At 38.6% G+C, this 106,711-nt stretch overlaps 8 protein-coding genes across 14 annotated transcripts; 4 read left to right on the top strand and 4 right to left on the bottom strand.

The window, feature by feature from the left end:
- The first annotated feature begins 3,833 nt into the window (after nt 1-3,833).
- On the top strand, nt 3,834-19,330 carry LOC106648845 (homeobox protein HMX3-A-like). Of its 2 annotated transcripts, none has more exons than XM_014365971.2 (4): nt 3,834-4,338; nt 12,385-12,494; nt 12,599-12,802; nt 16,880-19,330. In XM_014365971.2, the coding sequence occupies exons 1-4, from the start codon at nt 4,274-4,276 to the stop codon at nt 17,620-17,622; spliced, it is 1,122 nt and encodes a 373-aa protein (XP_014221457.1). In that variant the 5' UTR covers nt 3,834-4,273; the 3' UTR covers nt 17,623-19,330. The 2 variants fall into 2 exon arrangements, with proteins under 2 accessions (XP_014221457.1, XP_014221456.1); XM_014365970.2 differs by lacking the exon at nt 3,834-4,338 and adding an exon at nt 11,289-11,620.
- Nucleotides 19,331-52,004: 32,674 nt separating this feature from the next.
- Nucleotides 52,005-63,776, top strand: LOC106648929. Of its 4 annotated transcripts, none has more exons than XM_014366099.1 (8): nt 52,005-52,113; nt 55,770-55,902; nt 56,044-56,197; nt 56,538-56,626; nt 60,855-61,019; nt 61,098-61,358; nt 62,242-62,344; nt 63,419-63,776. In XM_014366099.1, exons 2-7 carry the CDS (start codon nt 55,803-55,805, stop codon nt 62,325-62,327), a joined length of 855 nt encoding a protein of 284 aa, XP_014221585.1. In that variant the 5' UTR covers nt 52,005-52,113; nt 55,770-55,802; the 3' UTR covers nt 62,328-62,344; nt 63,419-63,776. The 4 variants fall into 4 exon arrangements, with proteins under 4 accessions (XP_014221585.1, XP_014221590.1, XP_014221586.1 ...); XM_014366100.1 differs by having other exon boundaries at nt 52,060-52,158; XM_014366101.2 differs by lacking the exon at nt 52,005-52,113 and adding an exon at nt 53,195-53,326.
- A 93-nt stretch (nt 63,777-63,869) lies between these two features.
- Nucleotides 63,870-72,392, bottom strand: LOC106648928 (serine/threonine-protein phosphatase PP1-beta catalytic subunit). 2 transcript variants are annotated; one of them, XM_014366098.2, is made up of 7 exons: nt 71,805-72,392; nt 70,820-70,921; nt 69,045-69,532; nt 68,608-68,706; nt 68,023-68,262; nt 67,037-67,197; nt 63,870-66,951 (listed from the first exon to the last, which is right to left on the bottom strand). In XM_014366098.2, the coding sequence occupies exons 1-6, from the start codon at nt 71,854-71,856 to the stop codon at nt 67,087-67,089; spliced, it is 1,092 nt and encodes a 363-aa protein (XP_014221584.1). In that variant the 5' UTR covers nt 71,857-72,392; the 3' UTR covers nt 63,870-66,951; nt 67,037-67,086. The 2 variants fall into 2 exon arrangements, with proteins under 2 accessions (XP_014221584.1, XP_014221583.1); XM_014366097.2 differs by lacking the exon at nt 70,820-70,921 and having other exon boundaries at nt 71,805-72,390.
- Nucleotides 72,393-74,873: 2,481 nt separating this feature from the next.
- Nucleotides 74,874-76,726, bottom strand: LOC106649015 (mortality factor 4-like protein 1). The gene is made up of 6 exons (XM_014366281.2): nt 76,574-76,726; nt 76,267-76,387; nt 75,865-76,188; nt 75,578-75,799; nt 75,333-75,502; nt 74,874-75,264 (listed from the first exon to the last, which is right to left on the bottom strand). Exons 1-6 carry the CDS (start codon nt 76,599-76,601, stop codon nt 75,092-75,094), a joined length of 1,038 nt encoding a protein of 345 aa, XP_014221767.1. The 5' UTR covers nt 76,602-76,726; the 3' UTR covers nt 74,874-75,091.
- Nucleotides 76,727-76,824: 98 nt separating this feature from the next.
- On the top strand, nt 76,825-81,157 carry LOC106649016 (type 1 phosphatidylinositol 4,5-bisphosphate 4-phosphatase). The gene is made up of 8 exons (XM_014366282.2): nt 76,825-76,920; nt 77,096-77,682; nt 77,775-78,046; nt 78,820-79,010; nt 79,076-79,285; nt 79,460-79,600; nt 79,716-79,770; nt 79,851-81,157. The coding sequence occupies exons 3-8, from the start codon at nt 77,971-77,973 to the stop codon at nt 79,934-79,936; spliced, it is 759 nt and encodes a 252-aa protein (XP_014221768.1). The 5' UTR covers nt 76,825-76,920; nt 77,096-77,682; nt 77,775-77,970; the 3' UTR covers nt 79,937-81,157.
- Nucleotides 81,158-82,578: 1,421 nt separating this feature from the next.
- On the top strand, nt 82,579-85,182 carry LOC106648891 (low-density lipoprotein receptor-related protein 2-like). Its single transcript, XM_014366039.1, has 13 exons — nt 82,579-82,862; nt 82,948-83,040; nt 83,119-83,211; nt 83,303-83,488; nt 83,601-83,693; nt 83,760-83,852; nt 83,931-84,023; nt 84,094-84,186; nt 84,261-84,353; nt 84,440-84,532; nt 84,611-84,736; nt 84,802-84,939; nt 85,023-85,182. Exons 1-13 carry the CDS (start codon nt 82,581-82,583, stop codon nt 85,098-85,100), a joined length of 1,554 nt encoding a protein of 517 aa, XP_014221525.1. The 5' UTR covers nt 82,579-82,580; the 3' UTR covers nt 85,101-85,182.
- A 30-nt stretch (nt 85,183-85,212) lies between these two features.
- Nucleotides 85,213-93,455, bottom strand: LOC106648755 (multidrug resistance-associated protein 4-like). Its single transcript, XM_014365833.2, has 11 exons — nt 92,708-93,455; nt 92,512-92,622; nt 92,292-92,426; nt 92,013-92,226; nt 91,717-91,939; nt 90,276-91,648; nt 89,936-90,147; nt 86,712-87,199; nt 86,419-86,649; nt 85,434-86,338; nt 85,213-85,371 (listed from the first exon to the last, which is right to left on the bottom strand). Exons 1-11 carry the CDS (start codon nt 92,779-92,781, stop codon nt 85,213-85,215), a joined length of 4,125 nt encoding a protein of 1,374 aa, XP_014221319.1. The 5' UTR covers nt 92,782-93,455.
- Nucleotides 93,456-93,898: 443 nt separating this feature from the next.
- On the bottom strand, nt 93,899-106,129 carry LOC106648754 (multidrug resistance-associated protein 4-like). 2 transcript variants are annotated; one of them, XM_023457731.1, is made up of 13 exons: nt 105,743-106,129; nt 100,523-100,966; nt 99,714-99,824; nt 99,302-99,436; nt 99,009-99,222; nt 98,688-98,910; nt 97,964-98,612; nt 97,382-97,883; nt 97,011-97,304; nt 96,693-96,913; nt 96,094-96,611; nt 94,883-96,012; nt 93,899-94,804 (listed from the first exon to the last, which is right to left on the bottom strand). In XM_023457731.1, exons 2-13 carry the CDS (start codon nt 100,594-100,596, stop codon nt 94,643-94,645), a joined length of 4,233 nt encoding a protein of 1,410 aa, XP_023313499.1. In that variant the 5' UTR covers nt 100,597-100,966; nt 105,743-106,129; the 3' UTR covers nt 93,899-94,642. The 2 variants fall into 2 exon arrangements, with proteins under 2 accessions (XP_023313499.1, XP_023313500.1); XM_023457732.1 differs by lacking the exon at nt 105,743-106,129 and adding an exon at nt 102,157-102,227.
- Between the last annotated feature and the right edge of the window lie 582 nt (nt 106,130-106,711).

Here is a 106,711-nt window from a genome sequence, read left to right as displayed (position 1 = left end):
TTTCAGAAAACAGGCACAAGAGCCTTTCTTCATACCCCATTTGAAAGTACTTTGTCCAGTTAAATACTTACAAACACTTAAATTAACTGGTATAAGTCTATAAACCTTCAGCGATGAGCATTTGGGATATCGTCATCCCAGCGCAGGAAGGTATTTATTTCAATTCTGTAGCAAGAAGGATACTTAAGGATACATAAGGCAAAAAGGTATCTAACTCGATCGCAGCGGCAAAAGGGTATCTAACTCGAGCGTGGAAGTAAAAAGGTAGCTTATTCAAACGAAGTGGCAAGAACGTTTCGACGCGCTGAATTTAGGTTGTTAATGCAGTCGTAAATGATGAGATTTTGTTTCAACATTCAACATTCAACATCTAATTCAAAGTTATGTAAAACCGATAACTTCTACTTTCCTCTCAGAGTATACACATTTCTCCATAAGTGGCAAATTGAGTCGAAATGGCGATGAGATTGATTTGTTTGCTCGCATTACAAATGGATGAAAATCATTACACTAGCTCACTTGTTTTTTTCTCTCTTTTGCTCTAATACAAAACAAAATTTTATCATTTACGGTTCGGTTGCCAACCTAAATTCAGCGCGTCAAAACGTTCTTGACACTTCGTTTGAATAAGCTACCTTTTTGCTTCTGCGCTCGAGTCAGATACCCTTTTGCCGCTGCGATCGAGTTAGATACCTTTTTGCCTCTGCGCGCGAGTTGGTATCCTTCATGCTACAGAATTGAAATAGATACCTTCCTGTGCTGAGCCGACGATATAAAAAAACTTCGATTACAAAAATTTTTTTTCATGTGTAGAATGATAATCAATTTATATGAATCAGATTCTCAAAATCTTCATGATTTCGACTGATCAAAATTTTCGAATTTATCGAATTTTACCAAACATCAGAATGCAAAAAACAACCGTATCATCGTGAAAAATGCCCGTAGAATAATTTTAATAAAACTAATTTGGAAGTCTTGCAAGCACCTTCAAATTCATCGTCTCATATTTTCGACAAGTAAGTAAGTAAGTAAGTAAGTAAGTTTTGTATAAAATCAGGTGTCTGTGCTAATTCAACCGAGAGAGAGAAAGAGAAATTAGTGCGCGTAATTGGTTTATTAAACAATTTTTAATCTATTGGCTGAATACTCACGGAACACCGTATTCTTAAACAGATTAGCAAATAAATGTTATTGCAAAAATTTTAACATCGGTAAAAGTACTAAACAGAATAACGAGATTTAATCGTATAATTGGAGACAGAAAATATTGGAAAGCAAGAAAAAGGCAGAATTGAATTATTTATATTACATGAATGTTCCAATTTGTTGAGTTTACAGGAAAATATCAAAGCTGATGAATTAATTTAAGCAGGTTATTTTTTGAAAGAATTTGAGGCTTTCACTGGAACATATTATCTCACAACTGCAATGATCTTGTGTGTAAACCAATTACTACATCTGACTCGAAGTATTGCAGTTTGGCAACAAAAACTTATTTTCACGTCTAAATGCATTTGAGCATTTCTGCAGATTTACACGTGGGAGTTGTAAAAAAATACCACCCTCAATCACAGCATATAGATAGCCCACTTTAGAAAAACTTTTTCATGTTCAATCAATTTTTTATTTATTAACATATTCGATTATTATGAAATTTCAATTGTACTTGTAGTTTTCAATTAAGAATCTATTACTGATAATAAATCGATACGTTTCAATACATCGCGATTTTTTTACTCAGCAGATAATGCAGTTACTAAATATAGTAACGGTAAATTTGGGATACGGTAAAGTTCAAGTTGTCTCGATCTGCCTACAGATGTCACATACATATTCTGAAGTGTGTATACTACACAGGCAAATAAACGAATTAAAAAATGATAATACTATACTTTATAGTTATAAATAGTCACAGTTATATACCAATAAAACTATCTTCAGTAATAGATAATATTTATGCATTAATTATTATTGATATATGAAATAATTACTTCAATAAAGGTACTAATCATTTCCAGTTTTTTTCAAATTTTTAACTACTTCATGAAGGGGACACTCCTGTGTTTATGTCTATAAATGCAATAACATGAAAATTAAGGATTAATATTAAAATTTTTGGTTTCTTATGTTAAAATATGTTTTTACAGGTCCTTTTACAACAAAAAATACATACAGACAAGTGTTGGGAATTCGATCTAGTTTACAAAAATGTAAACGAAATTGTCGTACGAGGTCTGGTTCAAAAACTCATATTCGAACCTATCACATAGCTTCCTCTATGGAGGAAGCAAATGTCTGTAGTTCCTTTTATTATTAAAATTCATTCAGGATTCATATATATTGAATTGTATTTTTTAAGTCCTTGACAGCATGATTTTGAGAACAACAATTATTCAATTGGATTCCTTTATGTCTCAAAAATAGCTATTTTAATAACGCTTATTGCTATATTTGGAGATGAGTAGATTAAAAAAATAACTAAATAAAAAATCTGCTACACTTGAGTGGAAAAGAATTCAATTACAAAACTTTTGAGACTCAATATCAAAATTTAATCGAGAAATGCAATGGAACCTACATGGTAAAATGTAAAAATGTGCATGTAATAGCTAAAGTTTGTCTTTCAAAATATTTTCGTGCAGTTTCTCAAAAGGCAAAAGTAGAGCTATGATACATACGCAGCTTTTATTCAGGGTTAAAAAAGAAAATACAAATGTATTATGTCGAGACCAGACCAATCAGACTCGCAATTTGGATTTGCTAGTGGATTAAAGCTAGCTACAGATTGAATCCATTGAAAAATCCTTCAAAGCAACTATCCAATTTTTAACTACAATTCAAATATCAATAGTAGAGTTATTCATAATGCCCTAGCTAATACTTATATTGAAGATGTATAATATAAGTAAGCAATTTACGGTACTATATTTAAAATTATTTAATCCTATTTATTTGAAGCATTCACTGAATGCAGTTAAAATAATTTGAGTATAGTCTTTTGACTTTATATTTTTCTCTTTTTTAAGCGACCCAAGCAGGCATATTTAATTGACTGAAGGTGTAAAAAAAAGAAGGTTTTATGTTTGCTTCTACTGATATTGGCTCGCCCTCACCTGGTTTTCGCACTCGATTTACACCATACTTGTTTTCTCATTCGCGAAACGAGCGAACAACTCTGTTATATTCTTGCAATATAACGAGAATTATATTAGAAGCAGTTTCTAAGGATTGACTTGCAGATTTATGACTGAATTATAATGACAATTTGATCAGCAGAAATTTGGTCAAGTCGGTCAGTATTGTATTGTTAGAAGGAATTATATTGCCTACGAACGTCCCAATTTATTTCATCTAAAATTTATTTAATGATGTTAAGCGATGTCTGGCAGAACAATCTTTTTTTATCGTAACCCAAGTAACCCAATTTTTCGTTTTTTTGGTTTTTATTTTTTATTTATTTATTTATTATTATTTTTTTCCTATCAAACTAATCCATCAAATAAAATAAAAAACACTAGAGAATCACTAAAAAATAAAATTATTATTTAATTAACAATTATTCTCAGGCTCTCTCTCGCAAGTCAAAGTTTCGGGTATCAATAATCGAGTTCATTATTGCGTCGATGACGATGCTGCCGATGATGATCGGGGGTGGCCTTATCATCGCCTATAGCTGACATAGATAAGGCGAGGCAGCTATCTCTCTGCGGCAGCGCAAGGCATTTCTTTTCGCCGTGTCCAGTGCGTGTGTTTGTGAACGTGTGCGTATGTGTGCATGTGTGTGTGTACCTATGTAACGTATTTCTCGTGTAGAAGACCATTGGTGTGCACGCACACAACAACCCGCGCTTCTACGTATTTACGCACACATATACTTTTTTTTCATTTTTTTTTCTTCATTGACGCTGTACGCGGTGGCGATATTATCCAAGTTCGACAATCGCAAATCGATTAAACTCTACACCTGAGCGCGAATTAGGAGCGTCTCCGGTGCTCAGTACTTTATCGAGTGCTGTACTTACAACTCGGCAATTTCATTTATCACTGCGGTCAGTGTCGAGATTTTACAAGAACATCGATTTCTTATATTTTTTCTTCTTTTTTTTTTGTTTAATGAAAAGCTCTGATTAGTGTTGAAAGTTTAATCGAGCTCAACATTAAACAATTATTGTACCTACTTAATTTTGAATGATTATAAGTAAACAAAAAATAATCGAGTGTCATCGGATACATTGACTGCCTGGGCCCGTGATTTATACCAAGTGACAAGATGGCTTACGATGAAAATTATGACTTCTGGCGATTGACGGACTACGTCAATCCGGACGATTACGGGTAAGTTTTTTCTTTATTTGAAATGAACATTAAAATTTGTTGAGAGAGAAGTGACTCATTTGAAAGCTTACAAGAAACTCCTAGATTAGACGAAAAAAAAAAGAATAGCATAACGGACAAAAAATCATAAACTATAATTTGTGTAAGCCGCGATATTGCAATATTATATATAGTATACATGTAGCTGTAAAGATGGCTGCAGCCAGCCGTACGTGCGGTGCAATTACAACAGGTGCTGCGTGAGCTTCGCTCCGCGAGCGACCCTCGTTGCCTCGCGAGCGCACACGTTTATACATACCAAATATATGTACATAGGTGTATTATCGTATGGCATTGGGATGAGCAGTAGCGCCGAAGCAATATGGAAATGCACGCGACCCGTTTCCGGTATAATAATTCGAGCGGATAAATTGCAACCCTCCTATCGTTTAACGATAAGGACGAGCAGGATCATGTCTCCCCCGCGTATTGTGCACACGGAAAGCCGTATATGGGGGCTAATCGCGCGACTCGAACTACGATCGCTCGAAATTGCCCTCCATACGTGTGTGCGCGCGCTTGTTCGTACGTATACGTATACATAATCTCGGTGATATACTACGTTTAGACCGTTTAAACGATCGTTTAAAAGGGTTCGCACGTACGGGGACGCGATGAATGAACTCGCTTACGATCCTCATTTAAACGTTTAATTAGCGGCGTTATTTATTTTATTTTTTCCCTCTTTTTCTTCTATTCTCCAGATGCCAGATGCTTTCGAGTACTCGCGCACAAGGTTAATACAGCCTCGTCGAGAGTGTGACTTTTCTCACGGCGAATGGGCCATTGTCGCATCACGTATACCATGCCTCGAAAAACCGTCAACCGCGCGCCTTTTCTCCTTTTCTTTTTCTTCGAGGCATGCATCGACCGCAAATATACATACATAATAATGTACAAGTTTTCACGCGCTATTAGCTCGAGCTTCTTCTTCGCAGACAAATCCCACGTTTAGGAGCGTCGTTTTGGCGAAAAATCATCTGCTTTGAGATTAATTGGCTGGAAAATATACGTTCGTGTTGCGTTTCGTGACACTTCAATGGGTCCGGTGTATTTTGTGTAGGCAAAAAATGCCCATTGCCACAATGCGCCAGGTATACGTGAAAAATCAAGAATTTGAATATGAAGCTTGTGAATTTCAATCGCGCGGCGTTGCACGTATTATAATATGTACGATGATTTCCTCGAATTTTTGACATTGGACGAACGGCGCTGAAAATTTCAAGATGTGCTCCAAGCTGTTAGTGCGACTTTTTGCAACAATAACTTTTCGAGAACACTTTGCTCTAGATGTTAAACACGTTGCTCTAGGTGTAAAAAAATAACTGAATTTAATCCAGATCTGCTACTTAAAAAACATATCACGTACAATACAAGTGTATGGCACTTGTGAGGCTCAGTTTCAAGCTTGCGTAAGAAAAAAACCGCATCGTTTACAAGTCTAATAATTGGTCTGTTTAAACACGTATCGATGCTTGTTAGATTCAGAGAAAGCGATTAATAGTACGCTACAATGAGTTATAGCGCGAGAGACACTTCCGGATCTCTTTCGAAAAGCATCGCAGAGAGCATTAAAAAGTGTCCGGCTTTTAGCCCATCGAGTGGAATGATATATATTTAATGCATCGAATGTGTGACGCTTACCAAGTCCTTATTATTCTTCTCTTTTTTTTTCTTTTGCCTTTTTTGAACTGCACAGACGGTGTATAGGACGACTCGGAGGCTGCTTGGGCCAGACAGCGCGGCGCTGTGCACGAGCCCGGGCCTATTATTTCGATCCCGATTCTTGCTATACGCAGGTACATTATTACAAAATGCGGTGCGCATACAGTACTAGGACGTGCTTCCTCGATATACATATATATACCAAGAATGTATTCGAGCGAGTTTATTATTGTTATGATTTTTTTTCCTTTTTTTGTTGTTGAAAATTCAGCGCGACAAGTTTTAGCTATAAGGGAGAAAGCCGAGCGAAGTTTTATATTATACAGGCATACGTTTATTATGTAGCCCCCGAGAGTCGTAAGCTGAAGTGGAATGCCAATATTATAGCTCCGCGTGCGCGCGTATTTACTCCGCAGCCAGCATATATTATTTTCAATTGAGTGAGAGATTTTTTTTTTGGAGAACTATTTTATTCGTATTAAGAGCATTACACCTAGCGCACGCGCAGACCAGCGAGATCGCAGCTTCGGTCGAAAGTTCGTATTTATCTCGTATTTTTATGCGAGGGCACGTATGGGTACAAGAATCATTGTCAATTTATCCCGGTGATGATTATTAACACTTGGCTTGAGAACTCTCTGGAGCCTCGAGTTTTTCATTACGAGATTGCGTGAGGTATTAAGATAAATCTACTTTCATATTTTTCACACCCTCGAAAATTGAACAAATTCACCAGACATCCTCCGTTTTTAGTAAACAGAAATACACTGGCCATCGAGTAAAGTGATTCTCATCGATCTGTATGCGTTCTGCGGGCTTTGCCTCTTCTTCTCTCGTTTTTTTTTTTTTTTTTTTTTTCATAATACATCCCTCTAAACTTACCTTGAGTTTTTTTTACAATGTCCCGTAGGCCCTTCCGGTATCTTAAGAGTTGGTCTTTTAGGAGTTTCGACTTTTCATGAATGGCGCTCGGTGCGAAGGAGCGGACGCTTATGTGACTTTTTCTTGAAACTTTTTTTTCACGAGAACAATGAAAAAAAGGAAGAAAGGGAGCGCGTCGATCGGCACTGTGTATACGTACGCCAACAACCATATGTAACATCGCGCGCTCAAGTACTTGTTCCGGTTTTTTTTAAAAGATTTTTATTCAGAGATTGGCATTTTCCAAAAATTATACTCGCAAAATAAACTTTTTTTATCGTCTTTGCTTTCGTGCGGCGAGTCATGAAAACGGACGAGTTGAATGAGTCGCTTTTCTCAATGCGCAAATCGTATTAATTGTCACAGGTCTATATAAGCCTAAAAATCTTGAAACGAAAACAATCCCCGAGGGCAAAGTTGAGCCTGTTAGGCACATTATACACGGGGCTCGTTTACGTTTGATGTTTCCGTATGTCATAAGGTACGCATCGAGACGAATCTAAACTTGGCAATTACAACAAAGGCGTTGAAAAAGTTTCTTTGAAATGTTGTATTTAAATGGCTTTAAGAGCTCGTGCGAAGAGGCAGATTTTTCTCACGTTTTGAATATACACACGCAGGTATATATATCCGACGCGCGCACACAATGAGCATCTCTCGACTTTTTACAAGCGATTTTTTCGAGTAGCTATACATAATGAGTACTTAAAAATAAATCCCAAGTGCGTGGCTCAATAGTCGGGTAGATAACCAATATATTAATACTCAATATGCTAATTGCAATCAGATTACACGGCAAGTGTGTGTATACAGGCATTGACGGATCGGAAAGGCACTTGAGAAAAATTGTTTTCAATGAAAAGCCGAGCGATTAAAGATAGGATCTCCAATTGCTACTTACAAAACGCCGATCCGATCGCCGTGTATGAAAAGTGTTAGATCGAACAAAAAAGGTGCCCACTCGATCGTTAGTAATGCTAACAAAATTGTTGTGCTTGTTGTGTCTGCGAGCCGAGACAAAAGTAATAACGCTGATCCACTTGTTCCGACGCAGACCGTCAATATCGACAGTTGCCAAAAATCTCAATATTCAGAACTCACAGATTTCGCGCTCTAATTTCGTAAAAAGAAACAAACCAATAAAGGATCGGGCGTACATTAAAAACTCGTAAAACGATTTTATTGCACGACTGCCGATGACGAATTATTGTATATTCCAAGAACATAATATACTCGCGCAGCATAGATCGAGTCTCTCCTCTTTGCTTTTGTTCCACGAATAAATCTTTTTTTTTTACAAGGACCATGTCGTCGCACCAATTGTGAATTGGATACGATTTCGCAAGCTCGTAATATACGACTCGGATAGGCAATCGGCCGACTTTTTTACGATGCATTTAAAGAAAGAAAATTATGATTAGTCCTGGACGGTACGCTTTATTGTTCTTTGCGCCGAGTACTCGGCGTCCCTGCTGTTGGAATCATTGAGGAGTACTTACCCTCAAGCTCGTAATTAGTCATTGTGAGAGTTAAGGTGTGAACATTTTCAATTATATCATGTACCTTTGTACAATCGATGCTCTTTTGTTTCGCTACATAAAAGACTCTAATATATTCATTTGATTATAATGAATTCAGTCTAACTCAAGTCCACATAAGGATTATGGACAAATGTGAACTTATTGAAAAAACTTCTCTTCGGACTTTTATTCAAAAACAATTGATACAATTTAACAATTATATTGAAAAATCAATATGAATTTATGTAATATACACAGCTCTGTGTTGAATGAGCATTCAATCGACTTTAATTTCGTCCAAACGCAAGTGAAGATTTACATAGATGCATCTAACAATTATGTGTATTCAGTCCACTGTCTCGGGACCCCTTCAATCGAACGCACGCGTGCGACTCGCTGCACGCTCGATTAACCCAGAGAACAAATAAAACGAGCATCGACGAAATCGATGCTTCCGGAACTCATTATACAGTCGGACACGGTGTCTTACGTACAATTACCACATAGTAATCATCTCTTCTCTTGTTTCATTATTTACCATTTTAATAGAAAAAAACCTTTTTATCAATAACACGATATTGTTCGCGTAGAAATGGTAAAAACCAAGTCCAGTTTTTCACAATAAATTGTTTCTGCGTCGAAACGAGAAATATACTTTTCATCTAGAAAAATCGGATTCAAGGATTTACGAGAGCCGTACATTATCATTACATCATCGAATCAGTTAGCATTTTTTTCTTTCTTTTTTTCCTTATTATTTTCAACAATAATCACTCGTTATCGCGCGCTCGAGCCGCCGTGCGCGAGCTTGACCGATCTTATCGTTGGCAATCAGTTCGGGTACCAGCATGAGCGTAACCTCGTTTTTTCTCCCGTGATTAGATAAACTTTTGAACGCAGATGCAGAGATTCTTTTGAATGTAAAGGCCATTTATCGATTTACAAATTCATATAATATAAGGCATTAAGTGCTTAAGTAGCCTATTTGAGAACGATAATTATTACATGTGTTCGACTTTTTATATATCAATGATGGTGCACAGGCAGCTTCACATTTTTTCAAGTCCCTACGTGTAATAGCTCGAAAAAAAATCTGTATTAACTTTGGGCTAGGTATGAGAGATTTCGATGGAGCTTTTATCTTTTTCGAGCAAAAGAATTACGTATATAGATATATATTACGACCTACTTAACCAGCTATATACGGCAGTGTAGCGGGAAGTGCACAAGGAGAGAACTCGACGTGTGCCTAGTTGCCCAGTTGGAGAAAGGATCGATGAAGCAAACCCATTGGTTGCCGCGAAGGTACGCCCATAATCGAGGCGGGGCCCCCAAACAGTGGCAGCAGCAGCAGCAGCAGCAGCAGTGGCAGCGGCATCGAGCGCCATAAGAGGGTCGCGCTCGCGACGCGGATTATTTTTTTTTTTATACAGATAAATAAATTCTCGGACATGGCAAAAAAAAAAAAGAAAAAGAGTACACGCAGACGCGTTTAGGATAGCGATCGGCCGAAATGTAAAATAATTATATATGGCTTTGATTGATATTGCGTAAAAAGACCGATCTTATCGACGCACGAGCGATGGACTCCATTCCTCGATTTTCGTTTCGATGATAATAAAAAAAGAAGACAGACGCAGTGTGATCGAGATGGTAAGGATAAGGCTTTGAAGACGCGCGCTCGCGCTGTAACCGAGTGCGTCGGTTTTTTATTATTTTAAAAATTGTAAAAACAAAATTTCATCTGCACGCGGCTTAGCTCGACGCTCACGTCGCGCGGCGCCCGCAGACAATGCTCGGGACGATCGATATTATTACACATAATATAATGCTCGTGCTCTTCTCTGCACGCGCGCTCGTTCTTTTCTATTGGAGGGGAATTATAGATTCTCGAAAAACAACCGAAACAAGCTTACGGACATTGATACTACTTGCACACACATCCTGCAGCCCGAGCTAAGTGCAACAAAGAAAAGTAAACACGAGTTAAAATCCGACACGCTGACGCATGATTTTTGTACGCATAGAGGGAATGTATAGGAGGTATACGGTTGCAGATTGAGGTCTTGTATACCGTGATCGGGTGTTGAATGAAAAACTATGTATCTGTTACCTGATGATGCGCCATAAAGATCGTATGCACGAGTATCGACGCATGTTTGACAATTAGCCGTTTCCTTGAGAAAGTGAAGTTCAGTAAATAGATCTCGACTCCAAGGTGGACTCTGCTACTTGTGTTTTTAACGTAAACGAACGATGGCGAAACAATGCCACTTATTAGAATGAAACTCAAGTACTTTTGATTGAGCGACGATAAATCCCGAAGCTCTTATGAACGCATCTGAATTAGATCGAGGTAGATTTTCAAGTATACGGTCAATAGCATTTACCGCAGCATGTGATGCGCCCATCATACACCAGAAATTCGGTAGAGAATTACAACGTGTTTTTAAGATCATATTACATTGTAGTGATGCGGGGCTCGCGCGTCGAGGTGCTAACGTGTATTATATTATGCGTGTATGTATACGCCGGGTGAAAGTGGAGAGAAAAGGCGCTCGCAAAGTGGAGAAAAAAAAAGGCACAAGAGGGGGTAGCTCCTGGCGTTTATTTGTCATGGCCCCTGCAGGATCGGCGCGCGTGGGTAAATTCACTACTGGGTGGGGAGGACACCGTACACACGCCCAAACCTTGGCTATATCGTGCAGCCCATGATCGTAGGCGCAGGCGAACGAATCAGTATCCTTAAGCACGGAGAGCGAGACGCATCATGCGAGTGCTGGCCAGTGGTGCAATTTCGAGAGTGTCAATCGTGATATACGAAACAGTTCGAAGGTTCACATAAACGTGCGTCGCGCCCTCGAGAACGGAGAAAGAGTTCGACGATATAACTTTGCCAGTTGAATGAGATGATCATCGATACCAGAGAAAGTAATTGAGTTACACGCAGTGCTGTTAATTGAGTGAAAAGTGCACACAGAGTTTTGTTCGGTGTATTATGTGATTATTGTTTATTGCTAAATAAAAGAAAAAGAAAAAATGATGTCAGACAAAAAGAACATGTTTACCTGGCCGTTCATGCCCTACCCGGGATTCTTCAATCAGATGTGGCTCAATCACATAGCTATGAACAAAAGGTACATACAGCCCCCCGCGACTGTATTATCCCACCTCAGACTCCTGAGCTTCGCGTCAAATCTGCGCGACACCTTTTGTTCTTACTCTTGAAATACCTGACACCTTACTGAAAAATTACTTACAGTATTACCCATTCCTGCACGATTGTCAGTTATTTTAATCAATGGAACGCTTATTCTTGACATTTTTTTCTGAAAATGTATGTATGATTCGCATTGAATTTCTGCTGATATGCAGGGTATTTTTATCATTTTAGAATAAATTTTCCTTCGTTCACTTAACTTAATCTATTTAAACCTGCCGCACTCCTTTCCAAATCCTTTCCCATCTTCCCGCGCTCATTATTATCATGAATGCATACTAATTATCTTTAAACATATCCGATTGTTCAAATTTTGCTTTTAAAGAATCAACTATCAAAAACTCATCAAAACATGTATAAGCAAACTATATCAAATGTAAAGACATACTTTTATTTTTCTTTTCAAATTAAAAATTTAATCTGATCGGAACGATCGTAAAAACAGTTGTCAAACCTCGGCGTCTTTTTTGTAAGCAACAAGAACGTTATCATATCAATAGAGTTTTTTTCTTATGGCTACAGTCGGGCGGTGTAACAAAATAAGAGTCTCCTGGTTAGCGTTGCCCGGTCATTTATTCTAGGCGTAAACCCCGTACATATTTCTCCTTTTTATAGCGGCTTATTGTTTTTGAAAAAGGGAGACAATTATAATCAACAATTCGATTTTCTTCTCTGTCATAGGTTCATCGAAAGTATAAAAGGCCCGGCGCACGGCAAAGCCTCGGGTTTCCAAATAAGCGATATCTTGGAGTTGGACTCCAAACCAAAATCGGAAAGCGCAGATGGCCAAGGTACGTCAGAGACAAAACAATTCCAGAACAATACATTTCTCTGCCGATAAACTTGTTTCTAATTATTTGCTTTTTGTTGTTGTTGTCACTCGATCAACTTTCAGGTAACACCGCGACCATGCTACCACCGATCACAGAGGCCTATCAGCAATTGCTCGAGCACTCGTTCGGCCCGTCGGCTCATACGGGCGGCTTCAGAGGCACGGGATTCGTGCCGCCGCCGCCCGGCTCGGTTCCCAGCTTACTCAATTGGCCTCCGGTCGCAACCGCAAACGGCCACGTATCACCGAATCTAGACGACGTAACCGGTATGTGTCAAAAATCTATGCACCATCTTCTTATGCAAAAAAAAAAGAATATCGTCGATAGAGATGTATTCGAGCGAGGATCGTGCGTGACACCCCTCGGATGTACCATAAGCCGCTGCTGTATCTGTTACCAGATGCACAGTACTTGCGAATATATTTAATAGCCGCTTGCAACGGCTCGCTCGATCTCTCGATTATTCCGCTCGCGTACTCTCAACGCGTTGGTACGATTTATACATATTGAATGCAGCAGTATGGGCCCGGGCGACCAATGACGACGAGGCCGCAAAAACAGCACAGCCAAAAGTTTTCGTTGCGATTGTTATTACAGTCAGATGCACAAAGCCCCGCGATTGGTCCCTTCTCTCCGTTCTCGAGAGAACAGATGTCGCGGCGAGGCGCAGATGTAATTGCAGGGAATTGTCACGCCCCGACTTTCGGCTATAGCACGCGGACACACTCCATTTTGACCCCGGGCCCGGCTATATATACAATATGCGACAACGGCAGCAGAGGCGAGAAACTTTATTCATCCCATGAGAGCACCCCTTCGTATTTTCCACTTTGCGGTTGCGATCCCGAAGCTCCTTTAGCTCTCCCGATCTTGCATGTTTGTTTTTCAATTCCGTGCTCCTCGCATACGAATAAAAGTACAAGGGGCTCCAAGCATACAGCAGTGGTTTGATAACGCGAAGAATATTACATATGTATTATAATATGTCGCTGCTGTACAGGCCGTTGAACGGTTCAGCCTTAGTAGGCAATCGAATGAGATTGCTATAAGCCTTGGATTATAGCTCGCCAAGTAGCAATGTACGGCCGTTTTTGGCTCCCTTTAGTTTTATGTATATCTGTAGAGGGCCAACTTTTCTAATGACGTCTGAAGGGTTGTAATTTAATTATTTACATCGGCAAATATCATACGCGAAGGTCGTGTAATATTTTAACAGCATGGGCTACGAATGTGCGATTACTTTTTATGCATATTGCGGGCTAAGTATTGCACACCGAGAAAAATTTTTAGGAAATTTTAAAACAACTGATGTACCATCCTAATAATGAATGTTTATACAATAATTTTAACAAACACGATCATAAAAATATTACTGTGAGGTTTACAAAAAAATTACGTCTTCAACGAAAATTTACTGTTTTGAATAAAAAAATTCGTGATATCATTTAGAGCAATAAATCGCCAATAGATGGCGAACAAGAATTTTCAGCAAAACTCGCGAGTGGCTAGTTGTATTTGGAATTAATATATGAGAACGTTTACAATGTTTACATTCTCCCCTTAATTATTGCCAGAATTTCTCTCAGTGTAGTAATGTTTAGATTGAGAAGTTACCTCGTAATAATTTTACATGCTGAATGAAATTTCCGAAAGTTTTTGCTTCTCGAAGCCTATTAACTTGATATTAAATTCAATGAGTTATTATTGTTGCGAAATGACAACACAACGAACATAAAAGAAGTAGACACTTGATGTTTCACGACTCGCACTTGACTGAATTCATCGAAAACTGGAGTTCTGGAATACTTCAATAGCTAATTATCACTTCAATAAAGTAGTCGTTTGTGAAGAATAATTTAGAAGAGTCAAATCACAGTAACACGTGCTGTTGCTTGTGTGTGAAGAAGATAGATGCATATGTGGAAGAATCTAAAACACTATTGTCCTCGGATACAGTCATAGGACTTGCGTGAATCTTAAAAGCGACCGCACCGATCGTAAATCCATCAATCTACAAATCAATCTGATCAGACGTCGATGAATGAATTTGAAATAAGTTCTGTAAAAAGTATAAATAGACTTCAAACTGCAGATTCTTTACTTTTATTTGAAACATTCAGCGAAAAAAGTACGATTCATGATTTTCATGCTGCATATGACACGGATTGCTTTTGTTGCAGATGAAAAAGTGAATAACATAATAATAGCAATAGCTTTTTTACGAAATGACATATCTAAACCATATTTGAACACGAACAAGGAAAAATAATTGCTAAAATGATACAATTAATTACTTACCTTGATCTCATTTTTTGTGTATAAATTCGATTGTAGCTGTCAGTGATGATGCCTGATAATCGTGCCATGTTATTTAACCGACATCTTCGACGAATCTGTATAATATCTTTGTTTTTCGCAAGAGACATTTAAGAATCAGCGTACGACAATCGAACAACTATGAAATACCGAAATATTGTGACATTGATCGATTTACCGGGGTATCCAAAAGCAAACCCTCGTACATACAAAAAGATAGAAAAAAAAGAAACGATGAAACCGCAATACGTGCCCTAATTTCCCTCGATTTGCAATGAAATTTGCCCAAACAGTGTCGCTCGCCAATTCTTTTGTGAAGCTGACGCATGTTACGGAGTGAGGTGCAGTGTCAGAAAAAAAACGCTAAAAGGCGAAGGACAATCGACGCGATCACGTAGCATTGATCGAGTGTTTTACATGACGTGAAAAAATATTGTGCTACGTGATTTTTTTCGAATGCGTTCACTTCGGGCGAGCACATTCGAGGAATAATTTTTGCCAATTGAATGCGAAATGGCTCATAGTGACCCTTAAATAGGTGATTCTCCTGTGGCTCTTTCAAAATTATGTTGCGTATATGTTTGTATAGGAGCTCGCTTCTATACCATGTAATTATACCCCAATGTATGCACGGATGCGAATATAACTCAATCCTTCGACACTTACTCTTTAATCAGAGTGTCGGAGTGAGCATCTGCCGCTTCGTTAAGTAATTATATCGTCAGCTGCCCTCGATAAGGGTTCGGTAGTGTTAGTGTATATCCAATCGATTGTTCTTTGCGATATTTTCGCTGTATCAATCGCTTCATTCTCTAAACCTGAAAAAATATATACTCACGGTTAATTACGATTAAATCTTATATATATTTTAAAAAGGGGAAACGATACGAAAAGTTTCGCGAATTCGGGCCAGTACTCAAAATAAACGTGAAATCAATATATAATATAAAGCAAACGCCATCTCGTTTGCTCGCTGGTCTAATGATAGGCACGCGGCGTGATAGTATTTGTGTTGCATGCGATTCTCGCTCGTCATCCTCGGGGTGAATAGTGTCAAGTCGAGAAACACCAGCCCCTCCTTGTCCGCGCGATATATGCATACGTACACGGGCTCGAAACAAAGTCTATAATGCCAACTTCTCTCTCTGTCTCGTTCTCGACTGGCGTGCAGGTTTTTGAGAAAATCGATACCGCCTCGTGAACATACACTCGCCTCGAATGTGCTGCGCGCGGTAGTACTGTACGAAGGAGGTGAAAAAAATACTCGGATAACTCACGCGAGGCTCGAGAGAGAGAGAGAAAGAGAAAATATTAACGAGTGTAAGTTGTAGGTAGCAATCGATTTGAAGCAGCTTCAAAACGCGAACGCGAAACGCTTGTGTGCGCGAACTAGTAGAAAAGTTCTCGAGTAGTTCTTCAAACGTTCCGATTAAGCAAATAGACACGCATGTAATGAAAAAAGGGATGATGATAATAAGCGGCGCGCATGCGGCCCACGAGTAGTATCGCGAGCCGAGTTTACGCTACCCACGTATGTGCATTATTATGTGCAATCGCGCGTATACTTCTCGTTATTCTGCATCATTTTGGCGGGAAAACTTTGCTTTGGATTAGATTTTAATTGGATCGTACGATTCGAGAGATAAAATTAGCACTCGACCGCTCGTGTGAATATTCTTTGAGATATAGTTGCCAGCATCGTGATAATGATGCACTTTATACCACTAGTGCGCTTGAAGCACAATGAAGAGAAAAAATTATATGAAAAATTACACGATGAGCTTTCTAAAATTATACAGTTACTATAGCCACTGTACACACGCCCTTGCTTCTATACGTGTTTTGTCACGCCTCTCATCAGAAACTCGAAATGCGCACAATAGACTAAAAACTCCCAAATTCTCCAATACCATTTTAAAACCAGCCTATTATTTTTTGAAGAAAAGACTATAATGATTAATGATTTATTAAATAATTTTTACCATATAATATGAAAAATTAAAATGAGGGAATATTTGAATTTACAGTACTTCAGCCGCAACCTGACTCGACCAGTCCCGCGATATCGGACATCTCGTACCCGTCGCAACGAGACAACAGCATCAACGACTCGAAGGGCGAGGACGACGAGACCAACGAGGTGATCGAGTACGACGAGGAAGACAGCAACGACGAGGACGAGTCGGCCGACAACAAAACCAAGTCGAGCGAGCAGAGCGAGTCGGGCCTCATCGGCAGCGGCCGACCGCTCAAGCGCAAACTCGGCGACGAGTCCGAGGACGGCGACCAGTCCTCGTCGGAGCCGCACAAGAAGCGCAAACGACGAGTCCTCTTCTCCAAGAGCCAGACGTACGAGCTCGAGAGGCGCTTCAGTCAGCAGCGCTACCTGAGCGCGCCGGAGCGCGAGCATCTGGCCTCGGTCATCAGGCTGACGCCAACCCAGGTGAAAATCTGGTTTCAGAATCATCGCTATAAGACGAAGCGCGCCGCCACCGAGCGAGCCGATCACCATCAGCAACAGCAGCAGCAAGCCGGATCGAGGCTCGACTGCTCGCCGAGACGCGTCGCCGTGCCGGTACTGGTGCGCGACGGTCGGCCCTGCCAGACGAGCAAGCTCCTCGAACCCGGCTCGGGGGCTGCGGCTGCGGCGGCGGCTGCCGCTGCCGCGGCCTCGGCGGCCATCACCGGCTCGACGGTGCCCCCCAATTTCCCAGGTATGCCCCCGCAGCTAGCGATGAACCCTTTCATACAAAAGTCCTATTGGTGGTAGTAGTGGTGCTGCGACGATGGCAGTAGCGTCGAGGAAATCGAAACAGTGTAACCAAAGAATTTTTCGCGGCACTTTGTCGGAAAAACATATCGTCTGAGGCCGTTGTCATTATTGCTCTTTGTTTTTGATTGATCGTTGTTGTTCGATTTGATTTCGCATCGGTCGATATGTCCTTCCGCCCGTGTTTTGCTGTAATTTACTTGCTGGATGCTGACAATGCATTGGATTAAGGAGTAATACTTTAAAGCGATTTATATTCAGCAATGTATCGCGCCGATCTCATTACATTCTAGTAATAGCAAAATTGCTTGCCGCTGAACTTGATTAACTGTTATTTTAAAAAAAATTCGATATCCCGAAAAAAATGTGCAAATTTGATTTTATCCGTATTAATACACTGTGATGCCCCGTACCGATTAACGCATGCATCAAATGCATATGTCTGCAATGCTTGTATTTGTAAATTACAAATCATCTCTTCATGTAATTTTAAATACAAAAATTATTAAAAAAAAAAGGAAAATATTTAAAAAAATTTAAAAGAAGAATAAAGTCACTTGATGATTAGTATTAAACTCACAGTTTAAGTAATGTGTACTTCATTAATAAAAGCACGTGAGCAAACGCGTCGTTACTTGCACAAATATAGGTACGGTCTGAGAATCCTTTTATCGTGCTTGTCTTTGTACATGAATTTTTCTCACTGGATAGTTAATTTATTAATGTTATACTCGGTGCACAATTATTTCATTGAATCGATCAATTCAATAAAATAAACTCTATACATGTGAACGATTTTTTTTCAAAGCATCATTAATTGATAGTATCGAGTAAAAATAGTCAGGGTGTTAGTTAGTTGTAATTTTTTTGTGCTTTAGGATTTATTGTATGTATGGTGAACGAATATGTTGAATTTACAAAAAAGTATCATTACAAATCGATACCAAGCCAATGTGTAGACTAAAAACGTGCGTAACAACTGCATCAGAGAGTTTTTATCGATTTGTAACTGATGTGATTTCTTTCAACTTATTTGTCTCTTCGACAACTCAAATAAATGTATAATTACATAAAATGCCGCATGTGTAAATTAAAGCTAATCGTAGATTCGCGTTTATATTTTCATTTTAAATTTCTTCGACGATATATAGTTTTTTGTTTGCCAATTGTGCAATTGTAAATTCGATACGATCTCTATACTACTATCGTCAAATGCGTCAGGTGGTAAATTTAATTACTTAAGACGTATACTCGTACATTCCGAGAAACTAACTCAAAACGTTGTCAGCCTTTACCAGTAAATTGTATACTATGCACGATTGATTTTTTTTTGTAATGTGAAAAAAATCGGAAATATATAAAGAAAGTATATATTAATCTTATAATTAAATGTAAATATTGAAATTTATGAGATCAAGCTATAAATGACATCCTCATTTTAATCTAAATTATGAAATCTTCAAGATGTTAGAGAAAAAAATCATAATTATATAGATAAAAGTAACTGAAAATTATATAGTGTGAAACGTTAACACGGTTCAATAATATATTATATGCAACCTGTTAGATTAATAAAAAAGGAAAAGAGCGATAGTAGCTTGTCGTCGTAAAGCTCTATGTAAATAAATTTTGTAAATAATGTATTATAATTATATATGGTTACCAAAACTATACAAGCAACGTAATGGAGGAATAAAATACAATACTAATAATGTAAACATTAATTTTTTTTTCATTTTCCAACCTCATACATGTTATCCTTGACAAAAACCGAGAGACGTCGGAAATACGATCATCGACGCATTGTCGAGCGATGAAAGTAGTGTATATACAATTCAAGAGTTTTTCGAGGCTGTCGCGTTGCATATAGCAAAGAATCGATGTCAGCAAAGGACTGCACGAGGCAAGTGTACACAATGCCTCGCGTCGTTCAGAATTTTCCTACTTCTCTTCTTCTCTCTCTCTCTCTCTCTTTTTTCTTCCAACGTGCCACCGGATAAAGAGTCGACGGTTTGAGTGACGCGCTTCCGATTTCCGGCACGATACGCGCAGCGGCCATCTTGTTACCGGTTTAGATTTCCTGCCAAAGTATGCAGGCCTGCCTGCGTGCGTACTATGGACACCCCAATTGGCATTCGCATAATTCGAGTGTATGACTCGAGAGAGAGAAGAGTTGGTAAAACGAAGGGTTCACGAGCACGGGGCTCGTTTCGAAAAGAGACGAATTATCCGTGCGCGCAGCGTATTATATATGAAAAATGAAGAATTGGAAAGCGCGCATCACGAGTACTTCGGGAGAAGCACGTCGGGACCGGACTGCGCCTGCTCGAGCTGTTAATTTCCTTAATTTCTGTTCGGTGAAAAGTGAACTAGCATATAGTGGAGAGCTGAAATTCAACTCAACAGATTCGGCCAGCCAAAAGCAATCCTTTTTTTTCCCGCCAGTATAAGGCCGCTCCGCAGCTACGTGCCTGTGTGTGTGGGTGTGTGTGTGTGTGAGCTCCCTTATTCTCTACCTCGATTCTAGCGCGCATTATATCTCTTTACTTATACGATCGTTGATGATGTTAGCCCGAAGTAAATGGAGTGGACAGCGGCCGGCATATGCCTTTTTCCCTGTAATATCGAGCGCGCTCGACTGTAAGGGCGCGATAACATTCAGGATCGCGCACGTACACATACATACGTACGTACGTGTGTTATGATTTATATATGACCAACTACTATCTCTTCTCTTGCGTTAAAACTGATGCCTTGCTTGGCTATACATACGTACGGCTCCTTTGTCACGGACAACTTGTCGCGGATAAAGCTACATACGTGTATATCGCGCTCAACGTTTATGGCAAGTTTTTAATGTTTTTCGCTCGTTTTGTTATCATTATAAATATAGAAAAATATTTCTAGCTAGACGAAAACTCAACACGAACGAATATAACGTCTACTTCTTTACTCGCATTGAAATTATTTCAAAGGCTAAGCACCCTTGGTAGAAATGCTCGTCATTAATTATGGTGGATGACCAAAAAATTACTATTTAAATGTTTTTCAATACACTATAATTAATTGGTTTATTTTTAGCAATTTTTCTCTTACAATTTTATTACAAATGACCTGAAAATCACAATTCAACTTTTTCCAAATTTTAGACTAGTTTTCAACCACCCAAATTAAATAATCTTTCAATCTCTACCACTAGATGGCGAGTACTTTGAGCTGTAAATCTGCAAAGTGGCAAAGAAAAAATAATTGTATAAGTCACGGCTATTCTTTATGAAACGAATATTGTAGGGTGTGATCTTCCATAATTCGGTGTTAATTTTGCGATTAATAAACATAATCATCGTTTATGTTGCAATTAAAAAAAAACATGAATTTTTTACTTGAGATTTTTTTTCAAAGTCGATTTTCTACCTTGCCCTGCCTTTGGAGGGTTCAAATAACACGAGGAATCGTGCACTTTGGCTCTGAACATTGAAAAAACGCATTGCTGCGATTTCTATCTGGCTCCTATATTTATAAATGTTGGATTTATACCGAACAGGGTTATTAAAATTTACTCATTTTTCACTCAGTAACTATTGTCGTTATTTAAAAAAAGTCATACAGGGTGGGGAATAAATATGGAAACCCCTGGAAATTTCGCAGAATAAGTTGGGAAAAAAAATCAAAAACCTTATATCCGACGTATTTTTTCACGGGGAATCCAATGGTGACCTTGAATTTGACCTTGAACACGACCTTCAAGCTCCAGTGACCCAAAAATCGATTTTTCAAATGTAACCCCCATTTTTTATTGCAGATTTGAAAAGAACACAAAATTTCACGTCAAAATGTATGTTTTGTTTTTTTTTTCAAGGTCATTTTAAGGGCGTTACAGACGCAAATAAAACCCCAATTTAACCTAAAATTAAGTTCAAGTAAGGGCTTTTTTTCTAATTGTACCGCCTCCTAAATGACCTTAAAAAAAAAACAAAACATACATTTTGACGTGAAATTTTGTGCTTTTTTCAAATCTGCAATAAAAAATGGGGGTTACATTTGAAAAATCGATTTTTGGGTCGCTGGAGCTTGAAGGTCGTGTTCAAGGTCAAATTCAAGGTCACCATTGGATTCCCCGTAAAAAAATACGTCGGATATGAGGTTTTTGATTTTTTTTCCCAACTTATTCTGCGAAATTTCCAGGGGTTTCCATATTTATTCCCCACCCTGTATAATGAAAATTGTTTAAAATTGTTCGAAGAATACATGTGAATTATTTCAGAATTTTTTTAAACATTTTAGATTTTTTTAATTCTGGACATTTTACAAAATTTCCAAAGTGGTCTGAAAAATTCAAAAAAATTCACACATATTCTCTGAACGAGTTCAAATAAGTTTATTATGAATAAAAAAACCGTCTTTAAATTAATGAATCTTCGATAAAAAAAGATAATATATTATTCATTACCATTTTTATCTCTTTTCCTTGAATTTAAATGTTATAATCTCAGTGTCGCTTAATTAATTTTTGACGTAAATTCAAATGCATTCTTTCAGTAAAAACAACGAATGAACATATGCCATTTTGAACTGATAAAAACTAGGTCAAAACATTATGTAACCCACGAAATTGACATTTTTTTGTTTTTTAAATTTCAATCGCTCAATCTCTGTTGATTAAATTTTTTTCGATTGATAGCACTCAGTCTTTGAGTATAATGCTTTTTTATCAATAACACAAATCGCCATGAAAAAGTTGAAGAAAGAAAGAATCGATTCGATGATTTATTTTCTAGTTAGTGAATTTAGAATTGAGAAACAATGTAGTAATGAGTCAACTCTTCGTGACCCGAGTTGTGCCAAATCAAAAATAATTTTCCATCGAAACCGTTAAAAGGTTTGCTATTCTATGGGCTCTTATCTCTATCGTACTCAAAAGTCGATAGGCTTAAATTAATACAAAAATTTGAAGCTACTCGCTCTCAACAATTCGTATAAATATGAAATGATACTTATTGAATTTATCTGTTTCACCCAAGGATCATCTTTGCACCGACAACGATATCTCATCAGACCCACACACACGTACACGTATACACTCAAATAAACACGCCGATACTCAGGCAAAGATTATTCCGAAATAAATCCGATGAATACGTGTATGTGTACGTACGCGCGTACTCGATTTAGCTGAGATACACGGAATAAATCAGTGCTAGTACAGCCATAGTCGTCGTCGTCGTCGTTACACGCGAGCGCATAAAAATTCGACGCCGTCACCCCGAGAGCGAGAGACGAGATGCGCTGCGAAAAAAAGGCGGAAGGGAGTCGAGAAATCGCCGACGGCGATCCTTATTACTCTGGTCGCCAACCCCTAAATATAGTAGTAGTAGTAGTAGTCGTCGACGAGGACGACGACGCGCGCGGACCGTCGGCGGGCGGCCGTGTGTGCTGTATACGTATGCACGCGGAAATCTGTAGGCAATCGAAAAAAGCGGAGAGAGAAGGAGCCCGTAGTCGATGTAGTATAGGGTGGAAAGATCGATAAATGCAGAAAAGAGACGCAAATAAATTGATAGCCCGACGTTGTTGTCGTCGGTCGGTCGGTCGCTCGTCGCTGTCGCGGCAATGTGCACCGCGCCGTCCCCTAATATTTCCGAGTGTAATTGAGGGGGTGTGCTCGTGCGCACATACTTCTGAAAATATAAAAAAACTGCGCCCGCGCTGAAAGAGTACAACAACAACAGTAGTAGTAGCAGTAGCAGCAGTCCTTATGCTAGCTGCAATGACGTATTCGATTGCCGAATTTATTGCGCTGCCTATACTGCTGTATTGCCTGCGGATCGAATGAGTAATTGCCTTTGTTGGACCTCCATTGCCGTAGTGGATTGTTGTGCATTAGCCGTGATTTTCTTCTTGCTCTCTATCTCTTTATTTTTAAGTGAATTAGGCGAACGAGAAACGTATGCGAATCCGTATTCTATTCTTTACGATGTATGCTGGACACATTCGATTACGGCATTACTCTGGACTTTTTGCAAGTCGGATCGCTCGACTGGACGCAGTATCATCCGCACCTAAAGCCTCGTATGAATAATCTCGTCCGAGTCGATAGGAAAAATATGACGACAACGGCATCGGCGGTAAAAGTCGGTGATATGCGCAACACTCGATTGTTATCTTTTGTACGGAGCTTCACTCGTATACACGCTGCCTGCTATGTGTACAAGGGGGTAGCAAAGGTTCGGGGCCTGCTGCACGTGTGCCGCTCTCTGTCTCTCTCTCTCTCCAAGCATATAACACATCGTCACGGTATCGCGAGCACACGAGCTCCGCAGCGGTAGTTCTCTTTTCTCGTGGAGAGATGCTCCTGCCCCCGAATGCGCGCAGGGAGGAAGTTTCGTTTTATAAGGCGAGAGAGACACGCGACCGGAAAGAGCATCCTAATTGATATTGATTTAGACTGCTGCGCTGTGTATGCCTCTGCGCCTGTATGTGCATTGTATTGTTTTTCACGGCCACTGTATACCCGCGATCCACTTTTTGTTCGCTTTACGATTGCGCCTTTTTTTCTGCATTTGCGATGATTACCCAGAAAGGGAGAGAGAGAGAGCCACGTGAACGTAATGATAATTAGCCGATCGCGCCTGTGACTTTTGCAGCCCTAAGTAGCGATACTACTACGTTGATGCGTTTACTATAGACCGTCGCGAGTAACAAAAGTTTCATGGGAACTTTGATTCCGACAGAGTGACTATACGACGAGATAATAGACTAAAAGTGTCAATGTATATAAGCACTTACTTTGTAAATGGAGTATATAGTAAGTATATAGAGAGACTTAGCAGTACGTGAAATAACGATATAATATAATAGATAACTCGAGCACAGGCCGAGTCCTTTAACGCACTGTGAATGCGTTCGAAGGTGTCAAGCTTGACAAGGAATTAGACTAGTCGCCGCTTTTCTGCGGATAGAAAAGAACGAGCAAAAAAGAAGAGGCTATGTGTATAAAATGCGCTGCTCGCTGCACGAGGGGTTGTATAAGAGAGTGAGCGAGATAGAAGAAGAAGAAGAAGGCCAGCATCCAGAGCGAGAGAGTAAAAGTTTTTTGATTTGAAAAGTTTCTTCTTAACGCAGGGCAGTTTGAACCGCAGTCAACTACAGCCTTAAAAACGGAATCCGCCAAGTTTTGAAAGGAAATCTGTTTTCAGAGAGAGAGAGAGAAGAAACTCGATTTTTTTCTGCTCTCCTTACTCTCTCTCTCTCTCTCTCTCTCTTACTCTGACTGTCGTGATGGATTAAAGCACGACTCGCAACAGGAAACCATCGTACAAAGTAAATGTCCACTTTAAGAAGGTTTTATGCTCGCTGAATTGCTTTTCATACTATATACATACATAGGCATCGGGCAAGTTATTTGCGTCTTGTTTTCCACTGACAATACATTCTCGTCGATTTAAAGGATTATAGCGCCGCTCGCGTAGAAGCAGCACTCGCGTATAATAATGTATACGTATACCCAAGCCAGCACTTAGTCAAAAGTCTGCGCGCCGTAAATTACCTTGCTCACTCATCCCTATAATAACATGTATGCTGTATAATACACACACGCGCGCGCGCACAAAAGACAATGTCAGAAAACCGCAGCCCGGCAAAAGAAAGTTTCGCGAAGCTCTCTACGTATATAGCCCTGTCGAGGAATGAAAAACGAATTTGCGCGCGCAAACGCAAACGCAAGCTCGCACACACATACACATATATATCGATTAAGTAATCTTAATACATCGCTGAGCCGCAATGTACCATAAAGCGCAACGGAACCGGAAACGATTCATTCTTACGAGGAATATGCTTCGTCGACTCAACCGAGAGAGAAAGAGAGAGAGAGAAATTGTCTTTGATTAATTTTATCCACTACTCCTAGGACAGGACTATAGATATTTTTCCTATACGAACTCTTCGTGTGCCCCTGCGTGCCAACGGGGTAAATTTTCGAGACTGGATAACAGCCAAGCGGTTGCGCGCGCGCGAGATTCAATGGTTACGCTTCGTCGAGTGCGCGCTGCTCTATACGCAAAAAAAATAATCACAATGATAAAATAAAGAAGCGCGCGCGCGACAGGGAAAATAATGCCCGATACCGCAACGTCAAGGGTTGTATATCCTCGACGACGAGTTTTTTTTTCTCGCATACATTGTAACGTGAACATATATGTACGTACGCTCGTGGACAGAATATACGGGAAAAATGTCATAGCCGTGCGGAATGTGTCTCGAGTACAATAGACAATTGCGCGCGATTGTGAGGATGTGTAGGCGCATTTTATTGGAAACGCGTGTAACACTTGTAAAAATATATTTCCTTTTTTCATCGAGGCTCTAGTCTCTGGCTCGGGCAACTATGTGCTGTATATAATACGAAATGAGCCAATATAAACATATTATTATATATAGGTAGAGGGATAAAAAGGCGATTTCCCAAATTGATTCAGAAAAGAAACCTCACGCCAACATTATCCCCCCGCGTCGGCCTGCGTACTCAAATAACGAGGAGCAACAATCTATATATAATACAAAACCCGAATTGGGGTAGACGAGGAAAGAAGAGAGAAAAAAATCACACTCTTTTCTTTAGCTTCACGAACGCAGTGAAGCTCGCATATATATACTTGTATATACGAAGGAGCTTGGCTCTTTGAATCCAAAAGTGTACAGCGATGCAAGCGCGTCGCGGATTATCCGCTCGGAGCACATTATTACTACTTTGCGGAAAATATGCCTATAAGCGTGATGGCAACGGTGCTGCTGCTGCTGCTGCCTGCATTCGTGCCTACGTGTGCGTGTAAGGGAGGCCTTAATTTCTCGAGCGAGGGTGTCAGTGCGTGCTATGTATAAACACACTTACGCGCCGATTTCTCGCTCAATTTCGTGCGAATGCCGGGGTATTACGAGCGGGCCCGAGAAGCGCAACGCCAGAAGCAGCAGCAGCAGCCATTGAGACACTAAGCTGCCTCCGAGGGACAATGTATAGTACATACGTGCGAGTATAGACAACTACTCGCGTTCGAGCTCGTGCGGCGAGAAAAAGTTGACAATGAGCCGTCGGATCGACCCCGGGGATAAGTCCGTTAAACGCGGACGGGGGCTTTTCCTCGCTTGATTTGCTTGTGTTGCCCCGACGAGATTCGTGCCGGAGCGTCGCCCTTGATAAATATACAGCCCCGAGAATTGGGTCTTGCGATCGAGGTGAGAATACTACACGCATAGAAGTGTGAAACTTGGAAGAGCCGAGCGATCGAGAGACGATGATTAGTGCGAGGGTATTACTTAAAGCCGAATTTTCTATATCAAAAACGAAAAGTTTTTAATGAAATTTAGTACTTGTCGAGGCTTAATTTAATTTGATTTTTCGGGAGAAAAACAATACATCTTGGATGAGCTCTTTGATAGGATTAATATTCTCAAAGCGACGGGCGCATCGAGTTGAGACTGTGAGTTGCATCTGTGCGACTCCATTATAACCGTTATATCTACATTCTTTATAAGCTATTTCACAAGTGACCGATGAAGGATTAAATTCGATTAAGAACTTCGAGCTAAAGGCGAGCGACAGATGCGCATATAACTACGACGAGTCAAACGTTTTGAATAAACATCGAGTGTGAGTTTGTACGCGTTATTAATCGGGCTGTAGTATGTGTCACCAATCTCAGCCGGTCGACGCGTAATAATATGTATATTAAACATTGGAAAGGTGTTAATCGCGCGCGCGCCTCCTCGCGCTTCAGGCGCTAGAAAAGCAGAGCGCGTCGAGCTGCCGTAATAATCTTCTTTTCCGAGATACGCGAGAGAAATCTCGCCCGTGGCCTGGCTAAGTCTTTGTGTAATTCGGCGCGCTCTTCAGAGAGAAAAAGATATGTTAATAAACACCGATTTTTGACAGTTTTTCATGTTAATACGTGCTGCTTACAAGCCGAGGCACGCGTCGGTCGCCACCAACGCACGTACATCGAGCATGAAAATTTTGATGATCTTGTAGAGCGTGTCGCGCGCCCGCGTAAACTCTCGGCAGCGTACACGTGTCCTTGATATAATATATAATCATATAACGTAAAATATATTAATGAAGTTGCGCGGTGGCGGTTGCGAGTTGGAAATTCCTTTCGATGAATAATGACGCTTGTTTGTTGTGTCGCGCGAGCGCGGGGCACTTTGTCGTTACATCCAATATTGTAATAATCAGCCGTACTTCCCGGTAAAATAATTGAACGAGCGAGTCTGGAATAATTAAACTCTCTGCTCGAGGGTGACGATTCAGCGTGATTTATACAAGAGCTCGCTTGCGCGCGAGCGGAAAAACCTATCGATTTTTAATCGGCTCATTATTTTACGCGGATTTCAAGCGCCGCGTATACTACTTGAATTTTCTCTCAAAGATTTCTCCTCTCGCCTCTTCCTCTCGAGCAACCCGTAATTTCTAGCGCTCGGTATACATACGATAGCCTCTCGCGCGTTGAGGGCATAAATTTCAGTCTCGTATAAGGGTACAGATGCTTGTATATTATGTTTATTAACTGCAGTGTATATCACGTCCCCCGAGAGTCGAGCGCGGCCGGCGCAAAATCTTTGGGAAAAGCACACAAAGCCCCGAGTGATGGGTTCTCCTCTTCGCTCCAAAGTACGTAGGTACACACACACAGGCACACATACGAGTACAGACGCATTCGCACACCTGGGGAGAAGTGGGGCGCGTCGCTGTCGACTGCCGAGGGCTGCCGGGGAGAGCAGCTCGAGGTGAAAGGCGTGGCTCGCTCGGCTCTAGGAACGCGATCCTTGCGTCGCGCGGCACAGCCAGTGGTGGTCGCGACGCTGCTGCGCACTGCGCACTGCGCGTCGTACCCTTCGCACCGGTGGGGTTGGAGCTTTTCTCCTCTGTACATATCTTCTATCTATATATAATCGTGCCAAACAACAGCCCCTCTAAGGCCGTTTGCCGACGCGCCAGGCTATCTATACGTATACGATATCAAGAGAAGACGAGGCGAGAATTGCAACAGCAGCAGCGACGGAAGGAAGAGCTCGAGCTGGCCTTAATTGCCGCTTTATGAAGCTCGCTGGAGCTGCCGCTGTACGTAGCTTATATTATAAAGCAGCTCGATCGCGACGCGCACGAAATAAGGTCGATATATATGCGTCAGCCAACATCATTATACGTGTCCATGCATATACACACACACTCACGCACAAACACATTGCAAGCTGCTCCTCTGCTACTCATACTGCCGAGACGTTAGCTTTTTAAAAGGCAAGACTCGACTTTCGGTTTCAGCTCTCGAGCCGCGCGAAGATTTGATATACTTTGTATTTTTACGAGTATAAAGCCAAGGCGTGGGTGCTTTAACGCGGTTGTCACCAAACGAAAGTCTATTAATGAATTCCTTTTGTTATTATTTTAACACGTGGATTGTCGTCATCAATTGAGACATACCCGAACAATGAAAAACAAAAACTTTTCCAACGCCTAACAGCTCGTATACACATATAAATTGCGACGTGTATACGTTTCCGGAATTACGACTAATTTCGGATGTAAAATCGTATAATTAAACGATTCGTACACGACGATTCCGTTTCCACGCGGCCAGCGCGAACTGGTGCGCGGCATCGTTTGCACCGGGCGAGGAAGAAGAAATTAATAAAATTCGATTTCACGCGGACGAAACATTCCGCCGATCATTAAAAGACAATTAATGGCGCTAAGAGACAATCCCCCCAAAAAAAAAATATTCTCATAGTTGAACACGTACGAGCTTGAATCTGTATGGAGTGTCGTTGCTTGTACGTTAAAGACGCGCGTAAATTCGGAAGCGGACATGCAGCTCGACCGCAATACCCACTTTCGTTCGAGCACACGTAATTATGGGATCTCGAACGAATCAAAGTGAGCAGCAACTTGCGCACAACTTAAATAATTCGAGTACGTGTGCTTGTACATTACACCGATGTATTGTAATTGGCTATCATGCTTATTACGCACACTCGTGTCCCACTTTATTGTTATTTTTTTTTGTGGCTCACGATTCGAATTCTGTCGGTTTCTAAAAATTCTTCAAAATATTTTCGCAGCCTTATACAGTATCGATCGCCGTATATAATAAAGCTGATCAATCAGATAAAAAAATACAAGGCGATTATTCAGCACAAAGTGAGACATCAATCCATTATTCTACATACAGCATGATTAGGCTCTCGCGTACTATGCAATTGGCCTCATCGGTTGGCAATTTATACTCATGGGCACATGTAGGCTTGCACGGTTCACCACCCCCTCGTTAAAATCACTTCAATATTGACCTGTCCACGAGGCTCGACAAAAGGGCTTTTGGCTTTGGGATCGCTGGCACCTCTTATCGATCGTCGAGGTGCTGCCGCTTGCAACAATAATAGCAACGACGATGAAAAAAAAAGGGAGCAGCGCGTGAAATGCCTTTTCCCATGGCACGAGCAGCAGCGGTGTGAGGCGGGCGGCTGGCAGCACATCAACGCGCATTAATCGTCGTCAGTAATGATAGTCGATCTCGCATACATACGAAGGGGGTAGTAGTATACACACACACACACACACACACACACACACATAGATAGTAGCGGGGGTGGCTTCGACGTCGCTCGCGGCTAAGTGCTGCTTTCTGTTGCCGGAAACTCGGTAATAGACCAACAGTGGCGTTTATTGCCCGTCTGCATTTATGTACCCCTGCGTATACGAGCGACGGTGTGTGTACTGCGTTTGCGTGTAGGTGGGCCAGTGTTGCTTCTACCACCAGTACTGGTGTGCATATGTGGGTGCCGGCGCGGTTTCGTCACTTCCGCGACGCTGCATAGATTGATCGCTCTCGCGAGCGCGTTATAATTTTCAGCTTGGGATCATTTTTCATTTTTCCGATCATCGCTCGGGGCGTCGCGTGTAAAATAATACGCACCAAGCATGGAGATGGATTCGCGCGCTGCGTAAGCGATGCCTTTTTGTTTTCGCGAGCTCGCGCGATGATCGCTCGGGTTATTCAGACAGATATGTTGGATAAAAAAAAAAAAGAATGATTGTCAGTTAACAATGAATTGATTTCAACGCGGGATGAAACAATTCGATGAGATTCGACGATAACTAAATATAGATAAACGACGCGCCGCACTGTCCGTCGCCGTCGCCGCACTTATCGTGCAAATGTATCGATTATCGATTTCTCATTTCTTTATACCGTGCGCAACCCGCGCGTATATATATTACTTGAAGCTCCGTCTTGCTTTTACCTCCTTGCGCGAGCGGCAGGCAAAAAACCCTTCGCCGACTTTCTTACGTGCACATATGCTCGTGCTTGTATATACTTCTAAAACCTACTGTTGCGTAAAACACACGCGTATATATTATGTGCGTGCGCGCGGATAGTCGAGTTCTGCAAACGAAGGAGGAAAAAAAACATTGAGAGAGCGAGCGAGAGTGAGCCCCGAGTTTTCCTCGACAAAATATGCGCTGCCCTCCTGCTCGCTCGCCCAAACGATCCTGCGCATACCCGTTATGTTTCTTTCCCCGTTGACAATAAGAAAAATTACTGCAGCGCACGCCCGAAATCCCATCGACTAGATGGCCTCGCTGCAGCTTTTACGTATATTATGTATATATATGCGGACTGAAAAGAAAAAGGAAAGGAGCGCACATTTGTTTGTCGAGAGAACGTAATATGCGACGATGCATAAGCGCGGTATAAGGTAGATTTACCGCGAGAGCTTGATTTGTTTTCGCGTTACTAGGTATATCGTTACGCTGTTTTTGAGGAACTCTTTCTAATCGATCGTGTTTGAAAAAAATCGATACGAAAGCTTAGATCGAGTATTATTATTATCAAAGCAATAAAAAAATGAACGAAAACAAATAACTTTTCTTAATTAAATCAAACAGGAAATAAAAATATAAATTAAACTCGTAAATCTTCGACGACTCTCGGCCTGACAAAATCTTACTTCCTGTATACGTTTTCCGAGTATTTCGACTTTCATAAGATATACACCTGCGCGTGCGCCTGTGTATGCATAATAATAAGGAAATTACAACTACGCTACTACACTGTGCATTTTCAATTCCGGTCGAGCACTTCCGACTACCTCTCGATTATAACGTAAAAATGAACTTGGCTGGGATCGCTTTCAAATAATAATAAAAAAGAATTGCCATTGACCGAAAAAAGTCAAAGGAGCGCTGCTGCCGCTGCCCGAGAAAAGAGAGCAGAACGAGAAAGAAAGAGAGGCGCAATTTTCCGGTTATAGTTCGCAAGCGTTGCTCGCGCGAATCCACCCCTGCCGCGTGTAGTGCGCGATCGCAAGCGACGACGACGACAATGGAGGAAGTTTGCCAGTGAAAGGGAGGAACACAGAAACGGTGAAACATCCGGCCAATTGTCGCCCGACTCTCTCGCTCGATGCTCTTTGGCTATTGTCCCCCTATATAGGTAATTATTGTATACCACCCCACTTAGCGCGTACATCCATGAAGCTGTGAAACCAATTCAATCGACGCAGTTATTATTTGAGAAATATACCGCAGGCGAATTTTACCGATCGAGTCACTTGATTTCGAGATCTGTGATTTCGGCCGTGAAACCGTTTTGCATAGTGCAGTAGTGCGTTGAGCAATCGACACGACGACCAACTCGACGAGTTTCAAAATTTAATTACGAATTTATAGACGTCGAATTGATTTACTTATATGGAAGCTTCAATTAAGAGCGTCGTGTTTCATTGTTCTCGCGGCATTAATTTTGACTCGACTAATTGGACGTTACCAGTCGAATCCGCACTACTAAGTACGCTACATCATTCACACGACTATTGATGATCTTTTAAAAATAACTCGGCCCAGTGCACACTGTATGTTTATCTTTTTTTGCCAAAGGTAATCCAAATTACGCATTTGTTTATTTTTATTCGGTATGTTTCATAAGTGCGTAGCGTACGTTTTACGTGCCAATTTTCAAGCTCTAGCTCCCTCTCTTCATTTCCACCTCTCTTCGTGCTCGGCTAGGTGTACACGAGTGTATAATAATACAAAGAAAATTAACTCTTATATACGGGCACATCCGATGATTTGTCAAATTCAAAATCGATCTCGACCTGTATGGATTTCTCGACACGCAGTCTCATGACTGCGATTCCCACACTTGCTACGTGTGTAAACGTGACACGATATGCTCGAGCGCGACAAAGTGTAGCTAATTACGCCTGCTCTCTGACTTCTTTTTGTCGTCAAATTTAGCGTCTTTCCGATTTTTTTCGTATTATAATACGCATCAGTCGTGTCCTTTTCTATTTTGTACATATAGCTCTCCAATTCATCATCGCCTATCCACGTATAGTCTATTTGACTTTGGTAAGTTTCAAAGATACACACCTACTCTCACAATGGACCAACGCGTCTATGTGCTATACTCGATACATCCAATATCCGAACGAGGGCCGGATGCGCATTAAAAGATCAAATCTGCGCGCCGAAGTCAAAGCTCGATTGTGCCCTTCTTGCACTTTTTTGAGTGCGTCCTCCTGTACCTACACGTATACTCATTTTGTAAATTTATCGCTCGAAAATCTTTTCTCTCTGTCCTCGGTCTGTACACTTCTTCTTGCAACAAGTTGAATGGGAAAACTTCCGCCTATCGTGCACGCGTGCGCGCGCCCTTTGCACAAGTGTGACTTTTCTGTTGCCCGAGAGCAGGAAAAGGGGGCAGAGGGGGGGGGGCTGTTTGCCGATGGGCGGAACCTTTCTCTTAGGCCTGCAGTCGAAGACTCGCGCGCGCAACGTCCTTTACATTGTTGTTCCGGCTGAACACGTACGAGAGTTTAAAATTTGCGCTCCCATCCGAGTGTATACGAATTTATTTTCCTAAGATTCACGATCCATCTCTCTAGCATTCGACACGGAGCATACGTTTCGTGACGTCCTTGCAAAATAAAGTAAAATAAAATATAAAAAATTGGTATACGAGCCGCTGACTTTTTGTGCTCGAAAAAGGTTCTCAGAACTTTGACACTTTCAAAGTGACGCACATATGCGTGAGATACATTGGCACTATTTGCCACCGCCGAGCCAGTTAAAGATAATATTTTGAATAGAAGCGAATGATGATCTTTCGAACGCGCATCATTGCTTCGAATTAGACAAAAAAAGAGGAGAATTTCGCCGAAGTGGCGTCGCAACTCGTTTAACGCGCATGCGATACGGCAATATAGCCCCCAATTACTTCACTTTGAAAAAAAAACGGATTCACAATGGCACTGATTTCAAAACCAATAAATACAGCTAATTTATATCGAGCTTCATGAAACGCGTAAAGAACATCATAATGCCCCGATGTTCCCTTCCGATGGCTATTTCTGCGAGATCACAACCCGATGCTAGAAAATCGAGAGAGAGAGAGAGAGAGAGAGACTCGAGGCCATTGTAATACGACGGCGTGCGCATATTATACATATAATATAAGTGTAACAGAGAGTTGCCTCGCGTATAATATAACGTATACCCGAGAGTCCTGATCGGCAAACAAAGGGAAAAGTGACTTTTCAACGCCGCGGAACTAGGGGCGTGTATATAGCCGCTGCTGCTGCGGCTCCTGCCGTGCGACGCACGCGTTTTATACATATACAGCACCTATATATACTTGTAGCTGCTCTAAATGGTCTCGAATGATCCCTTTTCAAAGATTTATTTCAGAGAGCCTAGCCTGAGTTTTATTTTGTGTATATTTAGAAATATACAGGCTACTTTGCTGCTGCTTCTGGCTTTCTTTGAAAAGAACACAGGTGTGGGGAGTGCTAAACTCCGCAGCTAAACTACTCGACGCCGCTGCCACCGCCGCCACTACTCGTCGCTCGAGCTAATCGATTTTTTTCCTTCCTTCGCTGTACAGCACTGTATGTATGGACGTTGCGAAAAGTTGCAAGCACGTAAGTCGCGCACCGTCGTTATAGTGGCATAGAAAGAATTAGAAAACGGCCCCCCCCCCCATTCAGATGGGTATATGCTGCTATAATAAACGGGCTAAGCCGTTGATGAAACATCGTCGGAGACCGAGTTTAAATAAATTATCATCGAGCCATCATCAATCGACGACTGACGTCTTTTCTTTTTCATAAAAAGTGCAAGGCGTGATCCACTGTACTCATTCGAATTACACGCTCCTCATATTATTGCATTACATAGTATCTGCCGATCGCGTGCTCCTAGTCAGTCAAGATCTTATTGGCAATCATCAGCTGGAGAAATCTGGGCGATGCAATATATAATAAGCATTTATAAACTTTTAGGTGTCACTCGAGCGATTCTCACGGCGTAATCAAAGCATATATATCCTCGGCTGTGCATCTATATATAGATTTAATGAACATGTAGAGCGCGTGATATATTCTATGTATCACAAAGAGCCTCGAGCTGCAAAGCTCATAAACGCGCGTGTACTAATAAAATAAACTTTTGTCAGTCGGCAAAGCGAAGTACAATAAACTGCTCCTGTGTGCACCCACACACGAGCCCATGAAATTCATACGCGTGTTCGCGATAAATCTTGTATACGCCGCCGAGTCTCTTTCTCTCTCTCTATCAAATCTTCGCCTGTAGATTGTGTTGCTGTTATACCGCGGGGCAGTAACAGCAGCGGCATCATCGCACCGGATCGACAATTGAATCGAGCTAAAGGGATCCCGATATTGGCGTTAAAGATACCCGCTAGAAAAATGCGTATACATAGGAGCTGTTACGTCTGTGTATGTATGCGTGTATGTGTGTATATGTGTGCGTAAGGCTAAGATTCTCTCGGCCACCCCCGATGGGACGTCAACAGCTAATTGATATAAACGCCTCGGCGTAATATACTTGTCATATAACCCTGCGTGCCTGCGTTACAACGGCCTTACTTCAGGGGGGGAACAGCTTGGAAAGCCGCGGTGTTGCACGGTCGCTTGCCAAAACCTCCTCCCACTGGTGCGGGCTACAAAAGTAAGCCCTTTAGATTTACTTTGGGAGCCAAGTCGATATTGGATGAAGAAATCATACGCGCGGGCGCGCGTGTGTGTATATGTGTACGTGTTCTATGCGTACGTGTGCGCTTGTAGTTGCGGTGTAATATCACCGACTTACACGCCCTTCGTTAACATATGAAAGAAGCGCGCGCCTCGTTGCGGCCGCTTATTCAAAGGCTGCGCTCGATTGTATATCTCGAGGTCACGATTATATGACGTTCAGCATTTTCACAGGCTGCCACCGCACGAATTGTGCGCGATGCTGCTTCGTGATGAATTTTATAATTGATTGATGAATCGATCGAGCTTTGGTAGAGGCGATATAATCCTCCGAATGATGTACCTGGACGATCAAATGAATCAAAGACAAGTTTTATCATCTCTTAACGTCTTCAAATATGACTTCAGAATTTCGTTTCAATGTATCTGATGCTCTAAATCGAGTTGGAAGCACTTGAACGAAAAAAAGTCATGGTTGTTTTTTATCAAAAAATTTAAAAAACAATAATTTTTTCATATTTTTTCAGACGCTATAATGTGCATTTTTCAACAGGTAGAATTTTGCGATTTAATCATCTGAATTTTTGTGTATTATTACATCGTGCCTATAACCCAATGATTAATAAATCGCGAATTATGAAATATATTGCAGTTACTCATCCACAACATTATCATCACGACGCACTTTTTGAACAGTCTCAATTCCTCATCGTTGTAATAATCGTCGTGATGTCTTCTAGATTAATATTTTATTGATATAGTTTTATAGAACGCTACTACAAAAATATTCTGTATAATTTTGGAAGTTCATTTACATAAATATTATTCAATTTTATTTGAAAATAATAAAGTATTTCAAACTATTATTAATTTCTTCGCTATTATGAAAAACCTTCCTTCTATTGTGAAAATCCCTAGATTATTTGGAAAATAATAAACGCTTTAGGTTACTTGGAAAATAATAGCGGAAGCTGTGTGATAGGCTCGAAAATGAGATTTAGAACCAGAAGTTGTAGGAAAATTTGAGCATATTTGAAAACTATTGAATTACCAACATTAAAGGAAATGTTATTAATAAAAAACTTGACCCAATTGTTTTTTTAAACTTTATAATTTTATTAATTGCAAGGACATATTGAATATTATACAAATTTGAATTTAAATAATTTAATTATATTCCACTTAATTAATATTCCCTTATCGGAGGGCCTTCAAGACCCCTATTAAGTCCCAATCCACCACCATAGAACATGGTATGCATCGCACGGTCGAACTCGTCCCTGCTCCAGTTCTCCACTCCAATTTTGACACCAAAAGCTGGTGAGCAAAGTTCGCTCAACATCAAGACCGCTACAACGAGCAAACTATAAACGTAAAAAAACATACTTTATTAGATTGTAAAGATTCTATAATATAGGCTGCAGAAGACAGCCTGAAAGTTTGAAAATAAACATTTTTCTACGTATGTTCAAAGCGCCCTCAGAATGATTTGTTGTTATCAATCATTTTTATTAATGACAAATATACCTCATTGAAAATTGTGTGCGTATAACGTATGTTTGAAAGAAATTTATACTTACGCGTAAATTAACTTGGCCATTTTTTGCTATTTGCTTTTGAAATCGTTCGAATTGTCAAGCGTTTGCAACTGATGAGTGAATTATAACCAGCATGCGTATTTATATGAAAAATATTAGCCAATTAGCATGCTCAATGTTTGTTTGAAAGATTACAAATCAAAAATAAGCTCGTATCAGTATAGGAAGAAACGTAGATATATTATTATTGAAATACTCACTTTTTTAACGATCGCGCATTTTCATCTCAAACTAGTAGTTGATTAGGTATTGACTTTTAGTTAATTAAGCTTATCAATAATTAAGCATATCATAAGCTATGACATACAAAGAGTGTACTCTAATTTAAATTTCTTCAATGTACTGATGAATACATTCTGCGGCTGCAACATCAAATTTTTGCTTTCTCATAGCGGAAGCAAATGAAAAAAAAATTTGATAAGGACTAGATAGATCTTAATAGGGGTGAGAACAAGACAACGTGTTTATTAGACCGGTTCGTTTTTGGAAAATGTTTTTAAATCGTCTCGGCTCATGGCCGAGCTAAAAGTTCAAGGTTTCAGCTGAAAAAAGCCAGGCTCCAGAAGTCCAAAAAGTGACGAAAACCGGTGACGATAGGCTCTTGAAGTTTAAGAACGTGCGTCAAAATCGAGTAGAGATCGAACATAGGGCGATAGCCAGGCAGTTTTTTTTTATGACTAAAATTAATTTAGACAATACATTTTCTTGTGTATTTTTTCCTGTAAAATTGACCAGTGATATCAGATTTGCGATTTAATTGTATTTTGGCATAAAAAATTGATTTTTACTCTCGTTTTTTCGCCAAATTTTCGAAAATTTCTATTAAATCAATAAAAAAACGCGCTTAAAAAATTTGGGAAATATTTCAATTACGTTCAAAATTTAGGAGTTTCCCTGTGCAATTGAATGCCAGAACTGGACTAAACTCTGACACTCTTATTTTTATAAATAAAAGGCTATTTAAGAAAAAATGATAGAACCCAAGTACGTTGTGAGTTGAATTGTAAAATTAAAACATTCTTGAATTCATAATGTATTTGAATAAATAAGTCAAGAATAAAATGAAAAAAAATTTGATGTGTCAGCCATCGGTGTTTTTTATCAGTCCCGTACCCATTTGTATGTCATAGCTTATGATAACTTAACTAAAAATTGGTTTAAAAAGTTTCAAATTCTAAAAAGACAATCATAATATACAAGCTTGATTAAAACATTTTTTTTAAATTAATTTAATATTATTTTATTACCTAATCAACTACTAGTTTGAGATGAAAATGCGCGATCGTTAAAAAAGTGAGGATTTCAATTATAATATATCTACGTTTCTTCCTATACTGATATGAGCTTATTTTTGATTTGTAATCTCTAAAACAAACGTTAAGCGTGCTAATTGGCTAATATTTTTCATATAAATACGCATGCTGGTTATAATTCACTCATCAGTTGCAAACGCTTGACAATTCGAACGATTTCAAAAGCAAATAGCAAAAAATGGCCAAGTTAATTTACGCGTAAGTATAAATTTCTTTCAAACATACGTTATACGCACACAATTTTCAATGAGGTATATTTGTCATTAATAAAAATGATTGATAACAACAAATCATTCTGAGGGCGCTTTGAACATACGTAGAAAAATGTTTATTTTCAAACTTTCAGGCTGTCTTCTGCAGCCTATATTATAGAATCTTTACAATCTAATAAAGTATGTTTTTTTACGTTTATAGTTTGCTCGTTGTAGCGGTCTTGATGTTGAGCGAACTTTGCTCACCAGCTTTTGGTGTCAAAATTGGAGTGGAGAACTGGAGCAGGGACGAGTTCGACCGTGCGATGCATACCATGTTCTATGGTGGTGGATTGGGACTTAATAGGGGTCTTGAAGGCCCTCCGATAAGGGAATATTAATTAAGTGGAATATAATTAAATTATTTAAATTCAAATTTGTATAATATTCAATATGTCCTTGCAATTAATAAAATTATAAAGTTTAAAAAAACAATTGGGTCAAGTTTTTTATTAATAACATTTCCTTTAATGTTGGTAATTCAATAGTTTTCAAATATGCTCAAATTTTCCTACAACTTCTGGTTCTAAATCTCATTTTCGAGCCTATCACATAGCTTCTTCTATGAGGAATCAAAAAAATTTGGTTACTCTTCTTTTAAAATCACCATTCATCAAATGCAAAAACTACTTAAACTGTGATAAGATGACATTGATAAGATTTTTAAGTTTCAATTGCAAGATTTGCATTGATAGTAAAAAATCAGCATCGTGAGCTGCCCCACGATCAAATTCGAACAAAGTTAAGGTCGATGGTACTTTGTTATGATAAGTTGTATAACGGAGAGAAATAAAGATACTTTGGAAAAAGTAAAGCAGACCCTGGTTAAATTTGACATAGTCAAAGCATTTCTAGAAGGGGACAACTCATTGTTGTGCTTGGTGCGCTATCATGAATAATCCCTTGGTTATTGGAATATCTAATGAGTTGTCTCTAAATATAAATACGAAAAGTGATTGATAAAAAATTCTTGCACGAATTTCAAACGTCAACATGCATAAAATCATAAATTAATCGACATGAAATTTTCTTAATTATTATGGTGCGTTTTATTATCTAATCAACTAATAGGTTGAGATGAAAATGCTCGATCGCTTAAAATTTGAGGATTTCAAATTAGCGAGCAATCAAAATTTTAACAACCTGCCGTGTAAAGACTTTATTTGCAGCCGTGGCGGAAATTTGCTTTTATTTGCTGATTTTTGAAAACGTTTCATTGCGAAACCCTTTGAAATGCTGAATTACGTAAATGCTAATTTCGAGATACTCTGAATCGATTGCCGTGTTGCAGCACTTCCAGAAAGAAAAACAATGGCTGTATTCGAGAAGCCGGCTTCAGCTGTCCCTTGCGTATTTCCGAAAACTCAAGCAGAGTACAAAAATCGAAAAAAAATAGAAAAAGAAATATGTATACGCAATCAAGTCCTCATTCATCTTTAACAAGTAGTATATAGTGCACGCACACCTTTCTTATAATTCATGTATCTGGTCTCTGAAAAAATTACAAGATCTCTAAAGAGACACATTGACTCAATGGGAGAGTATGAAAAGCTTCCTTAATACGCCAATAAAGCAGGCCTAATATATATGACTCGCAGTGAATGCACATGCTCGGTGACAAAAGCCACCGTCCTCCATTCGTCTATAAAGTACAATTCTCCAGGTGACAAATAAGGGAGCGCTGCCTGGGTCCTAGGTACATAGGTATACACAACATGCCTGCGGAGTCGAAGGCGCGCGCGACCCAGCGCAGCACCGCAAAGGGCAAAAGCCACATATTACCCGTATCCCCTCTCGTTTCGTTCGATACCTACCAATATACCGATCGTCCGCCGCCCTCTTCGGCATCTGCCTTTTGACAATATAGTAATGGGCGTGAAATTTCCGAAATATCTATACCGACTGACAAATTCGATTTTATATACGATCGCTACACTCGGCCAGGTGCTGCGATACACTTTTTTTGTCGTCCGCAGAGGTGTGCTCGCGTGCTACGTACACGTATGTACCTTTCTTCCTGCCTAATTTTCCCGAAAGGAAAAAGATCGATGAGCTTAACAATGAGCTCGGACGCGCGCGCACACAGACACACACAGCTCTCGGCTGGAGGATATACGAATTTGCTTTTCATTCGTTGGTAAGAGATAACTGTTGCCGCTGCCGTGCATGCGTGCGGTGGTGCTGAACTACACGCGCGCACACTTTGGGCATTATATGTGTATGTACGCGCGGTGCTTTTTAAGGGAGCAAAGCGAAACTGGATTGTCGTTAGTCACGGCTGGATTCTTTACGCTCTGTCGCTTCGCCTCGATTGGATTCGATACGCTAGTTGGCGGGCCCTCATTTACAACGTATTAGATTATACTTTTTTTCAGTTCTTATAGGATGCATCCAATGTGTAAGGATTAACTCTTCTCCGACGTTATAATTTTTTGGGATTATGTTAACTTCCTTGTGTATGCGTAATTTATTTCGTTTGGATTTGTCAACTGGATCACTCCGAGAGTCGGTTTTTTGTAGCAAAAAGGATCAGCCAAATCATTTCATTAATTAAATTACAGCTTGTGTCACAAATTTGGTGACTAATAATCACACGAGTAAAACCTTTTTTATTATAATTATGAAGGAAAATGTAAAGAAACAGGCTCAAAAGTAACTCTCATATTAATTTAACATTAAGAAAAAAATTTACTACTAAATTTACTACTTTCTAATTTATACACATTTTACAAGATTTAAAGCAGAAAACATTCAAAATAAACGATAAGATTTTTGATTTTTTAATTTAGTGACAATTAATAGTTCAGTTTTGTACTGTTTTCAATTGTTTTTTTTTTTTTTTGCCGATTTTCTGTGAAGTCGAATGGCAAAAAGATTTTTTTTCTGCAAATATGAAAAGCTTGTTGTATATGATGTCAGATTTGTCCCGAAAAAATTTTAAAAAATTGGAGCCTTCTATGACACTTTTTCAGAGGCCCAAAGTTGGCCATTTTAGCGTTTTTCAAAATTCATGAAAAATCACAAATATTCAAATAATTCCTGGATCAGTGTAGAATGAATCAGAAGTAAAAGTGCCCAGGAGCTTTTTTGTTGGAAATTGTCCAAATTTTCAGAAAAAAACCATTCCAAAGGGATTGGAGACACCGAAAGACGTACAGAGTGGAAAAGACTTGAAAAAAACAAGAAATCTAGTCGAGTTCGAACCGGACTTTCATTTCCTAAATTATGTAAAAAGCTTCCCAAAGATGTCAATTACTGCCTGATAAATTTTTTTAATGGGTCTTAGAGTTTAATGCAATGTAGACAACAATGTGTGGCGAAAAACGTGCAAAAAAGGTCTGAAAATGGGTGTTTTTGGTGATTTATATAAAACTTTATCAGGCAGTAGTTGACATCTTTGGGAAGCTTTTTACATAGTTTAGGAAATGAAAGTCCGGTTCGAACTCGATTAGATTTCTTGTTTCTTTCAAGTTTTTTCCGCTCTATACGTCTATAGGTGACTCCAATTACTTTGGAATAATTTTTTTCTGAAAATTTGGACAATTTCCAACAAAAAAGCTCATGGGCACTTTTACTTCTGATTCATTCTATACTGATCCAGGAATTATTTGAATATTTGTGATTTTTCACGAATTTCAAAAAAACGCTAAAATGGCCAACTTTGGGCCTCTGAAAAAGTGTCATAGAAGGCCCCAATTTTTCTAAAATTTTTTTGGGACAAATCTGACACCAAATACAACAAGTTTTTCATATTTGCAGACAAAAATTTTTTTTGCCATTCGACTTCACAGAGAATCGGCCATATACATATTTATTTTATCATAAGTACAGTTTTTCTTACAATTGTGGTATAAATATAATAAAAACCATTATAATTAAGCATAGAATACAGAATGGCCCAAGTGACGCTCACTGCAATACAATAATAGAATTAACAGTTAGAGGTTTAGTGGGTTAAATCTTATTATTAAAGTTATATAAATTGTTGCTTAGAAAAATTTGAGAAAACTCAATCTTGTACTGTTTTCAATCGTCAGTCATCTACAATAACTTAAGTTTTGGATTAATTCAAATTTATATAATTCTGTTTTCATTCAAAGGAATATACTATTCGGATCTAAATTAATTTAATGCAATGAGCCTTTTTTTCAAATTCGTAAAAGTAATCAATACATGATTACCCAATCCATCGATGAAGCGTGGCAATAAGAATGATTCCGAAAGTACGCAACATAAATCTTTTTTTGCCACGCGTTCCTTTCATCGTGGGATTCCCTCTCGTTTATTACAACAACGACAATAACAACAACAACAGTAAAAAAGAAGCAATTGGATGTCTTGCAGCGTGACTGCTCGCCACAGTATATCGCATGTGCTGCACGTGGGCGAGACTTTTAAAAGCTAATTCAGTCTTTCCTATAAAAGAAATCATAGGTGCGCTCGTACGCACGCGTATTATAGACATATATACGAGTTTCGTATAAATCGCTCGTGAACCACATTCATTTATATATATACGTATATAATATACACCATGCCACACGTAGCGTGTGGCCATTTCTTTCAAAACAGAAGCAGCATCGGTATCTCATAAAAATTCGAACGATCACAGAGCCCCCGAGGTAAGATTTCTTCCGAAATCTCTAAAGAATATCGATTGCGGGGATAGGGGGTAACTCTCGCGAACATTGAGAGGATGAATTGAGCTCGTACTCTTTCTCTTTCGTTGTATTGTTCAAAAAAGGATATACAGCGGAATCCCTCTAATTCGAATTCTACATCATTTCGCTATACAATTCACGTGCAAGTAATTGTATTTAGTGTGGTCTATTCTCTTCTACATTTCACACGTACAAACACATACAAAAGTTCAAAAATATTAATAAAGACGACAAAATATTATTATTTCTATTAAGTTAAATAAACTCATAATTAAATAACTCATCTTGAACTACGTGTAATGCTTATTTTTGTAAAATAGACATTAAAATTAAAGTAACCTTAAGGGGGGGGGGGGGNGGGGGGGGGGGGGGGGGTATAGTATTTTTCGCAAAAATTTTCGTTCCTTTTTTATTGTCTTATTCGATTCTATATGCATTCAAGAGTATTCAGTTAAAATTTTAAGCCAATCGGAGCAAAATTAACCAAGATATGACCATTTTAAAGCACGTGCAAAAAGGAAGAAGGACTGGACCTCAAAATCTTTAAACGCTTTTCCTGAACAATAGCATTTTCAAAGACGGTGTATATCATATCTCAAAAAATTATTGACCGATCTTTTTGAAATTTTACGCCGTTATTTATTAACTATTTTATTAGGTAGTGACGTTGAGATATTTTCATTTTTGTGAAAATTTTCATTTTTTTTCAACAATTTTCCGGAAAAAAGTGCACTTTTTCGATTTTTTCCCATTTTTTCAACTTCAAAATCACGCCAAATTTTCAAAAATGAAAATATTTTAAAAAACTCGACGTCGGTACCTTCAGAATCCTCTAAACTAATAAAAAAATGTGATTAGGCTTGTTTCTGATGATTTTGCGAGGAGTTATCGTGTACACCGCATTTTTCGACGTGTTTTCTTCAAACCGATGCCCCAGGCTCATTTTTCAATATTTTTCAACAAAAATTTAGCTGAGTACTCTTGAAGTGATGCTTTTTAGTGTACAAATCGATATTACGACATTTTCATTACTAGATTTCAAAAAATAAATCTCAAAAATGAGCAAAAATAACTAAAAATTAACTATACCCCCCCCCCCCCTTAAACTAAATTTTATTTATGTTATTTTTAAAAGAAATCTTTCTTGAAGATTGATATCTTACAAGGAGACCACATGAGATGCGGGTCACCAAATGTCCTGAAAATTTTCTTCTGGTCTCCTGGTATCTAATAATAAAGCCTACTATGCTTAGTTTGATCCAATGGGCCTTAGGTCCTATTTTAAAAATCATTTTCTAGTTTATTGAAAAATCTTTGTGATTTTCTAACTCGTGATAGGGCGTATTAAACGGAAAATTGCACAATGTACGAGTCTTAGAATTAGTTAAAGAATACATTTGAATTTTTTCAGAATTTTTGAAACCTACTCTCACTTATTTTCAAAGGTCTCTGAAATTCTTAAGAAAAAAGTAAAAACGAATTAAATTTGGACCTTTGAAAATAGGTGATAGCAGGTCTCGAAAATTCTAAAAAAATTCAAATATATTCTTTGACTAACTCTAAGACTTGTACATTGTGCAATTTTCCGTTTAATATGTCCTATCACGAGTTAGAAAATCACAAAAATTTTTCAATAAACTAGAAAATGATTTTTTAAAATGGGCCCTAAGGCCCATAGGATCAAACTAAGCATAGGGGGCATTATTATTAAATACCAGGAGACCAGAAAAAAAATTTCAGGACATTTGGTGACCCGCATCTCATGTGGTCTCCTTGTTAGTAGTCATTTCTTTGCTACATAAAAAATGCTGCAACAAAAAGTATATAATATTATACCAACTTATAAACATATTGATTTAAATAGTACTTTACGATACTAGTGGCATAAGTAACACTTTTTGCCTCGGCGTAGTTTAGTAATAGCTGGGCCGAAAAGTGTCACCATGGCACGAGTATCAGTGCTATACTAGTAATTTTCGATACAAGTGCCATAAGTAACACTTTTTGGCACGGCGTAGTTTAGGGCCCGAGCGCAGCGAGGGTCCTAATAGCTGGGCCGAAAAGTGTCCCGTATGGCCCGAGTATCGAACAACGTTTTATAGTACTGTGCAAAGTTCACATTTATGCCCCCTTTTCCGATGCATAAGTCGCACTTTCTGGTAGCGCGAAGTGAGGTTAGCGCACGAGCGTATGCGAGTGTGATGCGAACGCAGCGGTGCCAGAATGTGCGACTTATGCCACCGAAAAGCGTGCCATAGATGTGAACTTATGCCACGCAGTGCTATAATAGTACATTATGAAACAGTGGCATAAGCAGCAGATTATGGCACGGCAGAGTAAAGCGCCCGAGCGCAGCGAGGGTGCTTCTGCCGTGCTCATAATGTGCTACTTATGACACGTGTACAATATACTTTTTTATAGCACTGTGCTAAGTTCACATTTATGCCCCCTTTTCCGAGTTATAAGTCGCACATTCTGGTACCGCGGAGTGAGGTTAGCGCACGAGCGCAGCGAGTGCGATAGGCGCGACGCGGTGCCAGAATGTGCGACTTATACCACCGAAAAGCGTGCCTTAAATGTGAACTTAAGACACGCAGTGCTATAAAATGTTTTAATACTGATTTAATATTTTCATTAATTTCTCCGAAAAAATCATGAAAATTCATTCATAATTTAGGTCAGCATCCACTAGGTGGCAATGACTTTAATCTCTGAATCTGCAAGTGGTAAAGTGAAAATAATTGTATTAAGTAATTATGAATCTTTTATAGAAATATGAATAAAAAAAATATATATTTATTATTAAATAGGTATATTTATGTTCTACATGTTTATAAAGTCAATTCAGTCATTTTTTTGATCTCTTCGATTTCACCGAGAATCAGCCTTACACTGTACATATTGAATGATACATTTTACAAGCCCCGAGGAAAAGTAGACCGATTCTATTCCTCTCTTATCCTCTCTTGAATTAATGATGACTCTAAAAGTGAAGCCAATCTATTCGGCCTCTGATTGGTCGACTGACTTTTGACTCGAGTCGAAACGTAATAAAGTGACATCTACGGTCAAAATAGCAACTTTTTCGAAACCGACTGAAAAATGTACGCGCGCGAAGCGCGCCTGAAAGTTACTGGTAATTTAACAAAGCTATGGTAGCGCACGCGTCGTTCTTTTGAAGCACATTATATGCACGCAAAAATTACAATAAGGTGCTATATTATATTGGTGCACGCATCGAATAATTGTTATTTCGAGTTGTGTAACTGCAAGTACATACATTTCATACAAGAGGGGGGCTGCCGAGTAAGTGGCGGTTAAAAATTATAACTCTCGATGAAGTTTACATTTTTGTAAGTGTAGAAGGTCTACCTATTCGATGCTTCTTTACTGCATGTGTATTAGTACGTAGTTGCTGCGAGGAATTTTTTTAAGCATTATTTTCGCTTACGACAAAGTTTTGATTCTTGGGGTCCTGTGTTAACAATAGGCACAATACATCGAAGCGCGAACTTCGATTTCGCCGTTGTTTGAACAAGTCAGCAGAAAAAAACATTAAATCATCGACTTTATTGGATCTAGTTAAGTCTCGAAGCGTTAAGGTAATTTACAATATAACGGAACAATATCGGCCGGTGGACTTCAAATAACACACACATGGCCGCAATGAGCGCATTTAAGAAAAGAACAATTCCACAAAGTGTCAAAGCTGCTTGCAGTTTTTCCGGGGGGTCGCTTTGTCGGCGGGCACATCCAGACAGCATCCGCTTTTATGGGCCGATTGAAATTAGCGTCGCACGATTTTTCTTTGAGGAAATCTGAATAACAATGTCGCGTCAAAGTATCATATAAGAGAGCGCCTCAAGTGCTCGAGAGCTATCGAACTATCGGTATCTTTGTTGTAAGCTGCGCGCACGGGTCGAGACACTTTGAGGGAAGTTATAAAGAGAGTCGGGGATAAATGTATCGTCGATGTTTGTTTTGCTTGCGTATAATGTGCGCGCCGCGCGTCATTCATTTTAATTCTAAAAATAGTTGAATAAATTTGACTTAGAAAAAAAAAGAATTCGTTGACCACCCACTTGCGTCTTGAGACTTATAGAGATACGATCGAGCCGAGGTTGAAACGCGCGAAACTACGTAAGCCGAGAGATTTTGAAACCGAAGCAACGAATTCCTCGTAAAATTCTTATAAGATACGTAACACTTTGAGTGTTGAACCACCGACCCTCGAGGAAAATCACTAAATACCTTGACTTCTTCGTAAACAAGCGTGTCAAGTCAAGCGAAAAAAAAAAATCAAATCTCGTTACGTATTCAATCAGTTTCACACAAAAATGGTTATAATTTGAAGTCACTTTGGAAAAAAGTGACAAATTTTCGGTATTATAGACGGTCTATTAACGAAACGTATAATATAGACGAATTTCACTCGAGCCGCAACGTCATAATCCCATCAGTATAAGTGTGGCGATCGCGACACACAGAGCGCCGCGATATAATGCGCATATCAGCGCGTCACGATCTAATAATACGTATTAAAGATCTTATAAATGGTTTAGAGAGAGAGAAAAAAAGTCGAACTTCTTCACAATAGCCGTCAATGTTTCCGACTACTGGTGTTTTTTCTTCTCTTTGTCTCGGTTCAGTGACGCGATTCTCTGGATTCGGGGTTGGAGAGACGCCTAGTCACTGTGTCGTGCAGTCGCACAAATTTTCTCGCTGTTTTTCTCGCTTTTTCAAGCTCGAACAGTCGTGAGAAAAAAAAAATTAGGCAAATACAAGGACGAGATTTTCTAGAGAACGGTGACTATTTATCATGAGTATTTTTTTTTAATCAATTACGAATTCCTCTTCAACGGCTTACAAGATTAACGAACTACCGTACAAATAGGAAAATTAAATAGACAGCTCGAACGCGAGTAAGGGGGAAAGAGCTGAGAAAAGCTTGCGATACGAGCGAGGAAAAACGTATAACGCGTTAGGTGGGGGGCGTGGATACGTGCCGAGCGTGAAAAAGTCTGAAAAGGATCTTTAGCGCGTACGAAGGAGCTCAGCGGCGAAAACTCATAAGTTTCAATTCAAGGCGGGATCAAGGCGTTCACGTGTCTATTGTCCGGAGCAGTTAACTACGAGAGAGAAAAGGATACCCAGTTAAGACCCCTTCAAAATAAAGAAATATATATGCGCGCGGGCGACTCATCGATTTGCTTCCTCTTTATTTGGCTGGCAACTATACTGCACGGGCAAAGTGATACTTTGCGATCCATCGAGATTTTATATGAGATTCGAGACAAAATGATTAGCTTATGAACAACAATGGACCTTAAAGGAAAGGAAAAGTTTTTAATACGGACACCGAATATTGCAGATAAAAAATAAGGTATAAATATAGCTTTTAAAAGACGCACGTACACGTCCTGACCCGGCGTCCGTAAAATAATTCGTTATCATTGGGCGAGAAACGAAAATAAATAGAAGCAGTAGCAGAGCAGCAGCCGTCAAGCTGGCAGCAATTGGCAACGAATATAGCTCGATTATACACGCGCCCGACTCGCGATTCGAAGCGGAAAAACAGCTAGCGAGCATAGATCTTATTATACTGCGCTCGAGTGCACCTCGGTAATACCTGTAACCGATCAACACATGCGCATGCCTGCCTAATAATAATAAATATAAAGAGAAATGCAGAGAGAGAGCGAGAGAGAGAGAGGCGAGAGTCGAGCGCGTCTGTGGCAGCGGCGTCAGGTAATAAACCGGAAACGAGTATCTAGCCTAGCCCGAGCCAAATGTGCATCAGCATTCGCGCTCGTGCCTTATGACGAGATTATCATTGCGCAATGTATAATAAGCATCTGCGAGTACTGCGGACTTTGTGTAATCCGCGGGCGCTTACATACACAAACATAGACAAGCAACGAGCCCAGATTAGTATTAACGCGAAGGTGATCTCTCCCTCTCGGTGCAGTGCGATTCAATGCGGAATCGCATCGATCGCGACGAGCTTTCTCGCGCTTAGGATTACACAAAGCCCGCGACGAATCACCGATCGGAAAAATCACGACTCCTCGTGCTCGCAAGCACGCCACGCGACGCGGATGAATAATTATATAAATAGATCCCCGAAGTGACGATCGGAGAGTGACGCACACTACCCGCAGAGTATATGTGCGCATCGTGAAAATAATAACATCGGAGAACCATGAGATGGTCGCTCGATCGTCAGCGTTCATTCGCGTCCAATAAATCTGTCTCTCGATGCGAACCTCCAGCGCATTATTTATTTGGTATAAATATAAGCGAGAGACCTTTTTTTTGCGCATCTTGCGCGCGCGCGTGAGGAAAACATATGACAAATTGCGTATACCGCACGCTGCGCTCCGACTTCAAGGGCACGCACGCGTGTACCGCCGCGCGCGCGGGTGAAGCGTCGTACACACGTATATTACGCGCGGCCATTCGACTAATTTTACCGCGCGCGAAAAGTCCGACACAGAGAGAGAACGCAGCAGCAGCTATACTACTCGCGCGCGCGCGCAAGGTGGAAAATTAGGTCGAGACTGCACGTATTAACGCACACGAGCCGTAAGACGCCTCGCAGAACTAAGCGACGGACTTTGAACATTTTCGCAACGGCTCCGCGAGAATAAGTTCAAGCGCAAATTCCAGATTGATGAGACTTTGGACATTGGACTTGCGCGGCGTGACGTATTTTGATATCGCACCAAGTTCGAGATAATTGTCGTAACAAGCCCTTTACGAGCGATTTAATTGTGCCAATAGTTTTCTGACGCCTCGCACCTCGAAAACATTGGAAGCGCAATTTCGAGGTGTCGTGGTTAGTAACTTGAGAGCAAAGTGAAAAAAATAAGTCAAATCGAGGAACGCATAACGAACGACGCGCGGCTCCAAAAAACTTGTCAGTAAGATCATTTAGCACAGCGAAATTAGCTGCCGCGATCGAGCTTAAAAGAAAGAAAAAGAGGCGCGAATGGGTAATATGAAATCGACGAGATTTCGCGCGTTATAAGCTCATCGCGCGCTACTGCTCCAATGCCCGTTTGTGGCCGTGGCCGCATTGAAAAATATAAATCGCCGCAGAGCTGCCGCCGCCGCGACTGCACACGCACGCACACACGCACACACGCACACACATACACACGTACACGTGTAACGGGGAGGCCGGAATACACTCACACACGACTGCAAGGGGGTAAAAATAGCCCTGCATTTAGAGCGATCGGTAAACGCTATACAATATATACCGCAGAGGACGCGAATGACCGAACATTGCCAAATGTAAACGAGTGGTGGACGGAGAGAAAGAGAAAGATCACCTTTCTCAATCTAGTTTTTTGGATTTTGGATGTGGATAGACTATCGCTACTTGTCAGTCGCGCATTACCGACGAAGAAAATCGATGATCGCGAGGGTGCCGCGATTCAATGGAAAAATCGAATGACTCGGATCGAAACGATTTTTCGATTTTTCGGTACCCCCAATGGCGCTACGTTACACATTACGTATTTTCAACACATTTCGAAGACGATCAATTTTTGCGCAAGTTTAAAAATAAAAATTTGATCATCATTAAGTTTAAACGAGAGCATCTCGCTCGTGGGTGGACGTGCAAGTTTAACAAATGATGTCCATATAACTCAATGGTAAACAAACAAGTCATGAACGCTATCGGGCCGCAACTCGTTCTAAATTTATAAAGCGTAAGAATAAGCAGTTTCGGCAGAAAAATACATTATTTGCGTGTATTGTTTTACCTATGCAAGGTCGCGTCTTTGTCATTACTTGTTTTTTTCATCGAATACTATGGGCAACAACAAATAAATGAAAAGTGTTTTCGTAAATAGATTTAGAGTAAAAAAGTAAACAAAAAATGTTGCTATCGATTACACCGACTATGTACTTATGAAAATTTTTATCGCTCTTTGTTACTTTGCATTAAAAAATTCCACGAGCCCAACTTGGTAGGACAACATTTCCGGGATGTTGCACCAGCAGTGGCTATCAATCTTGTCTACTTTTCTCGGGTTAAAAGCGCCAACCTCGCGCCACATACGAGTCTGGAGTACACGCATACACGAGTCTCAAGTTCCAAGGTAGGAATCTCGACGTCGTCGTTGTCGTCGTCAGCGTCGTTTTTTTCGTTGACGACCTTCGCATTATGGCTTTTCTTCTTCTTCTTCTTCTTCTTCTTCTTCTTCTTCTTCTTCTTCTTCTTCTCCTCTTCTTCTACGTTTTCTTCGACTCCTTCTTTTCCCTCTCACGCGTGCGCTAACTTATAACACAATTTAATCACCTTCCTATATGTGGCTCGGCGTCGCGCAGCCACCGAGAGAGAGAGAGAGAGAGAGAGAAAGAGCACCTGACCTTACTCGAGCTTTCAAACTCACTTTTAGATTTATCGAAAGCAAAAGGAGAAGTAAAAGAAAAATAAAAATAAAGAGAGAGAGCGGGGGAGTCGCGTTCTTTAATAATATAGCCGCGGCTAACTCCACAGAGGGCGCTTCCGGCTGATCATCGCGCGGCTATACTATCTCGAATTTTTGGCGCTTAAAGCTCAGTCAAAGCTTCAATCTTCGAACCGAACGGTCATCCGAAAACTTAGGTAAAAAAAAATTCTGTTTCGCTGCTGGCTCATCCGAGTTTTGAAGTATATACGAAACATTTTTTCTTTATTTTCAAGTATTTTCCAAAATTTCATACGATTTTTTATTTATCATTGAAATTTTAAGAAAATTTACGGAAATTGAAATATTTTGGTTGGTTGTTCAAGTGAATGGTCGGATTAAAAGAAAAAAATTAATTATTAGAAAAACCACGTGTGCATCTGCTGATAAACCACGGAAATAGTGTGTGATTATTATATTTCGCCCAAGTGCGTCGTGCAAAGAAAATTTTTTTTTTTTATAAAGTGGCTAAAACTCTTTCGTTGAGGTGGATGGTTTTGCAAAGCTTAATCAAAGCTCTCATAGCTGTCACCAGTCATCAACCATTTGGATAAAAAATCAACAATTATTCACCGCAAGCTTGAATTTTATTGATACGTGTTGCACGCCCAGTAACGAATAATTCTACTAACGTCAACAATTATATTTATTCTTGACTACTATTTCAATTAATTCAATTATACCTCATTAATCAGTACCTACCTCAAAGACATAATAATTTTTTTACGCTTTTTGTTTTGAAAATTATTATATAACTCAATTAAAGAAAATTTCAAAAGTAATCGTTACAGAATCGATTGCCCGAGCACCGACAAAAAATAGAAAAGCCTCGACTCCGACAGCTGAGAGATTTCCTTTGTCGGAGCTTTATACGCGCTGCAACGTTCGCCGTGCCACTCTGGCGGCTCAAGCGGGTGGTTCGGCCTCCGTATATCATATTTTCGAGCCTTACTTATGCGTCTGTGCTATAGTAACGCCAATCAAACTGGCCGAAGTTTGTTTGTAATAATTGGCATCGATCTATTCAGGCCTGCCCCCGAGAGAAGCTTGCAGATCTCGATCTCGCTATAAGACCAAGCAATCGAACGCGTCCGTCTGTCTCTTCGTCTGTATAAGTGCTTGAGCACGCTTATGTGTGTGTGCGCGTCTGTGTTATTATGCAAGCTCGGCCCGTATTTTCTCGGCCGACGATCGGGACACGAAAATAACCTCCCGAGTAAGAAAGATGGATAGTCTCGTAGAAAACTTGTGCCCGCGCGCGACACAGTAGACCGAAGCTTTTGTGTGTCGGTCCTTTTGTGCGCGAGCCCGCTCGCTCGCTGTTTTTGCATCGAGAGACAACATCCCCGAAACAGCCAGATATTTTCTTCGGTAAGAGAAGCCACAAAAAAAGAAAAAAAAAGAATTAAAGCTCGCGGGTTGATTCGTTGTCAAGAGTGTAGATACGATTGGGTTTTTTATGTTATTAATTTTTAATGTAGACAGAGAAAAGCTCAGCGGTATATATATTGCAAAAAAAAGAACGAGATCTATTTATTGTCAACGAATCTTGCCGAAATAGACACTAGCTCCAATCGTCGTATAATTTGGTTCTTTGAGCTCATCGAATCTCCTCTTTCGCACGTTCGGAAACAACAACCAACAATTTTCTATTAATAAAAAAAGCTCCTTTTCTCCATTCGGTCACACTTTCAATTTCATGCCATAATCGCTTAAAATGTCAAATTAAAACGATTGAAAGTCATGAGCAGTTGAATATTGTTGAGCTATGACGCGATTGTTGTCGTTTTGAGTCATGTTTATTCGCGATGATACATTTCGGAAAATCGAATCTCGCCATATAATGATCTATACGAAAGCTTCGACGTTTATTGGATCGCTGCCTTCCGATCGTTTTAAAGCTTACGTTGTACCTATTCTTAGAAATCATCTTGATATAGATTCGACGCATTTGTAAAATTTTTCACGTTTATTATCTTTGCTTTTCCAAAACTTTTCCGGAGCTTTTGGGAGAGGCAACAGTCTCTCAATGTATGTATTTCAAGGGCATTAAATTGAGCATTAATACATCTGAATAATACTTTTTGAAAAATTAACAACAACGTTAAGTTTTAAATGTTACTAAAACAAATGAGTTGATCCTTTGTCTAAAACATAATGACAAGCGAGTGTGTGCCTCGACAGTGACCCAATTAAAGAACTGGGACGCAAATGAGCAAATGTTAAAATCGAGTTACACATGTTCCAAAGCTCACACTTAACGTTGCGTTGCAAAATAACTACACTGAACATAACGATACATATTCGTATTTTGGAAACACTTATGTTCATACGTGTAAATAGTCTTGTAAATAAACTTTTGTGCTCGATACTTTTGAAAGTGTAAAATACACACATGTACTCAATTAGCTGCATATTCAAAGCTTTTTAGTATAATTTACCAACAAAATAATAATTTTTATCATTCGATTGCAAATGTTATTGAATTTTAAATAAGAACGAGAAGTAATATACAGGGCAAAAATGTACGGCAGGCGTCAGTGAAAAATCGGTCAAAGTCATGCGAGAGAGAAAGAGAGTTGGCCAGTGCAAGTTTCATATACTTGTAATGTCCACCTGTTTTTCCGCTCAAAAGCGTGACTATGTATATGTCCCCGGGTACAGAGTCTAATATTAGATAATCCCGCATGCACACGCGCTACACCGACTTTTCTTAACTTTTCGTTTTTATCTTACTTTCGTCGCTTTTTTAACTCAAAAATTGTTGTAACGATTAAACGATTCTCGAGGGTTTGCCCGAATCGATGAAATTCCACTGGAATTCGGAGCATTCAGCTGCAATTTCGAAATTCCTAATAATAACCGGGAATAGACTTGGAGAGAGCCCAGACAAGTTTATATTGGAAAATATGACTTGCCTCTTGCGGGCTTCTCGAATATTTATGAAAAACAACTCTAAACAAAATTTTATTTTCGGATTGTTGACGGACGCGCGACTAATGTGCATTTATGAGCATCCGGTCAAAAAAAGTTGCTCACCCAGCGGTCAACGGATAGCACGAGTCGATGTGACGTCAAACTCATCGTGTTTCGCCTTACTTATGACAATGTTTAGACAAAATTCAGTATGTATTTGATGAGGAATTAGAGCCATCATCGAGAAATTTGTAAAAAAAAACAGTTGTAAATGTATTCCCTTCAATTATCGTTCGAGTTCGGCCAAAAATTATGCAAGTTAAGACATAAAATTTAATAATTCTTCGCTCGTTTCACGGAATTTCGGTAAGATTATCGCAAAGCGTAGGATTGCGTCAAGCTTCTTGGCCGGCGTCCCAAAAAGCTCAGGTTCGCAGTGATCACAGAGTCAAGAACTCAAATAAATAAAAAAAGATGTACACAAACAACGCGTAGACTAAAATTTTCGAACTGCAATATTAAAAATGATTCATTTTTATACAATTTTACCAATCTATATTGACATGGATATAGATAACTGTTTTTATATGGGTGATGAAAAACCACTGATACATGAAATTTTTTTTAATTTTAAAATAAATTATTTATGGACTTGAAAAAAATATCAAAATAATGTTCATAACCAAATTTAAATGTAAAACACGAACAACGAAATGAAAATATAAAACCTTTTTTTGAAGATGATGAATATTAAACTTTAATTAAAATATTATAAGATTTCAACCACTTCAACAATCTTGAAAGTATTTCATTGATAAATTAAAGAAAAATAGACTGATGAAAACGTAGTTTAAAATCTGTAATATATATTTTTAAAACTTTTCGTTTTTAATTTTAGCGAACGAACGTAGCAGTTCAGTAGAGCGGCAAAATGGACGCACGATTCAGAAGCAACCTTGAAATGATCGGGCGTAACGAACCCATAACAAAAAAAGCCAAGTTCTGGCAAAGCTACGTACGTGCTCTTAAAGGTAAATGTTGATTCAATTTTTCTTTAAAAATAGTATTATTAATGTGTTTCTAATTTGAGGGTTACTGAATATGGACACTCAAAAAATATAAATGTTTTTTTTGCCCCACAATGTATTATATTCTCATTTGAATTTTTAAAGGGTCTGACGATATTAAGGCACCCGAGCACACCCACAGGCCACGTGGAATTTTACGTTCTGAGTTCCCAGAGCTACATTCCTGGAATCCTTTTGGAAAGTCAATCTATGACGACCCCATTCATGCTCATGATCGCATCCAGACCCCAGGATACAGGTATGTTTAATTTATTTTATCAACATTAATCTTCTATCCACATCGTGAGTTTAACAAAAAAGCAAAGCGATTCTTAGTGAATTATTTAATAATTTGCCCTGTACTCCAGAGGCCCGAACTTGCGAGAAGTATTCATATCTCGCAACATAGAAAACTGATAAGACAGTCCAATATAGATGAGATAATTGATCATTGAATATTTCTCGAAAACGTTCATTATTCATTCTTTGATTTATCATTTGTTTTTTCATCGGAGTTTTAAAATCAAAAAACATAATTTTATTTTTAATTATAATCGAGAATGATACAAGTAAATATTTGCTTTTTCGTTCATTCGCAGGTACTTGCCCGTCCATCGTGAAATCTACGGCTACTCCCCAAGACAGCTTTATCCCCATCAATACAAGCCCGTCGAGCGTTTCATCCCTGGTACGTACAAGAGAAGCTACTAAATACCCCAATTTCTGTGCACTCAACCCTTCTCCATTTATAAAAAAAACATCTAATATTATAATATATAATATACGTTTTATTATCTCGACCGACTCATTAAGTTTCTATTATCATAAAGATTTTTTTTTTAATTTATCAAACGCACATGTAGTGAAAAAGTACATGGATATCGTAAATATAATCCACTTATATTTCGAGATTCTTTTCAAAGTGCCGTAGCGACTTCTCGATTGAAAGTATATCCAAACGTTTTATGGATGTACCAAAATGTGCGGAAAGAATCGAGCGAATCCATTCATTAGCCTTTGCTCGACTGAACGATTCGAAGTTTGTAAGAATTACGATTTAAGTTTGAAAAGATAAAAATTAAAGAAAAATGATCGGGCGATCGATCGGAATCGAGTATTAAATATTATAAGCATAAAAAAATTATTAAAAAAACGATGAAAAGAGGAAACATTAAATGTACAATATCCTGCATGAGTGAATGTAACAAACAAATCTACAACGTTGTTGCTCATTTATATAATGATTTGCAAAGTGAATTTTACAGATAATTGTTAAAAAAAAATTCGTAATAATTAAGCTGTTTTTATAGATATTAAGTTATATAATGTCATGTTTATGTAACCAACGAAAATCGTCCTTCAGCTTCTCGTCCGAAAAGTTATTACAAATTATTCTAGGATGAAAAAAAAAATGAAATGGTAAACAATCGAATGATAAGCTATGGACGCTGACTGTTTCGTATATAAAATACACCTACAATCATCCTACAAAACATTTTATATAAATTAAATTAAATAATCTACTGTACGATAATGATGAAAACAGAAAATATTTTACGCCTATGCGTAAAGTAGTGACTGCAGTTTCTCCATTAATAAACAAAATTTTCGTCGCTAGAGCATTGAGTAGTATTGAATTCAAAATTACGCATCAAAGCAAAAAATTTCCAATCCGCTCTTTGAAAAAATAAAAATAAATTCGCATGTATTTTTATTTTGAAATTTTTTAATTGGCAGATTTAGATTTCATATTGCTCGAAAGCTCAAGCACAGGTCACGGACAAGAAAATTCTAATTTTGGTTCCGTTGAAATAAAAAAAAATTATTACTCACAAATAAATTCGATACAAAAAACATTGCGAAACGTTTGTTTTATAAAAAGAAAAATTGGAATCAAAATTAGCACTTCTCTCGTCTAAATACATCCTCGATCTGGAGTGTGTATTACAGGTCCACGTGTGACCTTTATATGTAAAAACGTGTCACTAATTCATAAAACTTGTAATATGTTTTCATCTTGGTGCAGTCATAGCATGTGGACCTCTGTCTTAACTGCACGGAAGTTGTATTGATGAAAAAAAAATTATATTTATATTGGACGATAAAAAAAATTATAATCAAATTTGACGAGTAGTTTAATTGGATATTAAATAAGAATTATTAGGCATACATCGATATCAAATAAAAAGAGCTATAAAAAATTCATTAATAAAATTATTTTCATTTATTTTTCCGTCTTTTTTCATATTTTACCTTGCAATGTTTTATAATTTTTAGTTTTTTTCAATTTTAACTTTTATTATTTATCCATTAGTAATCCAAAAGGATTTGTTAATATTAAGCCTCAGTAAATCCTTGATGTTTTCGTTACTTTACAGATTAATTTAAACAATTTTTTTACTAATAAAGAATTAGTCGAGAAAATGTGTGAAAAGTAAAATCAATTATAGAAGAGAAAAAAAGTCATCACCCACGCCACAGCAGGATCATTGCCATCATCGTCGCTCGATTCCTCATACGATAATGCCAGGGCAATTCAGCCACTCATCAGTTCGCTCTCGCTTGTATATATATCAAAAAATACTCTCATCGCTTTTTCCGACATCAGACAAGCAAGTCTCCGAGACGTCACGACACAATACCAAAAAAACCAACTACAAAAAAATCGACACTCGCCCATTGTGGTCTTCTCTTTGGTTTCTTTTGTCTTTTCCAGGCTTGCCATCCGAGTGGACGATGATCAAGCGGCTCGCAAGCTTGAGCGATCTTAGACGCCAGCAGATCTCGCGCAAGTGGCAACGCACCACCACCGAGCGCGTCTTCGTGCCCGGCCCGACCATCATGCGCGTACGCGTCATTCACAATCGATCCTCCAATTACTAATTTTCGAGCGTGATTTTTATTTTTTTCACATTATTAAAATGCGTCGTGATCGTATTCTCCCCATTTTACGCAAACGTTTACTGCTCGAATGCTTTGATTATGTACTCGATATTTTTTTCTGAATCAATTAATTCAGTTCGAACGACTTGATAATGCAACGCTTGTAATAGATAATTGTTCATTTTAGGTCAAAAATAATAAAAATAAATTCAGAACGTTACCTTCAATTTCGGGAAAAATTGTATTTGCTACGGGCTTACTATACTAAGCAACACTATTTCAATCAAAGCACTAATAACTCCCAACCTGTGCATCATTGCGTACGAAAAACATTATCATTAGTAAAGTCCATGAAAAAATTCGTAGTTTTTCTAAACAACGAAAAAACAAACAATGAATTGGCTCTTGCAGTGTTTCTAGAGATGACTGCCTAAATACAATACAAGTACAACTTCCTCTGCACAATCTTCTTTGCCTGGTTGTTATTATTTGCCCTCGCTTCAGAATCGATGTAGAGGATCAACGACCTCGTGGACGAGCTCTTGGATCTTTTGACTTTTATATAGACTCTATACTGTTATGTGTTTTTTTTTGTAATTTATATAACTACAAGAAATATGAAATAATGAAAGTCAATATAGTATGAATGTTTTACACCAACCTTAAATGTGATAAGAATAAGTTTTGAATTAAAAAAAGTATATTACAATTTGATGACCTTGTGTGATGCCATGAGTGTTGAAAAAGCTAGAAATACAAAACGATCGATCAATTGTAAAAATGTTTCTGCTTCCGGTTTTTTTATTCTAAAAATTAGTAGATATCTTCGAAAAACTATTTGTAACGCGAAATGTGGTGAATTTCGATTGACAATGTTAAGATCGAACAATACAGAATCGAAAAGTTCATTCAGTAATTCGCAGCACATATTTTTTATTTAAAACGTACTAAAGATCACCATACTCATTTTTTATGCAATACTAACGACGACGTAGAAAAAACGAAAGCCAAATAATTATTTTATTCTTTTACTTTCTTTGCTTGAAACTACATTTTTGAGCCAATCGAATTTTCGGAAGTATTATTACGCAAAAACTAACTACTTTGAATTTCCAATCGAGCAAGTCGAATTTTTCACTACGCTCTTTTTATATGCTTCAATACTTCTGAATGAATTTCTGACTTTTTCACAAAATGGCATGTCTCTGTTTTTCCTACAACCTTTTGAATTCCTCATTCCTTATTAACTTCCCTATTTTGTATGTACGATTTTTAAAAATATTTAAAAATTACGTAATATTAATTTTCTTTTTTATCAGCATTGATAAAAAATTTTACCACTAATTACGTCTGAGTACACAGTTTCTACAAGTCCATGTTATATATTTCTGCACGAAAGTACAAACGTAAATATTATAAGTAATCAGAACCTCTTCTGGAGGCAGCTCCTACCAATTTTTGACGGGTAGCTCACATTGTAATGAAAAAACAAAAAAAACGTATGAAAAGCTTTTTCCGTTACTTTTTTCGTTAAGGTCAGTATCAATAATCAATAAAACTTAAAAACTTGGTATATTTCTTTGTGCTCATAAATTGCTTTGCCATTTTTGTTTTTTTCAAAAATTTAATTTTTGTTTTGTTATATTAGACCTTATTAATTGGAAGTGATGAAGTTATTTTGAGTTACAATTAATTTGCTTCTTTCTCAAATTAGCTCAAGTACTAACGCTTATAAACAAAGCAGCGAACCAATTAATTTTTCATAGATACGAACTAGAACGTAGCTATCGAATTTTTTGAGATGAACTTTTTTATGAACTTTTATGAAATCATCATTTTATGGCGAATGAGCATTTTGTAAATTTATTCACCACTTTCGTGATACGTTTCGGGAAAAAAATTGTTTTTATTTTTTTTCTGTTCAAACTGAAATTTATGATTTTCTTTTGAAAATATGTTACACAAAACGAGACCTAAATAACATTTGCGATTTTTATCTTTTCTCGTTACAATGTCAATGTCGTTATCATCAGCGAGAGAATGGAACGCACCGAAGGCTTGGGAAGATCATCTGAATCGTCTGGCCGACCACGATAGATTATCGTCAAGGGTACTGCCACGCGGCCCAATCATCACGAGCCCGCTGCTAGCTCGCAGAAGCTTGCCACTGACCACGAAACCAGTCTTCGATATTCATGGTATGACGATAAAATCATTCCAAGTAACAAAGCGAGAACGTGAGAATAATTATGAACGTCTCTTGGAAAATGTTCCAGGTAACATTTTGGACGAACCCCTGCCTCTGTACCCGATGTCGGTGATCCGTGGCACGCGGCCACTGTCAGACCTGTTCGAGCCGTCGCCCAGCTCGCCGATCAGCTCGATCGTGAGGGATCCTTGGTGGCACCCGCAATTGGCGCCCTACATACCCTCCTACGCTCAGAACAGCAAAACCCTGCCGTTCTACTTGCGCGACAGCTACTTGAGCCCGGTGAAGCGCAATTACCTCTGGAGCAGACATCCGCTCAGGCCATTCGGTAATGATCGATACGATAATACCATTGCAGCTTCGATATGCTCGACATGATATCATCATATAAATCGAGTAAAACGAGTTATTTTTACCATCCCCCTTTTGACGAGCAATACATCGATGAATCTCATTAACCTTGAGCCGCAATGTCACTGCTGCTCACAGGTGAATGATGATAAAAAACGATATATTAGCTTTTAATTCGTAAAAAGGCATTGTGTACGACGCGAGTATATATTGCCTCGATGATAATAGGTTTTCCGCATCGTCGAGCTGAATAATAACGGCCTCACGTGTGTGTACATACATGTATAGAGCCGATCTTGGCTGCGCCAATGAAACTTGCCACGATGTATTTATGTGCCTCTGTATGCGCACCAAGTACGTTCATTACCGACAGTCCGTCAATCAACCTTCACCTATAATAGACGACGCGCACACACAAACAGAACACAGGCTATGTACATGAATCGATCGAATGTACAAGCTTATTAGCGCATCCAATCTTGCTTTACATGTATATATACACGAGCGCACATGCATATTCATATTGAGTGTGTTGCACGAAGGTACTCCTCATAATCGGTAAAAATATCACCTTATCGGAAAAAAACTGATTTCTTTTTTTCAGAGCGGATCGAAGAGGCAGTGATTTATTTGTTTTTTGAAAAATAGCCAAGCTACGGTCATTTTTTTTTACGCAACCATTTTTCGATTACTGCGGCGTCTCACAACGATGAAAAGCTTTGGTTTTTACAAGCTGTTTTTTCTCCGATTTCGATTCATTTTTCCATCGAAATCGAAACTAAGTTAAATAAAAGGAGATAAGACTCAAATTCCATTAGCGACGATTCATAAAAATCACCATTTGTTGTATTTTTTTCCAGCATCAGAACCGCCAAGTTCAAGTTTCTTCTATTACTCGCAGCCCGTGCCTGTATATCACTTTACTAGCCCATGGTACAACAAATGAACGAATTGAATGCCGAAGTGAGCCGATGACCTCTTGAATTCATCTATTTTGGTGTTGATATATACTTCTTTTTTTTTTCTTTAATTTTATGTTTCCGACTAGATTATTTGTTCAAGTTTAATGACTACGTATATTCACCAACGTACCAAAGCTTCGGTCGTTTCTTTTTTTTTATAACCATCAACTAAAAATATATTCAACTATCAAGGCACCACTTGAATAGTCTCTATCATTTGTGTTAACAATTCACTCACCAGCATTATTCCAGACATCGGGGTAGTTTTTTCTTTTTCGATCGGTGAATAATCAAAATCTTTTTGTTCATTTTTTAGTACCTTATGAAATGAGTCTTTACGACTATATGAAAGAAGAAGAAGAAAAAAGAAGAAGAAAACTTTTATATGGTATTTTGAGTGTGGTTTTTCTCACGAGTATTTTTAATGAGATTGGAAAATATCATTTATTTCATGAATTAAAATGTCATTGAAATGATTTTATGATCATTTTTACTCTTTTTTTTTTCAAATTTTTCTGCGTCAACATAGATATTTTTGACAGATTTTTGAAATAGTTTTTCTGATATTCTTTCACAGAATTATCATCTTTCTGTTTGTATGTTTAACTGTCAATGGTGACAATTTTTGTATCGATATTCTTTAGCTGAAAAATGTATTGTCGAAGGATCGAAAGCTGAAGAATCGTTTTCCATTTTCTTTGGTCGATTTTTGTACTTGTGATATTCTTTGAACAAAAGAATATTAATTTTTTTCGTTTGTGAACCCCTGTGTCTACTGGTCTATTTTTTAAATAGTTATTTGAATTTTACACTAACTTACTGATCCATCAAGAAGTGTACTGTCAATTATACTACAATCTGTCGATGGTTCAAATGTGCCTCTAATTTGTATGTATTTTTTCACTAAGTAATATAAAAAGCCCAAAACATTGAATATCATCATCAGTAAATGGAAAACTGTTGATTGAATAATTACAAAAAGTCCTAAATATGATACCAGTGATAATAATTTTATATGTTGATACAGATGCATTCAAAAATTGATTTCGTTTAATTAGATAAATCGTTTTTTCAGCTCATACCTACTAAGAAATTGGGGTCAACTTGCATTGGAAACACAAGAAAAAGAAAAACCACACGGAAATTCATTGAGTAAAAACGTCATTTGAAATTTCAATAATCAAAAAGAAACAACACATTACGAAATAATGACGTTAAGTAATTTATAAGTTTGTCTCGCCTAGATCGTTGAAGAGTAATTTACGTCGCATAATTAGTATTTTTCATTATGTCTATTCAAAAGAAATACACCCGCAATCTACTTTTATTAACATTAAGAAATGTCATGCACATGCATTGTGCGTACACCGTCATCAATACTACGTTCGAATTAATTCTTCAAAATTAAAATAAAAAACAACAAAATTTTAAAATGTCTTATTTTTTACCCCTATATGTAATTATGACTGAATGATAGTGTGAGATTTGATTGGAGACAAAAAAATTAATTTTTGTACAACAATATGCACGTTTATTCAATTTTTATCTCAAAGACGATAGATCATGAGGATATTCATACACCATTGACTTTCTCATTACACACTTTATTTTGCATTTCACGAAGTATAACAGTTCACGTACTCTCGCAATTTTTTACATTTCACATTTTTCAATCTTTAGAAATCTCAACTCATTCGTATTAAGTCTCTCTACGACAAAATATTTAAATTTCTATTAATACTCTACGCGCGGATTAAACTATTAACAAAAATTAAAAATGCATTCAGCTACAACGCGATTATCATCGGTATTTTTCAATTTTATATTTTCTTCGCAATTCTAGTGTGTTAGACAGCCTATGACTTAAGTTTTGTTATTTTTTTAAATTCATTATTACTGAAAAGAAAGTGGTTGTAATGTTTTTTAAACCGCAGTGAGCACGTCTTTTTATATATCACACATTCAAACATATCAACTGCATTTTTCAAACGCGATAGTTTTATGACTTGTAAATTCATTTAAAATTTTTCACAGCTAATTGCAGCATTTTTCAAATTCATTTAATCTCTTTTTAATAATACTTTTTAAATTAATTTTATAGTCTCACGTTTCTACTCCGTAATGATTGATTTTCGAAAATTGTCTTTTTATAATTTATCAGTAACTAGTTTCACTTTTCATTTTAGTCTAATTCAGTACGAAAAAAATGTTATTGAAGATTCTTGAAAAAAATTAATCCAACTTATAAAAAACGAGTATGTTTTATCGAAAAATGTCGACAACATATAGTCGTTAATAATTGCACTGAAATAATTAGATATACGATTCAAAAATTATTTTTGACTTTTGAATCTAAAAATAATATATCAAATAAAGTTGAACTATACACCTATAACTCTAAATAAAGTCCAACCTACGCAATTTTACGTGTCAATCACTGAAAGAAACTTTAGAAGCAATAATTTTGACGTTATTATTTAGTAAGTATCATGATTTGTATTTCACATCAACTTGTTGAGTTTTTGACGACTTTACTAAATTGTGTAGACAAGTCCGAAAAATGTTACAGACAGCTTTATAGTTGTGACAGTTATCGCTCGTCTAGTTGAAATACTGAGACATTAATCTCAGCATGACTTTTACATTACGAAAATCTATAATGAATCCACCTGTTAGTTGTAATTCACATTGTCTTTTTCGATTTCATTGAAACTACAAAATAGTGAACTTTTCAAAGGCATGAGATAATTAATACGTTGCAATTACAGTTTATTACAATGGAAAAATATCGTTTACGTAATTTCTTCGTATATACTTTATTTTCTATACATCTCTTTTTCTGTTCTTTTCTAGACTTTTCTTCTTTCAGAATACAGTCAATCGCATCATCAGGGAACAAGGCACACAACAATATTATCTTATTCATTGATGTGGCTAGTTATAGAAAATGTATTAGATTAAACATATGCTGAACGACATTATACTTCGTACTTTACGTATAGTTCATATTCACTATATCATTATTTTACGTTTATCAATAATGATAAGATGCGTAAATTCTCAATAGTAGAAATAGTAAAAACTTTTTAAAAGAAAATAAAAACTCAACGAGTACCAGAAATTTAAATGCATTTTTGAGTGATCTTGTATAACTGATTGTTAAATATAATGGATTTACTCCAAGGAAGACTGCGTCGTTCTTGCGAAATGCTATTGCTTAACAACGTAAATAAAGCAAATTTATTTCTAATGCTCACGTTCCCTGATTTTCGTATGCAATTTATTATTTTCAATATATCTACTAAAATTCTTTTTCATCTTTTGTCTTTCTAGCTCGCATTTACTTTCTTCGATACATTTATTTTTAATTGATAGTCATAAGTTTTTACATGATACATTAGCCTGCCAGAAATTTTTTCACAACTATTGTTAACTGAATATTCTAGCCATTTTAGATGAAAATTTTGATAGTACCCACAGAACAATTACCACTGTCACCCTTTATCAAATGTTTCAAAATAATTTATACAAACAACAGTATTTCTGTTTCACATTTTGCGTTGCAGTATTTTAAAAAAATATAAATAATATTTATTTATAAGAATTATTTTACAATTAAAATTTCTTTTGACGAAAAATCATCAAAAGTTTTGATATTCAAGTTTAAAAGAATCATATCATTTCAAGCAATAACATATCAAAAATAGTTAATTTTAATAATTCTACCCATGATCTTCTTCCTTATATTATTAAAAAAAGCTGGACTTACAGAACATATAGGTCACAAGAGCAGAGTTGACAACAATATTTTAATTAAATCAGCGTAAACATAATTATTATTGACCATTTAGTTACTACCACATTTTTGAATCATGAGAACATTTCTTTGCGACGTTGCGAGTTAATTTTTTAACTTTTACATAATTTTCTCAATTAATGCACTTTAAAGACTTAGTATATCTTCGAAATTGTTTTTCTGTAAGACCACATTCATCATTTATTAATTAAAAATATTTTCAACTAAACTAACAACCTTCAAGGCAATATTGATCACTGAACTTCAGTAGTCTTAAAGTATAATCAAAAATTCCAAATCTAATGATGATAAAGGTGAACATTATGATGACAAATGAGCGAAAGAATAAAATTAAAGTCACGTTTGTGCATAATAAATGCACTTAAAAATAAATAAAAATATACGTTTACTACTTTTGATAATTATTTTATAAAGCAAACAAACGTAAATTCGTTTTTTGCATTAAAAGATATCAGTGGCCGAAGTATTAAAGCGTGCAAATATTACTGATCAGTTTGAAAGTTGTATACAAACAAAAACATGACAATTGATAAAACTAAATTGCGAGATAATAAAAAATTATTTTATGGATGAATAGTAAGTGTGATGAAAGTTTAATGTAAGGGACAAGCCACTCACACTGTTACACTCTTTTCATGTGATCAAAGTGAATGTAACAATGAATTAACAATGTAGAATTAGAAGATGCTCGCAGAGATATGAATAAAATGTATTTTTGAGGAAGTGGCTAAATTTTATTATGTAAACTTGAAGAATCATAACTGAGAGTTTGGTAGTAGGGCGTTCCACAACTGCAAAAATCGTTCGATTAATTTTTTTTTTATCAACTAACAATAGCATACTTCTGTCAAACTACTTATTCGAACGTCAACTCACTAATTTTAGAACGCCAGTGTTATCGGCTATGCAGGTTCGGCCGTAGGTGGTCATTTTTTCTTAGCTGGGTTCCTTTGTGGAGTCGATGGTCGACTGCCAGTCTGCCCAGCATTCATGCCACCATATTGATACTTGGCTTTCTTTTCCGATGGTTTCAGAATCTGTAAATACGAAATTGCACCGCATTTTAGTTATGTTAATATTCTTCAATGACTTATTAAAACATCAATCAAGACGCGTAGACACGAGGATGACGTGTTACGTAACAAGTTGCGCGTTGGTGCAAAATTCATTATTGTAAATTCGAAACAGCTAGAAGATCATCTCAAGAATGTTAAATATAAAATTCCAAAAATATCTCGAATTTAATTTCACGTCACAGCATCTAAACAGCGTGGCCTGATTCATTTTATCACGTGCATGCCAAGTTTCTTTTCTGTTTCTAATAATCATAAAGATTTAATGATTAAATATGCAACGGGTACGTGTGCTCTTGTGTTAGTGAAACGAGACATTACGACATGAACCGAAAGAAAATTTTTGAATAAGTTAACTAAAAAATATATTTATAAGTTACAAATGCGTCATTCAATGAAAATAATCTTACATCTCCTTATAAAAGCAGAAATTAAATTTTTTGCAAATATATAATCTCAATAATTTTAAATATAAAAAACTTTTTGAAAATTGAAATCACGAACTTATTATGTCAGTCAGGGTTTAGTGTCGAGTCGTCAAAACGTCTACCTTTGGTACAACCATTAGTCTAGAATTCTAAAAACCGCATTTTACGTAAAAATTCAATGTTAAGACACAACAACGTCATTGGTAGCACACGATGTGCAGCATATTTATAGAGAAAACGCAACAACGAGGGGGCTTTGTCTAAAAATACTATACAGATGATGTACGTGTAAAGAGCACATAGCACTCGCGTAGGCGCGTATGATTTTTTGCGCGTATCAGGAAAAAAATGTTAATTTTACCTGGAAACTGCACATGAGAGTTTCGTCAACGCTCATCATGCCTCCGGCATTGTCGAACTCGCCGCAGTAATTCGGAGCTGAGAACAGAGTGACAAGTTGACGTTTTGCAAAGAACTCGTATCCATCTTCAACGACTTGATGCGCTCGGCATATCAAGTCCATGTCGTGACGATTGAGGAACTTTGATACCACGTCCGGGCCGAAGGTGAAACTGACTCCTCTATCATTCTCGCCCCAGCCCTAAAAAATATGGTCATTCATTCAACGGTGTTGACATTAAATAGCATGATATAGCATTTTTTCGCTTTTACTAAATTTGATTAAATTTCATTTTCATAGCAGAATATTATTTAGTACATATTACTTAGTACTTTTGGTAATAAATTCGGTAAATATTAACTCTAAAACTCATGACTTATTTTTAACACCGATTCTGTTAATTTAATTTAGTGTACAAATACATTCAAAGAGAAAATTTCAATTCGTTCTAAAAATAGAATTTCTACTTGCCAAATAAATTTATGATGTTTCAAATGAAATATGTGCTATTTGTAATGACTTAGTAAAAATAAAAAAGTTTCAAACCTGCACATCCTTATCAGGATCAGACCAAAGTAAATCACAAAGAAGACCAGTATCAGGTACATCTGTTGGGCGCATAATTCTTCTAATTTGTTCCATTCCCTGCAAAAATATTGATTTTATTAAAGAATATAATTAAACTTTATTTAAAACTTCACTCAGAGTTTTTCAATTAAGTTTCATTCACAGTATTACTTCATTATTTGAAGTATTAATATTCTGCAATTGATTATAGATTTTTACAATGCATTGAACAATTAACAAGAGCTATAAATAAACGAAGTAAAATTAATTTTTTATCATCAAGTACTTTAAATAATTTACAAGTAAGCATGACAAAATGTGCAAAAGAAGTTTATATTTAGGTTAATTATACTTTGATATTTTTTATGCATTAGATTATAAAAAATTAGTTTAATATTTATTTTCAATCTACACACCTGGAGATCAGGACTAAGTCCACCATGGCAACAGAATATTTTTTCATCGATAATAGCAGCAATGGGTAAGCAATTAAAACAATCTGTGAAAGTTTTCCACAGCTTGATATTGTACCTGCGCTTGCATTCATCATAGAAACCATATATCCTGTTTATGCTTGCACATTCATGATTGCCTCTTAAAAGGAAGAAATTTTCTGGGTATTTGATTTTGTAAGCCAATAAAAGACATATTGTTTCCAATGATTGTTTGCCTCTGTCTACATAATCACCAAGAAACAGATAGTTTGCTTCTGGTGGAAAACATCCATATTCAAATAGTCTTAGAAGATCTGTGTATTGACCATGAATGTCTCCACAAATTTTTAATGGTGCTTCAAGTTCCAAAAGGATTGGTTGTTGGAGGAAAATTTCCCTGGATTTTAAACAAAGCCCACGCACTTCTGCTTCTGTCATGATGACTGATTTTCCTGGACGACATCCTCTTACTGTTATAAAATACATTTATTTATTATTATTAATAAAAAAATTTTAAATGAGCATTACAATATTGCTTATATCCAAAATTTTAGTATTAAACTAAATCTAATATAAGATAGCAGATATAATTAGTTAAATCATTTACTTCTAGCAGCTTGTTTTTATTTGATCAGTTGTGAATATGTGGAGCATCATCTTATCTTATATACTATATTTCAACTTTTATGAGGGTAATGATAATTAATACAAAAACAAACAATTGTAACAGCACAATATGAGCTAATCGGATACATGTTTTTCTTTGTGAAAAATTAAGAGTCAAGAGCAATTTTTAAAAACTTTGTACGGGTCATTACTGTTTTTTGGTTCATTAATTAAATATATGGTTTGAAAAATTGAATATTGTTTGCTTTAAAGAATTACATTGTTTTAAGTGTATATTTGTGTGAAAAGTAATTTTTGTTTTAATTCTTTTTAGAATGAAGGATTCAAGTACACACTTGAATTACTGACACAATGGTTATTGGAAAAATCAACATCACCAAGGCTAATCCAATATTAAATTAATATTTCCAGTTAAAAAACTAGAAGGTTTTATCTGATTTATATAAACTTGTCAAGTGTTCTTTTTAAATAAAAAATGCATTACAAAAACTATTTTAGACTTGCAATAATTTTACAACAATTATAACATCAACAAATAAAAAAATAAAAAGTAAAAAATAAAATCAGTCAAAATAATTTTTGGTATCAGTACCATCTATTTTTAAAACTTAATCTCAAAAGCATCTAATTGATTTTGTAGTATGCATACACAAGTGAGATAATAGTTCATGTATCATTTGGGATTGGTAAATTAATCAATAAACTTAAATTTGTGTTCAATATAATTGTGAAGTAATCAATAAACGAAGTATAATAAATCAATACTTTACTCATTTTAGAGCTAATTTTCAAAATAATATTTTTACTAATACAAAATGTACCAGATGTTCTATCATATGATAGAAGGTAATACACAATTACATGATGTAATATTAGTTTTTAGTGCTGCAGGAATAATCATTTTAGCCTACTGCAAAGAGCTCCTTTAATTGACAAATTAACCAATTGAAAACAAAGTCATTTGTTCATGCAGAAGACACAAGAAAATGACTGCAATATACACACATAAGGTAAAATATATAGGCAAGCATAAATATAGTCTTAGCTTGACTGTATAGTATGGGGCTACAATATTACAATATTTTAGGATTGCTTTGTTTCTTTCTAATTTTTATATTCATTATGTTTACCACGCGAGTCTGAAGAAAATATATCTTTAAACTTTGCTTTCTTCGGTTTCTCAATTTGAATCTGAACTGGTTCATTTTGATTTTCTTTTTGAGCCTGGTATACTATAGCCCAATGAGAGAAGAAAAATGAAGAGAAGATGAAAAGCAATAACATAATATAATGACAAATTGTTTAATTAGTAAAATTGAAAGGAGTGCTTTGAAAATTGTCATTAAAGGGAGTACAAAAAATAAAAATAAAGTTTTTGAGTTTAAAGAACGATTCAATCATTAATAGACTGAGACTAAAAAATGTGAGTTACACACATAGTCAGTGAATCATTCACATGTTAATGCGCCGAATGTCACACTTCAAAACATATGAAACAATAAGATTGATGAAAATGACAAGTTTCCAAGTTTGTTCGTTAAAATCAACGGAGAACACACGATCGCGCGGCCTGTATTGTGTGTATATAGACACGCGCTGGCTCATTCACACCCACACAACGTCATAGAGAATCAACCTTGAAAAAGTTCTACTAGAGGGTAGTTATGCTCGGAAGTAATGCCTTGATAGCTGACCCTCGCGAAAAACGGTAATCATCACGTAATTACCATAAATTCCACATAAGCACCACGAACACGATCGCTATCGATTGGATTAAAAAAAAAAAAAAAGAAAAGAAGGAAATAAGTAAAAAAAAAAAAGTTGAAATCGTATAATAAAAAGAGAAGTTGGCCCGTGACACGCAACAATCGTATTGCAGACACTTGTGCCTCGTTGCCTGCACACAATATATCTCGTGCCTTCGATCAGTCAAGACGTCACGCAGGCTCTCGTGCTTACGAGCCGTAAAATATAGCAACACACACGGATCAATTGACACGAGCGGATAATCGATGTACACACGAGTACGTAATCCTTCCGTGTGTCATGTATACACATATATATATGAAGTTGAAAATAAAACATTATGTTTTTGGGATTGCACGCGGATCTTACCTTCTAAGAGCCTCTGAATGAGGCTGTCGATGTTGAGCTCGACGTCCGCCATCTTCTTAGCGAAGAGGATCTTAGAGCCGCTTCGTCGCGGCTCTAAAGTACAACACTGGGTGCTTTATAATTAAAAACGGCACTGCACGCGGTCACTCGTCGGTGAATACGCGACAAGATTATCCTCTTTCGTCGCTTTTTTTCCTTCTATACAGCGAGCGCGTATATTGTATCGCGTTGCCGTGCACGAATGACAAGTGATCCCGTTGACGAGGCTATACACAAACACACGACAAGCAGGCAGACGGGACAGACACAAAATATTATTGGTAGGGAGTGAGAAAGAGACAGACGTCTCGAGAAAGCGAAAGATCGTCTCAATGGGAGAGAGAGAGAGAGAGAGGAGACGTGTGCCGTGCGACCAGTTTCTACACACTTGGCTCTCTCAAACCAGACTGCCGTTTGGCTTGAGCTTATCGTCGACGGGGTATACGCCCGTGCGTGTACCCTCCTCTCTTTCTCCTTTCCCTCTGGCGATGTATGTTCTGTATGTATATAACGTCTACACTTCGCCGCTGCGAAACGACGACTTGGGAGAGTTTTTGCACGTACAACGTTTGGGACGTTGAGTTTATGCGCATGACATGACCCTCGCTCGATGCTCCCGTCCTCTCGTGGCGAAAACTTTGCTAACATTGTCTAACGTATGTATAAGTCATTCTCGTTCTCTCTCGCACTCGTGTCGTGCGAATATTATTATATCTTAGAATTCTCGGTATAACAGTACGAACGCGCACACGAGTATTTTCTATTCTACGCACACGTATGTGTTCATTTGACTTTGTGTGCTTTGGCGCATTTAATGTTGCAAGTTCATGTGCGCGTGTGTGTATATATCGGTACACTCGCCAAGTCGAATCTTCGTAGGTCGAAAAGCTCTTTGAGCTACAATAAAATGTTGGTGTCTTTTTTCAAAGGCAGGAAAAATCCTTCTCTGAGTCGGCTTTTTGAATTATTCAACGATTTATGTTGAATTTCTCAAATTTTATTTTAATATGAGCCTCCAATACTTCTACAAATTAGAAAGCACAGTTTGTTTCGACAGGCGATTAGAATGGGTCGCGTTAATAAAACTCTCAGTGTAACCGAAAAATATAGAATATTAAAAGTATTAGAAAAGAAGAATAAAAAAGATTTTAAAAATGTTGCAAAAGAAAATAACCTCGCACTTAGTACGCTTTACTCTATTATTCAAAGAAAAAATGACATTTTATCCCGAGTTGAGAGCGGCGATACAGCACGTATAAGGAACAGAGGCGCAGGTTATCCTGCAGTCGACGAAGCTTTACTTCAGTGGTTGAAGCATCAACCAGAAAACGCTGATACTATTTCTGGACCAATTCTTCAGGAAAAGGCTAAATCTTTTGCCAATGAATTAGGATTGTATAAATTCCAAGCTAGTAACGGTTGGCTTGACAAATTTAAACCCAGACATGGAATAGTTTTAAAAAAATTATGCGGTGATAGTGCTTCGGTCAAAAATAGTAAGTACGACGAATGGCATCGATCAATGAGTGATATCGTTAAAAATTACTTGCCAGAAGATGTATTTAATGCAGATGAACTAGGCTTATTTTTCAAGTGTCTGACCGACTACATTTTAACATTAGACAATGAAGATTGCCATGGAGGGCAAAGAAGTAAAGAGCGTATTACTGTTCTATTAGCATGCAATTCCACAGGAACGGAAAAGCTAACTCCATTAGTTATCGGAAAAGCAGTAAAGCCACGATGTTTCCGCGGAATAAAAACATTACCGGTGGAATATGCAAGCAACAACAAAGCTTGGATGACCACAACTTTATTTTCTGACTGGCTTTTAAAATTAAACGCACAAATGAGATTAAAAAAACGTAACATACTTATGTTTATAGACAGTTGTGCGGCGCACGGAGTTTTACCTGAATTGAGTAACGTGAAAATTCAATTTTTACCACGGTGTGCAACATCGACGCTACAACCATTTGATCAAGGCGTAATTAAAACTTTTAAATATCTTTATAGAAGAGAGATTGTACGGAAAACAATGGAAGAAATAAAAGAAAGTGAGACGCCATCATCGATTGATTTAATACACGCAATAAGGATGATAGATAAATCATGGAAAAATATACCGCTAAAAACGATTTGGAATTGCTTCAAATCGTACGGTTTTAAATTTTTCGATGAAATACCTGACCTTTCGTATGCAATAGATATCGAAACGATTACACGTGAATACAACGAACTAAATTATTTATTGCAAACGAATGTAAAGTTCGAAAAATTCATTAATTTTGATGATAATCTTTTTATTTGTGATCAATCGTTTGATTCAGAAATTATTACGAGTAAAGATGAAAATAGTGTTCAAGAAAGTGACGAAGACGATGAAAGAAATTTAAGTGTGCAAATAAATACACCAAGAGAAGTAAGAAAAGCAATAGATTGTTTAAAAAAATTTTTTGAAATGAACACGTGCGCAAACGAAAATATTTTTTCTAAAATTTTAGAAATAGAAAATGTCGCCGATCAAATAATTGTGAAAAATAAGTACAAATAAAAATAACGTTTTTTTTTTTCAAACAAAATTAAGCGTTTTTATGATCCATTTCTACCGTACGCCCGTTAGTAAATATATGTATATTTACACAGGTGAGCAAGTGATGAAAGTAATACATAGATACAAACGTGATGCCTGTAGGTAGCGGATGGAAGCGTGGGGGGGGGGGGGNGGGGGGGGGGGGGGGGGGGGTCATTCGGAGCGAAACCTCTGCGGAACATGCATATAATAGCGCATTAAGCTTGTTACAGTAATACAAATATGTAACATGACGTGGACAAACAAATTGGGTATGATTCAAAACATTGCGCACAGGTGACGAATAGACAACTTACAATTCTTGACATGCAAATATAAGCGTATGTAATTATGGCGAAAGTTTTTCACTGTTTTGAAGTATAATTTTGGGGTTTCACTGTTATTGTTGCTACATCACACAATGAATGATAATTTAAAAACATTAGATAGAAGAATTGTACACTTGAATTTCATTTTACTTGTCAAGAATCTTATACAAATATGTATAACTTGATATGAATATTATAAACTTTGATAATTCATGATTCAATAACTTAATGTACATAAATTAATGTCTACTCTATTAAATCCTCTACAATAACATTCTAGTCTACAAAAAATTATAATTTTAGAATACTCCTAGAAAATATAAATATTTTCTAACATTCTAATACACTTATTTATTAAATTTTTTTTGGTAGTCCTGCGGTGGATCCTTGTAATCATTCAAATTGAATAAACTGCTTATGTTACTCTGTAAAAATTGAATAAAATGCCTGAAATGTTTTGTCAACAATTCCTTGCTACTTTCATCAAAATGAGTGTAAGACATCAATTCTCCCAGTTTAACTGTAAAGAATAAGAATATATTAGAATAAACTATGAGTTTTAAATGGAACTGGTGAAATGGTACAAACCTAATAATCTCAGTAAATGATATGGACCGTATAACTGACTTGGAAGAACATTTGAGTCTTCTGGTACTTTCTCCTCAAATTGAGGTTTTTCCCAAGCATATAACAATTTCAAATTAATAGCAGAATTAAAATATTCACGTATACCTTTGGTAACTTCAACTGCACTTTCCCTGTAAAACCATGAAAAATGTATCATTTCAGTATCTTTATCAATGATGACTATACTTCATAATAGTAAGACTTACATGTGCAATCCTTCAATTTTTCCAGATTCTATAGCCTCCTTATAATTTTCAAAAACTTTATCAACAGTGATACTCATAGGTAAAGTTGGTAGTTTCTTTTGTTTAACAATTACTTCATTTTCATCAATAAGCAACATTTTTAATTCATTAGGTAATTTTATATTGAATTCTGTTTTAACAGTGTAAGATTCATTGTCATCTGAAGGCTCTGTGGCTGCACGCCTAAAAAAATTAATTCAAATAAGTTAAATTTTCATTTAAATAATAATAGTTAATTTATCACGTACCCTCTTCTCTTCCTTGGTGCCTCCAGAGGAGAGTCATTGGAAGATGTTGGTGTTGGTGCATTAGCAATGGCTTTGCTTGATCGACTAGGTGTTCGCTCCATGAGAGCAACTGGAGTACTTGCTCTACTGTCGCTATCCTTGTCTTTATCCTTATCTTTTCCAAAGTCACTGCGTCTTCCAGAGGATTTAGCTGATCCACTACTTTTTCTGCTGCTTTGTTTGCTCTCTTTGCTTTGCTCATGTTTTAATGAAGTTTCTTTCTGTTTTTTAACATTTTCATCATTGAATTTTAGTACTCTATCTTCAGGTACCCACTCGTCCCAACTAATAAATTAAAACCACATTTCAAATTATTAATACGGTCGTTTGAATTGATTCACATTTGAAAATGTTGTCACTCACTTCTTATTCCATCCGGCGTAATGAATGTAGTATTGAGTAGATTTTCCATCTTTGGTCACCGACGATTTCAATAATTTCGCTTCGTAAATAAGCGGTCCGTGGTAACAAAGCACCTTTTCCCCTGTTAATTAATAATTAATACATTCAAAATTTAATTGCACAGCAGCATTGAATTAAAAATAAAATAAAGTAATTGTTTTCATAATAAAATTTTGTATAACAGCACAACCGAACACACAGAAATTGACCGCGTAAATAAACGATTTGTTATTGTACAGAGGAACGACTTGATATAGCGAAGTCTTACCTTCCAAAAATTTATATTTCGGGGGCATTCTGCGTTCTGCTTTATTTCGTATTTATTATTTTTTAAGTAAACAAACAACACATCAATTCCTGAGGTTAGGTAGGTTACACCTCTCGGCTGTACAGTGTACACCGTTAAAGGGTGTGTGCGTTACTGATGTGTCACGTGGTACACGGTGAACCGACTCCTTGCTCCGAAATGCACCGCCTCCAACTTAAATGTCCGTCTCCTTTCATGCAATATGCATGCCATGAGCATGTGGGAAAATGTGTATTTTGATATCGTACCGCTGTATACATCGTCAAGTAATGTATGGTGTCTGTGTCAAATAAGCATATAACTTATGTGTGAGTACAGTTGAATACACGGGATAACCGTCCCTTTCATTGTAATTTGTCCTTCACATCTGCAATTTGTCATATCTTTGGAATAACCATCTAAAAATTCGTAATAATTAAGAAGCTACGTGATGTTTTTACGCAAGCTATGCCCAAGATAATTTTACTTGTTTGTCAACCGCAGCTTTGAGCAGCGATATCGCACAAAACCGGAGCAAACGTCCAGCGACTCGTAAGTGACGAGTCAGCGATTGCACAGCTGCAGCATCAGCGATCGAAATTGTACCGACGCACTGCAAAGCCATTCCAACGTCAGCGAGAGCCGAGAAGCAGCAGCAGCAGCGCAGTATTCGCGGGGCCTTAGTCGCTGGGATATTTACAATAACAGAGCTCATAGTGTCATTGTTGGTTGTTGATTCGTGCAGTGCGCGACTCCGCGACAAAGAGAAAGAGAGATGCTCTGAGTCATTCAGCAGCATCATCATAATCGCAGTTTGTCGATTATTCTGCACAAAACCCTCAGTCAACGGAGCAACTTAACAGTGAAACATACAGAATACATACAGAGGCCTGCGTCGAGCGGCGTATTTTATTGCGCGCAGAGGAGAGCCCGACCGTGGCTCTCGAGCTCCGCAATTATTTGGCCTCAGTTAGCACTATTGAAGCAGCGTATACACGGCCCAATACAAGTGATATTATAATAAAATAAAAGCGATCTTGGACGAATGCACCGGGACACGATTTGTCAAATAATCAGCAGCGAATGACGACGTAATATTATAGAATCATTATCATTATTAGCTACTGTATGTATACGTGCTGCTGCGAACGTGTGTTTTCTAATATACATCATGGTATTATAGTGTGCTATCTGCTGCTGCTGCTGTCTGTCGCGCCTGTCGCCGAGCTGCCTCGCCGTGTTTTCGTTCGGTGAAAGCCACTCGATCAGCTCGCCTTACTAGTCAACAAACATATATAAGGATAGGAGCATAAAACGGGAGTCGTTCCAGAATCTGTGCTTATCGCTGGATAAAACACCAGTATCAATAAGCCAGCATCATGGACACCAAGGAAGGCGAACGTCAGCCCCTGTTGAAGAGCGATAATACCAACTACAGCAGTAGCGAAGTTGCTGGTAAAATAGCTTTTTTTCCCTTCTCTCTCTCTCTCTCTCTCTCTCTCTCTCTCTCTTGAATACCGTACACTTGATTATATCCGCCGCGATGTTATCATACTTGAGTCTACTACACACTTGCGCCGAGGTATTTGCAACCAAAACGCAAGTGTGCAAACGCCCCAGAAGTTTTTTTTCGTGGCTTTTATTTACGAAGCTAGAACTTTCAATACGCATTAATGATACTTTATTCGCCAAAGGTTGCTATTGATACGTAATTCGCCGTATCGAATTCTCACTTATGCATTACAATTCAATGGCTTGCAAAATCTAGTTAATGACTCTGGTTACACTGTAAACTAGTTACTTGCATAGTGCATGTAAACTGATTCAAGGCAATACTTCATTACTTGCAAGCATTATTTTTTTATTAATCAAGGCAAAATATTGCTTCTTTAATACTTTCAATACAATCAAACATGTCCAGCTTTTATCACAGCAAAATCCACAATCATATACAAGTCTGAACAATGTGTGATCATTGTTTGTATAAGTGCATCAGCTGTAAAGAAATTGATATGCTTGAGAACTTGTGGTCATTGCTTGTATTTGAATGATTCATTGCAAATTTACTTAGTTAGATAAGTGAGTTAAAACAGTTGACTAATAAAATGATATAACTCTGATATAGCTCAAGTATAATTCTAAATTAGTATCTTTGCTTTTTTAATTTAAAGAATTTTATCATATATTATTTTATCTATCATATTAATTTATAATTTATTTTTTATTAGGATTGGGCCCTGACTCTCAGCAACAAGTCAATACTGTAGCTCCAATTGGTCCTGATGAATTACCACCATCTTATCAAGCTAGCCAGGGTAGTATGCACATGGTTACATGCAGGGTTTGTCAAGCCATGATTGATATTTCTGGAAAAAGAGATCAACACGTTGTCAAATGTAGTCAGTGCAATGAAGCTACAGTGTGTATAATTTTTGAATTGAATTTCTGTTAATATTTGCATTTATTAACTTCAAATTTTTTTAGCCTATAAAAAATGCTCCACCTGGAAAAAAATATGTGCGCTGTCCCTGCAACTGTTTGCTTATATGCAAAAGTTCATCTCAGAGAATAGCCTGCCCTAGGCCTAATTGTAAACGAATCATCAATCTCGCACCTAGTCCGGTTACTCCTCCGGTTTTGTCTATGCCTGGAATGTGCAGAGTCTGCTGTGCTCACTGTCATGACACATTCTTGGTATTTATAAATTTTCTAAGGCTGTGAATTTTGAGCAAAAATTTGTTTAAAAGAATTTATAATAGTCTTTGTAAAAAATTACTTTTTTTTGTTCAAAAGTACTGAGGTATTTGCTTTATTCAAACTTAAAAATCATAAGTAATAAAAAACCAATGATTTTCATTTCATTTTTAGTTTAATACTTTAAACAATGCTTTGGCTCGTTGTCCTCACTGTCGTAAAGTTTCATCTGTTGGCCCTGATTTTGCCCGTGGACGTGGAATTCTCTTTGTCATTCTAGGAGTAATCAGTTTGATACTTGGCATTGCAGTGACTGTAAGTGTTTGAATAAAGAATTACAATTATATTGAATATATATTTAATATTATTGTCAATGTCAATGAACTTTAAAATTGTATAATTCTAATCTTTTTATATTATTCTATTATAGGTTGGAACATATACACTTGTGAAAGCTAATGGAGGAATTTACGTAGCCTATGTTGGTAAGTGTATATTTATCATTTCAACAATAATTTTTTTCAGAAATTATTCAACAATACAAAATCAACTTACTTTATTTCAGGTGCATTCCTTCTAGCTCTACTTTTCCTTGGTAGGAGCATTTATTACTGTACAATGAAGATTAGCTTAATAGAAGGCCCTATGTAGTTTTTTTAAAGGAAATTGAAGGCTGTTAACGCAAAAAGTTTTAACATAATTGAATGTAATCAATTAAGATAAGTTTTGGAGAAGTATAATTATAAAGAAAAATCGTTCTATGTAAACTAAAGACAAAAAGCAAATAGCTGGCCATTTTATGAAATAGAAAGCTTCAATTGAAGAGATGTTATCAGTTACACTGTTGACAAATGAAGCTTTTTTGTTATTTAATAAATTAGCTTTTTCCATTTTTTTAATATTTATAATGAATTAAATAAAATCTGAGATTTTTTTTCTAACAATTACTATAAAACACTCATTATTATTCGATATATTGACTGAATAAGTCCGAGAATCAAAAGTCTTCTCATTTTTTATGGATTAATTTAAATTGTATCAATGTTGGCAACAATAATGTCAAATGCGATCTATCAATGTCACATGAAAAAGACATCATGATATTTATGAATTGGTTGTGCAAGACACTATAAATGCATTGAAATGTACACTTTATGTTTAACTAAGGTATTTTTCAAACTAACAGCTTTACAATTTTTATAAAAATAACTTTTTCTTTGGTTAAATGGACAATATCTCTTTCAATGAGAAAATTAATATAACAGCGTAACATATTTTAAAATTTATCAATCCCAACTGATAAATAAATATTTTGTTAATCAGAGTATTATATTAGATTAATGTCAAAGACATCTTAATTTGATATAAATGAAAAGTGTACATTTTTAATGCAGAAAATATTTTAAATGAGTACTACGTGATGAAGACTATGTAAAAAGCAGAAGAAGATGTTTTATTCGCTTCTATTTGTTATCTTACGCAGAGAACAGAGTTACAATAAAATTATTCTACATCTTCATCTTCTTTACAAAAAATAGTGTATACATTCAGGCGCTTAGTTACGAGTATATAAAGTAAACTATTTTTAAATTAAGACTTTATCAACATTATACAAGGTTTGCTGAGCAAATTGTATATTTTTTTTAATTCTTAGATAAATTTGCTTGATTACAGTGTTTTTTAAGTAAGTGCTTACTTAAAAAAAATTATTGTGAAACAGTGATTTGATGTAATCAATTTGTTAATTTTTCTTCTTTTGTTCGTCTTTAATTAATTGTGTCAGATAAATTCATGTGAGTCTTGAATTATGATGAATTTTCAGCAAGTGATACCGTAAAATTATGAATTAAAAATCAATTTTATAACAGTGGAGACAGTGACTCTGTTCTCTTGGAACAATAATTCAGAAATCATCACTTTCATACAATAAACATAGGCATTTGTTTCTAATATTTTAACATGTTACAATTTAAAATGATATTTTTAATTTTAACTCAAAAAATTATATATGATATTAAGCTCGATATTATTACAATGATTTAAACAGTTTATTGCATAAAAATAATACATATTATTATCGAGTCAGGGTAGAATATGATGATGAAAAACTAAATTTTATATATTAAACTAAGCTAAAGATAAAGTTAGTCTCGTAAAAAAGTTATTGTTCGTTTCTGAGTTATGAGAAATTCGTATAAGAACGACTATTTTGCACCTTTCTTTGTATATAATCGCCATCGAGGAAAAATTGCGACGAATCTTTCAATTGTATCAATCAATTGCAACTTTGTAAGAAAATTAGCTTATAAAAAGTATCTCACTGCATGTTTAAACATCAAATTATTAATTTTATATTCTAGGTCATTGAGTATTTTGTATAGAATATCGTGTAAAAAAATCGTTTTGTTATAATCAAGTCTGTATTCATCGGTATAAAGCATAATGAAAATAAAAATTGCAAATTACCAAAAATAATTCTAAAAAATTTCATGACACCTACTGCCTGTCTCTGCTGGTTGCACTCGACAAAAATGTACTCGCTCTGTTCCACCGAGTTCTCGATCGAGAATGGCTTCATCTGACTTTCAGCGGCATTATTTTTAACGCAAATTGTGTGCCGCAGATCGTGTTATTTTTCATATCGTATATAATACTTATAAGCGAGAAACGGAAAATCGGTGCTTGAAATCGATTGTCTTGCGTTTAACCGAGCAAAATTGCATAAGGAATCCATCTGAGTCATCTGATCGATCGAAAACTCAATAAAATGAGGGATTATTGTCTGATAGATATTAAAATAGTAGTTGTGAGCACAGAACCCCCACGAACGGCACGCTGCGCTATTAATCAAGAGGGTTTACAGAGGTGATTACAACGATGATTCAGAAAAAAAGCATGAATCATCGGTAAAATGTTTCCATAACGATTTTCCTCCTTTTTTTTCGCGAAAAATCGTCCATTTGATCTAATTAAGAGCGAGGAAATCCGAGATCCGATCAGCTGCGAATCGTCGCACGAATTCGCGTTGCACCGATAATGAACATCGATGCAAGACAATCTCGTTGCGGGCATATTACACGCGCACACAGACGCGCGCACACAAACAAACAAACGGCAATCGTTTTCATCACGGAACTCAACGCGATCGCTAATCTCCTTCGCGGCGGTGGATCATCTCATGAATGACAAATACGATCGATAAAGAAAAAAAGAAATAATAACAACGACCAAAACAAAAGCGTATAAATATAAGCAAGTCCTGCTGGTGTTTTTAGTATAGCCGCGAACTGGAACGATGCGCCGTCTAGTCTTATCTCTGTTGACCATTGGCCTGTTCGCCCTGGCGGCCGGGGCCCTGCCCGAGGATGACGACTCCTCCTCCTCGTGGCCGGACGCGCTCGAGGTCGAGACCGCCTGCAAATACGTGGGCGACGAGTGCACCCTGGACACCGACTGTTGCGGCGCGATGCGCTGCGACGAGCACAACCATCGCTGCACGGTGCCCTGGCCCATCATGAAGCAGGCGAGCGCCGACAATCTCACGCTCTTCGATCGTTGCAGTCGCAAAGATGGATGGGTAGGCCGATATATTTTTCGATACATACCGTTGATAATTTTCAATGCGCGTTGGACCAATTTAAATGGACGATATGTCGTTGCAGTGCGAGACTCACAACGGCTGCTGCCGCGGCTTACACTGCAATGTGAAAAATCGTGTCTGCGAGGAGGGCAAGTGCGCTCGTATTTTCGAGAAGGTAAGCTCGCCAAAATGGTTCATTACGTAGATTTCCATCGGTACTCATTCTATCGTATTCTAATTTACTTGCCCCAAGTGCGAGAAAGATTCCGAATGCTGCGACTGGATGCACTGCCACGAGGAGGAGAAAGTGTGCATCCTCAGACTGTGTCAGGAAGAAAATGCTACGGTGACTATTTTCGATATTTACATACACGCGTTCGAGCGCAACTTTGATTGAAACGACTAATAATTACATCGATCGATCACGTGTGACGCAGTGCATGAGACACGGCGATTGCTGCGGTGGACTGCAGTGCAACGTCGAGACTCGTCGCTGCGAGAAGGGCAAGTGCAGCCTCAACAACGAGGAGTGCAAGAAGGGCTGGCAGTGCTGCGATCGCATGGCCTGCAACGCCGAGAACAATCTCTGCCAATGGAAAGACTGTGCCGCCGAGGATCGAAGGGTATGGCACGACGTCATTCCGAGCAAATTCGTTTCTCGCGAACTTGTGAAGCATAGTACAATGTTTTAATTTGATTTTTACATCTGATTTTTACATTTTATGTATGTAACAGTGCAAGAGGCACTCGCAGTGCTGCGCCGGTCTTCACTGTGACAAGGACGTTCATAAGTGCGCCCAAGGTGTTTGCAAGCAAGAAGAAGGAAAGGTACGGGTCGATGTGATTTTTTCACCCTATGAATTGTAATCTATAAGATGTACATGTATTTTGCAGTGCGACAAAGATACGGAGTGCTGCGAAGGGATGCATTGCCATACGGCCGATAAGACCTGCGTCAAAGGTTTCTGCCACCGAGAGACGGAAACGGTAAGATCGGCAACGATCGATTTGATTTTTGCTTTGATTCATTGCGATTAATAATACAATGTGCTTGACTGTGTGCAGTGCTCGAGACACCGAGACTGTTGCCACGGCAATCACTGCGACAGCGACTCCAAGACCTGCGTGAGTGGAGTCTGCCATCTCGCCAACGGCCAGGTAACGATCATCAAACTTTCAATCGACTTTACCTTCTTTACGAACGCAATTTAATTTAATTCAATTACAGTGCTCCAAGGATTCGGACTGCTGCGACGGATTGCAGTGCAACGCCGAGAAGCAGATGTGCGAACTTAAACGATGCCGCAAAGAGGAGAATTGGGTAACTTACAAATCTTGTTTATTAATGATTTAAATAAAAGAAAAACACTAAATTCTAATGTTTCTCTGTCGCAGTGCCGAAAGCATCTTCAATGCTGCGCCGGATTACATTGCGACATGGAAAGACACAAGTGCGCTGAAGGACTGTGCAAAAATCACCACGACCAGGTATTAGTCGTCACGAAGTTGTCGGTGACACGATGCATGTCAAATTCCTAGGATCGTTATACCGTCTATGCTTTTGATTTTTCTAGTGCGAGTGGAATATGGATTGTTGTGATGGCTTGAGATGCAACAGAGAAAACAAACAGTGCGAGGCTTGGGGATGTCATCGCGAGGAACAAAGAGTAATGCCAATATCTCATCCGATTATTTAAAAATTCTATCGTTTTTTTATTGTATATATTTTATCAATGACGTTATAGTGTTTGAAAAATGCTCACTGTTGTTCCGGACTGCACTGTAACAAAGAAAATCACAAATGTGAAAAAGACAAGGAGCCAGAACCAGAGCCAGAACCGCAACCAGAGTGTCATCAGGAAAATGATAAGGTAAGTCAAAAAATGAAAAACTGAGTGATAAAATGTATACAAAACATTTTTTGTCCTGAAAACAGTGCGAGAAAAATAAAGATTGCTGCGATGGTTTGAAGTGCAACAAAGAAAACGGGGTTTGCGAGAAAAAATCCGAACCAGAGCCAGAGCCAGAACCGCAGCCAGAGCCGCAGCCAGAGTGCCATCAGGAAAATGATAAGGTAATTCGAAGCGTTTATCTATCTCAAAGCTCTAGACCAATGCTGAAACTTTACTAAAAATCATTGTAATTATCGATTTGCAGTGCGAGAAGAACAAGGATTGCTGCGACGGGCTCAATTGCAACAAAGAGAGCTTGGTTTGCGAGAAAGCACAATTGTAAACTGTCGAATTTCTTTCTCAAATATACCTACAAATGTATCATACATTGAATTGATTGATTTTGGAGAAAATATAAAACTCGATCTCGTGATAAATATACGTTTATTGCTTATTCATTTACGCAGTCCTCCTCGACTTAAATTATGACGATTAAGATAAGCGACACGAGCTACGTCGCACAGTTGCTCGTACATGCCTCTGCCGCACTCTTTTACCAACGAAGTAAAATAGCCGTCCTGATTCTGTAGTAGTTTGTGCGGATGATCAAATTCCTAAACATATGAAATATTTAGTCACCGATCGAGTACACAATTTCGAACGATTGGGTACTTACCACTAGTCTGCCCTGGTCCATGACGAGGACTTTGTCGCTGTCCATGATGGTATTGAGCCTGTGGGCGACGGTGAGAACTGTACAGGGGGCGAATTTGGTCCTGATGGTCTTCTGAATGAGGGCGTCGGTCTGAGGGTCGACATTGGCCGTGGCCTCGTCCAGCATCAAGACTCGATTGTTTCGCAAAATCGCCCGAGCCAGACAGATCAGTTGGCGCTGTCCAACGCTGTAATTCGAGCCCCGATCGTGGACTCGATTCTCTAATCCATTGTTTGTTTGCTTGACTGCGTCTTTCAACTCAACCTCGTCCAGAACCTCGAACAGCTGGTCGTCCGTAAATTCGCCGAACGGATCCAGATTGTAGCGCAGAGTGCCGGTAAACAGGACCGGATCCTGTGGGATGATGGAGATGTGTTTGCGCAGATCCTCCAGAGCTAGATTGGCCGTGTCCAAACCGTCGATCATGATCGAGCCCTCGACGTCGGCCAGTCGAAAGAGAGCCGCTATGAGCGACGACTTGCCCGCGCCGGTCCGCCCGACCACTCCGACTTTCTCCGTAGGTTCGATCGTGAAGCTCAAGTTCTTGAGCACCGGTTGATCCTCGTCCGAGTACTTGAGGCGAACGTCGTCGAAAGTCACGCGACCCGAGCACGGCCAATCGACCGGTGGCTCGATCAGCAATTTATTCGCTTCCGCTGCTGCAACTGCTTTTTTGCTGGACTTGTCGTTCAGGACCTCGTCGTCACGGAAATTGGATTCCGCGGGCAGTTTCGTGTACTCCAGTACCCGCTCGACCGACATGAGCTGATTGGAGACCTCGGCAAAGTTACGCATGCCCCATTGAAGCATACTGGATACGGCCATTACTTGAGTAATGGCCAAACCGACGCTGCCGCTTGAAGAATCTAAACGGTTCATTTAAATAGCGCATACTGTAATTGCTGGACATTGTCGGAAAGAAAACAAATAAATAAAATGTTCGTACCGTTTTGCACAAGTAAAAAACTGAAGGTAACCAGAGCTGTAAATATAAAGTAAAATATGTCGATGGAAAATCCAAAGGCCGAGCTTGAAGCGATGAACATGAACCAAGAGGACGTGTGCACATCTTGAAATTGATCGAACTCCTTCTTCAGTATGTCCTGTACTCCGTAAGCCCGAATAGTCGATAAGCCATTGAGGGTCGCGTTCAGATGAGTAAATACCGGCGATCGAGCTAGATGAATCGTACGTGATACTTTTAAAAACGAAAACAGCAGCGAAAAAAAATCAACTCACTCATTCCCTCCAACCTCTTGATGTTCTTACTCGTCTTCAAGTAGACTCGGCGCAGCAAGTAGAATATCACGGCGATCACGGCAATGGGCGCCAAGAAGATCGGATTGACCGTGCAGCTGACCAGCAGATAACCAAGAATCATGAGGGCGTACTGGCCGGCGTCGAGCATGGCTCGCGGCAGCAGCTCGTCGATCGAGCCCATGTCCTTGGAGAAGCGATTGAGTATGCGGCCGCTCGGGTTCTGGTCGAAGAATCGCATCCTCGTGCGCACGAGGGCTCGGAAGGCGAGATCGTGCAGGACCTGGCTCGAGCGCAGACACAGCGAGTAGAAGGTCAGTGAGCGCAGCAGTCCGAACAGCAGAATTGAGGCCACGAGACCGCTGTACGCGTACATGTAGTACTCCGATGGCCAAGAGGAAGCCTTCGACGCTTCTCCACTCGCTTCGGTCCAAGTGTCATTGTAGCTTGGTTGTTCTTTCGTTGCGACACTTGCAAAAAAAAGGAGGAAAACCATCATTTAAAACTCCACATGTATACTAATATATTTCGAAGTGAAATTTTTGGATGCTCGTTAAGCGCGAATCCATCTCGTTAACAACGAAAGAGGATGAAAATCGTCCGAATATAACATCCTGGAGTTTTTAGCGCTCTATATGACTGTTTGGCTCTTGACACTGCCGAGCGCTCAATTAGATTCAATTTAAAAAAATATAACTAATTTTTAAAATCAATGAGTAGCTATGTAAATTGGAATTGTAATTTAATTCCATCGCGTAACTCTACACGACTAGTATGTTGCGATTTGACAATGTGTGACACTATTACACTCTGCGCAAATGGACGATCTGGCCCCGTGTATAGTACTTTGCTGATAAAAAGCTCAAGTGGGTTTGGAGATGCTCTTTTCCAAGAAAAAGAGGTATCAAGTCATGCCGAAAAATAATTAATCTGGCTTATGGCACATTTTCGAGAGTACAGCCTGTCGTATCGAAATACGCGATGCACTAGCAATAGTTATCTGTTTTGCGATACAAATGTCAGTAACAGAGCTGACCTATAAAAACCTTGAAGCTTGGTGCCATGCTCGCGAGGGTATGGAGCTTAGTTGCAATACAGTGGTCGATTACTACAATTATCGCAGAGAGATAGCTGAAGTAGTGGCATGGCGGAGTAATGTAGTTCTTGGCGGCAGTGGTAAACCCATTCAAGTCGACGGGACTTTTTTAACAAAAAGGAAGTATCACCGTGGTCGTGTAACCGAGGAAATCACAATAATTGTCCTCGGTTTATATTGCAAAGAGGACAAAATTGAACCTTTTTATTAAAGTAAACGAATTGAGAGCAAGTGGTGAAAATTTGGGTCATATTGTATTGAAAAAGTTTAAAGATATGGACATAAATTTGGATTATTGCGTTGGCATAACCACGGATGGTTGTTCGGTTATGACATCGAATGATTGTGGAGCTGTGAAAACTATTTTGGATGAAGCGAAAAATGCGACTTACTGTCCCTGCTATAGCCAGAAGTTAAACTTATCAATAAGTAAATCCTCAACTGTGCAGGAAGTGAGAAATTCGATTGGGCTCAAGAAATACGTTATTGATTTTTCCAAGGCATCATCCAAGCGGTCAAATTTATTAAAAAATGGAATGGGTCATCAATTTCATGGTTTGTGCAGGACCAGATGACTTGAATGTCACGACGGTGTAATTCATTTCCGAAGCTGCATTGTGAAAATCATCAAGACTCTCGAAAGTGTAACGCAATGGAAAAAGCTAAATCTTTAAGATCGTCCCTTTCCAACAGTGAATTCATTGTTTCGATGATTTGTGTAGCAAACTTATTGACTTGTACCATACAACTAAGCCGCTTTTTTCAAAAAACTCAGGCTAACATGAAATCTGCAAACGATATATTGTAGAAAACATTGGAAATTTTGCGTAGAAAACGTAAAAAATCGGTGGAAGTTTTTTTCAATATTTTTTAGGACGTAAACAACATTGCAGGGGAGTTATAAGCTCCTATAGATGCTGACATTAATGTACCACGTTTAGTCACTATCCAGAAAAATCGGTCAAATTACCTACGTAATTCTGAAGAGGATTATTATAGGAATTCATACCTCTTTTTGATAATGTGATCAAGAACTTGCAGGCTCGTTTCCCCGAAAAAACATTAAACAATTAATTTTAAAACATTAAAATTTTATCTATTCGTTTTGTTCCGGACAAATGACGATGAATCTGAATATGAAGAATCCTTAAAAAGTTTGTCCAAAAATAGATGCTTACTTATTTAATAAATCGACAGACACTTTTTAAAAAAATGCTCTCGTCAGAGCTGAAGTTTTATAAGTTACATTTGGAGAACAAAAAATAACTTCTTGTGGTGCTCTAATAGAATTATTAGATAATTGCGATGACGAAATTTTTCCTATTATCACAACGATGTTAACAATTTTGGTGATACTTCCAATCAGCTCCTGTAGTGCGGAAAGAAGTTTTTCCTCTTTAAAAAGAATAAAAGATTAGTTTTGATCAACTATGAGCGAAGATCGATTGAATAGCTTAGCTCTGATGAACATTTATTGGAATGTAAAAGTAAATGTGGAAAGTGTCATCGATTGATTCGCAAAAAATAGAAAGCATACGATCGATTTTGTTCTATAATTTTATGCTTCCTTATTTTAATTTATATTATAAATATTAAATGATAGATAAATGATAAATGTTATTGTTTTATAATTAATGTACAATAAAAGCTATTGAAAAATGATAAAAATCATTTCTTCCCCACCATTCTTAGGGAGGGGGGATCGATGGATCCGCCCCTGTGATAGTGTATTTATATAGGCATCTGAAGTTGAACTATAGGAGCCTTTTATCTATTTTGATTATATTTTTTTCATTTTTAAAGCTTTAAAATTAAATTCATCAATTTGCCTTGACTTAAATTTCTTTTGACAAATTTTCTTGTTTTACTTTTAACAGCTGTTCTTACACAACTGTTTATTGATTTTAAAAATGAGTTATACTTTTTCAGACAAAATTAAAGGATTACTTTTCCAGTACTGTAAACTCTCTTAAAGCCGAATTTCACGGAACATCGAAATTTTTCGGCTTAACGAGCTTTTTGACTAGGAGAGAGTTCATCTCAAACGTTTTCATCGATTTTGATTATGAACTATTCAATTCCATCAAAAGATGAAGTAATTCGGACTCACAAAATTGGAATGAAATAATCATTGGCACTAGCTGTGAACTGAGCGAGTAAAAAGAGCAGAAGAAGCCCGTAAGCACTGGCTGCGTGCGAACCAGTGGAAAAGTACTTGAGCAGTACACTCCCTTTGACGATGCCTCGGGACGTCGCCTCGATGGCGTTGCCTCGTTGCTCGGCGAATCTCTCCTTATCGTCGGACGCATCGATATTCGTGACCTGCCAGGCAAAATTTCGTTATCGGCCATTACGTGTGAAATCAGCTGTACAGATCAGCTCTTGTTCGATGATCGTCGTAGCGAATTAAATAACAGACAGATAATAACAATAATAGTATAAAAACTCACTCGTTTGACGTTCGAATCCGATTTATGTTTGTCCTCGCTAGCATTGTTGTTGTTCTTTGACTTGGCGTCTTGCGCAGCGAGATTTTCGTACTCTGGAAAATCCTTCAAGAGGTCGGAGTATCGATCGAATTGGCGCACTCGACCTTGATCCAGCAGCAGAATCACGTCGGCGCCCTTGAGATATTGCAGCTGGTGAGTCGCGAGCACGCGAGTTTTGTCGCCGAGGTAGCCTCGCAGACACTTGTCGAACAGGTGCTTGCCCACGTGAGCGTCGACGGCACTCAGTGGATCGTCGAGCAGGTAGATGTCCGCTTCTCTGTAGACGGCCCTGGCCAAGTTGATCCTGGCCTTTTGACCACCCGATAGAGAACTGCCTCTCTCACCTACGATGGTCTGATCACCGTATGGAAATTGCTTGAAATCCTTTTCCAAGGCACAGGCCTCCACGACCTTTTCGTATCTTTCCTCGTCGTAAGCTTGACCGAAGAGAATATTTTGCCGTACACTGGCGCCAAACACCCAAGCCTCCTGACTGGCGTAAGCTAGCTTTCCCTGGATACTTACGCTGCCCCGAATCAGACACATTTCTCCGAGAATCGTCGACAGTAGTGAGCTTTTTCCCGAGCCAACGGCTCCGATAACCACGTAGAGCTTCCCTTTCTTCACCTCCAAGTTGACGTCATCGAGGACCGAATTGGACGAGTCGAAATTCCAGGCAGTGTCAACTTGGTCGAACTTGACGATCCACGAATCGTCCGAGCCTCGGCAATTCGAGTATCTCTGCACCAAATTGCTCGTCACCAGAGTGAGATTGAGTTTTTTCTTGCTTTTATTGACCTTCTCGTCGAAACCGACGTCGTTGTTGATCATCGATAAATACAAACTCCTCGAATCGGTCTTATCGGTCAAGCAAACGTTACTCTTCACGTTTTGTCGATCGAACTCATCGAGCAGCAAGAAATTCTGCAACCGACGCGCCGCCACAACGCACTCGACCACCTCGACGATGCCCCTGACGAAGGCGTTCGACATGACGTGCGCCAGCAGATTGAAGTACGACGTGTAGACGAAGACTCGGTCGGCCGTGATGAGGCTCGAGTCAAGAAACGACAGACTGACGAGGGTGCCGAACAGGGCCAGCCGCGTCGTGAACAGATTGAACGAGATAAACATGCCGCGCAGGTACGAGCTCTTGCGCACGATCTTGAGCTCGAGGCGCCGAGCGAGTTGGACCAAGGCACAAAATGGTTTTTCCCAGGCGTACATCTTGATCACTTGTACGCCCGAGATGATCTCGTCCATGAGGCGAACCCGCTCGTCGGTCTTTTGAGCTGTTTGAGTGCGATACTTGGATGCCAATTTGCCACAAAATGCTGACGAACGCAAACAATTTTTCAATTAAATCTAGATTCTAAAATTTAGCTGGATGTGCGATCGGTACCTTGAATAAAAACGATGACCAGCAATATGAAAATACCGATGAGGCCGGCATAACCAGCTTCGTGATAAAGAAGGACGGTGATTGTCAAAGTCGTCAGCGGAGCCGACCACATGTAGTGCCAAAAAATCGACACGTACTCGAGTCGATTGACGTCGTTGGCCGTGAGATTGACGATTTTGCCGGGGGACACTTGATTCAGAGCCGCTTTGCTGAGTCGCAGCGACTGTTGGATATGGAAAACGATAATGAGAAGCAAAAGGCGCAAAACTCTACTGAATTGTGCAATTTCGATGTACCTTTCTGTAGACGAGGGAGCACACGGCAATCCTGATGCGACCACCCGCGTGAAAAGACCTGAAGATCGACTGATTGATCGCGATCGCGTTGACGGCCGACGCCAGTGATATTCCACCGGCGTAGAGCAGGGCATTGTAGTACGACGATCCGGTCACTTTTTCACCGGCTTTGAAGTACTGCAGCAGAGCTCCCAGTACCAGAGGTGTGCCTATCCTACAAGTACAGCAGGTTGAAAAAAGTGAAAAAGAAAAAATATCGGACAAACATTATGCATTTACCCAACGATGATTTCGTTGAGAAATTGTATACATCCGAGCACGATGTACTCGTACATGAAGGTTCGATAGATCGTTTTCAGTAGATTCGGCGATTTTCCGAGTCTTTTGGCCTTCTTGACATTTTCGTTCCAACGTCTGCAACGATCATCGATAAAAATAACCGAAATAAATGTAATCGTGCTGCTGATTGATATCGAGCGACTATGTGACGTGAACTCACCTTTCTAACCGATCGCCGAGTACACTCGAACGATCGTTGCGCAACGGCTCGTACAGATCATCGAGACCCAATACTTTTCTGTATCCCTTTTTGAACAGACCAATCGTCCAGCTGCAAACGCAGGAAATCTTGAGAAACTTTTCATATTTGCTTAAACATTTTCTCACGAATCAGTATCTCACTCGTGGACACTTACCACCACAACAACACTGAAGCGATATTGGCTCTTTGTCTAGGATTTGGAATACTCGCTTGCTGACCGGTGTCCATTATTGCACCTCCGCTTTACGATTAATATTATGACACAACGAATGAAATGATTTTCGCGTGAACTTTTGTGACCCGTTAGAAACGCGCGTCCGATCGCACAGCAAGTCGAGTCGACATGCTTACAACAATTGATTTGTTTTTTCTTCCTCGAAAGCATCCAATGCGTTATTCGATCCCCCTTATCGTTCAATGACAATTGATTATATTATGTTAAAGCCTCGAATTATTCCACCTCTCGACGCCTCGGTATTTTTGCACCGCGAGATATTTAGAATCCGATTGGTCATGTACGTATTTTTTCAGTCGTGCCTCGCATTTTTCGGCAAACATTGCGCAGTGCATCCGCCGAAATGCTCTTGAAAACGTCGTGGTTGCGTTAGTTTTTCCTCGCGAGGCGCAAAGTTTTGTTTTGCGACGCAATGATATCAAAATATAATACTCGTTGGGACAAGATAATGTACGTTTTCATTTTCGTATTTACACCGAGAGACTAACGCTACGCTGTGTTACGCACAATGTTTTTGTACAGATTTTTTTTATCAAAGTTCATCATCTACAATGTGAGTCGAAATTTTATTAAAATAATGAACTTATTAGAATGTTAAAAATATTCTTAATAATTTAAATGGAACGATGCTACCGAATGGTTATGCAAAATCAAACACCAAAATCTATTAACCACTTGAAAAATTTAATAATAGGCTATCAAAAATATTGATCTTTTTAAAAGTAATTCAAAAAATATTTGGTATCTTTTTTAAAATACTATTGTAACTGTTGTTAAAAATTTTATGTTGTAACCTTTTCTAAAAAGAAAGTTAGCATCCTTTTTGACAGGATCTAAAGGTACAACAGTAAATGTAATATATTACTTCTCAAAAAAATAGTATGTGTAATCATTCAAGAAATAAATGGAAGATAATTAAGTCGTCTCTTGGTGGCATCCCACCTTAAACTTATTTTTTTTAGTAAATGATGTATAAAATTGAAATTTCAGAATTGACACTCAATTGATAGTAAATGATGTTTGGTATTATCTTTGGAAACCATTACAAAACCAAAAGGCAAGATAAGTTTTATACGCGTCGTTTTTATGCGGTAAATAAAGTGAAGAAAATTTTTTAACACTTTAATTTTATTCATATCAAATTGTAAATGATACAGAAATAGGTATAAAACTTTATATTAGAAACTAGTTTGAACACTTATAAGTACGAACGTCGTAAGACTTGCACTCCTCAAAAAGATTAATTACTATATAATAATTATTCAACCCTTTCCATAGCGTAACTAGACTACAAAAACAGTCTATACTGGAAAATGATCTTTTGATGTACATAATATAAAATTTAAAATTAAAATTAAACAATTTCGCACACTCTCATCATTCACATAGGCATCTATTACTTTCACATTTTTAAAAATATTACTACGACTTTGACAACATCTTATGTAAAAAATTCGTATAAAAATAAGCTTTGTCGAGTCGGTAATACAATGGGTAAAACATAAAACATTCAATAAATACTATACAACAATGATTTAACAATTAGCGAGCAACAACAAGTCGTCGTTATCACACGTCAAATCCGGGTTACTTAACCCAGGGCATAAAATTTGTATGAAAAAATTACTTGGTTATTATAGTACCATTTGTTTAGGTTTTTTCACTTTCAACAAAGTACCGTTCGCCTCGTTAAAAAATTCTATATACAAATACAATATATTAGAAAATATTTTGTTAATGAAAAATTATTAATACTTTTGGTACTCGGTCGTCGAATACCGTCACTCGAAATGATATCCTCAGCTATATAAAAAAAATTTTTTCTAAACGCAATTGCACACTGACTGTATTCTATTAATAGGTCAACGAATTCAATCTAACACTGGCATACTCGCGTTCGTAAGATTCCTTGGCCACCTTGCACAATTGCTCGTACATGGCATCGCCGGTTTCTTTGACCAGCGAGGTGAACTCGCCGAATTTGTCTTGTAACAGTATGTGCGGGTGATCGAATTCCTACAAAATGAAAATAAATTTTAGCTTTTTTTTTAAATGTAACAAATAAAAGTTGACGATATATTTCAGAATTCTTACCACAAGGCGTCCTTTGTCCATGACGAGGACTTTGTTGCTGTCCATGATGGTATTGAGCCTGTGGGCGACGGTGAGAACTGTACAGGGGGCGAATTTGGTCCTGATGGTCTTCTGAATGAGGGCGTCGGTCTGAGGGTCGACATTGGCCGTGGCCTCGTCCAGCATCAAGACTCGATTGTTTCGCAAAATCGCCCGAGCAAGACAGATCAGTTGGCGCTGTCCAACGCTGTAATTCGAGCCCCGATCGTGGACTCGATTCTCTAATCCATTGTTTGTTTGCTTGACTGCGTCTTTCAACTCAACCTCGTCCAGTACATTCCACAACTGTTCGTCGGAAAATTCATTGAACGGATCGAGATTCCTTCTCAAAGTTCCCGAGAAGAGAACCGGATCCTGCGGGATGATGGAGATGTTCTTTCTGAGATCTTCGAGGGATATTTTGCCGGTGTCGATTCCGTCGATCTCGATGACACCCTCGATCTTGGCTAGTCTGAACAGAGCCGCGATCAGAGATGACTTTCCTGCCCCGGTCCGCCCGACGATACCGACTTTCTCGGTTGGATTGATGGTCATCGTCAATTCCTTGATGACGGGCGGATCATTGTCCGCGTATTGCAGGAACACATTGTCAAAGCGAACCCCTCCGGCTTGCGGCCAATCAGCCGGCACAGGTTTGAGCTCCTGTTCTTCCTGCGGCTTCTTCTTCTTCTTTTCCTGCTTCGATGACAGGCCCTTGTCCTGGAGATTGGGCTCGGGCGACAGGAAAGCGTACTCCAGGACGCGCTCGACTGACATTAGCTGATTAGCGACCTCGGCACTCTGACGCATTCCCCACTGAATCATTCCGGTGGTCGCCATAACTTGGGTGATGGCCAAACCCACGCTACCCGCGGGAATCTGTGTCTGTATCAGGAGAAAACTGAAGGTGACCAGTGCCGTGAAAATGAAGCAGAACAGATCCAGGGAGAAGCCGAAGGCCGTGCTGGTGGTGATGGCCAAGTACCAGGCCGACGTGTTGGTGTCTTGGAAATTGTCGAATTCCTTTTTGAGAACCTCGTGAGCATTGCAGGCGCGAATGGTCGTTAAGCCATTTAGCGTCGCCGTCAGGTGGGTGAATACCGGTGAACGAGCTAGAAAACAGATTCGAAAATTTAGAAACTATTCCAGAACATTGAAAACTCGTACCACCAACGATATTAAATCGAACTCACTCATTCCCTCCAATCTCTTGATATTTTTACTGGTCTTCAAAAACACTCGTCTGATAAAGTAGAAGAGCACACCGATCACGACGATCGGCACCAAGAAGTAGTAATTGACCATGCAACTGACAATGAGCGCACCGGCGACCTGGAAGATGATCTGGCCCGAGTCGAGCATCGTCTTGGGCAGTAGCTCGTCGATGGCGCTCATGTCCTTGGAGAAACGATTGAGTATGCGGCCGCTCGGGTTCTGGTCGAAGAATCGCATGCTGGCCCGGATAAGGGCGCTGAAGGCCAGATCGTGCAGACGCTGACTGCAGGTCATGCAGCCCACGTAGAAGATGATGGAGCGCAGCATGCCGATGCAGAAGACCGCGAGCACGAGGAACGTGTACAGGTAGATGTAGTTGTCGCGCGACCAGATGCTCGCCTCGTCGATGATGCTGCTCGTGCGATTGGCCTCGCTCTCGCTGATGTTGTTCTCGTGTATGAATTTGTAATACGCTCGAGATTCCTCGGCCGTAGTGCTGTAAATGGAGTTGGGTCGTGTTTTACGATTCGGTATTTGGATAAATCGAGTCGAGGATAATCGAGGTAAAAATACTCACAGAATTGGGACGAAAAAGTCGCAACCACTGGCCATCAACTGGGTCACAATAAACAAGAAAAGAATTATCGCTCCTACGAAGAGGTTTGATCCTTCTCTGAAGTACGCGATAAGGAGATCGCCTTTCACTATTCCGCGAGACGAGCCTTCCAAGTATTGCATGGTTTTTTCCGGATCCTCGGGGTCGTCCTCGTTATCGGAGTCGAGGGCACTGGAGTGGCTCTGAAAGAAGAATTAGCGCGAAATGAAAATCGATTCTCACTGATCATCGATTCACACACGGGCACGAGAGAGGCAATTTCGAAAGGATCAAACTCACCCTTATGCTCGATTGGGAAACGGAACGCATCATCATGTTGTTCTCCGGACTCTTCTCCTCGCTCGCTTCGTTCGCCTCGTCCTTCTCGGCGATGAGACTGTTGTATTCCGGATGTTCGCGCAGAAGCTCGCGATAATCCGAGAATCGGCGCACCTTGCCTTGGTCGACCAGATAGATGACGTCGACACCGGCCGGAAGATACTGGAGTTGATGGGTAACGAGTATGCGAGTCTTGCCGCGCAGATACTTCATCAGACACTCGCTGAACAGATGTTTTCCGACGTGGGTATCGACCTAAGTAAACGAAAAAAAAAGTTTATTGCCACTCGCGTAATTCGAATCTCAATAAACAAAGTTGAAAATGTCCTCACAGCGCTGAGCGGATCGTCCATAAGATAAATATCCGCTTGTCTGTAAACTGCTCTGGCCAAATTGAGTCGAGCCTTCTGGCCACCCGACAGCGAGCTGCCTCGCTCGCCCACGATGGTCTGGTCGCCCTGCGGGAACTGCTTGAAGTCCTTCAGGAGCGCGCAAGCCTTCACGACTCTGTTGTATCTCTGCCTGTCGTAGGCCTGGCCGAAGATGATGTTCTGCCTGACGGTGGCGCCGAACACCCAAGCCTCCTGACTGGCGTAACTGACCGAGCCCTTGACTCGCACGTTGCCGTGTATCAGCGTGATCTCGCCGAGTATGGCCGAGAGCAGCGAACTCTTGCCGGCCCCGACTTGGCCGATGATGGCGCACAGCTTGCCCGTCTCCACTTCCATGTCGACGTTGTTCAGGGTGGGCTCGGACGAGCTCAGGTTCCATTTGGCCTGCAAGTTGCTCAATTTCACGGACCATTGATCGCTGTCGCATTCTTCGTTGTACTGACTGAGAAATTAGCGAGAAAAAAACAATTATCAATAAGATACGACTCACGAGCAATACCATTTGGGACTTGATGAACTTACTTTGTAATTTTCGTGTTCTCCAGAGACTCGTTGGAGCCGTCTCTTTTGAGCAAGTCACTGGCCACGATAACTAAATTCTGTCTCTCCTTATCGCGTCCGTTTCTCTCGTCGAATCCCACCTCGTCGTCGATGAACGGCAAGTCTTTGGTCGTCATTTGCTGTCGGCTCTCGATGCAGTTGCGCGTGAAAGCCGTGTCGTTCTTCACGTTTCCGGCCTGGAACTCCTCGAACAGCAGGAAGCGCTGGAGCCGGCGCAGCGCGACGTTGCACTCGAAGATCTCGGCGATGCCCCGAATGAACATGCCGGACATGGTGTGCGAGAGGATGTTGTAGTACGACGAGTAGACGAAGATCTCGGACGCGGTGATCTTCTTGTCGGTGAGCATGAGGGTCAGCAGTGTGCTGAACAGCGCCATCCTCGTGGTGAACAAGTTGAAGGTCATGTAGATGCCGCGAATGAAGGAACTCTTGCGAATGACCTTGAGCTCGAGGCGACGAGCCAGCTCGATCAGTTTGCAGAACGGCTTCTCCCAGGCGTACATCTTGATCACTTGTACGCCCGAGATGATCTCGTCCATGAGGCGAACTCGCTCGTCGGTTTTCAGAGCTGTCGCTCCGCGATACTTCGAGGACAATTTGCCGGTGTAAGCTGACGAAGGCAACGTTTGATTAAATTTCAAGCTCGAGGACAAATTCCTTCAAAAAAAGTCTGTCTTGTACTCACTTTGTATAGGTACTACGAATACGACGAAAGTCAAACCGGCCAAGCCGGCCCAACCGGCTTGTTGGAAGAGTATGACGGCTATGATTATCGTCTGTATCGGTGCTGTCCACATGTGATGGATGAACACCGAGACGATGTCGAAGCGGTTCACGTCGGTCGCCACCAAATTTACTATTTTACCGGGCGATGACTCTCCCAGCGCCGTCGCGCTCAATCTTAACGCCTGTCAAAAGATCGACAAAAATTACACGTGTATCGATTAATTTTACGAGTGCGCTGACTTTGGCTCTAGATTTATGCGCGAATCGATTATTGCTTTACCTTTCTGTAAACGAGCGAGCACATGGCGATTCTTATCCTACCGCCGATATGAAAGGCGCCAAAGATAGCTTGGTTCATGGTTATAGCTTGGATGAACGCGGATAAGGAAATGGCGCCGGCAAACAACAGTGCCCAGGTGTACGTCGGCTTATCCTCATCTGGATTGACGCTAAAATACTTCAATAGCATGCCCAGAGCCATGGGTGTACCCAACCTAATTGAAAAAAAAGTATTTATAGTTTTCGATTGATAAAATAGAACGTTGCTTATTTAGCAATTAAGATCTCACGTACCTGAGAATCAATTCATTTAGAAATTGTATCACTCCTAAAACAAAGTACTCGTGTAGAAACGTGTGAAAAACACTTTTCATCAAGCTCGGTTGCTTTTTGGTTTTTCTCGCCTTCTGCAGATCTGCGCTCCATCGTCTGAGTAACAAAAAAAATTTCCAATATTTATTTTTTGACAAATTGGGTTTTGCGGTTCCCGCGCGCGTGCGCTCGTGCATCGACTAATGACAATTATCGAATTATCTGCACAGCTTCATGAAAATTCAATATTTTAAGCTTTTAAAATTTCAAGGAAGTCTCGTCAAACAGTGGAATTTTAATTGTTTAATTAAAGCTCGACACGTACGGTGCAGCGATTAAACATACGCGCAAAAATAAGTTCGAATTATAAAGAGCATTAAAAAATTAAACTTACGCCTCTAATCGATCGCCTAGTTTAGCCGATTTATCTTCTGTTAAAGGATCGTATAAATCCTCGAATCCTAAAATTTCACTGTATCCTTTTTTGAAAATGCCAATTGTCCACCTGAAATAACATCGATTAGTGATTTAAAAATGAAAAGATATAAGCAAGCGACATTATCTGACTTTATCAATATATCATTGTATTTTTATTTTTAGATAATGGTAGAATTTTCTAATTGAGAAATGATTTGCACGTATCAGTAGTAGCTAGATAAGACATGTAGGTACAAAAATTCATGGTCACAGTTCTATTCACAACTTATAATATACTAGGTTGAACGCGCGTTTGAAAAATTGATTGATTTTACGCTATAACATATTTTTAAAAAAGTCAAATTATGAATAGTTATAAATTACATGAATTACTATAAATCTATGTTGAACTGGTCTTTGAATGAAAATGATCTAGCCCTAAAAATTGTCAGTAAAATTTTATTTCGCCTCAAAAACACGGTGCATATTACTATCATAAGTACATGTAACATGTTTCATAAATTCTCGTTAAAATGCAAAAAAAATACTTTGCGGTTTGAAAATTGCCAAGTGTTTCCGAGTGTCGATTAAATAACGCACCACATAGTCACTTTCGAGTATTATCATTCAGGTTTTAAATATAATAGATAAAAATCGGCTTCGTAATTTATCAAAGTTGCGAAATGAACTTTAATCGTTTTATAGCGGTTGTTGAGAAACGATGATTATACTAGCACGTCCAAAAACGTTTGAAAAAATAAATTGTTCAAATAGTAATTTGCTTACCACCAAAACAGCACCGAAAAGGTATTGGCACTCTCCCTTGGATTCGGCACCGATTCGTTCACGTTGCTGTCCATGTTAAGCGACGATGGCAATGATCATCCAGTCGCGCTCTCGGGCACCACTCGCGCGTCACGAACAATTCACGAAATCAAAATTTTCAAAAAGCAACAAGCTGGTATTGTATCACACACACACTAGATATTATTTTTCTTTTTTTCTTGATCATATCACTGACGCGTCACCTGTTGCGAAGCCCATTCACTCGGTTTTTCGTGTGACAAAACGACGATTAGAGACGAAAGTGTCAGCGACCGTGAATAATAGCAGCAGCAGAAGTAGCAACAACAGTAGTAGTAAGTAGTAGTATCGTAGCAGCCTGAGAGTGATTGAGATGTGACGACGTCAGCGCTGCCGCTGATAGTGACGACTGGTGTCTCGCGCCTTCTGTATTTGTAAGAAAACGAAAAATCATTTATCATCGTTCGCGTGTAAATAGTCGACTTTTATCGGTCTTAATGAACAATTATTAGGGGCTTTCACGGTGGATCTCTGCGAAACAAGGCCTAATGAAGTCTTGTCGTGACTATCAGAATATTTTTTTCATATTTCCAATAAACCATAGCAATAGTTTAACTGTATAGACAAGTTTTTTTGTCTTTACTAAAATATAAAAGGATAAGATTCGCATATTGCAAATACAATGTATTATCCATGCGTCATGGGTTTTCACATTCCGGAGAAAATTATTAATTAATAAATGACTCGAGCCAGTACTTTAATGCGCTTGATATACTTGTAATTTGTCAAAATTCATCTCATATAAAATTTACAGTTATCAAAATGATGTATTTAGTGATCATTATCGAATCGATTAATTGAATTGTTTTTTTTTTATGATTGGTTGTTTTTCAACATCAAGTCGATTACTCTATTTTTTAAAATACCTATTACATTTGTAAACAAAAAACAGCCTTATTAGACAGTAGTTGTAAAAACGGAGTGATATACTGAAAAAGCACCATCTATGACCAACATTCGATGAAAAATGTAGTAAATGCATCTGATGAAAAAAATTCAGTAGTTGCTTATGTTCAATTACAGCATGAATGAAGCGTGATTTCAGTATGAGTAAGGTGAAGTGACTTGTTATTTTTCTTTAGCTGTGATGTATTTTGTAGATATAAAATCTGTCATTAAAGAAGTGTATTAATTTCAGCTATAAAGTGTATTTGTTTACTCTGATGATCATGATGTTCAATCAAAAACTTATTTTGTACAGCAACAGTAAATATGATATAATTTTTTTGAGAGTTGTTATTGTCTTTCAGCAGCAATTAAACAATTTGCAGCGCGAAGCAGCTGATTGTCCTAAAAATTCTCGTGCTTATTGTGTTTTTAAATTTTCAAATTGAAAATCATCTAGTTCCAGTTCTCTGATACGTATTAAAATAGTATTTAAATTTACGATATTTCAACTGATACTTGTCTGATACTGGGTCGAAGTTATTACTTCACTGAATTTATCATTTGCCTTATTAAAAGTCTTTGCAAAAATGTAAAAAATGAATGATAATTATCTGTGCACAAAACTGGTTGTGCTAATTACTTATGTTTTTTTAATTGATCGCACGCACTCGAATAATCAATCACAAATCAACGCTCGATTTTGAATGATCAATCATGATTCTTCTTACTGAAAATTGCTCTTATATCTCTCGATTTTCACTGAATCATCGATAGTGTGACTAGTAATGTCCACGCAATAGTAGTAAATAAGCGATAAGAATCAATATAAGTGACAATAAGTACTTGTGAACTATTGTATCGGCGATGTTTGCGGTATTATAGTTTTGTCAAATCAGTGTGATACGGCAGAAAAATCTCAGTTGTCAACAAGCTTGTCATCAGCAATTTTATTCATTTTATGCGTTATAGTCGTACTTCAAATCTCGTTGTTAAGGTAATATAACATCGGATGATTTCGATCGCGCCACGCGGTTCATTGGCACGTAAAATAAGTTGACGTTTCATTATTATAAAAATTTTAAGATGAATATTTTTGATTGTCATGCTAGCGCATATTATTAAGCGATGCGCGAGCGCGAGCGCGATCGAACTTTATCAGCCTTCTCGCGTCGTAAAGAGGAAATTTTTGTGGATTACTGTGCGGAATCATACATTTATTAATACTAATAAATTACTCGGCACAAACAACGCATCGCGTCAGACGCCAATTTTCCATCTTTTTGCTTACTCTCTCCTTAATTGTTTAATATTTTTAGGTAGTCCAAAAATTATATACGTAAGATATTTTATTCGTTAATCCAAAGCGAGTAATTTATAATGCAGCTGCACATCGTAAGTAGCAGGCTAATTAAAAGCCTGAAATTTACAACTTTATCGCGTTTTATTTTATCGAGATGTATGATCTTTTATAACGGCATGATTATTGGAAAACTTTGAATCAAGAAGTTGTCATAATTTACAAAACTTTGATTCTCAATTATATTGAAAAACTTAATTTGAATAAAAATCGGTACGATCAAATAAGTATCGCGTAAAGTCAAACGTTGGATTCGTATCTCGGCGTTATGTAAAAATGTATGCAAAGAATTGTTCAAAGCAAGTATATACCCGTGAGTCAATATTGTTTGTAAAAACATTAGACTTGAGATTATACCGAAAAAAAAGTAGTTTACTCTTCTTGTGTATTTTAACCTTGTATTTTCTTAGGAACACTTTGTAGTGGGTTTTTTTTCTCGCGAATAATACGTTCTATTGTGCCCGATCGAACCTTTGACAATCCAGATATTTTTTTCTATGAATAAGGAAAAAAATTAAAATTGTAGATGATTACTACTGGAAATTATTTTTTCGAATCGTCAAAGCAAGAGGAATAACTGCCATAGTTCGTATACGCGAAGTCGCCAAGCTGAAAATAGCATGATTAGTATAAATATCACGCAGCAGTTAAAGCCACTATTGAGTCGCGGGTCAGTCGTACTCTCGCATGGCGTCTCGTTATAATACAGCTAAGCCGCAAGACGTTTCTATAGCCGGATGATACTCCCGCTTGCGCTATTACGCAACGTACACCGCTTTCTGCCTGATAATAATGCCGCTTCGACCCCGACTAGCATCTTCATTAATCTCTCGCGTGTGCAGCTCTTTCCAAGGCACATTTGCAACAATTGAGTCTTAATTTTTGCGTCGTCGAGAAGATGAACGTGAGAGTCGGATGACTTTATCCTCGATCGCTCGATTAATGATGCGAGAGATAAAAAGAATTGCTGAGCACAGGCCCCTTGACAAAAGTAACAACTGTTTCAACTTGTTTCACTGTGACGGAGCGCCTGTTCAAACGAGATGATTTACTTAACTATGTGGTACTATAGAATCGATGCTTTGAGCTCGATATACAGGAAACAATATCGTTCGTCTCATGAATAAAACATGGATATAGTTCGCGCGCACGAGAACAAGTAGTTTTTTTACATGTAACCACTCGTCGGCAAGTGTCTCGATCGTTACGATAACTAATTGTATCGGTCGAATATTATAAACGCGTATGACTCGATAACGTTATAACTACGAGCCACTGAAAAAAAGTATTCTACGTTTTTTTCGACATTCATCGTGATAAGAGCTTTTTTCGCGCTAAGACAAATATTCCCGGTTGATTTCGCGTGTCGGATTAATATTACAAACGCGAGTACACCCAGCGTTGAAAATTCAAATTTGTTTAATGAAGTTTCTCGCTAAATTCGTGCGCATCGACGGCACTGTTTTATTTTTTTGTTAGCGTGCGAATGTATACGTTGTGAAACGAGCTCATTGAGTGTTTGGCCCGAGCGTGCAAATGTGTATATCTTGCATCGTTGGTGGGTGCCTGTTTACGGTGCTCGATATAATACTGCGACGAGTCTCTCAAGTTGACATAAGATCGCCTATCTCAGGTCATTCATACCAAATGACGATCGAAAATTGCATTCGTCTGCGCATGGGTACAATATACATTTTTTCTTGAGTAAACTTGAAAATGTACCAATTGGCGCACTCTTAAAACCGGTAAAACGGCTTATATACTTTTGTGATTTATTTGCTCGTAGTTTCCAGCGACGTAAATATTCTTTTATGCGCCTAGTGCATTATTACAAGTATTTCATTGATAAATCAGTAATAAGTTTATCTTAAGTTTGCACAAGATTATGCGAATCACACGTTCAAAGATTCCGAGAGATTATATCGGACGAAGAAAATACGGGTCAGCGCAAAGTGCTTTCTTCATAATACGCTCCCGGACGCAGTGCTAGCTGCGTGCAGTCATCTCGCATTTAGTCATGTACGCACACACGTGTCCACTGCGCATTTATGTGACGTTATGTCGCAATTGCTGCGCTTGGATCGGCGAACGCGCTTCATCGATAAAACTACTATCGATTCGCTATAAATTTTTTTATTAAAAATCTCGCTGTTTTTTCTTATCGGCGCGCGCGTCTATACGCATAAACAAACTGCACGCGGCTTTACTTTTTATTCGCGAGCTATTGTTTCCGCTGGGTTCGAGCTATACGTCACAGACCGAAATATATAATAAAAACATATCGAATGCGATAAATGTAGATAAGCCCGGACATACATCACCGAGGCTCTCGGAGAATATGTAATAGAGTCCAGATTGTAAATAATGCAATTATACTATTATGCATGTTTTGTCGTACGTACAGCGTGTCGATACATATTTATAAGCCCGGCCAAAGTTGATCCCGTTCCTCTTTTTTTTCTCATTTCCAAAGACGTCATTTATTTGCGTAAAAATTAGCCAGTCACTTTTTATGGGTGCAAAATAAAATTGTTAAAAAATGTTTTTCACGAGTGAGCGACGACTAGACTGAGATCGCGAGCTGAGCACACAAGCACATGGGCAAATTCCGAGCGGCTTCTTTATGACAGAACCTCGTATTTTTATACCGAAAACCACCTCTTCACCCAAGTCCTATGTAAATATACACTGCATATGTAAGGCGCAAAGTTACGCGCGAACTATTCAATCGCGAAGTGCTCACCACGAGGCGTATATATTTCCGTACGATGCTCCAATAACATTCGTATTTATACACACATTTTTACATTATAAATAAAGACGCGAGTTCACTACTGCAATGATAGTGTACGACTGCGAACAAAGTTTTTTAATGACTAAACTTTCGTCTCACTCACCCGCTGGATTAATCATTGTACGCTTGCAAAAGCATACGAGAACAGAACGTCGCGCTGCTGAATGCGTTAGATTCTTCGTGAGCTGTCATCGTGACAGCGATTGTAGTGCAACGATAGCGGCGGTGGCGGCAGCAGTAACAGCAGCAGTAACAACAACAACAACAACAACAACACTAGCAGTAGACACACCGGATGGAACACATACTCTGTTTTCCCCGTAATATACTATGTTTTATTCCCGCTGATTTTCCTTGTATATGTTGCGAAAAATAATAATCGCGAGGAGCACTTATGCAAGAATCCGTTGCACGACGAATGTAACGGTACGAGTGCAGCAGACGCTGCGTTGCATATATATAACATAAAATGGGCACGCGACACGCACGAGAGCCAGCTCCCGACTACTATAGAGCATAGCAGCAGCAGCAGCAGCACAATTGTGGAGAGGCGGCCACCAACCACTTGGAGCGCGTATGCGGAATTTTTACGTCTCTTTCAGCTTCTCTCTCACTGCTGCTGCTGCTGCTTTTTTTACTTACTGCTCTCCGCTGGCTTTGTATTGTGTATACACATCTATATATTATGCGACGAGACGAGCCTTACTATGTTTAACCTCCGGCCGCGCGCGGGGCAGTGGCGGCGAAATGCCACGCGTTAACGCTATACGACCCTTTAAAGTCGCGTTCACATCGTTGTAGTTGCTGCAGGTGCAGATTTTAGGCTGCACCCCGGCTACACGTATAGGGCCGATCATTTGAATCCAGCTCCTTTAATAAGTGCGTAAACTTATCTCACGTGAGCCAGCGGAGCAAGGTTGAATCGCCGAAACGTGCGAAAGGCATTGTTACGAAATTCACAAAACCGGTTTGCACGTTCCTTGATATATCATTATTACAAAAAAGTGGCAGTTCTAGCGAGGCGTTCACTTGTTCGATTTGAATTATGCAATCCACGACCGAATCGAAATTT

Source organism: Trichogramma pretiosum, unplaced genomic scaffold, assembly GCF_000599845.2.
Source record: "Trichogramma pretiosum strain Unisexual culture from Peru unplaced genomic scaffold, Tpre_2.0 scaffold22, whole genome shotgun sequence".
Taxonomy (NCBI): Eukaryota; Metazoa; Arthropoda; class Insecta; order Hymenoptera; family Trichogrammatidae; genus Trichogramma; species Trichogramma pretiosum.
Note: the sequence above shows the minus strand (reverse complement) of the source record. Positions and strands in the feature narration are given on the sequence as shown.

Bases quoted from the DNA above. Each gene is read 5' to 3' on its own strand.
- LOC106649016 (XM_014366282.2), top strand. From the start codon at position 77,971: ATGGACACCAAGGAAGGCGAACGTCAGCCCCTGTTGAAGAGCGATAAT. The intron at 78,047-78,819 runs GTAAAATAGCTT...ATTTTTTATTAG, and splicing joins CAGCAGTAGCGAAGTTGCTG to GATTGGGCCCTGACTCTCAG. The intron at 79,771-79,850 runs GTAAGTGTATAT...ACTTTATTTCAG, and splicing joins AATTTACGTAGCCTATGTTG to GTGCATTCCTTCTAGCTCTA.
- LOC106648929 (XM_014366099.1), top strand. From the start codon at position 55,803: ATGGACGCACGATTCAGAAGCAACCTTGAAATGATCGGGCGTAACGAA. The intron at 61,020-61,097 runs GTATGACGATAA...AAAATGTTCCAG, and splicing joins ACCAGTCTTCGATATTCATG to GTAACATTTTGGACGAACCC. The intron at 61,359-62,241 runs GTAATGATCGAT...ATTTTTTTCCAG, and splicing joins ACATCCGCTCAGGCCATTCG to CATCAGAACCGCCAAGTTCA.
- LOC106648845 (XM_014365970.2), top strand. From the start codon at position 11,523: ATGATGTCAGACAAAAAGAACATGTTTACCTGGCCGTTCATGCCCTAC. The intron at 11,621-12,384 runs GTACATACAGCC...TCTCTGTCATAG, and splicing joins CACATAGCTATGAACAAAAG to GTTCATCGAAAGTATAAAAG. The intron at 12,495-12,598 runs GTACGTCAGAGA...ATCAACTTTCAG, and splicing joins GGAAAGCGCAGATGGCCAAG to GTAACACCGCGACCATGCTA.
- LOC106648928 (XM_014366098.2), bottom strand. From the start codon at position 71,856: ATGGCGGACGTCGAGCTCAACATCGACAGCCTCATTCAGAGGCTCTTA. The intron at 70,922-71,804 runs GTAAGATCCGCG...ATTGGGCTATAG, and splicing joins CATTCAGAGGCTCTTAGAAG to TATACCAGGCTCAAAAAGAA. The intron at 67,198-68,022 runs GTAAAATTAACA...TCGTATTTACAG, and splicing joins CTCTCATGTGCAGTTTCCAG to ATTCTGAAACCATCGGAAAA.
- LOC106648755 (XM_014365833.2), bottom strand. From the start codon at position 92,781: ATGGACACCGGTCAGCAAGCGAGTATTCCAAATCCTAGACAAAGAGCC. The intron at 91,940-92,012 runs GTACATCGAAAT...CATATCCAACAG, and splicing joins GCTCCCTCGTCTACAGAAAG to TCGCTGCGACTCAGCAAAGC. The intron at 91,649-91,716 runs GTACCGATCGCA...TGCGTTCGTCAG, and splicing joins GGTCATCGTTTTTATTCAAG to CATTTTGTGGCAAATTGGCA.
- LOC106648891 (XM_014366039.1), top strand. From the start codon at position 82,581: ATGCGCCGTCTAGTCTTATCTCTGTTGACCATTGGCCTGTTCGCCCTG. The intron at 82,863-82,947 runs GTAGGCCGATAT...ATGTCGTTGCAG, and splicing joins GCAGTCGCAAAGATGGATGG to TGCGAGACTCACAACGGCTG. The intron at 83,212-83,302 runs GTGACTATTTTC...CGTGTGACGCAG, and splicing joins GTCAGGAAGAAAATGCTACG to TGCATGAGACACGGCGATTG.
- LOC106648754 (XM_023457731.1), bottom strand. From the start codon at position 100,596: ATGGACAGCAACGTGAACGAATCGGTGCCGAATCCAAGGGAGAGTGCC. The intron at 99,437-99,713 runs GTAAGTTTAATT...TTTGTTACTCAG, and splicing joins CTAGGCGATCGATTAGAGGC to ACGATGGAGCGCAGATCTGC. The intron at 94,805-94,882 runs GTAAGAATTCTG...TTCATTTTGTAG, and splicing joins TGGACAAAGGACGCCTTGTG to GAATTCGATCACCCGCACAT.
- LOC106649015 (XM_014366281.2), bottom strand. From the start codon at position 76,601: ATGCCCCCGAAATATAAATTTTTGGAAG. The intron at 76,189-76,266 runs GTGAGTGACAAC...TTAATTTATTAG, and splicing joins TACGCCGGATGGAATAAGAA to TTGGGACGAGTGGGTACCTG. The intron at 75,503-75,577 runs GTAAGTCTTACT...ATGGTTTTACAG, and splicing joins AAAATTGAAGGATTGCACAT to GGAAAGTGCAGTTGAAGTTA.